Here is a 142,568-nt window from a genome sequence, read left to right as displayed (position 1 = left end):
GCAGAAAACAGAGCGGCTTCCCTATGGTCTCACAGTCCACTGGAGCTGGAGAACATTCCAGGGCGAGTGAGGCTTGGTTTCCGGCCCTTTGCCATCCTTCAGCACGTAGTGTCTTGTTGCGGCACAGATCACTCGCTCCACCCAGAGCCCTGACTCTGCAGGCCTCGTGGGGTCTGAGAATTCTCATCTCTAGTGAGCAGAGTGCTGGCGCCGAGCGCCACTGTCTCACACCACTCACTTTACACTCCTCCTGCTGTGCCCCCGCCTCATTCAAGGTTCCGTCATCGCTCTCAGAGCTCCTTGGAGCAGGAGGGTGAAGCAGCCTCCTGCTATATCCAGGCCAGGGAGAAATACGCGCAGCCCCCCCTCCCCCCGGGGCTCACATTTTGTATGCTTGGTGAGAACCCCATTCAAGGACATCTAAGAATTGAGTGTGTATAATGATTTCTTCAGGATCCTTGGGCTCTGCAGGGTAGCAGAGAGTGGAATATACCGACTCATAAATCTAAATGATTCATAACAGCAGCATACATAGCATAATAAACGCTTCAAGAAATCAATGAGCAAAACTTGTGTATTGTAGCAGCACCTAAACACACTCAGAAATTAATAGCTGGAGTTGGAAGGCTACAGCAGAGTTGTAAATCGTGCAGCAGCGTGCTGCCTGGCTAAGTCTGTGTCAAACCGTAGTCTAGCACAGGGCCCACGCTGAGGGCTGCCGGAGGAAGACCCTGCAGTGCCAAGCCCTGGTTTTGGGGGATCAGGTCCAGGACTGTCTATTGGAGTCCTCTCCCCAGTGAAAGTTCAACCGAAAGAGTGCCCGGTCCGGGGGAACCTGCTCAGCCACACCCAGTGTCCTTCGTCAAAGCAGGCGCCCAGTTCAAGGGAGTGGTGGCTTTTCCCTGTGCTCTCACCAGCACAGGTGACCTTTAAAGCCACAGTGTGGGAGAGGGAAGGGTGGGGGAAGGGAACTTCCGAGGAAGCAGAGAAAAGGGAAATATTTAAAACCAGAATGTCTCCAAGCTGGCAGATAGCTTTCCGAATTCTCCAGGAAGTGAAAGCGACTCCGGCGGGGCCCACCCTGGAAGTGCCTCAGGCAGGGACACAGGGAGAGCATTCCTTGTTTGTTTTTCAGGACAGGGTTTCTCTGTGTGGCCCTGGCTGTCCTGTATAGGTCTCCAGCTCGGAGATCTGCCTATTTCTATCTCCTGAGTGTTGGGATTAAAGGTGTGTGCCACCATTTCCTGGTGTTTGAGGCAAACTTTTAGTGTGTGTGCGTGCATGCATGAGTGAAAGTGTGTGTTTGTGTGTGTGCGCGAAGCCTCTGCTCTGGCCTCAGCCTGCCCTTCCTCTGGGGTCTGAAGCTCATATTTAGGTTCAAGTGTTTGGCAGCAGGCAACTAACTGTTCCAGAGTGCTGCAACTATTTTTCTGTATATTTTTCTGTTTTGACATTTTAATCTTTCTGGCCTCAGAGAGATAACCCTTCCCCGCCCCTCCTCGCCTCCCCCAAAAGGTAGCAGCTGGTTCTTAGAGGTTGGAAGGACCCTTGGAGGGAAAGCGTACAGTTTTCAAAGGCAAATCAACCAATCAGAGGTGGACACCTTGCTAGGAGACCCTGTGCCTGCACTTTGGCCAGTTCAGCCCTTCAGCAGGCTCAGGAAACAGACAGAGCAAAGCTGTTGCCATAGCTCGAAGCACACCCAAACCACCCTGACCAGAGCATCCTGAGTGGCTCATCCGCCAGCCTTCCCAAGGATGCCACGGCGCAAACTCCGGACACAGCTATCTTCCCCTGGTGGCTTGTGTGGCACTCCACGCCTCCCGTCTCTGGCACCACGACTTTCTCGTGACCCTGCTTTGTCTCCCACCTTCCTCAGAGGGTCTGCATTGACCCGCGGTGTAGAAATGAGGGCAGAGCCGGACCCCAGGAGTAATCAGCCGGCAGAGGTCTCTGCTCAGCGCCTCATATGCCAGCTCTTGGCACAGGCTTGGTGACTTCTAAACACAGCTGAAGTTCAGGGACCCACCCCACCTGGCTGTCCCACATATCACCTCCACAGAGGAGGGGAACGCAGGAAGACAGGGGTTCTCTACACGACTCTAAACGCTGATGATGGGGGGGGCGCCATTTCGGAGCCCCAGCCCCGCTCCTGTCTTGCTTCCTCATTTGGGGGTCCCGCAATGCTCCCCACTTCTCCTGAAAGGCTCTGGCAGTCTCCATCTCTACTGGCCCAGGAGTGCCAGCAGGGCCCCCTCTCGCTGTGTCCTAACAGCGCAGATTCCCTGGAGAACAACCCCCTGCCTCCCCACACCGCAGCGAAGACCCCGTGCTTGCCAGCTAGCTCTCTTCCCTCACACTAAGCTCCTAGTGGACAGTTTCTTTTCTCTCTCTCTGTCTTTGGTTTCTTCTGTAACATTTCCATACATATATAACATTGTACCTTGTTCATGTTCCCCCACCCTGCTCTTCCTCTCCACTCTTGCTGACTGCTGACCCGCTCTTTCCCAACTCCCATAGGCCCCTTCTGCTTTTGTGTCACACACATCCAAGCACACACACACCACACACACAGAGGAGAGTCTAGATTCTGCAGGAGAGAAGACACACATATTCTGTCTTTGTTTGCCCCATTTCTTCTCCTGCATGCCCCCCTCCCCATGTAGTCTCCCCTGCTTTAAAAGCAAAGCAGAACAAGCAGAAACAACCTAGACACGTTGTTCGCGGTACCCGCTTTTAGAAAGGCCCCGCCTACAGCGTCGCACGCAGCAACGGTCCGCTCCTCGCTCTGTGTGCTCGGTGTCACAGGGCCACAGCACAGTACTCATTGGTTCATTGCTGGTGGAACTCTAAAGCGTGTCAAGATGGCAGACCAGCCTGCTCTTCAGACACTCAGGAGGGCGCCCCGGGAAGATGCCAGAGCTGCCAGGGTCTGATGGCTCCTGAGCTGCCACGGATGGCGGGAGTGAGGACAGAGCCTCTCCACTCACTCATCCTTCTTCTTCACCTCCTCCTCTGAGCCTTGAGTCCAGCTGCCTCCAGGAAGAGAGGGGACCAGATGGAAGGCTTCTGAAGAGGCTGCTTGTGCCTTGAGACAAGGCAGGCACTTGTGGAGTGAGAGAAGCTGACAGGTTTTCTGTGTGTTTGTTGACTGGCTCTTTGGAATCTGTTTTAAGAGGCCTTAACCTTACTTACCCTTCAATGTACATACACATCAGGAGAGGATCTTGTAGAAGGCATATTTCCACTCTCCAGGCTTGGGTAGGGATGCAAACCTATTCATCCCCAGCAAGGTCCAGGAAGATTCGACATTCCTGAACTTCAGACCGTGATCTGCTGGAGGGCCAGTCACAGCTGCTGAATTAATGCTTTAGAACAAGTGTTTAATCGCTGCTTATAAGACCCCACTAAGCACAGGCTAACACAGGCCTCCCTCTCCCCCAGGGACGCCCTGTAGCTACTGCTACCAACCTGGGCCCCAGAACACCCCAAATACTCCTGAAGCCAGAAGATTCAAGCATACACAATCGCTGCTGCTTCTCTTGTATTTTGGTTCCTGGCAAGGACAGCCCTGCAGCTAAATCGCTGTAGGAACAGGTTGTAGAGAGACCTGGAGATTAGTGAGCAGAAATAGAGCTGGGGAACTGGTAATTAGGAGTAATTCTTTATTATTTCCCCAATTCTGATCCTGTAGGAGCCTAAGGAATGCATAGAGGGCATGAGACATGCTGTAGGTTTAAACTCTGAGCCCAAGGAGAACTTTCCAAAGACCTGGCTGGGCCTGCTGGTGTGGTTAAGGGTTAAACACTTGACCTGACTCTAGGAATCTTTCTTTTGCAGGGACTGACTACTGTCGACCTTTCTAAGCAGGAAATGAGCTGATAATGGGACCTTCGGAAATCACAGGTGCTTGGGTATAAGGCTTTGATAAAGGGGTTCATTTAATCATGCAAATGAATGTTTATCTCCTGTAATTTGCAAGGCACCATGGAGACAGTCCCTTCTCTCAAGGGAGGGCCATCAGAGAGCTGCTTCCTAGTTCCTATCCTGGAGGAGGAATCTGGGTGTCCAAGGGATGAAGCCAGCCTGCAGCTGGAGGTGCTCCGAGCTTCTGAGTAACAGACTGCTGGGGGCTCAGGGAGGGGAGCCCATTGGAGAGTGGGGAGCAAACAGGGACAGAATAGCCATCATGTCCTTGGGGAAAGGCACTTGTTTGCCCCTGTCAGGAGGAAAGGAACAGGTGGGAAGGAGTGCTGAGGCCAGCCTCAATCCTGATCCTTCTTGAACTACGTTTATAGCTGGTTGGGGTGGCAAAGGTGACAGAACGGAGATGTTGCCTGAGGCGGACTCAAGCGCAGTGTGCCGGAATGGAGCAGACTCAGGCTTGTCCATTGCAAACAGCTCATCTTCTACAAAGTTCGTGTACAGTAACCATGAAACAAGTTACAAAAAATATTACAGGAAATGAAAGCTCATTATGTTTTAAGTCTGTTTATTCCTTTGGCCACATTCATAGCTATCTCCAGCCACCAGAGGCTATCTGTGGCTCTTGGTTACAGGTGTGAGCCTGAGGGCGGGCGTGTGGAAGGATGGAGGCGCCTGTGTTGGGCAGCTCCTGCCTGTGAATTTAGGCTGCTTTGTAAACTGAGCCTCTTGGTGAAGCTGGCCGGCAGGGCCTATAAGCTTCAGTCTGCAGTGCTGGAAACGAGTGCTTCCTGCACACAGCCACGGAGCGTACCTACTGCACTCTGCTGTATGTGTTACACAGACAAGCAAGCAGAAACCTGGGGCCTTCAGACTCCATCCTGCCCTTCCTACCTGCTGGGCTATACAGGGCAGGGGGTGGGGGTGGGGATGGGCGGGGACAGGGCAGGACAGGGCCGGGCTCTTTCTGCTGTGTTTTTTTGTTGTTGAAGGTCACCCTTCCTGTGTCAGCACACTGCACTGGAGCAGTTTGCAGACTATAGGCCTGCAGTTAGAAAGAAAGACCTTAGGCGAAGCTGAAACAATGGCTCAGTGGGTAAGAGTGCTTGCAGGTCTTGCAAAGTTTCCAGGTTCCATTCCCAGCACCCATATCCGGCAGCTCACAGCTTGAGCTCCAGGAGGTCTGACATGCCTTTTTTGTCCTCCAAGGGCAGGCACGCATGTGGCATACACACACACACACAAATAAAAATAAATTTCCATTAAATAATGGAAAACCTTTTAGGCCTATTCTACCAAAAATTTTTATTTGGATTTGTCAATCAGGCAATTCTCAAACCAGAACAGTTCTGAGAACTCCAGCCAACATTGTGATCATGGAAATGAAGTCCAGAAAACAGCCCTGATGACAATAGCCCTGTCACTCAAGCCAAGAACGGCTGAACTTCGTTAAGTTCAGGTGCCAGGGCTTCCTGCAGCCAACCCAAACTCAGTTAACTGTGGTTAAACCATTTCCCTCAGGCTCTGGGCCCACATAGGAGCCCAAGGCACGCCCACAGCCTCCCACAGACTATTTCCTGGTGAGGAAACCTTGGGAAAGACAGGCGAACTCACGAAGGATGGGGCCTGGAGGAAGGAGGCTCTTTTCTTGGGGCCACCGTGTCTTTTCAATGCTTGTGGTGTGCCAGGCTCTGCAGCAAACAGTGCAGAATGAGACTTGTAACCCTTTGTCTGAGAAATAGCTGCCTTCTGTAAGCAGAAAAGACAGGCGCACACACACACACACACAAACACAGAGGCACAAAGAGATAGAGAGAGAAAGGCAGAGAATAGAGAAGGAGATGAAGGGAGAAAGCAGAAAGTATCCAGGGACAGGGATTATGAGAGTGAGCTGCCCTGAGGTCACGGAAGCAGCTGGATAGCTCTGTCACCTGTGCCATGTGTTGTCACAAGTCAAGAAGGGTGAAAACAGGTGGAGCTGACCAATTTGGTAACTCAGAGGTTATCCTGAATTTTAGAGAAATGTGTTTGAAGTGTCAGAGAAAGGGGAAGGAGCATGACTATGGGGCTGTGGTGGTTCTGCATAAAGACAGGTGGTGTCTGTACAGGACAGGGTTATATGTGAGAACGGGGTCAGGGCCTCAAATGTAGCACTTTGTCTTGCGTAAAATACTGACAGTAAAGGGGAAAGTAAGTGCTGATGTTCAAAGTGAGAACCATTTGGGATTTTTAATTTATTTGTTTCGGGGCTCATGCCTAAGGTGGGGCTGATTAAGTAAAGTTCACAGTGTGAGAGAATCCGGTACAGGCATTCAGGACGTGCTGGCTAGGTGTGTGGCTCACGCCTATAATCCTAGAACTTGGGAGGCTGAGCTAGGAGGATTGCCATGAGTTTGAGGCTGGCCTGGGCAATGCACTGAGTCCCAGGTTACCCTGCTTCAAAACAAACCTTCAAAGAAAGAGACGTAGGAGGGAGGGGAAAGAGATGCACCCACATGTCCTGGCAGTAGCCAAACCTGCGACTTTGAGTCAGAAAACATAATTGGCATGAATTGGAATGAAAAATTAAATGATGACATTTGTAAGAAAATGGAAGGAAACAGAAATCAAGTAAAATAAGTCAGAAAGACAATTACCACCTTTAGAAGGCAGATTTAAACCTGTGTTTGTGTGTGCGTCTCTGTCTCTCTGTGTGTATGTATGTGTGTCTGTGTGTGTTTATGTGTGTGTGAGATGATTGGGGAGGAAGAGATATTAGGGAAGGGAAGAAGAGAAAACAAAGGAGAGACTGAAGAAATACCTGTAGTGTGAGGGCAGAAGAGAGAACTATTAAGAAAAAGGAAGACACAAGCTGGGGAAGAGGGGAAAAAGATGACAGTGAAGAGGAAAACGAACAAGATAAAGTACGCTGGCACACACGTGTGGAAATATTTTTAAAAAACCCTATTCTGTTGCTTGCTAAATTTAAAAATTAATACAAAATTAACTGCAAATAGTTTTTTTTTAAAGGAGCTGGTTTTCTTAATTATCTTGGTCTAAGGAATTTCCTTTTGTAAATGATGTAGTTGGGTTGTGAGGTGGAGTGTTCAGATTGACAGATGAAAAGAAAGTGCTGGTAAGGTTAAAATCAAAGGCCACAGGCTTTAAGACCTGTGCTCTGGCCTTTGGCATGGCTCACAGGCTGTTCTGATCCCTGTGTCACTCAGAAACAACAGTCCCCTCCCAAGGTTTCTGCTGCAGCTATGGAGTTGTGTGGGAATTCTTGACTCTGAGACTCACAGGGTGTGAGGGACCTTTCCCTTCCTCCCTGCTGTTTACTGGCTCCTCTGCCCCGTCTCAGTCTCCAGTGACTAAGAGTCTACGAATTCACCATCTTTTCTGCACAGGGTCTGAATCCAGGACTGTGGCGTGTTCAGTGTGGGCTCCCGGAGTCCTTTTCAGAGCTTTATTTTGAAACGGGGTCTTGCTGAATTCTCCAGGCTTGAGGTCTTCCCACCTCTGCCTCTGGGTTTGCAGCTATCCTTCTTTGAAAAAGCAATTATTTCGAGGACGTGTGTGTGTGTGTGTGTGTGTGTGTGTGTGTGTGTGTGTGTGTGTGCCCAGATATAGCATGTCTGTGCCACTGTGTGCACATGTCTGTGGAGGCCGGAGGAGGGCCCTGGACCCCGTGGAACTGGCGTTACAGGCAGCTGTGAGTTGCCTGACAAGAGCAGCTGTGCTTTCAACATTCAGCCGTTTGTAGAAATCGTTATTATATTTTCCCTCCCAATTCTGAGGAGAGGTACATAATTACTTTTCTTTGCATAATGTTTCACCCTCTAGCCTTACTATCTTTTCTGCCTCTTAAAAATTATTAACAAAAAAGGTAAACCATTTTAAAGATTTAGTGTGTGTGTGTGTGTGTGTGTGTGAGAGAGAGAGAGAGAGAGAGAGAGAGAGAGAGAGAGAGAGTACCACGTGTATGGGAACACAGCAAAGGCCAGAAGGTGGCACGTGATCCCCTGAGGGTGGGAATCACACCCAGCTGGGAGCCCTGCTGCTGGGAGCCAATATCAGACGCTCAAGCACAGCAGCGAGCCTGACCGTCCTCCATCTGACCACCTCTGCCGCCTTAGCCACTGACCATCTCTCCAGCCCTCAACAGTCAGAACGAAGACTAAAAACTAAAATTATTACCGAGGTCTTTCTAAAGACCACTTTAAGAGAATATCTCCTGATCGTGAAGGAGATGTGTGGAATTCGCAGAAACCAGCATTGTGTCAGGAACGGGTTTCTTCCTCTGAACCCTGGAAGCCCACAGGCAGGCAGAGGCTGGCAGCTGACCCATCTGTTCCTGGTGAATTTCAGGTTTGCAGCGCTCTGCCTCTTCCTTCTTGGAGACGGGCTTCACTGTAGAAGACCAGGAATGCCTGCACAGGAGCAACTTAACAGTCAGCAGCTAAAGAATTGGTTGTGTGTATGAGAAGGGATCCCTGAAGGGAAAGGTGTATTAGAATCATACTGATCTCATGTTGGTGGTTTTCATTTCTAAAACTGATTTTCCACTTAAGACATTTAGCTTTACAGACTTAGTGGAAGTGATACAAAGTGTTCTCATTCACCTGGCTCTTGCTTGTTTATTGTGCTGTGGGCGGAAGCTGGGCCCCACGTGTGCCAGCCAAGTGTTTGCCATTGAGCTCCGCTGCCAGTGCTGTCTCATATTACTAATATCTTCCATTAATGTGTCATTTTTATAAATAAAGAATACTCACTGGGGATGAATATGGTCAAAATACACTATATGTACACATGAGATTCTTTTAAAAATCAATAAAAACTAATACTTATCATAATACGTAAGTATATATTATCATACTTATGTACCTATCATAATATGTAAGTATATATATATGGGTGTGTGTGTGTGTGTGTGTGTGTGTGTGTGTGTGTGCATATATACACACATATATCACATTTAGGGCCAGCCAGATGGCTGTTGTGTAGCAGTTTGCTCTGAGATCTAAACCTCTTTTGGAGGGGAGCTTACCAAGACAGAGAATGTTAAAGGGGAGGAGGAAGTCTGGCTGCTCTCAGCAGAGGTCAGTAAGGGGAGCTTACCAAGACAGAGAATGTTAAAGGGGAGGAGAAAGTCTGGCTGATCTCAGCAGAGGTCAGTAAGAAAGTAAAGAGTCACTAACCTCAGGAAGTAAGCAACTCACTAACCTCAGAAAATCTCTGAGGCTGATCAGATCCACTGAGCCCCTCCCTCCTCAAGCATGTGTAAGCTGTAAAGACTCCTGAGACATACCAGGCTTCAAGAATGAAGCAGAGACCAGTCAAGCAGCCTGGAGGAGACTCAGACCAGCGAGGTCTCTGGACAGGACTCTCAAACCTGTCAAGCCATCTGCAGAAAGCATGGGTCCCTCCAGGACTCCAGCTTTGGTGAGGTCACCTATGCTGGGGTAAGCTTTGGTGATATAGTTGTCTTTGAATCATTTCTGCTCCTGTAAGTAATCCCGCACCCATATTTCTGTAAGTAGTCCCAATAAACCCGGGGCTCTTGAAGGTGGACCAGGGGGTGTCTGTACTTGACCTGGTCCCTTCCTTATCTGAATCGAGTAGACACTTCCCCCAGAGCAGAGCCCCGCAGCAGTGGCTCAGCTTTCCTGCCTGGCTGGTGACCTGAGTTTGATCCTCAAAACCCATCTAAAGGTGGAGAGAGGACAGATTTTGACGTTATTCTCTCACCTCCCCTTATGTGCTGCAAATAATAATAATTAATAATGATTTTAAAAATTTAGGTTATGATATAGTTACACCATTTTCCCCTTACGCTTCCTCTCTCCAAACCTTAAAAGAAGATTCATACAGTGTGATTAGCTGACACTGGTACATGATCCACCTTTTTAAACATTTTATGTACCATGCATTTTCTGTTTCAGGGTCTCATCCAGGATATATTGCATTTATTTGCTTTGTTTCCTGAGACTGTGGTTTGCTATGACAGTTTCTCAGACAGTTCATATTTCTTGATGATCTTGACAGCTTTGAAGAGGTTTGGGCAGGCATTTTATAGAATGTGTTTCAATTTCAGTCTGTGTGCTATTTTCCCCAAGGTCAGCCAGAGCTGGTGTGTTTCCGGGATGTATCAAGGGCACAGCTGTCAATATCACTGTTGAGTCGTGGATATTTGTTTTATCCCTTAGATTATAATCCAATACTACTTTAACTGATGGCTTTATAAACTTTTTATTATGATGGATTTGAACATATGCAAAAGTAGATAAAGCCATTTCCTAAGCCCTCCTGTGCCAGCCCCATGCTGACGCTGCTTCCCACTCTGTCATTTCATCTGCAGATGCTTCTGTATGTGTCTTGAGATGAAAAAGACAGTAAGAACATAACCATAATGAAATGACCCAAATAAACCAATGAGAATGAACATGTGCCACCCCCTCTCAGAAGCTCTGCATCTGGGTGCCTCTGCCGGGGGGCTGGGGTTCAGCACACAAATAAAGGTACACAGGAGCATGCGGACCACAGCAGCGCATCAGCTGTGTTGAGAAATGAGGCAGGAGCTGGGGGCAGGGCTCTTGGAGTGGCTGGAGAAGAGCCTCTGTTAAGATGAGTTACTCAGGAACCCAAAGGAAGGTTTCACCACCAGAACTGTAAGAACAAGATTTTGACCACTGCACACCATTGGGACAGCTGCTGCGGCAGGTCTCCCGGTCCTGGGGTTCAGCACCAGACAAGCATGCCTCGAGAGGTGACTTTATCTCCTCAGTACATGAACTCGCCCTGCACGGTGCCCTCCACAGCACCTCAAGTTAGGAGTCTCTCTTTCCTTTCCTTTCTTGGTATCCCTCCACCCTCACCCCCTCCCTCCGGCCCTGCCGTACTAGGGACAGGGCCTTCAGCCCCAGGCAAGCACTCCAGCACCTTACTGACTCTTAATGTGGCTCCAGCCCTTCTTCTTCTTGCTGTTGGGGGGTTTGTTTGCTTTAGAAAGAAGTCGCATCTGTTCAGTATACCGCAAGAAGCAGAGCTGCTTGCTCCCTCTTTCTGGTTATTCCAAGACAGCCTCTTGGTAAAGTAGCCTGAACCGCCCCCTTGAGCTTGCTTTACCGCATTTAACTTCCACCATCTCCTGAGCAGTGGGGAGTTCCCATCCCTTCCCTGCAGACCCCACAGCAGCCCAGCGCCTATCAGAGCTCCCAGCGTGAGGCGGCAGAGCTGCAATGTGTGAGTAAATGATTTAGCCCCCAAAGCCCTCTGGGAGCTGTTTCTCTTCCTCTGTTGCACCCTGCTGGCCCAAAGGGAGAGGAGGAAGCAGAGATGCCAACCTTACAGGTTGGTGATCACTGTAGAAGATAGATGCTTCAAGTTAGGCAAAGGACACCGTGTGCCACTATGTGGGAGGTACCTGGGGAGACACAGCTAGCATGGGGAGAGGAGGAGGGAGTGCAGGGCACCCTTTTCTCCTTGACAGGACCCCGTCTTTGTTTCTCCTGGGGTCCTTCTTACAGGTGCACATGAAGGAGGTGGTGCCTGGTACACTATTTGGTTCTCAGTCGGTAGTCGGTTCTATTCAGAGGCAGGGACTCTGCAGTGCCAGGGTTGATGCCACTCCAGTCCCTCCCCAGTCACCCCAATGGGTGCCACAACTGTCAGAGCTGGTCCCCTAATGCTCAGGTCTAAGATGCCGACTGATGTTAGTTTTCTATCTGGAAACGTCAGCAGGCCTACTTTAAAGGAAGAGTTACACTGACCTGCTTAGAATGCTGATTTGTTAGATCACAGTGGAATCCAGAGCTGTTTTTTCTTGTTTTGTTTTGTTTTTGGTTTTTTTCATCATTTTTAGCAGACAGCCAATTCTGCTGCCAAGAAAAAAGAGAGTGAGAGAAAGAAGCAATTGAAAGAGGACAACTGGGTGAAAGGTCAAATGGAATAATGCTTGCAGACCTTAGCACTGAGGGCTGAGAGCAGCCAGCGGGCCAGACACGCTTGTCAGCAGCAGCCTTCCAAAGTGCCTTGCCACGGGCGGTGCTGGCAGATCCTGGAGGTAGGTGCCCACTCCTGTGGAAGTGTGCGCAGTTACTCATCCAAGAGCACCGTGGGATTGTCAGGAAAATGGCTTGTTGTGTCACATAAGCAGGATTTGTGGGCAGGACGCTGGCTGCTGAGCCAGGAGCAAGCATGGCAAGCACCTGAGGAGCCAAAGCCCAAAAAGGTTGTTTTTGTATTATTCTACAAAGCCAGGAAATCACAGTAAAACATGTCACATCATTCAAGGGTTCTCTTTGCCAGTAAGCTAAAATTAATTAATCAAAGAAAAAAGTTCACCAGTTTAGGCAAAAGCACGAAAGCACTTTGACCTTGGCACAAGCAAGGGGCGCTGTCTCTAGTCTAGGCTGTACTCAAACTCAGGTCAGTGCTGACCTTGAACTCTTGATCCCCTCAGGGGCTGGGATTGCAGTCTGAGCCACCAGAGGCAGAATTTCTTAAGCATGTGGCTCTTGGCCTCAGAGTGATGCTAGACTCACCCAAGCTCCAGAACTGTAAAAGGCAGGAGACGCGCCTCCCAGGCCAGGCATCAGTCTGGCCATGTGGCAGATGCCCAGGAATAAAGTGGGCAGTGATAAGTTAGAAACTTGAAATCTTCCCCTGATTCCCACTGACTCATGCGCTCATGCACAGACGCTCACACAGACACTCAGTTGCAGGCTCACACAGAAAGGTCTGTGATTACCATAGAATAAAATGACAGCTGGAGCTTGTTTATTTTACTTAGAGGCTGGCCTGCTGCTCACCTGCCCTCCTTCTCTCCCTCCCTTCTGGTACTGGGGGTGAACCCAGGGTGTCTCACATGCTAGGCAAGCATCCCACCACTAAGACTCCTTTCCTGTGGGTCTCCACTTCTCCTCTGGAACAAGCCTTGACCTTGAGATCTTTTCGCCTCAGCCTCTCAAGAAGCTGGATTTCAAGCTCATACTAGACCTGGCTGCATCGTCAGATTTTGTTAAAATGAAATGATTATGCAGACATGAAGGTAAGCACCTCAGGAGACTGAGGCAGGAGCACTGCCATGAATTACAAATGCCTAATACCAAGCTAGCCAAAGCTACGTAACAAAATTCTGTTGAGAGAGAGAGAGAGATTATCAGATGTCTCAAGTCCATCCTTGAGATTATTTCTTATTCTTTCTAAAGCTTACTGCAACCACATTTTAGGTAATTTCTCCATCTGCACAGGTGAAAAAATGGTCCGTGGGCTTATTCACTTAGCCCAATTATAAGAAACAGAACTAAGTTGACTCTGGCCTGGGCTGGTCCTAAGGCCAATTTGCCTGTCCATTACATTATCTTTGAAATAAGCACTACAAAATCAGCATGGAGCGCTAGAGCACCCCTCCCCCATGAGCCCCTGGGCTGCATTCATCTGCCACAGCAGTCTTTGGAACACCCATCCATCCCCCATCTTTGGAGCAAAGAGGCATTCAAGAGCACTGATCAGACTGCTAGGGAGGAGTAGAGATGAACTGGGAAAAGCTGAGTGCGCACGGAGCTGCTGGACAGCCAGCGAGCCAGCCTTGCTGGCCGTCTTGGTGGGCACTGGGAAGCCTGGCATGCCGGTGAGGAGGAGGAGCTGAAAAGGGGTGGAAGCACCTGCAGGCCTCCTGGAGATGCACGGGTGGAAAGGCATAATGTGAAGAGCCGGGACCCTGGGGTCAGGCTCCCTCCGTGTAAATCCATGTGAGGAAGCCAGGGAGGAAGAGGAGGAGCACTCCGGGTAGATGTATGTGAGCACTCTGGAGGGCAGGAGTGGAGGGCTGCCGGCCGCCTCTGGCGGAGCCCACATGGGTAAGACAATAAACAGTTTCCGGGAGAAGGGACGGAATGAGCGGCCCACCGGACTGCAACCTCTTTGAAGTGTGCTGTTCAGTCTTTAAAGTGCTTGTGAACTTGGAGGTTTTGCTCACAGTATAAGGCAGGTTACATACTCATCACTGCACATCAATGTAGTGTAAATGCGAAGACTGTGTTAGACATTCTTCGCTATTCGCCCTCAGATCTTCAATAAAATGGATGAGTGGGAAATGTGGCTTGAGGAGAGAGTACTTCCTTCATCCACTTATGCAAAGCCCTGGGTGCAGTCCCAAGGATCACGAAAGGGAAGATGGAAGGAAGGAAGGAAGGAAGGGAAGAAGGGAAGGAGGGCGGGAAGGAAGGAAGGAAGGAAGGAAGGAAGGAAGGAAGAAGGGAAGAAGGGAAGGAGGGCGGGAAGGAAGGAAGGAAGGAAGAAGGGAAGAAGGAAGGAAGGAAGGAAGGAAGGAAGGAAGGAAGGGAAGAAGGGAAGGAGGGCGGGAGGGAAGGAAGGAAGGAAGGAAGGAAGGAAGGAAGGAAGGAAGGAAGGAAGGAAGGGAAGAAGGGAAGGAGGGCGGGAGGGAAGGAAGGAAGGAAGGAAGGAAGGAAGGAAGGAAGGAAGGAAGGAAAGGTAACTTCACCTCTCTTTGGTCAAATTGGTCTGTGCTGTCTGGGGCAGGCAAACTTTTAAGCATTCATTCAACAAGTGTCAGCAAAGTGCCTGGTAGCTACTCCCGAGGACTATGGCGTGAGGTAATACACCTCCTTGGCTCTTCTCTCTCCAGGCCGGTGTGTGTGTGTGTGTGTCTGTGTGTCTGTGTGGCTAGGGTGGGGGAGGGAGGGTTGGCTAGGGTCTACACCGTGCCCCGGTGTGAGGAGCCAACACTACAGAGTTGTGAACAAACACAGTTGGAGAAATAGGGTTGGGAAAGATCGTTCAGTCAGCGAGGGCTCAAGCAATACCAGAGGAAACCCAGACAAACTGAGAAAAGAGTTCGTATCAATTAAGAGAAGCAGAGTGGAGCCGTGGCAGAGGCTGGAGCAGTGGCTCAGGTTCAGCTCCCAGCCCTCCGGGACACCTACGCCCCTAGCCTCGAAGGGCACGTGCATGCAGAGGGCACATATAAACTCAAGGGGGCACACACATCCAAATTATAAATACAATAATTAAACATTATCTAGGCAGAAATGGACCAAGGCCCACAATGGTGCTGGGGCTTACAGACATGCGCAGTAAGAGGCAGCAGGAAGAAGCGCGCCAGAACGGGAGGACAGCATCCCTGAAGAGGGGGTGGGCAGGGAACTGAGCAGGTGCAGAGCGGGCAGGGTGTTCTTGGCAGAGAAGGACGCAGCCCTGTGACAGGGCGGGAACCTCGGGGTTTGAGTGCAGGGCTGAAAGTCCCTCCGTCACGTGACTGCCTGAGGCTTCCTCAGAAAGCAGGGCAGACTCAATAAAGGATTTTAGACAGGGGGGCGGGCAAGAGAGGATCAAATTTGCTTTTAGAAGCAGGGTAGTGGGTGTCTAAAGCACACAGACTTAGTGCAGGAAGAGAAGATTTTAGATTCCTGAGATAGTGCACCCAGTGAAAGAGGATGAGAACACACAGCGAGGGGCTGTTGGGATTGACTGTGTGTGTATTGGTAGTGGTGGGGGGATTCAGTAATGACGAGATAATAATGAAAATTAGAACGATAAAAAAATACCAGTAAAATGAATCAAACTATTATCATGTGGTAGTTGCTATTAGAAGGTCACTAAAGAAAGTTTTTTAGTTTACTCGACAAACTTGCCAGATCCTGATTCAAGCAACAAGACACAGCGGTAAATAAAACCCACAGAAATTCTTACCCTCATGGTGCTTACCTTCTGCTGGGGCGGACAGACAATAAACAAGAGAAAAGCAAGTTAGTGGGATGCTAGACCATGCTAAGTGCTGAGAAGAGAGGGAGGCACAGCGTTTTAACACTATAAGGACGAGGAGGCCACACTGAAAGGTCGCGTTTGAGCAGAGAAGTAGCAGGAATTAAGGGAACAAGACGAGTGATATTTGGTCTAAGACTATCCCTAGCAAGGAGAGCAGAATCTGAGAAGTCATCCCTAATTCCAGTGATGGTGGGAGGTGTTGGTTGGGATGCTTAGGCTGAGGGGAAGGGCAGAATGCCTGTTGGGGCCAAGGTACAGGCAATGGAACCCCTAACTTCTTGTGTCTTGAAGGTCACACTAAGAACTTTAGCTCTTATTCCAGCTGAGACAGGAGCCAACCTGGTATCCTGAGCAGAAGGGTGGCATGCTGTGACTTAGGCTGGAGCAGGGACACTCCAGATGTTTTTTCTTTTCTGTTTTTGTTTTTTAAGATGTATTTATTATGTATCCAGTGTTCTGCCTGCATGTATGCCTACAGGCAGAAGAGGGCGCCGGATTGCATTAGAGGTGGTTGTGAGCCACCATGCAGTTTCGAGGAATGGAACTCATGACCTTTGGAAGAGCAGCTAGTGCTCTCAACCTCTGAGCCATCTCTCCAGCCCTCCAGCTGGGTTTTGAGAATAGACTGAAAAGCAAGAAAGGATTGGAGAAACGGACAAGTCTCTGGCAATAATTTGAAGACAGGGTCAACCTCATTTGTTAACAGATCTAATAGAATGCATTGGGAGAAAGAAGAGCCAGCAAGAAAGAGGAAGGAGGAGGGAGGGAGGGCAGAAGGACAGATTGGAGCCTCAGGTGGGAGTTGAGCAGACAGAAGAGGGAGTCCCTTTAACTAAGGTGGGGAGACAGAGGAGGAGCAGGCTGCAAATGTGAGATAGTACATCAGCTTAGGGGGATCCAGCTGAGGACCCGTCAGGCTGAATGTGGCCAGTTGCCATTTGGTATTTGGACTTTGCAGCAGAGTTCGGCGCTGGACATAAAAATGCAGAAGCAATCGAGGTCTGGAGAGGTTTAAAGCCCTAAGCTCAAGTCAGCTCAAGCAGAGCTCACGTAAGTGCAGGAAATGTGTTCCAGGGCTGAGCTTCTGGTGTGCCCGCCTGCAGACCGGGCAGAGCTGACAAAGGGAACATTACAGGAGGCCAAGCAGGAGGGTGCCCTGGGGCCACAGGGACTCCTGGGGGTCAAAGCAGAGGATGACAGGGATGGCCTGACCTCAGCACTAGAGAGGCTGCCGGAGCAGGAACAGGCTCTGAGTGGACACTGAAGAGACAACAGGAGGGGGGCTTGTTTCCCGTGAGCATACATTTCCTTTTAAGAAGTTGGGATGCCTCAGGAGCCAGATATAGACTCGGAGAGGTTGTGTTAAGACAGGAGGTAGGGCTACGCTCAGTGGGTAAAAGCAGTGCTGTGCAAGCCTGGTGAGTTCACATACCCAGAACCCTGAGCCACGAGCTGGACACAGTAACACACACTGCAGTCGATCTCAGTGTCCCTGTGGGAAACAGGAGAATGGCAGGAAGCTTGCTCATCAGCTAGTGTGGCTTGTGTAGCCGCGAGGAGGCTCTGCCACAAGCAAACAAGGTGTAGAGGTAGGGAGCAACACACAAAGGCTGTCCACTGACCTCCCCGCTCACACACACACACACAGAGAGAGAGAAAGAGAGAGAGAAAGAGAAAGGTGGGGTGGTGAACAAGATTGGCTAGGTCTACATCTAAAGAAACAAGACAGAACAAGGAGACTACAATACAAATTGGTGCTTTATGTCGTGTAAGCTAAATATTAAGCAGAATTTACAGCTCAGCTACTCAGCAATGCAGGACTTGTTTCCGGTAGTCCTCGCTCCCTGAGCCCCCGACTGGCTGTAAAGCACCCGCCTCACTCTCACTCAGGGAGTTCCTTGGGACTGCCCAGGTGATGAGTACTTGGGGAATGAGTGACTGAGCGAGAGGTGATGACAGTGTGGCTGGGGGGAGGCTGAGGCGTTGGTGAGGCCATTTGTGCATTAATCGAAATTGACAACTTAAAGGAAGGGTTAATATTGCAGGGAGTAGGAGTGAGGCGGGCATTATAATGATCAAAAAGTGATGTTTAAAAAACAGATTGTGAGGCTATGAGATACAGGACAGGATGAGGCAGGAATTTGTGGTCTGGTCTCCACAGCTCTAGGAAACAAGCAGTGTTAGTCCACTGTATGGAGGAAGACAGATTCAGAAGGTAATAGGAGTTGAAGCTTATTGTTTTATTGTTTACCACCAGGACATGGTGATCAAAGGCCTCAAAGTTTCAGGTCATCCTGAAACAGACCCTCAGAGAGGGTCTGAGATGTGAGTGATGAGGGCAGAGGGACCTGACTTAGCACACTGACAATAGAGTCCGCCCTGGGGAAAGGCTGATGAGGATCAAGAACGCAGCAGGGTTTGGCATGGGCTCAGGGTTGGAGAGGCAGGTTTGCAGCCAGCAGTTCAGCCCAGAGCCAGCTTTGAACCCCAGTCTTCCCAGGGAGAGGTCTCAGCCCTCAGGGGAAATGGGAAATGTTCTAGAGGTGAGAAACAAGAAGAAATTAACAGTGAATTCCAATTTAGGAGCTTGACAAAACTTCAGCTGTTGCCCTCAAACTCTATGAATAATACCTGTGCTCTGAAAGACTTTCTCAAATTTATACTGCGGGAAAGCTGCCCGCTTTTGAAATGCTGCTTTAACAGTGACCTCTAGTGTTAGGCAGAGGTCACTGCAGAGCTGATATTGGACGCATTCTTCGTCACCTTGCCTGCTGACACTCACACTTGAACGATTGCAGGTCGCTTCCTTCCAGGAAGACAGAATGAAGATGAACTCCAAGAAGCTGGCATAAACAAGGAGAAGGACATATTTTCCTGAGGGAATAGTTTGAAGAGGACAAGAAACTACAGCTAGAAAGCTGATGAATAAAATACCAGAACAGAAGAATCTGAGTGATAGGGCGCTGTGCGCTCCTTCCCTTCCTGTTGCTGTGACAAAGCACTAACTTGGGGGGAAGAAGCCTTTTCAGCGTACAGGGTTACAGCCTGTCACTTAGGGAAGTCATTTAGGGCAAAACTGTGCAGGAACTTGATGCAGGAGCCACAGCAGGGCTGTTACCGGCTGGCTAACAGGCTCACGCTTAGCCAGCCTTCCTGTCCAGCCGAGGCACACTGGCCCAGGGAACGGTGCTGCCACAGTGGGCTGGGCCCTTCCACACCGACTAACAGCCAGGACAACTCCCCACTTAGACACATCCACAGGCCTCGCCGATCTCCTCGAGATTCCTTCTCAGATGGCTCCAGACTGTGTTGTCAGTTAGGACTAACTAGAGTGTACCAGTGTGGAAGCCTGAGAGGTTTCTTCAGCAGAACAAACAATAACCATTTGGCATGTGTTGTGTACCAGGCCAGCTCGCTACGGGCCTGTTACCCCACAGGTAAGAACAATCATTATCTCTACTGTATAGATAGGGAGGCCAAGGCTGGCAATCCCTTAATTATCCAAGCTGACAACAGCTGGGGAGGAGGCAAGCACAGCTGGGACCAGGCTTCTTGACTGCCAAGAGCTCCTAACCTCAGTGCCGCAGCCTTTTAAAACAGTTGCTGCTGCTGCAGAGAGGCCTTGCTCCTCTTGCAGAGGGCAGGGACTCAGTTCCCAGTACCCACATGGACGCTCACAACTATCTGTACGGATCCAACTCCCTCTTCTGGTCTTGGGCACTGCACACACACAGTGCTTATGTATTCAGGCAAACACCCAAACACAGGAATTTAAAAACAAATGCTCGAATATGGTAAGTCACATCTAGAATAGGCATAACTCACTAAATTAGCTAGAAAAGAAACTTGGTTTCAGGAAATCGGCAGCCCTGGGCACCTGGGATCCCAGTCCCATGGCCTCATGCACAGGTGGTGATTACTTATCAAATTAGTGGACCATTCAGAGAAGGAGCCCTGTGCATGCGCTGCAATCTTTAAAAGTCCTTTCTAGAGGACGGGAGTGTGTGACGCAACGGTAGATGCTGGGGCCGGCTGGGCGCTGGTTCTTATGCCAAAAGTGCAAAATAAACAAACAAATGGCATCTCCAGTATCTTCCTTCACATCTGGCTAAAACAAACAATGTTGAAAAAGAAAGACAAATGAAAGCATGGGGTGTTTGATGACCCTGAAAACCAGAAGTTTTTAGAAGGCATATATTGTAAAAATTCTAATGATGGTTTTTGCTGTTTTTGATTGTTGATGGTAGCTGTCTGTATCTGAAGATGTCAGCCCGGAGGCTTTCATTTTCTTTAGCACTCCAAGCTTCACATTCGGCTCCTCAGACTTGGCCGCTGCTCACCCAGCAGCATCAGATGCCAGAAGCTGCTCCAGCCACCTCTTAGGCATTAACTCACACCTCACAGCACCTGAGGAGACGGCCCGATTGTGCTTCTTCAGGAGGAAACAGTTACAGATTGATTTGTGTGTCCTACCTACGTCCTACAGATAGCCATGGTAAAAAGAGCTTGAGCAAAGCCCTTTAAATGACTATGCCAGGACAGTCATTATAATGCTGCAAGGTAGACAGAACAAATGGAATTCTTTCAGTGCCCCAGGGTGTAGGGGGCTGTGGGCGGAGGTGGCTGGTGTTCTGGAGGCCGGGTCACACAGGGCTGGTCACACAGTGAGGCAGGGCAGGCACCAGCTGGCACCCACCTGTACTGTGAACCACTTGTTCAAATGCTAAGTGTTTCTGTATGAGGGACACGTCTAGCTGCTGTGCACCTCCTCAGAGGCCTTGCTCTAGACTCCAGACTCCAGCAGGTCTGGAGCAGGGGAGGAATGGGGAGGAGTGCAGGGATTAGGGGAGACAGCAGGCTTCACCCTTCCCTTCTGCGTGCTCCCTGGGAAGGCAATAGAGTTTGGGAAGGACAGAGGACAGGCTTTTTCCTCTGTTTTTACATTGGTTGGAGGGTCATGAGGTATCTGAGCAAACAAACAACCTGGGATGGGTTACAGTGCAGTTGAATTGGGGTGGGGGGGACACTCTGCAATGGGCCAGTGGTTATAATTCACCAGCAAGTGTCTGGGGATGTGAAGTACTTTTCTCAGGGCTATGACAAAAGACCAGACAAAAGTGACTTCAGGATGAAAGGGTTTATTTGCGTTCTGATTTGAGGGAATACTTTCTACCATGGTGGGGTAGCCATGGCAGAGACCATGGCAGTTGGTGGATAGCATGGGAATGGCTCCAGAGGCCCACATAATTGAATGCTTGGGCTCCAGTTGGTGGAACTGCTTGGGAAGGATTAGGAGGTATGTCACAGGGGTTGCCCTTTGAGGTGGCACACGCCTGTAATCCCAGAACTCAGGGAGGTAGGCATATCTCTGTGAGTTAGACCCCAGATTGGTCTACCAAGTGCATCCAGGGCAGCCAGGGTAAACAGAGAAACCCCGTCTTGGAAAAAAAAAAAAAGCCCATACTATTCCCAGTGTCTCTCTCTGCCTTGTGGTTCAGGTGTAGGCTCTCAGCTACTGCTCTACCACCATGCCTGCCCGCTACCATGCTCCCCGCCATGATGGTCATGGACTCAACCTCTGAACAGTAAGCCCCAATAAACTCTTCTATGAACTGCCTTGGTCATGGCATCTTGCAATAGAGAAATAGCTGAGCCTCCTGTCATGATGTATCCACAGTTGGGAAGCAGAGAGACAGACAGCAACACTGGTGCTCAGCTTGCGGTCTTCCTTTTGTCATTCTTGTTTGGTTCTGGACCCCAGTTTATGGGATGGTGCTATCCGCATTCCGTCTTCAGTTAATTCTCCCTGGGAAGCTCCTCATATGTGTGCTCAGAGGTGTCTCTCCTAGATGCTTCTAAGCCCAGACAAGCTGGCAGTGCCTGTTAACCCTCAGAGCGCTGATCGCTGAAGGATCAAACGTGAGTGGTTTAGAGCAGACCAAGAAAAAGTGCTGCTCATGAATGTAAACCCACTGAATTCGTCCTGAGTCCAATTAGGCATGACATGGAGAAGCAGACAACAGAAAAGGTGCCTAGCCACCTGCATGAACACCCTCGGGACTCCTGAGGGCACTGGGAAGGGGCACACAGAAGTCCAAACCAGGACAGGTGCTGCAGGATGAGAAGTCAAGGTGAAAGATGCAGCCGTGGACAAGCCAGACATCTGAGAGGAAGGAGCACAAGTCGCAGACTCCACAGAGAATCTTCGCTTAGTTTGACAATTCCTTCTCTGCAAAGGGTAGACCGGGAAGGAAATGGAATCATGAAAAGTGTGTGTGTGTGTGTAACTTTCTAGGAAAGCTGGAACTCTGTGACTTAAGACAACAGATGTTTGTTACTGGATTCTGGAAATGACTAGACTAAAATCAAGGTGTCTGCACAGCTACCCCTCCCCCACCACAGGGGTTCCTGGAGGGTTCTTCCTGGCCTACCTCCCCTGACTCCTGACTCTCTTTGGCTATGGTAGCACCACAGAAGTCTCTCCTCTAGTCTTGGTGATGGACTTGGTATATTTTGAGACCGGGTTCTCACTACATAGTACAGTCTGACTTAAACTCATGATCCCCCTGCCTCAGCTTCCCAAGTGCTGGGACTACAGGCATAAGCTGCTCCTGGCATGCCATCTTTTAGAAGGAGAGATTAGGCACCGATTTAGGAGCTATTCCAAGCCTAGGATTATTTTATCTTGGCACCCTTAATGATTTTTAATTAATTGCATCCACAAAAACCTATTCTCAAATAATGTCCTTTTTGGAGGTTACAGAAATGAAACTTGGGAGAAGTCAACATATGACCATTTCCTAACAGTGACCTATTAGCTACTGTTCTGTTGCCGTGAAGAGACGCCATGGCACAGCACTCTCATAAAAGAAACCATGTAATTGAGGGCTTGCTGCAGTCTCAGAGGTAGTCCATTAGCATCATTTCAGGAGCAGCGTGCCGGAATTGTAGCTGAGCGCTGCATCCTGATATGCTACCAGACAGAGAGAAGCTGGGTCTGGCTTGGGTGTTTGGAACCTTAAAGTCCACCCCTAGTGACACACCTCCTCCAGCAAGGTCATGCTTTCTAATCCTTGTCAAAAGTTCCAGTTCCTGGTGACTGAGCATTCAAATATACGAGCGTTTGGGGGCCATTTTCATCCCGTCACCACAGCAGGAGACTCTGCAATTAGGATAGGTTATTGATTTACTTTGTGTGGGATAGCCAACAACTGGAAATCAAGGCTGGGAGTGTTAGCTCCATGGTACAACCGGTGCCTGGCATGGATAATGTGCCCTGTATCACACTCACAGAAGCAAACGTGACCTTTCTATCCTGAAGGTCACTGGCTCCCAGATGCTGAAACAGACCAAGTAATCTTTCCCCATAAACCCCCATGTGTTCCGTATGGAAGCCTCGGTGCTCCTGGCTTCCTCTCACCAGCTTCTAGGCATCACTGAGCAGATGCTCCGCCCCACATTCTCCACATCCTGGTGAGGAGTAGGGCTGCATCAGAGCCACAGAGGCTGCGCCAACGTTCCCACACAGAAGGTAATAAATAAGGGAAGGGCTACCTGCGTCTGTGTGTGTTTACCTTTATAATAAGACCCAAAGCCAGGTTCTCCCACAACCACTGTGCCCCCCTACCTCTCCTCTCCTTTCTGCTAACCAACCTATAAGAAGCTGCATTTAATAATGGATGATAAAAACAAACTAATAGTAAATTAAGCTGGTGGCTCACGCCTTTATTCCCAGCACTCCGGAGGCAGAGGCAGGCAGATCTCTGTGGATTTGAGACCAGCCTAGTCTACAGAGCTGAGCTCCAGGACAGAGAAACCCTGTTTCAAAACAAACAAAGAATAAAATATGTTAAACATTTATGTGTTCTAATATCCCATTGAACATATAGCTCCAAAATAATAAATGTCCATCAAACTATCAATTATATACAATGCAATATTCTTTAAATAAAAGTTTATATATAGTCACTTCTACATATGAACAATGTATATATTTGTAAAAAATACACCGCTGCATTTGCTACCTAATTAACAATTATTCTCCCCCTCTTCTTTGCTCCTCTCCCGCTCTTCCCTTCCTTCCATCTATTCTCCCTTCCAAGCTGTCTTTACATCTGTATCTATAAGGGCTCACTGCGTTCCCCAGGCTGCCCGCAAATTAGCGACCTCCAATCTCAACCTTGAAAGGAGTCGAGATTAGAGGCACGCACCACTGCCCCCGTTCACTGTCCTTTATTCTGTGCCCTTTTTATTTCTTGCACATCAAGCACATTCAAAATAATAGTAGATATAGTAAAATATGGTAAAAAGATTCTCAGCTTACAAATTATGAAGGCAAACTTTAGTTGCTTTCTAAAAACGTTGAGTGTGTGTGTGTGTGTGTGTGTGTGTGTGTGTAATAGAGAGGGTGTCTCACTATGCAGCCCTGGCTAGCTTAGAACTCACTGTGCAGACCAGGCTGGCCTCTTACTACAAGATCATTGTGCTCCCTCCTCTGAATACTGGTTTTAAAGGTGTGGGCCACACCTGGCCTGCATGTATTTTGTATTCCAGTGACTTATTGTGTATTGCTGTGGAGTGCAGAATGACTGCAGAAACACATTCGGAACACGAAGGTATTTCTCCGTAAGAGGCCCTCCCACTTAGAAGTTGACCTTAAAGAACATATTGCTTAAAATGTGATCATCCCATTTTACTTTACAATAACAAGGTTTGTACTTCAGAGAAAGCGCACAGCAGATTTTCTTTACCCAGGAAATTCTTGTAGGGCATCGACATGATTCCATTTCACATATAAATCCAACATTCCCAGAATGCACGGGCACTTTTCAAATCAAGTTACACGGCTTTCTATTTTTGTCTGAGGCAGCTGTCAGTAAGCAGAATATTCTCGGGAGTTTCTCCTATCTCCCACTCCCTCCCCCACCGCTCCCCAGGCTCCAGAGACCAGGCAGGTAGCAGGGCTGCAACGCAGCAACAAATGACTACAGGGGGACACAGCGCTCAGACTGGACAAGGTCTTTCGCACGGGCGTTGGCTTGTTTTTCTCTCTCTTTGGACCCTTACCAGGTCACCATTTGACAAAACCTGCTCAGGAAAGCAGTCGCTGGATATTACTACAGTCCCTTCCAGATGGCAGAAGGCTCCCCTTTCTTCTGGTAGCTTCCCCCTCTTCTCAAGGTGACTCTGCCAAGTTTCCATTGGATTGCTGTCTAGCGCAGGCTAGCCCAGGATCTCCCCGCCTTGGCATCCTGCAGGCACTGCTCCTCCCTCAGGCTTCTTTGTGCAATTGCTTCTGTGCATTGCTCCCTGGACCCTTAGAGGGAAAAGACAAGGTTCAGGCACCTTAACAGGAATTCTGTTCCCAGCTATTTGTAACTGGGAAAGTACTTAAATCTGTTAGACTTTCTGCATTTTTCTAGATTTTAGAAACAAACATTGTTCGCATTTTATCTTTTGCATTTTATTTTTTACAGATTTATTATTTATTATGTTCTGTCTGCATGTGTGCCTGCAGGTCAGAGGAGGGCACCAGATCTCACTATAGATGGCTGTGGGCCGCCACGTGGTTGCTGGGAATTGAACTCGGGACCTCTGGAAGAACAACCAGTGTGCTCTTAACCACTGAGCCATCCCTCTGGCCCTTATCTTTGCATTTTAAATGTTGGAGTTTCAAGCAGACGCCAGCACAGAATCATGTTCTTAGAGATGCACGTATCATGACTGATGTGCTCTCGAAACCACCCTCAGGAGAAGCTTAGCTGTATGACTCGTGTGTGTGCGTGTGGATATGCCCTCCTCTATCTGACTCCAAAGGAAACCTCTGTTCGCACTGTGCAGACACATAGCTGACACTGTCCAGCTGTGCTGCCCTTTGCTCCAGGGAAAGAGCTGCTGTGGGCACCAGTGTTGGCGGAGGGCCAACTGTGTTTTCAGATGCTGGCTTCAGTTCCTTAAGATCTGGTTACTGCCCTGCCACAGGCATCATTATTAATGTTTCACCATCTCCTGTACCCCCGTGCTGAGAAGGAATGGTCTCCAATTATCCCTGATTGGCTGATTAAAAGGCCCACACCTGGGCAGGGCAGAGGTGGTAGGCTTGGTTAATGTTCAAGGGCTTTGAGGGACGAAGGAGCTTGGGAAGGAGACAGATACTGGAGGAGGAAGGAGAAGAGAGCGGCCACGGGTTATCATGGAAAAAAGCACATGCTGGCGTGGATGGCGGAACTGGCCCAGATGAAGAATAAACAAGTAACTATGGGATTATGGACAGGCTCCTGGGCTGGGGCTGGGAGCTAAAGGCAGTTTAGAGAGTTAATATCTGCCCTACCCCAGGTAAGATAAGGCTATTCTAAAACCTATCAGGTGTCTGTATTTTTTATTGTGAAAGTGGGTTAGATAATACCAAAGTGGTAATTATGGGGATAATCATAAACATTATTAGACTGTACCATTAAATTAATCACAACACACAAGGGTAGCAAGACTCTGGGAAAGACGAAGATGCTATTCTTCTTGGTCTTTCTTATGCTTGTGCAGCTCAGAAGGTATATCATGTGCTTGGAAACAGCCCTTTGTACCCTCGGCCCTTCACCATCCTGTCAGAGCCTGGTGTAAGCAGATATACGAGTCCTTCCGGACTGGGAGAGCTGCTAAATTAACTTATGCTAAGTGGCTGTCTGCGTGCGACTGTCAGCTCCATCACCCTTGTCTGTCTCCTCTTCCCTTTCCCAGACATCCCAGTTCATCATGGGTGACAGTTCATTTCATTCAAAGTGCCATCTCGTCTCCTTGCAATGTCTGAAAGTTTTCAGTGAACAGGCTGCTCCCTGGCCCCTCTGAGACTGACAAGGATATTTGTGTGCCCAGAGCAAGTTCAATAACACAACCCTGCTGGGCTTCCCTTCCAGACTCCTCCAAGCTAGTCTGTACTTCACAGAGTGAGTTAGTAAAAGAGAGCATCAATCTGTCACACCTGTGCTCAAATCCCCAAACTGAACTCCAGCCTATTACAGACACAGTCAGGGGCAGTCAGATACAGGAAAGCCCCTGAGGGAGATGGGCTGGGACGCTGGCCCTGACATATGGTTTTCTGAACGTTGGTACAGTGACTTCAGATTGGCTGCTCTCAAGGTCAGCTCAGGAACGTGTGTTCAGAGAACAGAAGCAGAGTTTTCTACTAGCAATGAGAGGCACAGTCTTAGCCGAGTGAGTTCCGAAGCCCTCTACATGGGCACCAGAGTTGTGCATTCTCCCTGCTGCTTGAGTTCAGATGCAGAGACAATCTTCCCAACACTTTTTGATTGAAGTCTGACTGGGAGCCAGTATGTTAACTGCAGAAGAATAGAGGCTGAAAACCTTAGGTGTGGCCTTGTTTCTTCTAGTTTATGGGCTACCAAATGGCTGAGGATCTAGAAAAAAAAAAAAACTAAAAATGGATGAGGATTGTTGAGAACCAGCATAGCTCAGTGGTAGAGCTCTTGCCTAGTATGTGTGGGGCTGTGGGTTTGATTCCCGGCACTGCAAAGAAAGAGGCACAAGCAGGAATCTGTACATGACGCTTCAGGTCACCAGGAAAGCAGCTGCCCAGCTGAGACAGACCAGAAGGGTTCCCAGGGCTCAGCACGGGAAGAGGACCCGAACCCACCTGTGGGCTACATCTTTGCCAGGCTGCAGCATCAACCCCCTCTCCCACCCTAAACTCTCTGCAGGGATGTGCTATTGCACACTCTTTCAAACCTGAGACACAGTTTCCCGCTCTCTGCCTGTGTTCCTACAGCTCAGGTTTCTTTCTTTCCTTTCTCTCTTGTCACCTCCAGTCATGGCAGAGCATCAATCCTGAAAAGAAGAAACACCCAGCTCTTTGACAGAATAACAACCCGCTTGTGTTACCATCACACAGTGATAATAATGAACCTTTTTTTTTTTGCCATTTCTAAAGCACTGGCATGTGATTCATTGGATTCCTGCAGCCTGTGAGACATTCTTATTCTCTTAACAGATAATAGATACAAAATGGAGGCTCAGAGAATATTTGCCCATAACACCCAAGTCACAGAGGGAGGGGGAGGGAAAGAGGGAGGGACTGACTCTTTCTAAAGAGCTTACACTCTGGCCTGAACATGCACAGTTTGTCCACCCGCAGAATCAAGACAGGACCTGCCCTAGTCATTACACAATGTATTCTTCACCAGTCCCCCAGCTAAATATGGGCAGCATCGTGTATGAATCTAAGAAGCAGGCACACTTTGTAAAAAGGTAGTATTGCTATTAGGATGCCTTAATTTACATAAAATGCTTAGCTCAATGCCAAGCAGATTTCAAGCACCAAACACAAGGATCTATTAAAGCAGTGTTTTCTATTAACATGTGTTCATCCTGCTGGTTCTGCTCCCCTAGAGAACCCTGACCTCCGCTCATTTGTATGCTTATGCTTAACTTAATTAATACAAAATTCTGCTGAGACTGAATTACTGGAAATTAAAGTTGAGTGAGGGGTCTGCCTTCAAGCTCTGTCCTGTAAAGGCTCCGTCCTTCTAAGGCAGCTTGCTGCTGCTCAGACACGAAACAAGAAGTAACATGAACCTTCTTGACTTTCAGCTACTCCTCAAAATGCTTAATATAAATTTCCAGCTCCCCAAAATAATTTTCTTGACCTCAGCACTCTTGGACTCTTGTTATTTCCAACTTAATCCTTTTATCCTACCCCACCCTAGATATATTTGAAAGGCCTGAGTTCAGGCCTAACTTTCCTTTCTTGTCTGTGTATCTTTGTGAAGGTCACATGCACATTTGGAATGGAAGGATGTTCCCCCTTTATCAGGCCTTCATGAAATCAAGGGTGGGGCTTTAGAGATTTATCTACAGGGAAGACAAGGTGAGACCGTGAACTTCCTTCTTAGAGCTACGCCTGGAAACTTGAAAGAGAACATACGCTCTGCCTGTTGTCTGACGCAGAAACTGTAAAAGGAAACCTGTAGCCATCCTTCTGAAGAGCCTGGATCATCCCTGCCTGCCTTGGGTCCTCTGCCTGCCTTTAGTGCCCGTCTGTTCCAGCCTGATGCTTTTCAGGAGCTTTTCCACTGCGGAGCTCTCAATAAACTGCTCGACTCTCATGGACTCTGTCTGCTGCACTGGCTGTAAACCATGTACAAAGTGTGATTTTTATCATCTGGAGTGTCTGAGACACCTTCTCAGTTAGATGGTAAAACCAAGACAGACACAAGTCTCGCTCCTCTGTAAGTTCTGTGCTGCCTCATACGGCACACCAGACTCTCCAAAAAGGTTTGTGTGTCTGTGGCAGTCATCTCTCTCCTGGAACTAACGCTGGTCCTATGGCTGAGCTGTTCTCTTTTCTCTGAATGCAGCTGTTCCTCAGGGGGTGTGGCCAGGTACCTGGGATCTGCCTGTGTTAACGCCTTGTCTCTGATGCTTCCCTAAGTGACAGCTCAGAGAGTGTCACCCTGAGTGTCTCCTTGTTATGGAGACTCAGCCTGTGCTAAATCCCAGACTCTGTTCAGCTTCCAAGGAGCACGAGGCCTTTTTAGTTTTTTTTTTTTTAATTGGATTTGGCAAGAGGCGTCCTCGTAAAAATATACTAGCAAACTATTAAAATAACATAATCAGAAATAGCAGTCAAAGGAGAAAGGAAAAAGGAGTGTGCCAAAGCAGGCTTAGCTAAGACACTGGTTTAGGAGATGAAGCCTGCTCCATTTTCTCCAAGGCTCTGTTCGGAACACCGAGGCACTTAAGACACAGGGAGGTGAGACGGAGCGGCAGGCGTAGCGGCTAGGTCTCTGTCTTCACCTGCTTGAATAGTCCATGTACCTTTCACTAGCAAAGAGTTTATGATCAGCAAGAAGATGTTTTCTCTTCCTTTATTATTTTCTTTCTATTTATGCATGCATCCATTGTGCTGGGCATGGAACTCAGGGACCTGTGGATGCCAGGCAAGTGTTCTAGCCCTAATCGACACCCTCAACCAGACCAGTGGGTTCTTAACGGTAACCCCATGGGCCTGGGCTGCTGCTCTGCTGTAGAATGCTTGCCTAACAGACAGGGGGTCTGTATTCAATCGCCAGTACTAGGAGAGGAAAGAAATGACTCTCATCTGATTTTAACTTTCTATACACCTCTCTTTTGGAGAAAATCTGAAGCGAAATGTCCTTGTGGTGTCTGTAGTATAAGACATCTCTTCCCACCTGCTAGTCTCCAGTTTAACAAGTGAGATGGGAACACTTGCTCCAAGTGTGTTCGACATTAACCCCCTCAAAAACTAAAGGCACCCCCAAATAGACACAGGAGGTGTCTAAAAGCTAACTGTATCTAATGACTCCACGGCCTTCAGAACTTGACAAGGTTTTCAGAATTGCTCGAGGGCTTGGAACATCTGCAGTCCTCATGGGAGTGGGGCTAAGTCATTGAGCTTTGAGGACACACGCTCTCCCTCAGGTCCTACAAAACCCGCCAGAAACATCCATCTGCTTCCCACACACTGAGGCACTCTCCGGGCAGTAAATTAGGAGGTGCAGGGAGGTCTGTAAACTGCTCAGCAGAGTCTGTGTCTGCTACGCTCACCTTGGAGAGAAGAACGGCTGCCCAGGCTGGTGGTGAGGATTCCCACAGAAAGCAAAAGCAGGGACGGTCCACGGAGTAAAGCTGGCATCTTGTTAACTGAATAGGATGGGTGGAGCAAGGTAAGGCGGTACACACTACCAATAAAAGTTTTGTTTTTTTTTCCCAGACAGGGTTTCTCTGAGTAGCCAAGGCTGTCCTGGAACTCACTCTGTAGACCAGGCTAGCCTCAAACTCACGGAGATCTCCTTGCCTCTACCTCCCAAGTGTTGGGATTACAGGATCACCACCCAGCCTAATAAAAGTAATATTTACAAAGCTATGTAGATGTACCACCAAACCATCAAAATGACATGATCAGTAAAGAATGACTATTACCGAAATGTTATCTATGATTTTTTTTATTTATTGCTCTCAAGGGACGTCTTCCTGGGGATGCAGTGATGAAATAGCATCCCAGCCCAAGACCAGGCAGGCATTGGCAGCTGCTCACTGCAGGAGCGCCGGGCCACAACAGCACTCAGTCCCGCCATCCTGGCCTTCACATAACTCTCTCCAGTGACCTTGATGGTGATCTTCAAGGTGTATGGAATGTTGGTGGAAACTCCTTCAGCTGTTTCCTGGGGGTGAAAGGCGGGCAAGAACCAAGGCTCTGTCAGCTGAGGCGCGCAGGGCCTGCCTGTCTCCCTTGCAGTGCCTTTCTCCTGCTGTGCATTTCCTCCTACAATGGGAAGGGATGTTTTTGAATGTTAGGAGATGTTGCTAAAATTCCTTTCCTGGGGGAAACAATGTCTACTCTTCTTTCTAAGGCCCTAGTGACAAAAACAAGGGATGCTTCTGCTAAGTTCATCCTGGAGAACCTGTGACTATTGGGCTTCCTCACAAGCAGAGAGGTAAGGGCGTACCTACAGGAGTGTGGGCGTCCCCGCCCCCATAAAAGGCCACGCCTGGAAAGCTTTTACCCCGCAGAGATGAAGGCTCCTTTGCCTAGATGGAGCTTCCCCTAGTCTTCCTTGGCCTCTGCACTCTAGCTCTCTCTGGCCACGTGCGGTTAAGGACTCAGGCGAGGGTCTCCTGACTCTGCACGCCTCTCTGCTCCGTGATGGGGCTCCCGAGCCCAGCTAGGAGGCCCCTTTGGCAAGCGTGTGTTAAGCTTTGCAAGGCGGCAGCGGCTTAGCTGGGTCCTTTCTCACACTTTGCCTCCGTTCTGAGGCCCACGCCGCTGCTTAGGATTGGGGTTTTCAAAAACAAAGATGGAAAACTTTTCTTCCTGGCCGCCTGCCCTTTCTATCCCACCCGCCCACTCCCACATACACAGTAGCTCTTCAGTGAACCCTAATCCAGGGAGTCGCTCCAAGGCCAGGTCCCTCCTCCCTCAAGCTGCTGCTTCCTCCGATGCTCAGCTCCCAACTGAGGCAGGCATCTTCCCTGCCTCACAATGATCTCTCTCTTATCTATTGCCTAGCTAAACTCCAATTTATCCTTCCAGTCCAAATCTCAGGATTCGGCACTTTGTCGCCTCGCTCCTTCCTGCGCCTGCCTCAGGACCAGGTTAAAGACTCACATTGTCTGATTTTGTAGACGTGGATGCCGTGTTCCAAGGGGTCCGGTCGTCATTACTGAATACCGCTTGCTTCCTGCACCAACCTCCCAGTGCCATAATGAAGGGATTTTTTTTTTTTTTTTTTTGTCTGCTCTCATCATTAAACCTTCAGTGCCCAGAGCCATGAGCTGGATAAACCCTTTCTAATTATCATCTTTAGTCACCAGGTTAGAACTAATTCTGCTTGTAAGGTGCCCCACCCCAGCAACTGAAAATTAGGGGAAATCAATTTGTTCATCTCAAGGGTTAGCATTTTCTCTAACAGAATAATTAGATCTGGAAAACAACGATCAAATCTAGAATTTAAAAACAAAATACCCAGTCACCAAGGTTTGCAGCTGAAATTGCACAGCTCGAGTTCAAACAGATGTTACGGCAGGCTCCTCACCTGTGCGGTAGGTCTGACTCCCACAGTGAGCACACGGCTGAGGAATGAAGAACTACGCTCTTAAACCAGCTTTACCTGCTCACACGCCTCTATTTTCCATCAGTGGAAATCAAGCTTGACCCTTTCACTGGTATAATTGTCTCTTGGTTCAAGCTATACTTTCTTCTGGCAATTATTCAGACGCCGTAGAATCCACACTTCTCCCAGAATCACCTCTGGGGGTAAGCACAGGGTTGGTATAGCTAGGCAGGACTTAACACGGTAGATGAGTGGATGCCCGGTGGAGGGCTAAGGGCATCTGGGGGCTGACAAGTGGACTTTCAGCTCCTCTTCAGGGAAAGGGTCCTCATTTGCTCCCGTGGAAGCTGGAAAATGGTTCTCACACGGTGCTGAGTCATCTCTTTTGCAATGTGGCGTGTAGGTGTGGTACCAGCTACCAGCACACCGCAGTGACTGTGCATTCACAACGGGCTTGCAAAGAGGAAGTGAGGGTGGACAGCCGTCCTGTCCTCCCTCTTCCTTTGCTCCTAGTTCAGGAAACAAGACTATCTGGGACTCTTCGCTTAGTTGTTACGTCTGACAAAACATAGGATCAACCCAGGGGCCTGCCATGTACTTAGTTTTCTCTAGCTATCTAAAAAGATTGCACAACTGTCCCAGCTGTCAAAAACCGGCTGAAAGCTGCCAACTCAGAACAACACAAGCAAACACAGAATCAAGTGGGCGCCTAATCCTTTTGATTTTGTTCTAACTAGGCAGAAGAGCTGTCTAATCTGGAAGCTGACGCTGTCGGTTAGGGAGGCATGAAGAAGACCACACCATCTGTAGCGCAGTTGCCACCAACTCTTCCCTATGCCTCTAGGTCCCTGTTTATCATAGCTGTGTCCCTGCTTTATTTGGTAAGGACACTAGCATCTTCCTTTACCCATTGGCCATGGCCTCCTGCCTCCTGCTCTGTGCTATGCTTATTTCATGGAGCTCTATGAGGCCCAGTTCAGCTCTCCATGGTACTGTGAACCTGAAAGCAGATGTCTGTGTCCCAGCTGCCTGTCCTCAGGGAGCTGGGCCCTGCTGGCCCAGTAGAAGGGTTTCTCTTAATCTGGGAAGTGTGTGCCTGGACAGCTTCCTTCAGTTTCCCTTCTTCCCTTGTTCCCTACTTCCAGCTAATCTGCCTCCCATAAAGTGAAAGGTTTCAGTGACGGCTCAGTTTACATAGGAGGCAGGCTGGCTCCTGCTTTAACTAGAATTAAAACTTCCAATAAGTAGCTCAGGAACAATGCCCTAAATGCAATTCAAGATTTACTCTTGGTTAATAAGAGTTAAAAAGCACCATTTAAACAGCAAGAGCTTACAAAGCAAGAACAATGAAAATTTAAGAGAAATTTTAAAGACAGACTAACTAACTAATTTTGTTTTGAGAGACAAAGGGGCTCTCAAGAACTCCTTTAGGTCCATGATTGAGCCAAGTTAAAATGACACATCAAACCACAAAATGCTTTTAATTTAAACCGTTTAATAATGTTTAATAATAAGAGAAACTTCTAAAGTATTAATACACTTTAAAATTCAATTATCACTCAATCCTCAGAGCAGAGCAAATCAACAAAATTAAAATGCTGTCATTTTCTGCTAATCTTTTAGCAGATTAACAGTTCACAACAAATCATTATGCTCTGTGTTTCCGTGAAATACTTTTCAAAGAGACCTAACTTGGGTATAGTAAATTAAACATGCTACTTCAATCGGTGGGAAAGACTGACACATTGTTAAAATTTTGTTCAATGACTTTTTTGGAGTGTGATTAGGTAATTTCTTACAGTATTTCAATGCAATATCTAGGTAAAACTCTCTAAAAAATTTAAAGAAGAAGACAACTAAATATCACAGTGTGCTGAAAACAAAACTCAGTAAAATGAAGAACAAAATTAGATTAAAGCTGAGCTGTTGCGATTAAAAAACAAGTGCTACAACTTTTCTTTTTGCTAATTCTATGAGAATCTTCAATGGCTCAAGATTTAGCCTTATCAAACGTAAATATGAGTTCAATAACTTTCCTTCAAGTGTCTTCGCACTAGGGAGGCACACACGTTTGTTCGGCAGAGGGACCCGAGTCCTGTGATAGATGGCAGGGCCACTCCTGTCCCTGCCACTTAATTTGACAGGTGATTTGAAAACAGCCAGTTTGTTGTTTATCAGATGCATTTTTTCACAGTTTTCTTCAGCCAGGAAGAGTAATTATGACAATTTCACACCACTACGGTACTCAAAACTTTAATTAGAACTGTGCATACTGTGCATACAATCCCAGCACCTGAGAGGCTGAGGCAGGAACATTGCCATGAGTTTAAGGCCGCTTGGACTTACACAGTAAGACTGTGTCTTGGAAAACTATGCAAAAGATGAAAGAGAACAAAGACCTCATTAGGACAGAGGTGGCCTGCATATGGCTTTAAAAAATAAATAAGCTATTTTTTTTCTTAGACTACAGTAACATGAAAATATCCTAGAACACGCTCTGAATTTAAAAAGAAAGAACTGGAAACCAGGAACTTCACGTGTGAGCCAGCCAGCTGGAGTTCTTTCACACACACTGTTTCCTGCAAGTACAAAGCCTCTGAGACACATTCTCAGTCTCCGCAAACCTGCTAAACGAACTTTGCAGTTTCTCTTAGTCTTTACTCACTAGGCGCCCTGCTATGCAGATCAAGGGCTTTGCCCTTCGGCAGGGCTGCTCTGCTCTCTCGGAAGCGCTGCTTCCCCTCTCCGCGTTCCTCAGATTCCCGGGGAAGCCGCTGCCGAGCCGCGGAGCCTGGCTACTTAGGCGGCGCAGCGTTAATGAAGTTCTCAAGGTCTGCCAGGGAGTCGTGAAGCTCGGCCTTCGCGTCGCGGCTTCTGAGGAAGCTTTTCAGGGCGCGCACGGCGGCCACGGCCTCGGGCTTGGACGGGGAGGGCGGGTCCGCTTCTGGAGCCCCGCCGTCGTCGTCCTCCTCGTCGGAAGCGCAGACTCCGCTTCCGCCCTGTCCGCCCTCCCCGCTGCTCTCCGCGCCGGCCCCCGCGGCCTCACAGGTCTCCAGGTCCTCGTCCAGGGCAGCGTATTCCTCCATGGCCAAGCCTTCGGGAAACTCCACGGCCGCCCCCGCGGCGCCGGCCGCCAGGTCGGGAGCAGCGTCGCTCTCTGCCGTGGCCGGCTCCTTTTCCCCGCCGGGAGACGCGAACCCCGCTTCCTCGTAGCTTCTGGCAATGGTCTCCGCCGTTATAGCTCTCCAGCAGAGATGCAACGTATCGACCGCATCTAATAGAGAACATGTGAACTCCTTGCTGCTCTCCACAGAACTTAAAAATTTCTTGATAAGGCAATGGCGGTATTTGATTTTAAGGCTTTTAATAACACCTTGTTTCATGGCCGCAAACTCGGAAGCCAGGCACGACGGGAAGAACGCTAACTCAATGGACTTTAGGTTTTTCACCTCCGGATGTGCCGGAGAAGACTCAACGAAGATCACCACTCTTCGTTTCTGGGCTTGGAATTTCTCGTCCAGCTTCAGCATCCACTGCTCAAAGATGGCCGCCGTCATCCAGGCCGCCCTGTTGGCTTCGTAGTACACGGGCAAGGACTTCATACCTTTGAAACAGCGTGGGGCGCGGCTCTTCCCGATGACAAGCAGAGGGAGCTTCTCGGAGCCGTCCATATTCGCACCAACCGCCAGGGTTATCCTGTCTTTGCTCAGCTTTCCAACTGAGCATGTTTCCCCGCGGAAGGCAAAGGTGTTTGTCGGTAGCAGCCGGTAGAGCAGCCCCGTCTCTCTCACGTTGAAGACGTTTTCCGGGGGATAATCGTTTAGGTAATAGGGAAGGACGTTCTGGTACCAGACAGTAGAGGGGTCTACGGGCATCCCCGTGGCTTCTGCAGGCTGCGCTCTAAACACCAAGCCATACCTGGACTTAAAACGGTCCAGCCAGCCATTGCTGCACTTAAAATCGTTGTGTCCCAGCTTCTGGGCAAAATCGTTAGCTTTTAGACGCAACATCGGACCGTTGACTGGGACATTTAGACACTGAGCGATCCGATACCACCTCATCAGCGCCTCTTCCAGATCCGTATAAAATGCTGTTCTCAGTCTTTTTCTCTTGGGGTCAAATCTCAAAGACTCAAAGGCTTCTAGAACTTTGTCTTTGTTTTTCATAATGGATGACAAGGAATTTTTCTTTATTCCATACTCAGCTGCGATCTCTGCTTTTTTCTTGCCGCTCTCCACTGCGTTTATGATGTCAATCTTTTCCTCAATGGACAGGCTCTTCTTCTTCCTCACGGCTGCCGGCTGAGCCGCAGCACCCACAGCTGCCTCTGCCATCTCGGCTGCTGCTTGTGCACACGCCCGCTTGGAGCTCCTGGTTTCTGAAGTCAAACTTGGCTTTCAGTATGATATGGACCAAGGCTTTCTATCATTTCCTCTATTAAAGCTGATAAGTACCAACAGTCTCATTCTGTAGAAAACCGACAACAAACAAATCTTTTCAGAGTCTGAAGAACATCCTCTATGCGATCAGAAGAGGCTCCTTCTTCGGAGCTCCTGTGGCTCAATTCATAGTTCTTCAGAGTTCCAGAAGTCAGACTAAAATAGGACGTCATTATGTCAAACCTGCCCAGTCCTGCTGGTGTATTTTTGGAGCTGCAATCCTTTAAGACGATCTATTTTATCCATGCATGCTTCAACCTTGTACTAATTCTCCACAGCAGGCTCAGAGACAAGAAACAAACTTTGAGAAATGTTCATGGTAAATATCACCCATTAAGTTCTAGTGTCCTCAAGGGTACAGAAGAACAAAAATGGCATACTCCTACTTTTTTCTTGAAAATACCAAGGAAAAAGGCACTTTAGCACCATGTCAACTGGATATCAAGAAAACACTATTATGCTCTGAATGACAATGAAAAAGATTGGAAGAAGTCTCTGGAAATGCAGTAACCAAAGTCTTCAGGTGCATGCTTCCCTTCTGAAATGCTCACCGCCATTAAAGCTTGCCAGCTCTGCTCTGTGGGCCCTCCCTTGTCCTTTGCGATACATACTTCTAAAATACATCAGGCAAATTTAATCTGCCCTGAAAAATGTGTGCTTGCCAAAATTAAAGAACTAAAAGTGATCCTGGGTAGATGCTTGGTGGCTATTTTCTACATGAAGTCACAGACTGACCTCTGACTCTAAAGAGAAAAAAAAAATCACAGACAGTAGTCATGAGCTCAATTTTTAATAGCACAGGAGACAGTCTCCTTCATAGGAGTCTGCTAGAAATACATAGGAGTCTGACTTGAAATACTCAAGTCAGATGATTGATAATTCCATTTAAAAATCTAAACCCCATTCTCTCTCAAAGCTAAAAAAAAATCCAGTAACTTTTACATCAGTTTAGTACAGTCCCTGAATACCCAGTGTTTCCTGAGAGCATGCATCATAATAAATATGTTATTAAGAGGATGTAAGGGAGAAAACTATCGACTCAAACAGGAAGTAGAGTGACCATGGTCCTACCCTCTCAGGCTCTCTACATGTGTGTGTCTGCAGGGCGAAAAGTGACTTGCCATAGTATAAAGACATGGATGGATGTTGAGAAGTGACTGCCATTTAGTACTTATGTGGTCCCAGGTCACTTCACTATTAAGGGTTCGGCTCCTTTAGGTGTACGGGGAGAAACCGCGCGGCTGACTTCGCAGAGCTGCCACACACTCAGTAAGACTCAGAGTGTTAGAGGCACACACACACATACTCGCACGCACACACACCAGGCTGGCCTTGATTCAGCCTCAAATGCTGGCCAGGTCTAACAGTATGCAACCTCATGCCCAGCAGAACTTAACAGTTAAAGAAAGTGCCCGGCTAATGTGGGCTGATGATTTCATTGTCACGCTCTTTCCTATCTTTTCAGCTGTAAACTGCAGATTTGGGGACTTGAATTGCACTTAAAAATAGGCTGGAAACAGTGTTCTCTCTCTCTCTCTCTCTCTCTCTCTCTCTCTCTGTGTGTGTGTGTGTGTGCGTGCGCGCATGTACAGGTGGAGGTCAGAGGAGGATGTTGGGCTCCTCTTTACTCTCTTCCTTCTTGAACAAAGTTTCCCATTGAACCTGGAGCACAGCATCTTCACCTGGGCTGGGCAGATGTCTCCATGCCCAGCCTCAGCATGGCAGCTGCAGGTGCTTGAAGCTGTGCATGCTTTTTTTGGTGCTAGGGCTCTAAAACAGACCTTCATGCTTGAGCAGCGAGCACTCTTAGCTGACAAGTCCTCTTCTTAAGCAGCAGCCATGGGATGGGAACAGCTACTGGGCTCCAAATAGACTCACACTGACCTCCCAGACGTCAGTTCCCCTGCCAGAATCTATCCTGGGCATGCTGTGGTCAAGACAAGAAGAAGCTAGTTTGATAAGTGGATATTGTTATGTGGGCAGCCCAGTGTTCCTGCTTCCCAAATGACACGATGCATCCTTTTGCTTCCTTCCCTCTTTCCTTCCCTTTCCTTCCTTCTTTCCTTCCTTCCTTCCTTTCTTTTGACAGGATCTCTTTGCATAGTCTAAGGCTGGCCTTGAACTCATAATTTCATACTTCAGCTTCTTGAATGCTGTTGTCCAACTCAAAAGAGTAATTTGTAATCATAGGAATTACAGCTCATAGGGTTTTCTCCTAAATTGGTGTTGTAAAAAAAAGTCTTAATAATAATATCATTATGGCTTTTGTTTTCAAATTGATTTGCTGCCTATAATCCAAATAAATAAGGAGGTAGGTAAAATTGGGTTTTAGTGGTCATGCAGTTATGTTTGGAATGCAGTTCATAATCTAGTCCAGCCTAGATTCTATTCTTTGTATTAGAGTATACTTGAATCATATTGAGAGGGCCTTCTCTGATCACACTTTATATCCTGTGTTTCCTGTGTTCCGAGCCAAGTCAGCACCTACTACACCAACACAGTCAACTGCTTTTGTTTTTCCCAAGACAGGGTTTCTCTGGGTAGCCCTGGCTGTCCTGGAACTCCCTTTGTAAACCAGGCTGGCCTCGAACTCAGAAATCTGCCTTCCTCTGCTTCCCAACAACAGTGTATATTTTTATTTTATGCCCATGTATGTCCCTGAGTGTAGGCATGCATACTGCATGGGCCCAGGAGTGTGGAAGTCAGAAGAGGCACTGGGTTCCTGGAGGTTGTAGCTGGCTTCCATGTGGGTGCTTGCCAGCCTGTTGTTAGCTTCTTCCTTTGGGTACCAGGCTTACACACCAGCGCTGGAGGGAGTGAAGCTAAGCCAGGCAGGTGGGTACAATGCAGGACCATGGGCAGTGGCGAGCGCAAAACACAGCTTCTCGAGTGGCAGCTTCAGTAGGACGGCTTGTTTAATTGGGGGACAAAGGCCATTTAAACCTTTGGAGAGTGGGTAGAGGCTTTGGCGTGAGTACGCATGGCTGGGACCAAGGTCCCGGGAAGGCCTATGACCTTATAAGGTAAGAGGAAGTTTAACCTGTAACCTGGCCACCCAGTGAGCGACCACCTCAAGGGTGGCAGAGGTGGGAGCCATAAGTCTCTGTGAGCTGAGACATGCAGGCCCAGGACAGGGAGCCAACAGTCCCACTCCTGCCAGTGTCAAGATTTTCAGCATCTGGACACCCCTCCATCTCAGTCTTGCTCCAGGCTGTCTCCCCAGTTGCTTGGCTCCCCGGGCCCACAGGTGCTGAAAACCAAACTTGGTAACTTTGACCACTGTTCCTCAGCTCCAACTCTTAACAACAACACATTTTAAAGGCAATATCAGGTTTCTATGGAAGATTGGACCATTATGGATGCTATGAACATCCACAGCATCTTTAGCTGACAGGGCAAGCTAGGCTTTCTAAGCAAACAGAATTTGGCCATTTGAGTCACCTCATTCCCTAGAACACGTGTTCATTTGTGAGGGGACTCCTTGCATATTTTCTTACAAACCTGTGAGTGTCTCTTATATAAATATTTTGCTCTTATTAGTTTGATATCAGCATTCAGAAAATTCTCCCTTCCTCCTACCTTATTTGTCAGATACAAATAAGGGCTGCAGAAACGCTGACTTGAATTTCCTCTTTGTTCATTCTAACTAAAGGGGAAAAAAAAAAGGAAAAAAAAAAAAGACTGAAAGTCTCTAACCTCCATATTTTAAATCCAGGTGATGTATGGGTTAGGGATGTTCAACCTGTAGAGTCTATGTGAAATTCCAAATAAAAGATGCAGCCAGTCCTGAGGAGACCTGACAGGATAGGGTCATAGGGAAGGGGAGGACCACCTCCCCTACCGGGGGACTAGGGGAGGGGCATAGGGGAATAGAGGGAGGAAGGGTGAGATTGGGAGGGGACAAGGGAAGGGGCTACAGTCAGGATACAAATTGAATAAACTGTAATAAATGATAATAAAAAAAGAAAAAGAAAAAGAGAGATTCAAACTCTGAGCCCAGAGGTGGTGGTGCACGCCTTTAATTCTGGCACTTAGGAGACAGAGGTAGATGGATCTCTGTGAGTCTAAGGCCAGGCTGATCTTCAAAAAGAGACCCAGGGCAGCTAAGAGTACATAGAGAAACCCTGTCTCAAAAGAAAAAGAAAGAAAGAAAGAAAGAAAGAAAGAAAGAAAGAAAGAAAGAAAGAAAGAAGAAAAAAGATTCAAACCCTGAAGCACTTTAGATACTCAACACTAAGCCTGTATACACAACTGCAGAGAGATGGTCTTGATCAAATTGAAATGAGCAGAGCAGTACCTTATTTAGGAAGCTGTTCCACTTCCTTCTTGAGTCAACAGTGTCATTTTCTTCAACAACAAAAGCCAAAAATTTCACTGCAAAATACATTCCTAAAACAATCAAATATGTGATGTAAACCAGACAAACTAGACTAGATGTTTATAGAAAAATATAAACATCAATACTGCCTAAATAATAGATGTTATTCAACCTCCCACAGAATAACAGCCAGCGTTGGCTTTTGCAAGGAGTAAAGGCAGTAACCAATATTTGCTACAGATGCTCGCCATTTTAGTAAGCTCAGTGGTCTTCTCCTGAACACTCTGCAGAAGAGAAATGCTGTCCCACAAGCTAGAGATGATTTTCTGGATGTCAACCAATTACTCTAAGTAATGGGCCTCTCCCTAAAGACTCCTACAGGTGATAAGAAAATATCAATCCTCCTTTATATGTCTGGCTTTGCCTACGAGTGGCAACATCAAGTGTTTTCCAGAGCACAGTTACAGTTTGTTAGGAGGCACATACATTGGTACAAAGCAAATTACTAACATTAGAGAAAAAACGTTAAAATGTTTATAACTTTTTAACTCGGAAAGTCTGTGTCTAAAATTATATCTAGAATTGGAGTTACAGGCAGTGTGTCATTTCAAAAGAATGAGAATCCCAACCATTCTATTTTACCAAAAAAGACTCAGGAGCCAGATGCTAGGGTAAAAACCTACTAGCTCAGAGAGGTAGAGAAAGCACCCAGCTGACCTTCCTACTTAGCTCATGTTCCAGAAGGAAAAGGCCAAAAGCTCAAAGTTCAAAGCTTGCTAGCTCAGCTGACAGCTGAGGAGGAAAAGGCCTACCAGCTCACCCAACAGCCGAGGAGAAAAAAGCCAACAGCTAAAAGCCCAAGAGCTAGAGACCTGACGCCAAAGGTCAAGGAGCTCAAGAGCTCCAGTGCTGCTTCTGCTTCTCCATGCTGTCTAAAGTTCCCCTCAACTCTAAGTCCCTCCTTACTGGAAGCCTAATCCCTGTCAGATGGTTTCTTGCTCCGCCTCTTCACCTAGGGTTAACCTTATTAAATCCTGTGAACAGAAAGCTCTTGGATTAAAGGTGTGTGCTAGGGCTGAGCCACACCAAACAAGAAACAGGTTTTACAGTTCAGAATCTCGGGGTTCACAATGGGATCAAATATCCTGCAGCTTGTGAGGCACCACATGGGTGCTGGAAGCTGAGCCTCCACAGGAGGCCTGCAAGGGCCTCTGTAAGGGCAGCAAGTACCCCTACCCACTGATCCCCTCCCAGCTCAGCAACCATCTATTATCTCATGTGTCCATAGGTCAGAATCCAGGAAAACTCAGCTGGGTCTCCAGGGTCTCAAGAGGCAGAAATCAGGACGACAGCCTCTTATCTAGAGGCTCCAAGAAAGCACTAGTTCTCACTGGGGTCATTCAGCACTTATCTCCTTGCTGCTGTAGTGATGTCTGTTGCCAGGAATCACTCTCTGGACCCAGAGCCTCCGCCCTGCCCTTGTCTCTAGACTCCTTCATTGCACAACAGAGAACAAGCCTCCTCTGCAGCCTTGCACACCTTGACTTCCTCTCCTAACTGCTTTCAGAGGGCTCTTGTGAACTCAGTCTCACCCAGATCATCTCCCGTCTTAGTCATCAAAACCAACTACTGAGCTACTTAATTACACCTGCAAGAGTCCCTTGCCGGTGACATAACAAGATATGGGAGTGGTGTCTGTCATGTTCACAGGAAGGGAGCAAGATAAGGTGGGAGTCATTGGAGGTCAGCTACATTCTTCGTGGCAGGTAGTAGTCTTTGGCTTATGTGTTACATACAGAACTGGAAAAAAATCGATGTGTACCACACAAAGGGTTAATTAAGTAAGTTAGGAAATATCTGGACATTGAAATACTACTATACTGCTGAATGTTTTTCTTGTTTGTTTGTTTTTTGAAATGTACTCTATAGCCTGGGCTATCCTCAAACTTACAGTTTTAGCCTCCTCTACAGTTGAAATTACAGGCATAAACCACCATTCCTGGCTGGAAGGATAATATTTAATAGTATGAGGAAAATTCAATGACATATGTTAAAAAAGCAAACTATGAATCTGCATGCCAGAAAAGACTGAAAATTACATAAGTCTGGCAAACCATGCATTCTTCATAACAATTTGTCAAATAAATCAAGAAAAAATATGAGTAAAAAGACACCAGCCACAAATGTCGACTGTTCCTGTGAGAAAATGAATTGTAAGTTCAGCCTTCCCACCCACAGTTCCTCTTTTTTTCTTTTTTAAATTCTAATGTTCTATTTGTACCAGATTTTAAACGAAAACTAAGCCCTGGGAAACACAATGCTGGCAGTCTTCCCATTCAGAATACCTGGGGTAGAAAGTTTTTGAGTTCTTATCAGTACTTCACAGCTCTCTGCAGAGATCCAACCACTTCTCAGGCTGAAAAAGCACTCACTTTTTGTCTTTCCCAACTAAACAGCAAGTCTGTCCACATGAGTGTGCCCATATCACTACTCTACACAGCAGCAACTGCTGGTCTTCTGGAAGTTTCGTGGTGTGCAGCAGATAACTTGTTTCTATAAGGCAAGTTCTATGAACTTCCTGGTTATGAAATAATAAAAAGAGTCCAAAGGTCAGTCTGCTCAAGGGATCATGATGGAGCCAATGAGATGGCTCAGCAGCTAAAGTGCTTGCCATATAAGCCTGGTAACAGAAGTTAGATCATTTTTTTAAGGAACAGGGAAACGGACACAAGTCTCCAGTATGAGGTGCACCAACAGGGGTTCAAATGAAGGGCCTCAGAAAAGAGGTGGCAAGAATGAATTCTCGCAGGGAGGACAAAATGGGTTTCTGATGGAAGCCGTAACCGAGATTAGTGCCAAGGGTGAGTGAGCAGGAGTGCAAGGGTAGGGAGAGGTGTAAAAACATTTCTGCAGAGAAGACTAGACAGTGAAAACATAGAAGACAGAAAAATTACAGGGCTAGGAACACACTAGGCAGCTCTGTGTAATCATACCTCATCTCTGTGCCCAGACGGGTGCTGGCTAAAGGAGCCTCTCACTCCAGGCATACAGAGTACTGACTTGGTTGAAGGGGTTACATAACAGAAAGCAAGACTGGGACCAGATGCTAGACAGCCTTGCATGCCAGCGAAGGGAGGTCAAATTTATTCAGGATGCCACCAAGGCCAATCAGAGGTCCACAGCAGAGAAGTACCAGTCACATGAGAAGGCTCCTCTGTTATGGATAATAAATGGCATAAAATAAAGCAATAAGTGACCCCGTGCAAAAAGCTGGAACACCACTAAGCTCTCTTAGTGCGCTTCACACAGAACTGAGTGAGGTCACACACACCTACTGGAAAGCTTTACTTTTCATCCTGTCTCTCTCAGAGGTCTTTTTAAAGAACTTTTTATTGACTATTTGTGAATTTCACATCATGAACCCCAATCTTATTCATCTTCTTGTCCCTCCATATCTGCCCTCCAAAGAAAGCAAAAGAAGCAAACAAAAATCTCCACCTGGAAGCTGCAGTCTGTCACACAGCACAGCCTTCTGCACAAACAGCTTTACTTCGAATGCTCACTGCAGGGAGTCTTGGGTGGGGTTCAGTCCTGTTTCCTGCTGCACTATCAACACTGCATCCTTACTGGGACTCCTCTCAGATATCCGGTTGTTGCCCTGTGTCATTCTGCAGCTTTGGTTCTGCAGGTCCAGCCCCTTCATGAACTCCAGCAGTTCACAGATGGGATCGCTGTTGGGCTCAAAGCTCTGAATCTGGGCCTGGTGGCAGCGGAGTTGGTCTGCCCGCCAGCTCTCTTGGGCCCACACCAACAGGGCCAACTCTCCTGATTTGCCCAGGCAAGGGATGGGATAGGCTCAAAAAGCACAGGCTGCTTTTTTTTTTTTTTGGGGGGGGGTGTTGTGGTGAGACAGGGGTTCTCTGTATAGCCCTGGCACTCTGTAGCTGGTCTGGAACTAAGATCTGGCCGCTCTCCAGTGCTTGGGATTAAAGGTGTGTGCCACCACTTGGCTTATCTGGGAGCTTTTTAATGTTCTATTCCACAGTACCCTCTGTTAATGCCTTTGTTTCCTGAAGATCACATTGTGTGATCAGTAACTTAAGTATTGCTCCACGAAGAAAAACCTGCTGATGAAGAGTGTTGGAATTTTTTCACACATTATCAGAATTTTCAGACAAGATCTGGATGTAGCAATTTCTTGCTCTTGAGAAAATAGCATTGATAACCAACCAGGACGTAACATCAGAAACCTACTCATGCAGAATGGAGTACAAACATTAGCCACTAATCGATTGTCTCCTTTCCTTCCTGATTATAAAATGAAAGAGAGGCAGGCTATTAAAGTTCTCCACAAGCCCAGGGAATAAAGAGCATCTACCTTTCCGAAGGTCATGACTGTATGGGACAGCAAGTCCTCCTTCTTACCTCTGTGGTTATATGTGCCAAACGAGAGCAGTAGGAGTCTTCTAGTCTTTCTAAGCAGAATGGGCAGGCAGAAGTCTTTGGGGCATGAAGGGAGAAAATGAAGAAAAAAGGAGAGGAAGACAAGAAGTACAAAAGGAGGGAAGTGAAAATAAATCTCCATTTAAGCAGGGATAGGTTTAAAAGTTTGGTATCAAAAAACTTATCTCAAGTAATACAAAAAGAAAGAAAAAAATAGTGAAAATTTCCCTAAATCCAAAGGACACATGTTTCTGCTTCCTTTAGTCCAAATGATGTTCAGAAGGATTTGTTTGTTGTGGTTTCCCATCACTAACTGAAGCAGATTCTAGCTTTTTTAAAAATATGGGCCCACATTTGTATTTCTCTTGGGGCAATAGAAATCATGGGAAGATCAATTAATCCCATCATATTCTTGCTCATCACGAAACTGTGGATAAGGGCTAATCATGTGGAATACCAGAACCTCACTGGACTCAGCTAACAGCATCTTTATCAAGGAAAATTAGCATCAGTTCCAAGCCCACCAGAATCAACATAAAAACCATCAGCAGTTCCCCAAAAGACTACACCGGTAAAAGAGAAACAGCCAAGTCAAGAAGCCAAGTACCACCAAGCTCAAAGAGACAGCATCAAGAGTCCTTAAGGAGACAGCCAGTTCTGTCAAGCAGTCACTGTCCACACCATTCAAACGCAAGAGGGCATTAAGGCCCGTTTTCCAAGTCCCCCTTCAGAAGCCTTGTAGATGACACGTGCACTTGGCTACAAGTCCTACTCTGTTCCTATGCAATGGCACCAGGAGGTACGCTTGACTGGGGCCCCTTGCTAATATTACAGAAGAGTAATGCGTTCCGACTCAGGATGGCTTGGAGGAGGAAAATCCACAATACACACAGAATAGTTACGGGTTGAGTGAATTGGTGTATATACATTTTTAATACATAGGTCAATTTTAGAATGTAATGGCTCTTTATAAGATATTTATGTTTAGGCTTGTCACCACTGTTTTTGTAAGAGCTGATGTGCCAGCGGTCTAAAACAATACCGTTACTTAGGTTTGAGATGTATGTAGTGTATTACGTAAATGTACGTAGTGTCACTAAAACCAGTGTGGGGAAGGACACTGCAGGGACGTTGAAACCCCTTGGAAATGTACCCTGGCACATTTCTATCCAGCACCCCTGGGGACAGGCAGGATTCCTGCAGGACCCCAAAGGCTGGTAGGAAACGACCAAGAGGCGCTGTGGGAGAAGGAACAGTTGGGCCGTTTCTGTGGACAGGACCGCGACGGTCTACTTAAGCGGCGATGGGGATGGGCAGGGAAGCAGAACTCGGTTGCTGGCGAAACACAGAAAAGTACTACGAGCCCACCGTCGGAGAGCGAGCAGGGCGGGAGAGCAGAGACGGAGCGACCTCCGCGCGCTCGCGGGTCCTTCTGCAGGGATCGGCCGAGTGCGCTGGCCGCGGGGCTGGCGGGACCCCCGGGAGAGCGGGTCGGGCCCCGCGCGGCTCTCCGCCCATCTCCGCTCCGTCCCTGCCCCATCCCGCCCGCGCGGCTGGAATAACCTTCTCCGTCCTCTCGGCGGTCCTCAAAGCTTCGGCTCCGCGGTGGCGACGCGGTGCTGGGCAACGCCATCCGCACCGTCCAGGCGCCGGGCGGAGGGTGTGGGAAAAGGGCGGGGGACGCCCGGCCCGAAGGCCGCGCCTCACGGTCCTCCGCACGCAGCCCGGTCACCCCGGCAACGGCCCGCGCGGGTTCCCGGATGTAGTCCGCCGGGCCGCGGCCCGGGGCGGAGTCGAGTGGACCCGGCCCACCCCCGGGAGACGCGCGCGCATCGGAGAGACGTGGCGCGAGCCCCCGCCAGGCCTCGGGAGAGAGAGGCTGCCCGGGGCCCGGGACCCCGCACTTCCGGTCTCCTCACTTCCGGCTCCGCGGCCAGCAGCCAGCGCCGGGGGCCGGGTCGGGAGGCCGCGGGTGCGGTGTCGTCGGCGGTTGGCCCGTGGCAGCCAGCTGCTCCCGCCCCCGGGCGGCCGCGCTGCGTGGGGAGGACACGGAGGAAACGCTGCGGGCCGCGCTTCCGCCCGCCCGGCCCGGGCCGACCGGTTCGCGAGCGCGGAGAGCGGAGCGCGGAGAGCGAGCGCCGCGGGTTTCCCCGCTGACACGCAGGTGAGGGCGGGGCCGCGCGGACGGGACGCGGCGGAGGTGGCGGCTCCCGGGCGCTCCCCCGCGTCCCGCGGAGAGGGTGCCGCACGCCCGCGCGGGGAGCCCCGCCTGGAACGGCCCCGGCCCGGGCGCTGGCGGGGGCGTCCGAGGAATGCTGGGTTTGGACAGGGAAATCGCGGCCCGGCCTTCTGCCGCGGTCCTGATGGCCGCGCTGACCGTGGGGAAGGGCGTGTGACAGTTAAAGGACAGACTTTCTCCCTGTTCCTGCTTCCTTGGCGCTGTTCTTATCTTCCTCCTGAGCCCTCCTCATCTCCAAAGTTTGAACTTTACACTTCCTGCAGATCATTTGAGTCGCCCTTTCAGGATTTCTGTTCGTCCCTCCCGCAGTGTACTTACGCTGTTCTTACCTGATCAGAGGGGGCAGAAAAAAAAAGAATGAACGAGTGTCAGGGCTTTCCATCAACGTGTTGCTTTCCCAACTGTGACGCTGTGTTCATACTTGACAGTTAATTAACTTCGTTGAAGGTGCACCAGATTGATGACAGTTTCTGGAGGCTGCATTTCCTTGCTGCTCTTTCCGAGCGGTGCTGTGACTGTTACACTTTTCTTCTGTTTTTATTTGCTTATATTTTGTTTATCTCGTCCATCGTGATTAACACTGTCTTCTGTCTACAAGTCTAACACTTAGGAAAGCAGCATATGTCCATTTTGAGTTTCAGAATTAAAGGCTGTGCCTGAACTTTTTTTTTTGTAAGATGTTTCTTTTCTTGGATTATCGTTGCCTCACTCCTGGGTTGGGGCCTCAGGAGTGGCATCGGTGGCATCAGGAGACATCAGTGATTTTTTTTTTTCATTTTTTTTTAAATCTTTTTTTTTATCCCCACCCCTGAAATTATGTGAAAAGTGTGTATGTGTGTTTTCTGGGTAAATGCATTCTTTTATCAAATTCTTAAAAGACATGTATAATGTTCTGCAAGATTAAAAAGCGCTGGTCTGAGCTGGGTGTGGTGGCCCACGTCTGTGCTCCCAGCACTCGGAGAAAGAGGCTGGCGCATCTGTGTGAGTTTGATTCCAGCCTGGTCTACATATCAAGTCTAAGAAAGCCAAGGCTACATAGAGAAACCCTGTCTGGAAAATCAAGGGGTGGGGGTGGTGTCTTGTTGAAGCTAATGGGAATGGTTTATTCATGGAGCTGTTGTTTCCCCAAATTGCAAATGGTTTATTTAGGAGCTAAGAAGAGTAGAGTGCAGGGATTACAGCCAGGTACTGAAATCTCACTGCTTCAAAATTGCAGTGTTTCTAAATTCCTTCCTGGGCCTACAGAAGGAACCAAGTGAGTTCCTGATTTGTGGTCTGGGGTTTCTTTTTAGGGATAGCTGACTGTGCCCTTTGCTTTGCTAATACAGGGAATTTATAAACTGATGTGTTTATCATTATTTAAGGCATACTAAATAGCCCCAACCCACTAGGTACAACTCAGGATAAAGCACTGAAGTCACAGTTGTCTTTGCTTTTATTGTCTTGTTTTTAACTGGAGATGGCAACCTTGGGCTTCTCTAAGGAAGGGGAAAAAGTGTTTTATGTAGCCCATATGGCTTTGGCATTTTTTTACACCTTTTCTCTTTCCTCTTATATAATTGTTTGTGTTAATTATGTTTCTTGAAAGTGAGACTCTTTCCAAGCGTAATGTAAATCTTGGAATTCCTGCTTACTTCCTGATTTGCTGTGAAGTGTTTGGAATTTGTAAGGTTTTGAAGCTCATTTCATACAGTGCGACCTCAACAGCTTCTCATAATTTGTCTAAAGTAACCGATTCCTTCTCTTCAAACAACATGATTTTCCCTCAGTGTAGAATCCTCACTTGGTGGAGCAGTCAGTGCTGAGATAGTTGCTTGTATAAGGGCAGAGTCAGAAGGTGGATTCTGTATGGCACCGCAGCGACAGGTGCATTTATTTGCTTGCTGTGTCCATGAGGCCAACTGCTCTTCATGATTATCTCCCCCTCTAGCCACCTTATGAAGTGGCTCTCTCTGGTTCTCAATCTGTAGGGTCATGACCTCTTTGGGGGTTGAAGACCCTTTCACAGGGCTGTCTGAGACGTCTGGAACACAGCTATTTATTTGCATTATAATTCATAACAGTAGCAATATTCCAGTTACGAAGTGGCAGCGAACATAACTTTACCGTGGGGGTCACCACAACATGAGCAGCTGTATGAAAGGGTCGCAGCGTTAGGAAGGCTGAGGACCGCTTTTACAGGTGAAGAGGCTGAAACTAAATGCCCAATAAGAGTTAAGGCAGTTTGCTTATAATGATTCTGGTGAAGCCAGGATTTGACTGTAGGTGTGTAACTGTAGAAAGCTTCTAGGATACTTCCATCAACTTTTTTTAGAATGAGTTGGAGATATCTTATTTGATTGGATATTAGACATTAAGAAAAGGATCTTTTGCTCTGTTGGTTTGCTTGAATGTCATATTGAAACATACGACAAAAAGAATCTGAAGAAGGCCTGTAGATTGGTAGCTGGTAGGGCTTCCCTGGAGATGATATAAGTTTGCTGGAGTGTATGTATTACAAGATTGGAAACTAACCTTGGCAGAGTGAGTTTGGAACCGTAAGTCCGCCTGCTGAGCCATCTCTCCAGCCTTATACTATAGAGTCTTGGAATGAAATTTCCAACCATGTGATAAGCAGATGGAATGAAAAATTCTACTAGTATCCCATCCTCACCCCTAGGTCTCAGGTCCCCTCCCAGTTAATTCAAAATATAGTTGAGGATCACATGAACTAGCACTAGGAAGCTCCAAGCCTCTTCGTTCTGACATGGTAGTGTCTAGCCTTGTGGCTGCTTAAGTTATCTGAGATTAAACTTCTCTCAGTTGTACCAGCCACATGTCACTGCCCAGTGGTCACCTGTGCTGCTGCCTGCCTTTCAGGACAGCACAGATTTAGAACACTTCTAATGGCATTTTCCAGCCTGCCTAAAAGGTTGAAGTGCTATGATCTGTTACATAATTAGTATATTACTGGACCAAGATGTAAAAAGTTTCTGTTTCCCTGTGGTGCTTAGCAGTTTTGTTTTAGATGACAGAATATAGCTGTGTTTTCTCTTAGCCTTTTAACTAAATCCAGATGGTCAAAGTCTAAGTCTAATGATTTTCTTGCATATTTGGGGATTGCTATGCTGTTAGCTCTTTCTAGGATAAAACTGTCAGCTTTCCTTAGGGCGTATACATTTTTCTGTTTCCTTTGAGTGTAGATCTGTTCTCCTTGCTATCTGGTTGATATCCTTCCTTGAGAGTTAAAGATGTCTCAGAGCTATATTCAAAACTAGACTCATTTTTCTTCCTTCCTTTCCTACCTCTCAAACATTCATTGCTTTTTTTTTTCTGTTTTCAGTGAGTGATGGCATTGTCTGTACATATAAAGTCTTGAAAATGTGGAACAATCCTTACATCCTCTTCTTTATAATATCAAATGTGTCGACAGGTAGTTAATTTTTCTTTATAATGGTTCTTGAATATGTTTTCCCTGCTTCCTTGCACTGCGTTAGTTTGTACACTGTCACCTAGCCTGAAACTTGTAAATACCCCTCATTTTGCCTGCCTTTGGCCGGAGAGCATTGACTTTCTGAATGTGCTGGTTGTCACTCTCTCCCTAGCCCTTCTGTGACTTTGCATTGCTTTTAGAGTAAAAAGAAAACTGAACAGTGATAATTCTTCAGCCTTATCTTGAGTCATGTTCTGTGAAACTGTGCTCAAACAGGCTGTCGTCCATTGGTCCTTGAAAATGTTGTTAAATCACTTACATTTTTGTGTATGTGCATGTGCCTATTTGTCTTTATGACGTGTACATTATTTGCTGAGTCTTCAAGAGCAGCAAGTGTTCTAAACCAGTGAGCGTCTTTGTAGCCCCTGATTCATTTATTGACGATTTATTTATTTATTGTGTTCATGTGTATGCAGGTGTGCGTGCCGTGGCTCCGGACTGAATACCTAGATATTTACTCATGATTCTAAGTTGCTGGTATTAAAAATTTCAGCTTAGAGTTTTGTGCTTTTCTTTAAAAAGATTTTGAATTTGAATTGTTATACATAAGGTAGTTAAAATAGTAATACTTAAATTGTAAACTAAATTGCTGTTTCTCAAATACACATAAATAAAATACTAATAGATTTAAAAATAGTGTAATGTTTTTAGATTATTTATGATGATTTCGTGGCTAGACTTACAGAATTACCAAACAGATAATATAAAGGTACCAGCTGTGTATTCCATTTTCCTAGTAACGGATTTCATTAGTGTGACACAGTTATATTGCATCAGTTTTTCCTTTGTCCTTTTGCTGTTCCAGGATTTCATCTTGGTATTTCTCAGATTTTATTGCCATTTTTCTTTCCTTTTTGGTTTTTCGAGACAGGGTTTCTCTGTGTAGCTTTGACTGTCCTGGAACTCGCTCTCGATCCAGCTGGTGAGATCTGCCTGCATCTGTGTCCCACGTGCTGGGATTAAAGGCGTGTGCACCGCAGCCTGGCTTTTGAGGAGCTGATAGTTTTGCAGATCGCTGTTCAGGTATCCTGTACATGCATTTGTAGGATTTATCCAGCGTTTTCCTCATGATTAGCACGGGAGGAGAGCCTGTCACTCTGACTACACCAGTGATACTGACCTGTGACAGTCAGTTGTGCTTTGTCAGATTTGTTCACTGCGCAGTTCCTTGTGTGAAGCCCTTCCCTTTGAATATTACCTTTTGTGGAAGACAATTTCTTTGTGTGGTGCAAGGAAAGCGGGGAGTTGTGCTCTACTTCCTAGAGGGGAGGGGTGTTCACGTAAGCTTTCTGGAAATACTTTGTTTACTGATTCATTCAGTCATTTCTACCACGTTTATTATTGTTTATTATTTTAAGCTATATGTGTGCGTCTGTGCATTGGTATGTGCACATGTGTGTAGCTCAGGTGTCCGTAGCCTTCAGTCTGTAGAGCTGGAACTCCAGGTGGTTGTGCAGTTCCTGGCATGAGTGTTGGGCCCCATCTCCAGTCCTGTGTGAGAGCAGTTCATACTCTGTCAACAGCTCAACAGTCTCCACACTCTGCATTGCTTTGACAAATGAGTACACGTGCATTTTGGGCTCTACTTCACTGCTTTTTTATTACTCTAGTTGTTCCAGCCTTTTTAATTGATTTCTGGAAATATCCTTATCATTACGAGGATTGATCTTTTTTTTTTTAAGCTTTTTTTTTTTTGTGGTTGTGCATTTGGTTTTAATTTCTGTTCTACAAGATGCTCCTGGCTCATCTACCATATTACTTTCCTTGGTCCCAGAACTGTCCATTCTCCTAGGAGCAACCACTCTCTTTTTGAAAAATGCTATTAGAAACCAGTATCCGGGCTGTGTGTGTTCTCATAGCTGAGGACATGGGTGTCATTGCTTCTAGGGCCTCTCAGGAGATAGAGTAAGAAAACATGTTTCTGTATGCTGCCATATAACTTATGTGTATAAGCATTCTAATGTGATGATCTGTATCTGTCTATATTAAGCTGCTTACTTTACCATAAGTGTATTTTCTAATGAATTTCTGCCTGTGAATTTTGAGAGGGTTTATTTGATATGGTTTTGGGGAACTTAGTAGCTTTCCAATTATTGATTACTAAGGGAGAAAAGCAATTCATATCTATGTCAAGTAACAGGTAAGTTGCTGGGTCTTGGAATGAAACCAAATACAGCAAATAGCAAACACGGTAGTGTTGTTGATTCTTGGTTGGCTTCACTGCTAATATGCTGGAACCCAGGTAGCTGTCTGTGAAGGGCCACACTCAACTGAATAATTTAGCATTTACTTACAGATAGTTTTCTTTTTAGAGAGTAATGTAGTTTTGAGAATCCTATCACTTTAAGTTGCATTACTTTCTCTGTAACACAATGGGGAAGAGAAAAAGGCTTTTCCAAATAGTTGGTTTTATTACCTATTTTAAAGATTGGTTACGGTGGTAGGGATGGCTATTGTTGACTGTTAGGTTAACTTATCAATTGTTTCTATTTATGACATAATTAAGAACTAACTCTAATTGGCCAAAGCCTTCTACTTCTGAAGCTCTAGGGTGATGCAGTCATCTTATTAAGCAACCTGAGCTCAATTTATTACTATCTAAAAGGACATGTAGGTGTCTTTAAAGATTAACAGCTATCAAAACAGTTACAGGATAGTTGTTGATATAAAGATAGAAGTTTTGTTTTTGTTTGGTTATGAAAAGGAATATACTTTGTTGTATGGAAAGCCACTTTCAATTCAGTATAATTTTCATTGTTCTGTAAGGAAAGGATTTTTTTTCCTTCATTTAGGAAAACTGTCAGAGACAATTATTTTAAGTTGTTTTGATAGGGAAGCTTCTATGTCTTGGAACTTTCAACTATAAATAACTCTAAACATACAGAGTTAGTTAATGGAGCTGCTCTATTTCTTCAATTGTAGATCAGTCAGTTCATTATGAAGATTAATACTGAATTGTGACACTGAAGCAAAGCTTTACTGATCTCTTCACACTTATCTGAGTGAAAAAAAAATCTCAGAGAAATAGAGCGACTCATCATCATCATGGTTACCAGTCTCAAAACATTGCAGAGAAATCAAGCAAAGTTGTATCAAAGCAAGCCCCAGTCCTCCTGCCTTCTACCCCTACCTCCTTGATGCCTCTTGTAGTGCTCCCCAGACTGTTTTTATTAAGTATCCCTACAAAGAATAACTCGTAAGACATTTCCTTAAAGACTAGTGTTTTTAATTTTTTTAAAAAGTTTTTTTTTTTTTTTGAGTTAAGATCTCATATGGCCTAGACTGTCCTTGAACTCACTGTGAGGCTGAGGGTGACTTTGAACCCCTGATCCTTTTGCCTCCACTCTCCAGTGCTAGAATTAGCAGTGGGAACCAGCATGGTTGTAGTGTCATTACTGTTTTAAAACTCTAATTTTCTTTGAAGATGTGTGCATTATTCAAGCGGGTTTTGCGTTAGACTCCATAACGTACTTCCTTCACTGAAAGAAGAGTCTAAGTTGATGTTCGGGGTGACATACCATGTATGTCCCATTCATGGCCGCAGTGCTGTCTGCCGTCAGCTCAGGAGTGCTGCTTCAGAGCGCTGTGGCACAGGGCTCGTGAGTGTGAAAAGCTCTAACTAAAATATCTGCTCAACAGCTCTCACCTCATAGGGCTTTAATGCTAAACTTTGGAGTCTTTAGACTCTGGCGTCATAGAGACTGTGACTCCTGGGTTTTTGCTGCTTTCATTGTTATCCAGAGTCTTTTGTTTCTTATTTTTGGGGAATCTGGCAAATCTAGTACCTATTGCTCTATCTCCCTGATTGCAGGGTCTTTTGTAGTATATATATATATGTATGTATATGCATTTTCATAAATGCTAATTAGTAATTTATTTTGTAGGGTTTTGTTTCTTATACTAATTAGCTAATGAATACCTCTGGCTGATTATGCAGGATGAGCCTGAGAAATAACTGAAGACATTTTGGTCTACAATATAACTGGCTTGTGAGGACCTGAACATTAGTGGTGATTTAATAGTAGTGATTTGTCATTCTGCTTTAAAAAACAAAGTTAAAAATAGTTGAATATAGCCAAGTGGTGGTGGCACACACCTTTAATCCAATCACTCTGAAGGCAGGTAGTTCGAGGCCAGCCTGGTCTACAGATTGAGTTCCAGGACAGCCAGCACCACACAGAGAAACCCTTTCTCAAAGCAAAGCAAAACAAAACAACCAAAAAAACAGGGTTGGAGAGATGGCTCAGAGGTTAAGAGCACAAGAGCACTGGTTGTTCTTCCAAAGGTCCTGAGTCCAATTCCCAGAAATCACATGGTGGCTCATAACTATCTACAGTGATATTAGGTGCCCTCTTCTGGTACGCAGGCACACATGCAGGCAGAATACTGTATAAATCAATCAATCAATCAATCTCCAAAACAACTCAAAAAGCTAAAACAACAACAACAACAACAAAACACCCCAAGAAACAAAACAACCCCTCTCCCCACAAAAAACAGAGTAACTGAATCTGTATGAAGGTCAGAAAAGGTATCTCTTACTTTTGAGAGCAGGTAGGCATTAACTTCCTATTAATTCAAAGTACAGGCTCTACCCTTCGAGCCAAGCCACTAGCAGAAAATGTGTGTCTTACTACTGGCCTAGGCTGGTGAGGCTTGAGTCTTGAATGGATGGTCATCCTGCATTCTTGCGTTGCAGGTGTGTACCAGCATGCCACATACACACAATACACAGCACAAATTATAAGTAATTAACTTTTTCCCCCCCAAGGTAAGGTTTCTCTGTGTAGCCCTTGCTGTTCTGGAACTAACTGTGAAGTGCAGGCTCACCTTCAACTCAGAGATCTGGCTAATTCTGCCTCCTGAATCCTGGGATTAAAGGCGTTTGCCATTCTGCCCTGCTCTTTAATGTGTGTGTGTGTCTGTCTGGGTCTGGGTCTTCAGAGGTCAGAGGCGCTGGATTTCTACAGGTGGCTGTGAACTACCTGATGTGGGTGCTGGGAACCCAGCTCGGGTCCTCCAAGAGCAGTATGTGCTCTTAAGAGCCGAGCCATTTCTCCATCTCCACAAATCAATGAATCTTTAAAATCTTACTCCAGTGTGTACTAGTCATCTAAGTTATAGATGAACATAACCAAAAAATAAGTGTGGAATAGGACACTTAAAATACTGTGGATTTAGTATCCCTGCAGTTCTCAGAAGTGTTGTGTTTCCTTGACTGCCTTGATTATATATTTTGTCAAGGCACATTTTCTTAATTGGTGCTACTCTTTGATACTGGAAACAGTCCATTTTCACAGGAGAGAGGACAAGGAAAGTGAGTACCCTGCGCTGTCTTTCATTTTCCACCTGTAGGCTTCTTCCTTTTTTCATTCCCATCTCAGTGGAAGAAATGTCTTCTTCCTATCTAAAGGTAAATTCTCTACTTCTGCTTAGAATGCTTACTATTATTTAAAACATTTGTTCTAATTTTAGGCTGTAGAATAGTTGCAGAGTAAATAGTTTCTTATATTGCTCACCCTGCTCCCCTTGTTGCTAATACCTTATATAACTGTAATTATATATGTAATTTTCAAGAGTAAATAAGCAAAAGAATTACAAGAGTAAATAATCAACATTAGTATAATATTACAAATAAGCCACAGACCTTGTTGAAATTAGCCTAAGTTTTCAACTGTCATTTTTCAGTCTCGGGGTCCTGTCTAGGAACCTGCACTGAATTTATTTTAGCTACTGTTTGGTAGCCTCTTTCTCCTCTTCCTCCGCCTCCTCATCATCTTCCTCTTTCTCCTCCTCCTTCTCTTCTCCTCCTTCTCCTCCTCGTCTTCTCTTCCTCCTCCCCCTCCTTTTTCTCCTCCTCCTTTTTTTTCCTCTTCCCTCTCTTCTTCCTTCTCCTTTCCTCTTCTTTTATTTTTTTGAAGCAGGGTCTCACTATGTAGCTCAGAGTGTCTTGGAACTCACTATGTAGATCAGACTGTCCTGGAACTCACAGAGATCCCTCTGCCTCTTCCTCCCAAGTGCTGGGATTAAAGTTGTGTGCCCTACGCCCAGCTTCCATCGTCTTTTGTACTCTGTAAATTTCCTTGTCTTTCATGAAATTTATACTTTTTGACAAATATAATCAGTTTTTAGACTGTTCCTTGGTCACTGTTCTGCTGCTGTGAAGAGACCACATGTCAAGGCGCACATACATATTTTCTCATACATGAACAGTTTCAGAGGTTAGGTCGTTATCAGCGTGCTGAGCGTGGCAGCATGCAGGCAGACATGGTGCTGGAGCCTTAGCTGAGAGTTCTACACCCTGCACTCTAGGCAAAGAGAGAGAGGGATGGAATGAGGGAGAGACTGAGAACGAGAGAGAACATTGGGCCTGCGCGGGCTTTCGAAACCTCAAGCCTAGCGACACACTACTTCCTATCCTTCTCAGATAGTGCCGCTCCCGGATGACTAGGCATTCAAATACATGGCCCTATGGGGTACATTTATGCTCAAACAACCTCAGACTGTCTTAATTTCTGTCTGTTTTGTTTTCATGATTAGTTCGGGCTGACACATTTTTTGGCAAGAACACCATGGAAACAGTGTGTCACCTTTGTCATAGTTCCTTGGTCTAAGTGTGTTTTTCCACTGTGAAGTTACTGTTTTTCCTTTTTTAGTACATTGTTTAAAAATCTTGAAAACCATAAAGATCCTTTTTTTTTTTTGGTCAAAAATTTGCTCGATATTTGAGCATCTATCAAGTGTGTTTGGTCTGTAATGTTTATCTGATGGTCTGTGGTGTTTATCTGATGATCCTGTTTCCCACTCACCACTCTAATCTCTGTTCCCTTTTGGAGACAAAAGTCTTACTCTTACTGTGTATCGGCTCTAATTCAACTTGTAACCCAAACTGGCTTCAAACTTGAGATCCTTATGCCTCAGCCTTCCAGTTATGTGACTATGTGAATGGTAGTTGAGCACAGTGTGTGCCGGCTTGCTGTGCAAATGTATGCACACAGATGTGTGCCAGCTTGTTGTGAGCTCTGGGAAGAAAACAGAGGAGGATGTCAGCTGTTCTGCTCCCTCACCCCCTACTTCAGTCCTTTGAGGTGGGGTGTGCTTAATGACTTGAAGCTGGCCCAGAGGCCAGGAAGCTTCAGCAATCCTGTTTGTTGGCACTCCCCTCACCCCCAAGTGCTTTTTTTTTTTTTTTAAAGATTTATTTTATGTATATGAACACTGTTTTCAAGCACAGCAGAAGAGGGAATTAGATTTCATTACAGATGGTTGAAAGCCACCATGTGGTTGGCTGGGAATTGAACTCAGATCCTCTGGAAGAGTGGCTAGTGCTCTTAACTGCTGAGCCATCCTTCCAGCCCCCCCCCAAGTGCTTTTAACCCATGGTGCCATCTCCATTTTTCTTTCTGTATTTTCAGTTGTGAACAGCTTTAAATAAGGCTCTTTTTCCCATTTGCTTATGTTGTTTGCTTATGCCTATCTTGCTAGTCTGTTTCTTTAAACCCGGCACTGTCATTTTGTTGCTGTTACTCAGTTTGTGCCAGCTTTGGCAAACAGTAGCTCCTGCAGGTTGGCACTGTTTTCTTTGGATATGCCCCCCCTTTTTTTTAACTTTTAAAGAATTTTCTGACACCAGGTGATATTGCATCTCTTCTGTTTTTCTTGACTCATGCTTAGAGTCAACTGTTTGTCCCAGAACCCTAACACACATATCTGCAGACATATTAAAAGTTTGGTTACAGACCAACACCACAGGGTTCATTTAACATTTTCTTATTTCTTCCCTTTGGCCATTTGAAATGTAGTTCCTAATATCTATATTTTCTTTCTTTCCTTTTGTTTTTTATTGTTTGTTTGTTTGTTTGTTTTGTTTTAGACAGATTTTCATATAGCCCTTAGGTGTCCTCAAGCTCTGTACGTGCCTTGACTGCTCTTTCTGCCTGCCCTTCCCCTGCTTGGGTTACAGATATGTGCTCGCTGCCCATTTGTGCATTCTCTTTGATTTCCTTTTTCTCCCTGCTTTCTTAGTTACCTGTTTACAACGTGGATTGGCTTGTTAGTATTTCTCCCTGTCAGTTTCCACTCTACTCTGGTGAGGTAGTTTTGCAGGGTATGTGAACAGTATTCCGGCTCTAAGGACCAGAGTTACCTTAAACTGTGTCTAGTGAGGTGGCAGTCCCTCTTCATCCTGCAGCTCGCAGTTCCCACTCCTTCCTTTTCCACTCCACTCTACCATCTTGCCACCCCGTAGGTCAAGTATCCCCTTGGTTCAGAGCTAGGCTTCCTGTGTGTTTTACTATTTTCCCCTTCGTTCATAGATAAAGGGGAAAAAATGGAGCTTGTTAGACTTTGTTTTTTTTCTGTGAGCAGTTACACAGTTTCAAACATGTCCTGTCTATGGCTATGGGCCACATGTAGCCAAGGATAAATGTGGCCTGACACAAAAGTGTAAACTCAAGACATCATGAAACTTAAAAAAAAAAAAAAAAACAAAACTAAAGCTTAACTACAAGGTTCTTGAACATGAACTTATGCATGGTAACATTTTACAAAGTAAAGGTTGGACTTGTCTGGCTTAGATGGAGTGTAGTCACTTTTGTATGTATGGACATAGGTGGTTTTCAGTGTTTGACGGCTGCAGAGGATGCTGCAGTGTGCATTGTACATTGCTTTTTTAATTACTATTTAGTCTTGTTATTACAGATGAGGTTTTTTTTCTGTCATTTCATCCACTGATTGCTGTTGTATATGTAGGCTATTTATTGATATTTGAATATTTTGTATCTTGCTACTTCAAAGAATTCTTTTCATTTTGAATTAGTTTTATCATTGATTGCCGGCCCCCCCCCCCCCGCACATTCTGCCTATTTGCAAATAGAGATACAGTTCTTTATTATTATTCTGATTTCTTTTAACTGGTTGGATTGGTCAGTACTTCGAGTACAATACTGAATAATAGTGGAGATGGTGGAAAATTTTGTTTTACCCACTCTTAGAGGAAATGATTGTTATTTCTTGCATTCTCAATTTTATTTACTCATTAGTTATACATTAATTTGCCTGCATGTGCACTTGCATGTCAGAAGAGGGCACCAGATCTCATTAGATGATGGTTGTGAGCCACCATGTGGTTGCTGGGAATTGAACTCAAGACCTTTGGAAGAACAGTGTTCCTAACCTCTGAGCCATCTCTCCAGTGATTGTTATTTCTTTATCAAATAAGACATAGAACACACATCGTATACTAAGAGATTGTCAGTTACATTTCTATTTTTTGACTATTTAATTTTGAATGGGTGTATCATTTTATCATCTGTACTCCATCTCAGTGTGTATGGAAAAAACTATGTTATATATTAATGATTTTTTTTCTAATATTGAACCAATCCTGTGCTCTTGGGCTAAATCCTACTCAGTCATTTTGAATTATTTTCTTGTTACAGGCTGTTTAGTAACTGAATTTTTTTATTTTTTTTGTGTATTTTGAGATGAGAAACCCGTTTCCTGCACTGTAGTGCCTAGCATGATGTCTTTCAGTTCTCTGTGATTGTCTCCGTGATTAGGGAGAGTACTTTTGGAACCTTTGCTTTTGTGCTTGACTGAGCGCTTTTATGTGGTGACTTTCTCCATGCAGGACTGGACAGATTAGAAGCAGGAATAGCTCATTAAGCTTTTATCAGGTGAGATCTGAGAATTCTGTCTTACTTAGGAAGCCGTCACATCCGTTACCAGAATTAAAGTCTCTGGGCAAGAGGTGTGCGCTCTGGTTTGTCTTTGCTTGGGGAGGCCACAGGTCAGAGACATTTTGGCTTTAGACATCTTTGATCAGCTTTCTTCTGACAGTTCAAGTTGATGGTCTTTTAAAATGTTTCCTACATATATATGGTTTTATAAAACAGTTTTCTTCATTCTATATAAGGGCCTTTTCTGATTTTCTTAGAAGCATTTACCTGTATAATCAATAGATAATTCATGTAGCTGCATATAGTTTTATAACACAAATTCTAATTACAAGTAAGTTAATTATGCTGTGAGATATAAGAATGTCAGTGGATGTCACTCTTTTAACTGAATGTTTAATATGTGCCTAACACATTTCACTTTTAGGTATGTCTGACTGCAATGATGCTACAGCTCTCGGTACAGCTTAGCCAGCCACAGAAGAAGTCAAGTCTAAAGTTGAGGTGATTGGGGTGCTGTTTGCATTGCTTTGTAAAGTCAGCCTCTGTTAATCAAGGCCTCAGTTGAGATTGACTGAGGTGTCTGAAGGTATACCATTTAATAGTACACTTGTACGTAGTGACAGGATAAAATGACAGAGGCTGCTTTGTGACAAGGAGTGACTTAGATCTGCTTTTGATGACCTAAAGCTTTTTTAAAAAATAAAACTGCTTTGTTGAAATGAGCTCATAAATAATAAAAACATCACATTGCTAGGTGAAGGTATCTATTCTGGCAAACACTCGCCCAGTCTGAAACTCTAGAAGGTAGAGCTTATTTGTCACATCAGAATGAAAATGAAAGCTGTCCAGCAACTTATTTAATATATATAATGAAATATGGCAGTGGTTCAACATGTCTATCAAAATGCTAGTAGTGTTGGTTGCCATAGGTTGCTCACATTTTGGCTTAGCTACTGCCATGTGCGCTTGCTCACTGAGTGTGCACCTGAGTCCGGGACAGAGCTTTTAACTGCTGCTGAGTGCCATACTTGAGACCCAGCACACCTGCAGTGAGAAATACTTGTTCTGACTCATGGGTTTGTTTGTTTTTTTTTTTTCTATTGAAGGTTCTAGAATTGATTCTGGTGAACCACCATACGGTCCACCGTTGTAGCTCATTAAACTAGGGAGAAAGATATAAATAATTAGGGAGAGAAAAAAAGGATGAAAGAAAAAGATGATCAGCTCTTGTAGTTCATTAAGTGGGGAGAAAGATTAAACAGTTAAATTTTATTCTTGAGTTCAGGTCAGTGCAGTTGTTTTTGGCACATCGTAATTAAGCTCCAGGCAGTGCTTTCTCTTGTCCCACACAGATCTTTAGAGTAATTCAGTCACATAATTAAAGTAGTTGCTATTTTTCCTATTGTTTTGGTTGAATAAACCTAACTTTCAGACAGATGAAAGACTGACTTAAAGGATCTGGTAAGGCAAGAATACAACATGAGCTGCATATGGTGGCACACCCCTGTGATCCCAGCACTCAGGAGGCAGGGGCAGGCAGAGCTCTGTGAGGTTGAGGCCAGCCTGGTCTACAGAGTGAGTTCAGGAGAGCCGAGGCTACACAGAGAAACCCTGGCTCGAGAAAACCTAAATAAATAAATTAACAAACAAACAAATAAGTATATAAATGATTAGTGAGAAGAAAATAATTGGGAGGATTTTGAGTGTCAAGTTGAGGAGTTGGCTTTTATTTTACTGATATGGACAGAGACAGACATGTTGACTGTTTATCATTATGTACTACAGTGTGGACATGTGGTAAATGAAGTGTGGCAGAAGGCTGAATGTGGCAGAGAGTGCCCATTTACAAGGCTGGTCAGAGGCAGCTTTCTGAGGATATCAAATTTGAGCAGAAACTTGAAAAAGATAAGAGTCATGCAAAAATCTTAGAGTAAGAACCTTTCAGGCAGGGAAGCGGCAAAAGCAAAAAAATGGGATTGTGTGCTTGAGGAACAGTGTGGCATTCTAGGCTGTATGTGGTGTGGCTGAGGAAGGAAGGGAAGGGATGTTTCAGGAGGGAGCTAAGACTGGCAGAGTAGACGTGGCAGCGACGGGCAGCAGATGAGTGGTTAGGTGAGGGTCTGAAACAGTCTCGAGCAGTGAGAGCCTGAAGACACATGATGCTTAGGGGGACAGCCTTGGGGTCAGGCACACGCCTTTGCGACAGTAAACAAAATGGACGAAATTCCCATATGTGTATGCAGATCCAGTAATTACCTGGATTTAACCTGCCTGTTTTCTTCCTTCGTTTATAATAATAGGGTTAGAGTCCTGTGTATTGACACCATAGAATTATGAAAATGACTTAAATGCGGGGAGAAAGAAAGCTATAGACATTGATACTTACATCTATAATTTAGCTATCTTGATTATGGTCTGTTGTAGAAAAGTAAGGCGTGCCCACAGGTACAGTAGTGAGGAATTTACTGTGGTAAACTCAGGTGTCTCTTGTGAACGGTTGGAGAATTGTCTTGCATTCAGGTGTGTGTGGGGATCTGAACTGTTTCTGGATTTCAGTTTCCCTTTGGTGTATTTATAGATACATGGTGGTACGCTTTAGGGTTTGCTCCCACAGCTGATCACAGAATTCATTTGAGTTTCGTGTGGACCTGTCCAGCTAGCCTGGGCTTTAACCAGCATCTGTCGCAGGTGTGGGAAGCAGTGTCATGTGGGTGCTCAGGAGGCTCTTCAGTTTTTGGAAACACGAATGTTGGTAGAACTTCTCCAGTGTTTGCCTATTAGTCTTGAGCGGAGGGTGATTGTAATGTCTTCGTGTCACAGTGTATAGTGGGTCATACTTGGTTTTCTAGCATCGTTAGCTTTTGCTTATCTCCCAGTGCTGGGGATTTCACTCAGGGCCTCGAGGGTCCGTGCAAGGCAGGTGTTCCACCCTGAGCCCCATGCCCAGCCTTACACTGGATGCACCTTTTAGTGATACCACTTTATTCTAGCTTAGATTCCTTTGCATGTATGGTGAGTGTTTGGATGCATGTGTGTGTGTGTGTGTGTGCCCCTGCCACAGCATATGTGTGAAGTCAGAGGGAGATAGTGGGAGTTGGTTCTCTCTGTACAGTGTGGGCTCCACGGGTATCTGCTGAGCCGTCTCACCAGCCCTGGTAATCTCCTTACAGCGAGGGACACAAGGTTACGGGAGTGAAGTGGAAAGGGGCGGACGCCGACCTGAGCTCCGTGTCCTTTAGTGCTGGAGCCATACTGAGCTGACACTTTGCGATACATATAGTCATCATTTTAATGAATTGTATTTGTATTAATGGTGGAGGAAAGTTCACAGAATATTTGAATTATGAGCTTATTAGAATTGCTTTGTCTTTGTTTGGGCAAACAGAAAAAATGTGAATAGTTTTATCTGACACAAAAGGCATTTTTCTTCTGGTTTGGAGCAGTCTGTGTTTAGTCCACCGGAAACTGAGGCCCTCCTGTCAGAAGCAGAGCCAGAGCAGTTGGGCTGGTGCACTCGCAGCTTCTTTTCCTCTCTGTCTCCTGTGTTCACTTCTGTTTACTCAGACCTGACTGAAATTAATCCTACAAAACTGGTGGAAATTAACTACTAGAAAGCAGGAAAAAGAAACCCAAGCCCTACTGAATATCAGCAGTGACCTAGATGTTAAAATATTTTGGGTCTTTCTATTACATTTTCTAAGAACTTTATAAAAATGTGGTAGATTTAGGAAACAGCTGGGGAAGCTTTTAAGCTCACTTTTATATCTTTAATTTGCTGGCTTAGTGGTAAAATAGGTTGAGTAATTAAATTGGGTTGAAATTAACCTGTTAATTTGGTTGTTAAATAAATTAAACTGCTGTTAAATGATGATAAGTGCCTTATATAGTTGGCAAGGCTGTAGATAATTTCTTTATAGAATCTATAAAGATTCTAGGTTTTTTTAAAAGTATGTTTTAGAAATTAAGTTTTCCTGTGCATAAACTTGTTTCTTATACGTATTTCTTTTGCGTTATTAAGTTTCTGGCCTTTGGGTGAATGAACTTCGTTAATGACACTGGTTGTCCCTATGACAGTCTGCTCATTAGTGCCTGGTTGTCAAATGGAAAGCCTTTTGTAACATCAAGGTCTATTTTCAGGATTTGGGAAATGTGAATAAGCCAGAAAAATGTTACCTGAACATTTTAAGCCTTGGTCTTGGCAGCTATAGAAAGGGTATAGACTGAGTGTTGAGAATGAGCAGAGGTGCTGTGTAAAGTTGGACTTAGTGGACATTTGGTTGCCGGGTTGGCCAGTGTGAGGAGTAAGGGGAGGTTAGCGTCTGAGAAGCAGTTGTAGAAGTGAGCAGGGGACAAGCTAAGTAATCTTGAGGAGCCGTGCTATTTTTGTTCTGCAAGGAAAGCTTGCAGGAGAGCTGAAGGCATGGGGGTGTGCCCTCTTACGGGGCAGCTGCAGTGGGTCCTTTGTAAGAAAGGATTAGATGCTCACTGAGGCCTGCTAGTCTGAGGAGTTTACACAGCAGGCTGCAGACTGAGTTTCTCAACCTTGACATTGTTAATACAGTTGATCAGATAATTTTAACTCATAATTTCAGTCATTTTTGAAGAAACGATGTATTATGAGGTTAATATTTCAAATCAGTATGCCAGATTTGAAGCCTAGTTTATCATGGCTAGCTGACCTCAGAGGACTTCCTAAAAAGAGAAAGCCAGAGGGTAGTTCCGCGTGTTGGTGTACAAGAAGCAGGGAGACTTGAAGCACTTGCTGTGAGAGACGCAGGTCGAATGTGGGCAGCGCTCGCTGTCAGCCCTTCCTCTTATGGGGCTTCATCTGCGGGGGGTGCATTGTGCAGTTTAATTCCTTAACCTTCGTAGGCCCTAGGGGCCTCACTGAAGTTGAGAACATTATATTTATCTTTTAGGCAGCTGTGAGTCTTCAGAGAAATAATTCATGTAATGTCAGAGTCAGGAACCTTTAAACTCGGAAGCTGGCTTCAAAGCATTCTGATATCTGGGAGTTGGTAAAGCATATCAGAGTTACCACAAAAACATTCCTAAGAACTCTGGAGGACCTTCTTCTGTTCATCTGCTGTTGAGTCTGAAGCCAGCTCACCAATCAGCTACTCAGAAAAAGAGGCTTCCTAAAGCTATCTTTCCCTGAAGGTTTAAAATATGCAGGCTTTCCCAATATTGAGTGAGGACCGCAGCTGACCAGCCAAACAAGTCAATGAACAAATGAGAAATCCATAACTCTTGGCTGAAGTCTGATTTGACAAACCACTCACGTCCCCATTGCTACTGTAGACTCCTGAGATGGGTGGTAGGGGTTCTTCTTCTGTGACTGCGTGCATCCCAGGCACAGCCGTTATTTAGCTGTTTCCATGTTTGGATCCTCACTTGGAGGCTTTGCTTGGTATTCCCCGACTCTGGATAAAATGGGGTGTTTGATCGGGGTGACAAGACACCACATACCCTGCCAGACTGTTGCTTGGGCAGAGCTTTGCCTTCCAGGAAAAAGAATCCCTTCACTGTTTAAAAACGGTGAAATGGGAGCGGCGCATGGTGACCCACATCTTAGAGCTTGGGAGGCAGAGGCCGGCGGATGTCTGTGAGGTCAGCCTGGTCTACAGAGGGGATTCCAGGAGAGCCAGAGCTACACAGAAAAACCCTGTTAGAAGGTTAATTCTCTTCTTAAAGTATATTCAACTACATATGAATCGAGTCAGCTACTACAAAAATAAATGCATTTTTCCTGTCAGCATAAAAAATTTAGTTGTGTAGAGTATTTGACTACTTTGATCTCTTCCTTACGCGTGACAGTGAATTTAGAATGTGCTTAGAATTAACGGGGCATGAAAGAAAGGAGGCACAATTTGGGGTTGCCCTATGAAGTAAGTGGCAAGTGTGATCAGGTTTTTGTCTGCAGACAGGTTGGCTTTTAAGAGACTGTTTCCAAAGACCCGGCTAGATAAGTGTGTTCCTTGTACTCAGTCCTGGGACTGGCTCATTGGTGGCAGGCACTGTGTTGTGCTCACTTGCAAAAGCTAGTTGTGAAGTTTTAAAGAGTTTGTAAACCAGCTACTCTTTAAAAATTTTAACTGTATGAACTTATAGTCTGGTTCTAGAGAGATGTCTCGGTGACTAATATTTGCTGCTCTTCCAGAGGAACTGGGTTCAGTTCTCAGCACCCACATTAGATGGCCCCAAACTACCTGTAATTCCAGATCCGGGGGATCCGATCCCTTCCTCAGGCCTCCATGGGCGCCCACAGACGTATGGCATACATGCGTGCAGAACTCTAATTCTTTACACTTACAGCTGAGGCTAGGGAATGAAGCTCTTTTAAGAGCCCGTGTCCGACAGAACAGGGCCGTGCAGGGAGAGTCCAGGAGTGTTTGTTTTACTTCTGTTTGTGATGGTGGTGGTTTTTCAAGACAGGCTTTCTCTGTGTAGCCTTGGCTGTCCTGGCACTCATGCTGTAGACCAGGCTGGCCTTGAATTTAGAGATCCACTACCTCTCCCTTCTAAATATTTGGATTAAAGGTGTGTGCTACCACTGCCTGGCTAAGTCTAGCAGATTTTTGTCGTTGTTGTGTTTGATTTGGTTTGGTTTCTTGAAACAGGGTTTCTCTGTGTAGCCTTGGCTGTACTGGGCTTGCTTTGTAGACCTGGCTGGCCTCAAACTCACAGAGATCTGCCTGCCTCTGTCTCCCTGAGTGCTGAGATTACAAGGATGCACCACCACACCCAACTAGCCCAGCGGTTTTTAGACACTTAAAAAAAAAATTCTTCCAGAGGATACTCTAATTTTTTTTTCCAGTGTTATGATCAAATCCAGGGTCTCGCTAATAAATCTCTTAATTGCATTCTTTTGGATTCAGGTCTGTAGGTTAAATGTCATGTGCACACATTTGTAGTTGTTCGTCATGGTTTTGGTAACTGCATTGCGAATGGGACAGTAGCTAGACTCGGTTGACAACATTAGGAGTTACTGACTCTGCCGTGACAAATACTTATCTGCTGCCATTATTTTAGTGGTTATCCTTGTTAAAATTTAAGACGTATGTAACGCAAAAAGAGGCATGATGGTGGCGCCTAGGACTTGTCATATGCCTTTTCTCTAAATCAAGGAGTTTAGATTGAGTGCAGTGAGACAGCAGGTGTTTTGTTGTTGTTTGTACTGTCATCACGGTGAGTATATGTGTACACAGGAGGATAACACACGTGTGATGTATCAGATCATGAAGCGTTAGGCTGGCAGGTAGTAGGTATGCATACATCAGTCTAAGCTTTTATAGTTTGGTGTTAATATGGCCTTTTCTCTTTCATTAATTAATTTGTTATTTTTTTAATTTAGGAGTCTGCCATGGCTCAAGAGTCTCCCAAAAATTCTGCAGCGGAAATTCCAGTAACTAGTAATGGAGAAGTTGATGACTCCCATGAACATGGCTATCCTAGGGTAAGAACACTTTACTTTCTGTTAATGCAAAGAATTGCTGCAGGTTTTTGCCAGTAATCTGAGGTTGTTATGAGGAATACTGGGTAGGCTGTCATACTGAGTCTCCAAGGTTGAGCTCCAGAGCCATAGCTTTGCTGTTTAGCTCAGCAATAGGAACATAGAAACATAAACTAAAATTTTATGTCATTAGCCAGAATGACAATGTATCTTAGAATTCTATGTCATTAGCCAGAGTGACAGTGTGTCTTAGAATTTTGGCATATAAGTTATATAGTTTTTTTTTTTTTTAGTTTCATAAGAAAAAAATAATAAATCTAGTATTTTACCCCTTTAAATATTACTTATAGACATTAACATATCCTTTTTAAATTTAGCATCATATAACTGCTGTTTGAAAGTAAGGGGTTTCTAAGTAGCTGCTCTTGATTTTGCTGTTGTTTTAGTTATCCTTCTGTTGCTGTGATAAGTACAGTGACCAAAAAGGCTCCTGGAAGGAGGGTATTTGGGCTCTGGTTCTGGAAAGAGAGTCCACGCTGGGTGGGAAGCATGGTGGAGAGTAGGAGCAGAAGCTGCCGGTCAGATCCCTCTCCACACACACAAGGGTAAATTGAGAAGAGGAGGTGCAGCCTCTCCAGTGGCATACTGCCTCCAGCGAGGCTCTGCCATAAAGCCTCCGCAGCCTCCTCAAGCAACCCTGCAACCCGAGTGTTCAGATACACGAGCCCGTGGGGCACATTTTCATTCAAACCGTGAAAGCAGTTAATATCCTGAAAGCGGCATAATTGGCTGAGAAAGAAACTAACATTTGAGGTGCATTTGTGTGTGTGTGTGTGTATGTGTGCATGTGCTGGGATTGAACCTGAGACCTTGTGAATAATAAGCATATACTCTACCACTGAACTACCACCCTAGCCTAGTGCATTTAATTTTGTTCTGCCTCTAAATTTGGAATTCAATTAAATGTGTTCTAATGGAACAATATGAGATTGGCAATCATTTGGGTTCAAACTTCAGCTGTGTCATTTCTTACACTGTAACCTTGAGCGTGTTTCTGTTTGCATAATAAAAATAGTTACTTTGATGAGGGTATTAATAGTGAGATGAGTAGTGTGCCTTCTGAGGCCAGAAATGATAGTGATACTTGTTATTTCTGAGTTAAACATTCTTCTAATGACATTTGATACGAGTGTACAACTTCAACTAAAAATATGGTTTCTATGGCCTTAAAAAGTTAATTTTGTTTTATTTTGCTTGTTTCTTTGTTTTTTAGACAGGGTCTCACTATATAGCTCTGTCTGGCCAGGAACTCACTATGTAGACCAGGCTGGCACTGAACTCACAGAGATTTAGGCTTGCTTCTGCCTCTGGAGTTCTGGGATTAAATATACACAGCAGCTGTGTGTGTGTGTGATTGTATGATTGAAAAACTAGTAGTTGAAAAGTTGTTAAATTATTTTAGAGTTTAGATACGCTTCTGCTTCCTACTTGAGAATGAAGTATGTGATGTTTTAGCTCAGCACTCTCTGTCTGTGTCACTCTAACTTGCGTGGGCATTGGCCTGTGCTTTGTAAGTTGGTTAGCATAGCCTTGACTTCTTTCATACCCGCCAGCGGCCCCTCTCTTTTCTGACAAGCAGATAATTCTTTGTGCAATGCTCAGTGTCTGTCAGGGTGGGGAGAAACTTACTTCTGGGTGGGAACTACTATTTTAGATTGTTCTCTGTGATAGTCTCCACGCCTGATATTTATCTTAGTGTTTTCTATGGACAGAGTGCTTGAGAATGAATAATTTATAAGGAAAAGGTTTACTTAAGTCACAGTTCTATAGGCAGGACGTTCAAGATTAGGTGGCTGCATCATACTCTCCTGTACCCTGGCAGGTAACACCACTTGGAGAGTGTGTTGTGAGTGGTAACTAAGTGTGTGTGCAAGGGAGGAGGAGACAAACAGTTTTAACAACCTGTTTTTGAGAGAATCGATCCACTCACGAGAAAGCCGCCTGTGCCTCTCAGAAGCCTCCCTTTAGCACTGCAGCATAAATGACAGCATAATGTGTCCAGGGACAGACTGTGTTCACAGTAGTAATTTCTTTCACTTGTCTGTGAGTGGCAGCAAGGAAGCGCTTCGCCTATGCAGTCAAGGTCACTTTCTGATCTCAAAGTTTACTCTTCGTTCATATCAAGTTCTTTTTTTGGGTGTTGTTCTACAATTTATTTCACTTCATCTTAGAAGGCGGAAAAAGGAAAAACATGTTTGTCTCAGAGCCCCTCCATATTGGTGTGAACTTTTATCAGTGGCAGCATTTCGGAGAAGCAATACATAAACCAGCACATCCTGCCTCGTCCCACAGAGAAACAGCACCCCAGTGTGTACGTCCACTGCCCCCTGCTCTTTACTGAGCGCGTGTGTGCCCGAGTCTCACATCTTTGAGAGCCTTCAGTTAAAGTAGCCTTTCCCCAAGAGTGGAAGCAATGTTTCAGAAGCACCTTTTGACTGTCTCCAAGATCTGTTCTGCATACGTTACCCTAGATAGTAATTGCTTTATCATTTCAGTTTCTTAGTTAATGAACAAGAGACTGTGTTTAACCTGGAGTCTTTTATTTTAATAAAAACAAAATTTTACAGAGAAAATAAGTGTATTATGGTGTTAATGGTAAAGCAGTCTCACAGACCTAGATTCCTGAACAGAGATACATACATCTTTGCTGCTTGCTTATCTAGAGTCTTGTAGTAGTGCTTTTGCATTACAGCCATAGTGCTTTCAAAGGATAGAATCTCACATGATCGCAGAATGGACTGAGCTGCAATGATTTGGTTGGCCAGCTGGTGTCACTGTGGCACAAGCAGTGCATTTACAAAACTTACTAAAGTTGACATTTTCATTTCTCACCGCAGATTGTGTATTTTTATCTGACTTTGTGGCTTGTTCTGAGAGGCCATCCTCCGCATTCACATCTCTGTAGAGACTGATGGGAATGCTCCTGCTAGCAGTCCCTTAGTAGCGCTGTAGTCCTTGGCTCATGTGTGAGTAACTCTTGGGATGGGCAGCAGTGGTCCTGGTCTCTCAGGGGCCACTTCTGCTCTCACAGAACATACTATTCTTTTTTCCTAAATAAAACTTTTGAACTGTATACCAACAATGGATGCTATTAAAAAGTACTAAATAGCAGCTGGTGAAATGGTATAAACCTTCTAATCCCAGCTTTGGGGACGGAGGCCAGAGGGTCAAGGTCATTCTCTGCTACATAGTAAGTTCAAGGCCAGATTGGACAACACGAGACTGTGTCTCAGAAACACAGTAAACAGCAAAATAGAAAGCAAAAATGAAATACAGTGGATGTTGTTACCGTGTTTGTTAAACAGTACCAGACATTTGCCAGTTGTAGCTTGAGGTAGAGAGGTAAACAGGTGTCACACACGGCTAAGCTTCTTGTCAATTCAGCTGTGATTGTCAGGTTAGGGAAGTTACTTCATTAGATAGGGCAGAGATGGAGCTTTTCCTGTGGAATATCCAAAACAAATACAATAGTTTAGGTGTTTGCCATCTCTGAACTCTTTAGTATCAAAATTTCCACTTAAATGTGGGGAGTTACAACCGAGGGTCATCAGATTGTAAACGCGGACGGCTAACTAGTTCAGGAGGAGCTGCTTAGAGACCTGTGGCTCTCGATGCGCTATTCTCCAGCAGGCAGAGGCCCCGGCGTGGTTAGGTGGCATTGCTAGCACTCCACAGCTGTGCCCGTGTGCTTTGACTGTATGTGCAGTGACGGGCAAGAATTTTCTCATTTCCTATTTCCAAGCCTGGCAAAATGTCTGGTGTGTAATAGAGTTTTCATTTCATGAGTGGTTTGTGAATGAACACGTTTGTTAGAGCTGGCCTAGAAATAAGGACTCTAGATGCCTGAGGTGGAGGAGGAGGAGAAGCACTCCACTTTTAGGCCGATTGCATCTTGCTTCCTTACTTGTGCTGCTCCGGCTGTTGTTGCTTTTGTGGCTGTGCAGTCTTTGCTAATTTCTTAAATAACGTGGACAAATGATAGAGGTTGGTCAGATAAAGTATGCTGACAATGTTAGGAGGAACTACTGCCAAGCTGCAAGATAACCTAGACAGGTGAAGAAGGGTGAGGACTGTAAAGATTCTAAAGCAAGTGTAAAAACTGTAGGATTGACAGTTCACATGCCAAAGTGACTGTGTGTCTGTGTGTGTGTGTGTGTGTGGTGGGACGTAAAGTGTATGAGAAATGACCCTAGAGACACTACAAAACATCAAGCTGTGTTAAGGGACTAACTTATGGAGAAGGCAGCGCAGAGCCACAAAACAGTAGGAAAATGGGTTATCTCAACCAGATTGACATTTTGAAAGTTGAACCTAAGCTGAGCACGGCGATACTCACCTTAAATCCCAGGCTTGGGGAGGCAGAGGCAGAGGACCAGGAGTTAGAAGTGAGCCTGGCTACTTGGCGACTTTGAGGTCACTCTAAAGATGCTAGCCAGACCCTATGAAGATGAGGTGGGATTGGAGGTGAGGAGGGCAAAGGGAGTTGTTTCTCACTACAGTGTAAAGATTCCATTGCAGGGCTGACAGGTCAAGAGACAAGGAAAACAAGAATAGTCACCAAGACAAGAGAGGTAAGACCTAGATTCCAGTAGAGAAAGAACCGCGCTTGAACAGCAGACTGTTCAGAGCTAGACAGAATATGATGTGGGAACGAGGGTAGGAACTGCTGTAGAAGGTGAAGTACTTGAAGGATCTCTAGAGCCTGTCGGTAGAGAATTGTTCCCTCGTTCGTAGTTCCCCTGTGGCCAGAGTAAGAAGGAACAATTATTTCCTCTGCAGTTCTGCTCATGTGTTGAGGTGTCACACACACCATTAGGGTGTGCATCTTAAAACATTTATTGAATACTTTGTGTTCTTTATTTAGCTTGTTTCACACTGCTGTTCAAAAGTAGATTGCTATGCCAAGTTTCACATTGTGGATTTAGGCTTTAAATTTCCTTCTGGGACTGAAGAGATGGCTCAGCATTAAGAGCTTTTGCTGCTGTCTAGGGAATACTGGAGTTTGGATCCCAGCACCCATGTCAGCAGCTCACAGATACCTATAAGCTCCAAGGGGTTCCAGGTCTCCCAGCCTCCATGGGAATCCTGGCACACACTCACACCCACAGATAGACACACTCACACAGGCACACTTACACAAAAACTTAAAAAATTGCATTCTTTTTTAACCAGTATTAAAATATGCAAATTAGAGACAACTTGCAAAGGTTTGAAATGAACACTCCTTCATAGCTTTAGGAAATCTATTAGTCTGATTTTGTATCATTTACAATGTATTAAAAATGCTTATGAAACTTATTTGAAGTTTTTTTAAAGCATCAGCTTTGCTTATAGGCAAATTGAAAATTATTCTTAAATGTATTAAATACTTCAGCATTGACATAGCTTCAGTAGAGTTGAGACTTAAGCCATTCTGTGGTTTGAATTGAATACCAGCAAAATGTGAAATAAATAAAAATGTGAAGAGGGGATTTAACGTTGGTTATGAACTAATTATTTCTGAAGTTTATCTATCAAATAGAGGAATAAATAAAAACCGACAGATTATGTGAAGAGGGCACACTTGAAGACTGTGTACGCTCTGAGGCTGTGTGGACACTTAGGGAACATAACACTCCCCAGTGGACAAGCGGACACACTCGGACCCTAAGCGTTACCTCACAGGTTATCCACTCCTCCCAGACACCCTGAGTTGCTGTGTACCATCAAGCTGCTAGTCCCTTTTCAGAATTTTGCAGCACTTATTCAAATGTTACGCTCTTTTCACTTATTCAAATGTTACGCTCTTTTACACGGACAAGCTCTGCTTCTTGAAGGATTGCTACTTTTTGAGTCAAGGAACACCATGAGCGCTGTCAGGCTGGAGGCTGTCGGTAATAAAGCGTCTGCGTCACTTAAAAGTGGACGTCATCAGAGATGTCTGTCGCATCTATTCAGTCGTTATTGCTGCAGCGTCTACCCAGCCCTCCACTCTTAAGAGTTCTGTGTGAGAACTGGCTTATAGCTCTTACGAGAGACCAGTTCACGTGCCCAATGTTCTCACGTAAGTGCAGCTGGCTGGCGCGTATACCTGAGTACCGTTGGTGTACTGCCTGTGTCAGCGCTGTATTGGTTCTGTGAACGAGCACCTGAGAAGCAGCTGATGGATATTTTGGCTTATAGCTTGAGAGTCCAGACCATCAACACAGAGATGTCATCTTTCCCATTTTTATTTGGTGTGAGACCCTAGCCCCAGAATGATGTCTCCAGTTCAGCTAACAGATTTAGAACCTCGCTAGAAGATGTGTCCAGAGGGTTACTTCTGTGCTGACTCTAAACCTGTCAAGGTGATGGTCAAGATTAAGGCTCAGCAGCATTTGATTTGTTTAGATTTTTAAAGTCCTCATATTTTTCCTAAGGAGAGCTCATCTTCAGTGAAAGATACATGACTAAAAAGTTAGCATCACTTATATGAAATTACATCCTTGAAAAAAAAATAGGGAGACTAGAAATGAAGTGGGTAAAGCAGGATGACTTGTATCAAATTAAATAAGGGTGTTAAAATCGCAGGAAATTATAATAAATAAAAAAGTGAGTTCTGAGTTTTAAAATTTTAATCCTGTCTTGTATGGGTAAAGTGAAACATAAAGAGGGTATAGCTCAGTGGCAGATCTGTGTCTTGCATATGCAAGGCCCCAGTTTCTGTCCCCTACACTGAGAGAAGGGTGTAGGGGAGGCAGAGAAAAGGCACTGAGACCCTTTTGTTTGTCACGGAGTCATCACTGTGGAAAACATTCATGGTCTCTCACATGCACCCCAGAGGTGACTTTACTGGATATCGGGTGCTGTAAGAAACCAGTTGAGACCAAAGACCCATGTTTTTCTTTTGCTACACGAGAGGCTTGTTGATTTCTGTCTTGGGAAGGTGTTTGGTTTGGACTTAGTGTCCAGCAGATATGCCAAGGCCTGGGCTTGAGTCCCTTAGACTCCTGAGATCAGTGTTCTTAGAAGTGTGGAGGCGTCAGGCTTTGGAGGACCTGCAGAAGCCTCCAGTGATGATCGCTCCGGTGATGATCGTCTCTCCATCTCTTTTTGGAAACGTGCTTGTTCCGGTGTCTCTGTCACTACCGAATTAAGTTACTTTTATTGAAAGTCACAGTCTGCTTGCTGGCCTCTTCCTCTTTTTTTGTTTGTTCTCTATACTTTTTTTATTTTTAGCACAAAACTTACTCCTACCCTTTAAAGACTGCCTTTCCTATCTTTTTTTATTCATAGGCAGTTTCTGTTATGTAAACTATCATTTTATAGCCTACATATGTACTTTTATTTATTATTTCTTTGAGGTGAGTTCTTGCTATCAAACACCTGGGCTCAACGAACTCTATTTCTGAGTCTCAGGTAGCTGGGCTTAGCGGTGTGTGTGCCATTTTACAACTTCAAGATCTCAGACTTGAAAGCTCTTTGTAGGTGTCTTATGGAGAGTCGGTGAATATTAGAAGTTAATTATATGGTTGTTTTTAAAATACAGGCATGCCCTAAATGTAATTAAGATGGCATTGTCGGGTGTATTACTTAATGATGGGTCAAGAATGAGTGCTTATAATTCCATGTTTGAGGGATGATAAAGTGATACACTAATGACTTTGGTGTCTTCTGTTGTCTTTGTCATTCATAAAGTAAAAATCACTCATCCTACATTATATGCAACATATATAATCTTCAGTTGATCCAACTTCAAACATTCAGCAGGATTCTGTTTATAAGTTAATACGGGAGGGTATTATCCTGCGTGCCCTTTGTGTGCTGTCTGTGAAGTAAGAGTTATCAACCCGCAATTATCCCCATTTTAGCAATTATTCCCATTTTATAATAAAGAAACTCAAGTTAGAGAAGCTGCCTGGACCACGTGGTCATTAAGTGACTAAGCCAGGTTCTCAGGTGAGGCTCATCTGACCCAGCCTAGGCACAGATGTCACAGCCATTGCATCAACCTGATTATTGCTGTTGATTTTTAAAGTATCAGAACGTGGTGTCAGAACTAATTCTTTACTGATAACCAAAGTGCTCAACAGACTTGTTTTCTTTCAGAAGTTCCGCTTGCATCTTTGTCTAGAAAGCATGTTGTGATGCAGAGATAACCTTGACTATCACAATGTAAATGTTTTTGTTTCAGTCACTTTAGTAACAAATCACTCGAGACCCACCTTTTGCTTAATGCCAGTGAAGACACTAGTGAGGTGCCACGCAAGGTTGAGGACTTTGAGATGAAGCTGCTCCCAGACACGCTTCCTCCATTTTAGGTGTTCTTGTGATAGATCACCCAGTAACTGGTCTAGCAGAAAGTTAGGAGATTTGAGGTTGAAGAGATGGAACAAGGTCTTTCAAACCTAAGCAAAGATGCCTTAAAAGTAATGCATAGAGTACATCATTGCAGTAAAATAAAAGCTTAGGTTTATGTATGGCCTAGAAATGCTGTAAAAAACCAACAGAAAGTCAATTGATGCATATTTAGTTTTCTATTCTTAGGAATAGTTAGGATCTGGGGAAAATCTTAAAAATGAATGAATATTTCAGTTATTAAAATGGTTCAGGAGAGTATAAAAGAAAGGATAATCAGAAGCAGTACTAAAGCTCAGAGATACCCCTATGTGGAAATGGCATGAATTCCTGTGTGTTTATCAAATCATGTTTGCTCAGCCAGTTGTAGTGACACAGGTCACTCCAGCATGCAAGAGGCCGAAGTAGAAGGGTTGCAGGGTTAAGGTCAGTGTGAAGCCCCATCTTTAAAATAAAAATACGTTTTACATATTGAATTTCTTTAAATGCTTAGGGTAACACTCAGGACATTAGTTGGTATAACCATTCAGCAGGTTTTTGACCTGAGTGCTCAGTCTTAATGGAGTTCCAAGGATTCCTCCAGAGGTGCCAGCTAGAGAAAGGCACAAGTTCATGCCAAGTCGCCAGAAAAGATCCTCTGTAGAAGTCTGTCCTCAGGAGCTGTTTTTAATTTTCAAAGTAGATTTGTAGCAAATACTTTCCCCTGGAATGTAAGGATGATAAACATAGTTGTCTTTATTGTATTTCAGCCACTTTGTGTATATTGCCCAGTTCACATTGATAGTAGTGGAGAGTTTTAGGTGAGTAGAGCATTGCTAAAATCTTGAGCAAGGGTACCTAAATAATGGATACATTTAGGAGTTGGAGGAATTCAGGAATCAGACAGAAAGTTCTTCAAATCATGTTGTTGCTCCAGATGTCGCTGAACCTGTGCTGAAGTGTTTCCACCCCAGCAGCAGAGTAGATACAGGTGCTGAAACTCAGTCACCCTCTAGACTGTCTGAGTGCTCTGTGATGCCAGTTGTAAATGTCAGCAATTCCATCTATTATGACACTGAGCATGTAGCAGATTTTCGTCACAAGTTTTAATTTTAATTATCCGTGAATTTCACTTGGGGGGGGCTGTACTTCTCTAATTTCAGGCTGTCCTTAGATGAGACATAATAGTATCCAGTTTATGATTGGTCTTGCCTTCGGCTTCTCTTTTAAGCTGTTCTCATATGTGTCCCAAAATTAGTATCCTTAAAGTAGTTCTTTCACCAAATCAAGCACATCTGCTATTCAGAACTCAGTTTTTAAATTCAGTTGGGACTAAACTTCCTGTATTATCTGGCCCTCTAATCCCTGCTCCCCATTCCTCAGTGGAGACCATAGCTGCATTGGCCCAGGAAGCTTCCTTGCTGGCCTCCCTGCTTTGACAGCAATGTGGTTATGACTCTAGAGTCTCCTGCCTCCTCTATGAGGGTCTTTGTTAGTTGAGATGCATCCTTTTTTACCCTCATTCTCATCTCTCCAACCTTCATGTCCTGATGTCTTAAGCTGTGATCAGTGTAAAGATAATGTTGTATTTGGCCTACATTGAACCTCCTAATAGCAAACCTTGCTGTATTTGAGCATCAGAATGTCATGTCAAGTTAAGGAGATAATCTGTAGAAAGAGAAAAATAGCATAAGTGTAGTTAAAGGCACAATTCTGAAATGTTATGTGATATGAGATCTTTCACCAAGTTTTTTCTTTTATTCAAATGTTACCAAGGACTTAAAGCTTTCGTTACCATCTGGACTTGGACTCTCAGAAACTCAGATTACATCTCATGGCTTTGACAGTACCAAAGAGGGGGTTATTGAAGCAGGAGCATCTCAAGGTAAGGACCCACATACTGCAAAGATGGCTCAAGTGAAGGAGGGGAGGCCCACGAAGTGCCTCTTCTGTTAAGAAGACAAGAATTGAGCCCTTTATTTCTGTGATGAAAAGTGACCGTGAACTTAATCATCCTTCTCTTCAGTTTAAACAGTTTCAGATCACTCCTCTGATCTTTGTAGGAATATACCAGTCTGCATAATTTGACTACCTACCTTCTTTCCAGGATGCAGCCTGTGCCTCACACTCATGCCCTAGTGCTCAAGCACACCCCTTCAGCTTTCACATAAGGAACACTTTTTGATAACAGTTTTTAAATATTGTGAACGAAAGCCACAATCAAATTATTTCAAGAGGTAAACTTAGATACTTTCGGGTTAACCACAGATTTTAACTGTTGATTACAGATTTCAAAAGAAAGAGGATGAGCTTTTGTTTTCCTGTGCCTGCCCTAGAGGAGGTCTCCAAGGTCACCTAACCAAGGCCAGTACCCACTGTGGCTCATTACAGGTGGTCCTCGAGGCCACACCACCCAGGATCTCCTAGTGCCCATGCATGTAGACTGGCTAACTCTTTCATCGTGAGCCGTTCTGAAATGTGGCTAGTGGGGATTATCATTGAACACTCGGTGGCCAGGGCTTTTGTGCAAGTAACTCTGAGGGAAGGTGCCGGAAGAATTAGGTCAGCACAAAAGGCTGCAGCATTCTGACTTTTTGTTTTGTTTTCTGTTTTCTCAAGACCGGGCTTCTCTGTCTAGCCTTGGCTGCCATGGACGTACTTTGTAGACCAGGCTGGCCTCAAACTCACAGGGATCTGCCTGCCTCTGCCTCCAGAGCCCTGGGATCAAGGGTGTGCGCCACCACACTTGGCCTGTTTTGACTTTTCATTACTTGAACAGTTAGAATAAGATAATTAATAATAATGTACTTTTCTATTTATTCCTAAAGTTAAAGGTCAAAAATTACACCTAAATTTAGCCTAAAAACCACAACAGATACTGAAATCTGGTTGACCACATGAATGTGGCAGAATTAGTGATAGCGTGAGTCCAAAGCAAATCTAAGCTCCTAGTAAGGAGGAGTGCTTAGTCCCCAGGGTGGGGTTTGTTTGTTTGTTTTTTTGTTTTGTTTTGTTTGTTTGTTTGGTTTGGTTTGGTTTGTTGGGGTGGGGGTTGTTTATTTGTCTGCTGTTTTTTTTTTAAATGAGAATTCTAATTCTTGCACTTTGCTAAGTTTCTGTTGAGAGGAAATTGGCTTATTTCCCCAAATTTAGCCAGCTAGTAAGATCCTGAGGTTTTGTGTTTGGTTTTTGTTTTTCTTTCGGGAGAGCATCTTGCCGTGTAATCCAGGTGCTACCTCACCGCCTCTCCTGGGTCCTAAGAATAAGAGGTGTGTACCATCATTCCCAGCTTTAAGATTTTGGATTCTTAAGAGGTTTTTGTGGGTATTAGTGAGCACTTTTGATCGCTAAGTTTAGATGGGAAGGAAACTACATCAGTCTAAAGGCTTACAGTTCTGAAGATACCGAAAAATGGAAGGTGACTTTGCAGGTAAGACAGACAGCTAAAACTCCACCCACCTCAGCACCACATCATTTGCCATTTTAGTAGGATGCAGTATCGTTTGCTGCATGTATTATACACATGTCACATTGTGCGTGGCATCATTCCTTACAGAGATTAATGAACTGTAATAACTAGAACAACAGAGCTCTGTTCTTGAGGTCATCAGACATGGAACTATAGCCATTTCCTTATGTTTACTACTTCCTTATGATGGGAACCCTGGGCCTTGGCCAATAGAAAAACGGTCTTTGTATAACATGGTTTTAGCCTAGATAGCCTATTGAAGTGTCTTTAAGCTAGTAACTTGTAGATAGTGCTTTTGTATTTAATTTGATGCTGGCGACCCTGTGCTGGCAACTCTGAACTTTCCCACGTGAGACTGTTTAACCTCTTGAGCCTCATTTCTCATAGACTTTATTCTGAGTGTTCAGACTACTTTATACTTATCAGCCAGTTTAGTTTTAAGTTTTGTAGTTCAATGGATTTAAAGGGACAGATATCTCTACTTTTGAAAGATAGTTTCAGTCCATGTAGGTCTGTCATATGCTTGACTTCAGTGTAAGCAAGTTTCTATACTTTTACGGCTAAAGGCTGTCTTTATCAGAATTTAGTGGAATTTGTACATTTCTTACTAATTATATATAAAGTGGATACTGTCTTTTTCCTGTTATGAATGAATTTCATCTATTTTTCTCAGAAAACTAGGGAAGATTATTATTAAAATAATAGTGTAGTATAGGCATTAAAATACTCTCAGCTAGAGCCGGAGAGGGGGCTCAGTGAGTAAGAGCACTTGCTTTGCAAACGGGAGAATTTGAACTTGAATCTCTAGTACCCATGAAAATGCCAGGCATGGCTTCTTGTGCTTGTACCTGTGCCCCAATGCTTGGGAGATGGGGACAAGATCACTGGAGCCTGGGTGGTGGCCGGCCTGGCTCTGGGTTCAGTGAGAGAATAAAGCTGTGTCAGGACAGTGATGCTAAGAGTGATCGTGCAGGACGCCTGAGATCTTCCTCTGGTCGTCACACATTCATTTGTGCAAAAATACCACATAGGCACTCACAGCTGCACAAATACCAGTTAAGTAGAGAAAATGAAATATTCTCAGCTAAGTGTTGAAAGAATTTCTAATGTTTTGGTGACTACTGTCTAACTTGATTTAATACTGTGTGTGTGTGTGTGTGTGTGTGTGTGTGTGTGTGTGTGTGTGTGTAGTCAGGACAGTGAGATCCTCTCTACATGGTTTCCCAGGAGCCACTGCCTCTCCTGCAGAGTCGCCTCGTTGGCCTGACAGATGGTAGATTTCACTTTTCTACAGAGGCTCAGGGGATAGGTAAACTGTCATTGTGCTCCAGACACTATGTGATAGACAGAACCAGAATTTCATCCCCAGAATCAGAATTAAAACTCGGTTGATTTACTTAAAAATTGTTCTTTCCTCTTGTTCTCAAACTTGACTGTTTAAAAATTTCTCAAGTCGCCTTCAAAAGCAGCAGGTGACTTTTGCACTGCTAGGGAGTGGATCTTGAGAGAGTCCAAGGTGTGCTCTTAAAGGTCCATGGATGAGTCTCATAATCGCCTGGGAGACATGACAGCACCAGTTCTGAAATGTCCCACGAGTGCCTGAGTCTCAGGTACTGAGTTCTGTGCTTGCCCTGCATTCCTGGCACAGCCAGCTGTGTCTGCACTACACACTTGGTTTATGATTGGGAGAATTTGCCAGCAGGGCCTGTGACGGCTCTAATTCTGACAAAGGACAGACGTCTTTGTACATTTTTGTGAGAAGTATTAAAAAATGCTTCATTACTCCTTTCTACACTTCAGCCTTTTCCTCATAGTAAAGTCTGGCAAGCTATGAGATAGATACTTAAACTATAAATCATTTAACTCTAGGACTTTCATATGACCTGGTTTTGAAAATAACAGACTCCAGGGAAGCTTGTTTAGCTGTGATCTTGCCAGTTCTTTTATATAGTGGGGTGCTTTGTTTGGTTTTGATAAGCTAATGAAAAGTTTATATAGAACTCAGGCCCACAGCATCATTTCCTGAAAGCAAGCAAGCATATTCCTAATTGCAGTGTTTGACCATGTCAGTGGATCTGTGTTCAAAATGTCGAGCGTGTGGAGGAGGAAGCGGATTTTCACAGTTTAATGTCTGCCCTTTCCAGGTCCCTCAGCACCGCCTTTGCCGTCTGTCCTGTCCCCCAGCAGGGTAGCAGCTAGTCAGCTGGCTCACCAAGGAGGTGACCTAACTGGCCCTGCAGGTATCCGCTGTACTGCTGCCGCAGAAGCCACCCTCGCTCCGTGTCTGTAGGCATGTGCTCTTCTGGCAGGGCCACTGCTCTCTCTAACGCTGAGAAATCACTCTTCTCGCCATCACCTGTCTTTTCAGCACAATTGAGTTGCGTCTCAAACCTGAAATTTAGTTATTTTAAAGGTTAAAAACATAGTAAAATACAATTGAACCCAGTCTTTCTTTCTCTGGTTGGTGTAGGCCTGCTTATTTGATTCTAGCTTCTCAGCTTTGCTGCTCTGCCCTCTCTGCAAACGGAACGGGGGTTTCGGCAGTCATGTTACTGTTGAGAATGGGTCAAGTGAAAAGGTTGTGTGTACCTGTCAGTTTCAGCATACACATAGTTTGTAGATCTCAACAAAACATTGAAAAATACGGTGGACTTAGTATTGCACGCCTATAACTTCAGCGTCGACGAGGTGAGGCTGCAGGGTTCAAGGCTGACGGGCCACATAAAGAGATGCTCGCAAAGTCAAAACAGAGAGATGGAAACAACAAATTACACCTTTCCTTTTGTATGGCATTAACATTTGATTATGAGAATTTTATAAATTCTTAGTTCTTGTTTTCTTTGTTTGTTGGGCGTGGGGAAGCCACTGAAAGCTAACCTGGCTGCTGGAATAGGTGGGAGAAGAAAATGTATACTTACCCGATTTTTGCTGCGTGTGCACGCACGTGTGCATGCGCAGTCCACAGGCCAGGCTTGGTTGTGTTTTACTGCCAGTCTCCGCCCTGTGTTTTGAGGCTGGTGTCCTTCACTAAGCCTGAGCTTACCCGCTCAGCTAGGCTGGCTGACCCCTGAGCTGCAGGAACCCCTGGCCACGGTCTGTCCTGGGGCTGCCGGCCTGCAGCGCTCCACCAGTTTCCTCCATGGCTGCTGGGATCCGAGCAGGACCCCTGGGTTCATGCAGCACTGAGCGCTGTCTGAGTGCGGTCTCCCAGGCCAGCCAGGCGTTGCTTGTTTTGGTTTTTTAAGGTAAATTTGCAGCAGAATTTGTTTCTTAAAGTGACACAAACTACATGTTTCCCTAGTGGACAGAAATGTTTGTAAATGATTAGGAAATTATCCTACATGGTTCCAGGAGGCTCTAGTCCTTCATGCAGTGGAACCTTTGCATTTTTTATTTAAGTAGTTTAGTTTGAATAGCATCAGGTTTCATTTTTCTCTCATGCCCTGTGTTTATCTGGATTGTGCTTTTGTCTTTTGTTACGATCCTGCAGGTGGCCAAAGAACACGTACAAAAAGTGGACCAGTTATCCTAGCAGATGAAATTAAAAATCCTGCAATGGAAAAGTTAGAACTTGTTAGAAAATGGAGTCTCAACACATACAAGGTTTGTAATTTTTTAATTTTCTACCGTATCTCTAAGACTTTTTTCATTTACGTGTTATTCATTTACATGTTATTTCATTTACATGTGCTTAAAGAAACATGAAAAATAATACCATCTAAACATGAATATGCAATTAGGAAACAAAATAATTGTTCCATTATTTATATGTACATATAATTTAAAATTTAGTGCAAAAGAATTTTAAAAAGACTCACTGAAACACTTAACTCTAGCTAATAATCCATATAATTAAAAAAAAAGATATGACAACTTGCGCGCAGTGACACATGCCTATAACCCCGGCACTTAGAGCAGAGGAGGAGGGTGTTGTCCCAGGCTGGTCAGGGCTATGTGTGGAGACTGTCTCATACATACAGAGGCAAACACACACACACGCACACGCACACACACACACACCACACACACCACACACACACACACAGGATTAGAATATCTTTAACCACAGAATTAGTATAGATGCACTCACTTGCTCTCCTTTTTTAATAGTTTGTTTACTTCTTAAAAGACACAGACTCAATCTAGAGAGATGGCTCAGCTGAGTTCTTCCAAAGAGTTCTTCCAAAGGTCCTGCGTTCAATTCCCAGCAACCACATGGTGGCTCACAACCATCTGTAATGAGATCTGGTGCCCTCTTCTGGCCTGCAGGCAGGCCTACATGCAGGTAGTACATAGTAAATAAATAAATAAATAAATCTTAAAAAAAAAAAAAAAAAAAAAAAAGACCTAATAGACTCATTCTATTGGCCAGTTTGGCTGCCCTTCCTGGGGCAGGGGATCCTCCTGAGTTACCTGGACTACAGGCTTATGCCACTGAACCTGGCATTTTTTTGATATTTTATGGTAGCTGAAGGCTAAGAGGCACACTAGTTATCCAAAGCTAGAAACTCTGGGATCCTGTAATCATTCCTAACTGTACAGGCAGCACCAGATTGTAAGTTCAGCGTGGCTGTTTGCGTTGCTCTGAGTCACTGGCGGTTATTTCCCTAAGGCGCTCAGTAAAGCAAGAAAGCCATGTTTAATCCTGCAGCACATGAGATATATTACGAATTGTTCCAGCCCCAGACCTCCTCGTACACTAGAGTCTTCCTAGGGGTCAGACACTAGAAGCCACAGGACACGTAAGATGGGACCCCAGCAGCTCAGGCTGCAGCATAAGCTACAATGCTTATGTTTTGAGTTGGCAATGGGTCTAGTGGTTGGCATTGTCTACGTTTTCACACATAACAGTTTTCTGTAAATGTGTGTTCTCAAGAGTAAGTAACAGAGTGGAATTACTCTTTCAGGGCATTGTTTTAAAATACGATCTGAAAGCCTGTATAAAAATACAAGCTTTCCTGCAGTGTGAGAGATTGAACTATAACAGGGTTTCTTCATGTTGTTCAGATGTATCTGTTTTGGTCTTGTGTGAGTGTTCTGCCAGCATGTGCCTGTGTGCACACTTGTGCCAGGTGCCTGTTATGGGAGGATGCCACATCTCCTGGAGCAGGAGTTAGAGATGATACGAGCCTCCATGTGGTCCTGTTGCTAACTACTGAGCCATCTATCCAGCCCCCAGAGTTTTCTTAGTGAGATAAAAGTGCTATATGAGTCTTCCCAGAAGTCATTTAGCTCATGTGATCACGTGACCTGAGACGTGCTGGTGGAGCTGTTTTCATGAAGGACATCCTTGTACGCCCTTACCCCCTCTGTTCTCAAGGCAGGGCTGTATGACTCTTGCCTTTATGTTCTCTCTGAATACAAGTGTTGAATATTTGAAATCCCCTCCCTCCCTCGTGCTGATCCAACATATCTAATCAGTCATTCAATCCTGTGGATTCTCCCTTGCCCCAGTCCTGATCCATAGCTTTATTACTCTCTTACTATTGTTACAGCTTAGCAGCTAGTTGTCTTGGCCTCGTGTGGTCATTTTACTTTAAACTTCCTCAGCAGATCCCATTATCTTTAGAGCGACATGGCCCTTACCCAGCTTTACGTTAGGTTTGTCTGCAGATCCTACCATACCATGTTACCCAGGAATCTCCTTAAGAATCTGTCTTCTCAAGATTCTGTAATTGCATGAGGGCGTTTTGCCAGCTGTTTGGAATTCTCCTTCCTTTCACTTGTGTAATTTTCATGACACTGAGCTTCATTCTTGAAAAACAAACAAAAAAATTTATTATAGACTAAGAAACAAAAACAGACTAGTAAAAACATAAACAAAACAGGGAACCCTATTCAACTATTTCTTCCGATAAGATTAAGTAAGAAAATTAATTTGAGAAGGTGCATTCAAGCCCTAAGCTGGAAGTCCCTTCTGCTGTGTGTTGGTTTAGTGTCTGTTCTTCCTGCCTCCTTGAGGCAGGCTCTTGCTGTATTGCCCTTTTTGAAGTATTTTTCTTTTTTCATTTCTCTCTCTCCTTCCCCCTTCTTTTCCTTCCCTCTCCCCTCCTTCCCTCTCTCCTCGCTCAATAAAAATAAAAGAATAAAAAAATAAAGCCTCAAGCATTCAGTTGATGTCTTTGCTGACTGTGAGGTGCTATTTTAAAGTCGCTCTTAAATTTTGAAGCAGTTTCCATTAGCATCCCCCCAAAAAATGGATGCACGTGTCTCTAAGCCAGTGTCTTTCACCTTTCTGGCCCATTTTCCTTGTCAGTGTGTCCCATTTGTTCATTGGCTGAGTTTTTTCCCCCTGTTTATTTCCCCTTTAGGCTCCCTTCTGTATTTTGTCTCAATAAACTCTCTTTAATTTGTGAATTGCTGCTGTGAATTTGTTCTTTTCCTTGTACTTAAATGCATGTTTGTTTTGTCATCACAGCCAACTCTTTGAGAAACTTAAATAATCAGAGTACTCTGGCTGTCTTGTCTCATGAGCCATTTGAATGGTGTCTGGCTGTATCCGTGTCCCACCCGTTTCATCCGTGTTATGTTAGGAGAGCTGTGCAGCTCAGTGATGGCTTTAACCTTCTGGCTCTGTAACATACTCAGTTAGCTTCAGCTGGAAGCTGAATCTTCTAAGTGACTCTTCGGGAGGTGAAGGGGAGACCAACCAAACGTTGGTGCGTAGCTTGGGACTTGCTGTGTGGTAGTTCAGTGGGTTTCAGATGCAGAGATCTGCCTGCTTCTGCTGCCTAGTGCGAGGATGAAAAGTGTGCGCCACCATGCCCAGCGAAGTGAGCTCTTTATGTCGAAGCGTCCACCGTTTGTTGTGGGCAGTCTGCATTTTCACGGACTTGGAGGAGAGGGAGAGAAACTGGACGCTGTCTGTAACCCTGCTGCGCACTGTGCTCCAGTCTTCAGTTCTGCGTTTTCATTTCTGAATGTCTCAGGGATTATGCCAGAGACTTCCTGAGACCCCAGATACTGAAGAGATGAGTAACAACTGTATACTATTTTCTTTTGTTTAACCAAACTGGAGGCACCTGGTACTATCCTCATTTTTGATTATTTAGATTTTCCTTAAGAATGTATAGTTATCTCATGTAGGTTTTGTAAATTCACTTTCAGAATTTAAGTAATGTGCCCAAACTTACCTCCGATTGCCTCATAACCAGTATCTTACTCTTCCTACTGCCCTAGTTGCAGGAAATAGAAAGCATTTCTTCATTAGATCTCGACCCAGGGGCCTGCTGGTGAGCATCAGCTCTTCTGGAAAAGTGGTCACTCGTACAGCAGTAGAATTTTCATTCTGTGCTATCTGCAACCCTCAGCCAATGAATTCTAGCTTTTGACTCTCAACAGACTTCATATCTGGGTTGCTGTGGAAAGCATTATGCTTTGGCTTGCAAATAAAGTAAAAGACTCTGATAGGAACTCTGGGAACCAGCGCCTCTCTTTTGTCTTGTTACAGGCTCACATACCATTTTTGTCAGTGTTTTTCTCCTTAAAATCAGTGTCTCAAGTTAAACTTTTCTGTTTTGATTTTCATCTCCTAGAACAGTATACTTTATTTTGAGTGACTCTGTGTGTGTATGAGCGTGTGTGTATGTACTCTTTCCATAGCACACCAGGTCAGTGGATAACTTGCTGGAGTTGGTTCTTTCACCCCATCATGACGTCCTAGGGGTCAGGCTTGGCAGCACACACCTTTCTTGGCTGTTAATCCTGTTGCCCTCATCCTTTGCCATGGTGCGGGGATTTGGCCTGACAAGGGTCTTAAGAGAACCAAGGAAAGATACACATAAGAACAGACACACAGAAAGAGCTGGAATGGTGGACTAGGTTCTCTGATGAAGAAACTCCAGCATGTTTATTATACAGACTTGAACCGGGAGGCCAGGTTGGTACCCACAGATAAGCAGGAGGCAGGGCCTGTGGCATCCAGCCAGACCAAGGACACTGGTGTAGCTTGCACAGTAGGAACTTACTTGTCTGAGGGTGCAGTCTAGTGTAGCACTTTCCATTTCTGTATTGTCTTACTGTTCTCTTTTTGTCTTACTAAACAAGGTACATCTTTCTACTTTCAGTGTACTCGGCAAATTATATCTGAGAAGCTAGGCCGTGGCTCAAGAACTGTGGACCTTGAACTTGAAGCTCAGATTGATATATTAAGAGATAATAAGAAAAAATATGAAAACATTCTGAAATTGGCTCAGACATTGTCGACGCAGCTTTTCCAGATGGTGCATACCCAAAAGCAACTTGGAGATGCATTTGCCGACCTGAGTTTGAAATCTCTAGAACTCCACGTAAGATTGTTTAAAATAACTCTCAGGGGTTGTGAGTATAACGATGCTAGTCAAAGTATTCTGAGAGGTAATTTTTTCATTTATGACTTGGTAAACTCTTAATAAAATTGGCATTGTTGTGTTTGAGTGCTGGACATGGAACCCAATGACTGGCATGTGCTTTACCCCGCTGGGCTGTATCCCCAAGCCCCAATATACGTGGGACTTTGAGGCATTCTTTATAAGATACTACATCATACAGTCTTTTTGTTTTGTTTTATTTTGTTTTGTTTTGAGACAGGTTTCTCTGTGTAGGCCTGGCTGTCCTGGAACTCACTTTGTAGCTCAGGCTAGCTTATGGGAATGCCTCTGCCTGCCTTTCATCACTTGCCTTTGCCTCCCAAGTGCTAGGACTAAAGGTGTTGTGACACCACCACCCAGCTTACATCATACGATCTTTAAGAAGATCTAGATGACTCTGTCAGTGTAGTGACCCATTCATGCCTGGAGTAGATGTCAGCTGGGAAGTCCAGGAGAAAGGTCTTGGAGAGAGAAGAGAAAAGATTACTAAGCCCACCCAGGCCTATGAAGAACCGTAACTACTTATGAACCTTTGGTGGGATAGAAAGTAAGTTAGGCACTTGCTGTGAAAACCTCTTACCAGCTTCCAAATATGTTAAACAAATAGTCACCCCTTAAGTGGACTTGTGGTATATGTTCACTAAAATTATTAAAATCAATTAGATTGGACTCTGGGGTACAGCTCAAATAGAGTATGTATTTAGCATTTCTAAGGCAGACATTTAGAATGAAAGTCTTATTATATATATGTATATAAATAAATATATTTTTATGTATATAAAATTTATCTCTATAAATATCGAGCAGAACATTCTTGTTTTAAGACAAAAGTCTCTAGGCCCAGTTAGGTCTTAACTTCCTACACAACCAAGCATGACGTTGAACTTCTCATCTTCCTGCCTCTGTTTTTTGAATGCTAGAATCTACATGTGTGTACTCCCGTGCTCAGTTCACATGCTGCTAGAGATTAAACATGATAGGCAGTCACTCTACCAACTGAGCTGTAGCCAAAGCCCAGCACAGATCTCTTGAGAACTGCTGTCTTATAACTCATTTGATATCTGGCTATTCATCTTGCCTGGAGCAAAAGATAAAAATCCTTCACCCGACAGATGTCTAACCTGAAGAAGTAGATCATTTAAAAGCAGAAAATCATTTGGTCCTAGAAATTTGGATAAGAAATTTGGTATAGACATTGATATAGTACGGTAATAAAAAATACAGAAAATCAAATTTTAGAAGCTCTAGCAGACAGAATTTGTTTTAGATTGGATACATGGATTTGTTTCCAGGGTCTTTCTTCTGTTGCATTGGTCTCTCTGCTCTTCTTTCCCCCTCATTTGTTGAGATTGTAATTAATTGTATCATTCTGTCTTTCCCTTTCTTGACCTCTTTTATTCATGGCCTCTTTTGTCATTAATGTGTGTGTATTCTTAAAAATATAAATACAACCTACTATGTCTGTATAATGTTACTCCAGTATATGTTTTTGGGGAGACTGCTTGGTTTTGGGTAGCCAATGGGGTGCTTTTCCCTGGGGAAGACTATTTCTTCCTCTCTTGCTCTTCCTTAGTTGCCTGTAGTTCTTTTGTAGGATTAAGGCCTTGTGTGCAGCCCCCCGTCACTCCCATCCCTGTCCCTCACATTCTCATCCATGTCCATGTTCCCCACCCTGCATCCACATCAATGTCCACGCCTGTGTCCTGTCCACATCGATGTCCACTTTCATGCCTGTGTCCCCTGTCCATATCTGTGTTAACATGCCTATTGGTACTCTTCCGTGCGCTGTTACACAGTAAGTAAGAAGAGCTCCTTAGTTTTGTAGTTTTGTTCACTATTATGTTTATAGAAATGTAGGTTTTTGTTTTGTGTTTTGAGACAAGTTTTCACTGTGTAGCCTTGGCTGTCCTGGACCTCATGAGCTCTTTCAAACTCACAGAGATCTGCCTGCCTCTGCCTCTCAAATGGTGGGGATTAAAGGTGTGCACCATCATACCCAGCTATAACTCTAGTTTTTATAGTTTGGTTTTTTTTTTTGTTTGTTTGTTTATTTTTTTTTGTCGATGTTTTTTAAATTTTGGCTTTTACCTCTTAATGTCAAAGAAAATGAGCATAATTACAATATTTTAACATTTTCTAGAAGTTGAAGAAAGTGTTCGATCCCATACTTTGTGATATGCAATAACATTTAATTATACATCATCTGTAATTTAGCTCGTAGAAAATGTCAGAAAGATCCTGCTGTCCTACCTTTAATTATAGAGATGCTGATGATGGTAGAATGATTAATTGCTTCCCCGTTGATTGACAGTGTCTGCTTGTTTATTTATTTATTTAGTTTGAAACAGGGGCTTGTCCTGTAACTCCAGTTGGCATAAACTTGAAACACTTCTATCGTTTTAGCCACCTGAATGTTAGGATTAAAGCGTGCAGTATTCTTGTTGCATACATATTCCTACATTTGCACTCTGCACAAGTGAGAAAACTGAGTCTAGAATAAAGCACATGACTCTCTCTTAAATGGAACATGTTTTTAGCAGAATGTCATTTTGTTCCCCTAATACTTAACTGAATTATTGAATAATTTATCATATGGAAATGTAGTTATAACTGTAGCACTACATTAAAATGTCATCTTCTTGTTAACTTTGTTGCTTTTTTATAGCTAAAATTGAAGTGTTTTATATCAGACTAGAGAATTCAAGTTAAATGTTACCTATTACGGTAACATAGGATTGCTTTATTTGGTCAGATGTGTTCCCTCTCCCTTGAGTGGGCAGCTCGCACTGCTGAGCATGCAGGGTGTGTGGTGCCACACGGGACGGCGTTGTCTGAAGCGTTGGCTGAGCTGAGGCACAGCTTGTTGGAGTGAGCTGAAGCTGGTGTTGAGTGACTCTCGTGTGTGCCCACATAGACCTGATTGTGAAAGGCACCTGGTCCCTGAGTTTACCAAGAAATGTGTCTTGTCAATATTTATACTTTGAGGAAATTCAATCAAAACACACAAAAAAATGCCATCCATTTTATGTTTGAAAGTTTTAACCAATTGTTACCTAATTTGGTCTTGAAAGTTCTAACTTCTTTTGATTAATAAACTGCTGTATTTCCCCACACAGCTGTGTTTATAGTATAATAGAAACAAAATGTAGGAAAAAATATTCTTTATGGTACAGAGTAATTTAGCTTTTAAAATTATTTAGATTTAGCTGTGTGTCTGGGCTAATGATAATTTTGGTTTACTAAACTTTTAGTAATTATGTCGCTAGCTATGATTTAGTTTCTTATATATTTAAAGATTAGCAGAAAAAGTAAAACTTCTGTTGCTAGATTTCTAAGTCAGACATTTTCTCATTGGTAATATGTTTATGATTTCAAAGTGGTGTCCACTGATTTATTAGTAGACCAGTTAAGATGTCGTCTTTGTTTTAGGAAGAATTTGGCTATAATGCAGATACCCAGAAGCTGCTGGCCAAAAACGGAGAGACTCTTCTTGGGGCCATTAATTTTTTCATTGCTAGTGTGAACACCTTGGTGAATAAAACAATTGAAGATACACTAATGACTGTAAAACAGTATGAAAATGCCAGGTGGGTATTTACTTTCTCTATGTTGTTTATTTTACAGATGACTTGTATTTAGTAACTGTTTTGAGTTGCAAACAAGAGAAACATAACTGTCCCATATGGAAGATAAAGAATGTACTAGAAAAAGCAAAGATGGTTATATGGCTCTATGGTCAAAGGTGCTTGCTACATCAGTCTCATGATTGGCTTAGTACTGAGACCCATGTAGAGGTAGAAGGAGAGAGCCACATCCACAGAGTAATGTTCTCTGACTTCCAGAAAAGGATAGAAGGTCGGAAGTTAGTTCTCAGAAAGAACAAAACGGGACAGAGGGTTTTGAAGACAGGCAGTGAGTTTTTAATTAGCATATGAATCTGGTTCTCTAGATATGTGATGCTGCCACCTCAGAAGTGATTTTCAAAAGGCCCTGAATACTTTTGCTGTGTGAAGGTCCACTCAAGCCTTATTCATATATCCCAACTTAGCTTGCTAAAGGGGAAACGGAGGAGCTCCCAGTGCTAGCTTTCTTTGTCCTACCAAGTAGACTTCAGAATCTGAGCTAATGTCAGCCCATAACCATGTTATGGGCACACTCGCTGTGAGCAGTCACACTGCCTCCACAGTGCCAGCCTGATCTCCATTTACCCAGGGCAAACCGCCATCAGATGCTTTCCCCATTTGACCTTACACGTAAATATTTCCCTGTGTGGTGGTTGTTTATGGTACACAATCTTCCGAATGTGCTGCTTTACTTGTGTTTGCCTCGCTCGCGATCTTGCTAGGTGAACAAACGTGTAGCAATGAACACCTTTAAATCCCTAAAAATACTCTCTGAACGTACCACAGCCACAATCACATTTCCAACTTTCGAGTCCACAGCCAGTTTTTTCCCTGTATCCTGATACTGTTGTTATTATCAGCCTTATTTCCTCTTAGTGCTCTCTGCGCACTTGGACGCGAGCCTTCTGATAGTTTCCCTAGCGTGGCTGAAGGTGGTGCGCACTGTGCCTTGTGGGAGGGGAACTCGACTTTTGGCCTGCTGTCCTAGCCAATGGCAGCGCTTGTGAGGACTCCCAAAGCATCTGTCTCACTATTTTGTAGTTGGGTGCTTATTCTCAGGTATATATTGTCTATTTTTATACAGGTCAAAGCCCAGATATGTGGAAAACTTAAGTTTTGATTTTTGTCACAAGAAGTGCTTCTGTTCTGTGCTGTTCGTAATTTTGCAGTTTACCATTCACGTGGCCTTGTTACCTGTTTAGAAGTAGAGGTTTAGAAGTAAGGCTGAGACTAGCTGGTAGGAAGCTGAGGTTACTGGTTCGCAGGTCATTTAGGCTAAAGACTCACCTTTTTATTTTAATTATTCATTAAGAAGATAAAGTCAGATGGTAAAAGAATTGGAAGCAATCTACCTGTAGATCTCCTTCCTGAATGTTGAAACTGTTTGTCAGCAAGATCCCTTCTAAGGGAACTGCCTCAGCAGCACCTGCAGCGATTGACTCTCAGTCTGTTCAGACCCCTCTTAGGCTTTGTGTTTCTCGTGTGATCATATGCGGAGCAATGAAAGCTGCTTTGGTCTGGCTTCTGTGTGGGTCTTTCCTGAATTTTTCTGTCACAATCATACAGAGTGCATGCTTTAACCTGCCTTTAATTACCTTAAGCTGGTTTTCAGCTTATTCAGTTTTTCTAGTACTTAGGAGACTAGAAGATTCAAAGATAAGAATTCTTTTGTTTTACTAGTCTGTCTCCTGAGTGCTGGGGCTATAGGCAGATGCCTCCATGTATAGCTCAGTACAGAGAACACTTAGGTTTGATTTAAAGAGTTGTAAAGTAAGTCTGCAGAGGGTGAATGGCTTGCTTACCTGTAGTTTCAAATGCCCATTTGGCTTCCTATCTTTTAATCTAAAATTTGGCCGAGAGTGTAGTTTAGTGATTGTGTCTTGCCTAGCTTAACAAAACAATAATACAGTAATTTTTAAGCACAAAATTTTCAAGTCTCATAATGAAAAAGGTTTTGCATATTACAATGAGAACCTGAAAGGATAATGTGGTATCAGATCTTAGTATAGACAGTATATTGGCTAATTTGGAACCTTTGAATAGTTACTTAAAGGAAAACTTCAGACCATCTCATTTGTGTGCTTGAGAAACCAACAATTATTTCATCCCATAATCGTCCTTTTTTATTCAAATTACACTAGCGAATTCTTTAGATTTAGCTTGGGGCTTGATTCCTGTTTATCATTTCTCTGAGGGCTTGGTCAGTAGTAACACCGGGACATTGGCATCTAGGGGACAAATCTGAAGAAGAGCCCAAACTTCAAAGTTTTAAGGAGCAGTTTATTTCTTTGTTAAAACCAGAATTTACTGACTTTTAGGGCAAGGGTTACTCATTTGGTCAGCATTAGAAGTGGTAATTACGGCAAATGTTGGGTGGTCTGTTAACCCCTGAAGTGCCTTGTGTACACTTCCTTTCTGGCCTTATAACAGCCCGTTCAGCATTCCTCCACAGCAGCAAGGTAGCAAGTCGTGACTTTTCAAATGCCGACACTTCTCCGTTAAAGTTGGGTCTAGAAGGCTGAGTGCCCTTGGGTGGTAGTGATTGCTCTCAGAGAAGTGTTGCTGGGATGGTTTCCTTTGACGCCACCTACAAGATGAATGTGAGAGCTAAGGAATACAGGTCAACATTGTAATTGCATGTTTCAGCCAGGCACTACTGTTTAAAGTGCCTCGGAGGTTTGCAGGGTGACGGCCACATCCTTCCACTTTAAGTTGGCTTCTCCTTGTTTGTAGCTGGCTTTTAGTTCTTCCTCTTCTAGTACTAAGCATTCTGAAGGTTTCATTTATTACCCAGTGTCAGATAAAACATATGGGTATGAGGTTTGTAGTGATGTGGTTCCCATTCATTCTAAAAAATGGAAACACACACACACACACACACACACACACACACACACACACACAGTGCTAACCGAAGACCCAAGGGCAAGGGAAAGGTAGCTTGGCTTCTAAACCTATGAGTATAACTAACTTGTTACCTAGTCTGTCTTGCCCACTGACTTTTTGTGTCCGCGTTGGTGTTCCTTGCCTTTATTCCACTCTCGAGGCTCATTTCCTATTCCCCATGGTCTTGAGGCGAGCCCATTTCCTTAGTCCACTCCAGTCTCTCTCCCTTCCTTGCCACTGGAGAGTCCGCTTTTTATCCTGAGCAGGGGAAGTCAGGTCAGATCATAGGCTCCTCTGCTGTTTGTTCTTGCTCGCTTACATGTGAACTGTTCATCAGGGACCAGGGGCTGCCTGCTGTCCTGACAGGAATTTCTTCCATTATTGTGCACTAACTTTGGATTATTACACAGAATTAGTTCACACTAATTAGTATCCATGCTGTGCCCGTACTGTTCTCTTTGGGGACGGTCTACCAACTTTATCAGCCTAATAAGCTTTACCACCCTTCAGATTTTAACTATGTCCTGTTTTCTGCTCTCCTCAGAAATAATTCCTTAAATAGTCAATCCCACTGTCTGTAATGATAATCTGTATTATGCCATTTGTTGAGATTGGGTACAAACAAGTTTCTTGAGGATACACTCACCAGCTCACCTGAAACACAGATGGTCCTGGCTGGATAACTGTTGGATGGATCAACATATTAGTGAATGAATGACTGATCCTCATTGGCCCGGAACAATCTAGTTTGTTAAATTTAATACAAGTTAAAAAATAAACTGGGCTTGGGTGCCAAGCATGGTGCCACATACCTTTAATCCTATCACCCAGGAAGCAGAGACAGAGCTCTCTAAAGTTTATGGCCAGCCTGATTTTCAGAATAAGTTCCAGGACAGCTAGAGCTACCCAGAGAAACCCTGCCTTGAGAAAACAAACAAACAAACTGGACTTGGGCTGGACATAGAGTGATGCACACCTTTAATCCCAGCACTTGGGAGGCAGAGGCAGGCGGATCTCTGTGAGTTCAAGGCCAGCCTGTTGTACATAGTAAATCCCAAGACAGCCAGAGCTACATAGTGAGATAGTCTCAAAAAGCCCCCCAAATAAACAAATTGAGCTTGATGTGACAGACTGGCATATTCTTTTTCAAGTGTGGTGTAAACTTTATTCTTCATTCTTGGATTGGGAGATGTGAATCACCATGTTGATATCTGCTGTCTTTTGCTGTAGCGCCTACGCTGTGTGATTCTGGTTTCTTACTAAATTAGAGGTCACTTGCTTCCTTTCAGTTGAGTACTGAATACTTCAGGCAGCTGGGAGGGTTATTGCTCATCATAGCAGTATTGTACTTCCTGGGGCTGTGACGGGGGGGGGGCTGTGCAGTTGCTGTAAGATCACGGAGTGAGGCTGCTGGGTAACTATTTCAGGAGCCGTAAGGCAACGCGCCTCACAGAACCAGGTTAAGTACTTGTAGGAGATGTCGTCACATCTTAAATGCCACTGTCACAATGGCATTGTTCTGTCACATGTACTATTAAACACTGAAACGTGGCCAGTCTGCGTCGGAATATGAAGGCACTGAAAACTACACAGCCGCTTTGCGAGACGCGGTACCCAGCCCCCAGATAGAAGCAGCTCAGTAGCAATCGTCTACTCTCTTACATGTTGCAGCAATGGTATTTTCGGTGTGCTGAGTAAAAGAAAAGTGACACTAAACTTTATTATTTAAATACAGCTGTCAGAACATTTTAAAGTGCCTGCATGATGCATTGGCAGCCCTCGCTGTGACGTATCTTACTAGTTTTGCAAGGCATTCTGAGGTTGGCTCGTCTCGCCAACCTTGTCTGCTCCTCACTAACCAGTTCACACTAAGGATTCATAACTACTTTGAACATGGTTTAGAATCTATTGAGGTTTACATCTATTTTTTTTTTAATTTAAGTGGTTGCTAAAGGTTGAAAATTTTGATAGTTAATATTGTAAATTTGGGGGAGAAATAGTACATGAAATTAAGCAGGTCCTCCCCATCTGAATGTGTGTGCATGCACACATGTGTGTTGGCGTGTGCTCATCCATATGTGCATACATGTACTCTGTAGTGCTGGAGGACAAAGCCAGTCTCTCACGCTCATGTTACTAACAGGTCTTTATTACTGGGGAAGTAATGATTTCAGAAGCATCCAGTGTAGACCGGGGGTGAGTGTTATTAGTAATATGAGATTGAGTGTTCTTTTCCAGCCTGTCTCCGGGCTATCTCACTGGTATGAATCATTTACTCTCTTTTTCAGGATTGAATATGATGCATATCGCACTGATTTGGAAGAGCTGAACCTTGGACCACGTGATGCAAACACTCTGCCAAAAATTGAGCAGTCCCAGCATCTGTTCCAAATACATAAGGAGAAATATGATAAAATGCGCAGTGATGTTTCTGTCAAATTAAAATTTCTTGAAGAAAATAAGGTAAATTTATTCTTTGCTTTCTGACAGCTTTCCATGGAGTTTTAAACAGTCCCTTAAAACAGAAATTCGTAGAAATTGTTTGTTTCTGATAACTTTTTCGTGACAGTTGCATGAAGGAATTTTGTTTATAATCAGCTTGAGTTGTGTAGGTGTCTGAGGCATACTTACTTTCTGTTGTGTCAGCCATGCTGTCTTATACTCTTATATCTGACAGCCTGCGAGGTAAAAGATACCTATGTTCAACTTTGACATTCAGATTTATGTTGGAAGCGAGTATGTTAAATAGTTAAATAATGGAGTTTTTGCCAGGCTTGGTGGCCCATACCTGTAATTCCAGCATTAGGAGACAGAGGCTGGTCCTGGTTTGCTTTGTGCTCGTTCTCCTTGGGTGCTAGGGATTGCCTCCAAGCCCTGAATGTGGTAGGTAAGTGGTCTGCTCCTGAGCCGTGTCCTGAGCCTGTGAGCTTTCCTTTGCGTGAAGTACCTGTCCCTGTTTGGCATGTCTTCTCAGCTTCATGTGATAGATTGTAGTTGTAAGTAACAAGCGTGGTCCAGCCGAGTGTTGCTCCGCCCTGTGGATATGGATCTCTCACAGACATAGTTCCTCTCTCTCTGCTGTTTACACCCTCTCAAGTATGGCAGACCTTCCACCATGCTTGCTTCCAGGTATGCTGTGCAGTCAGTCAGTTACTGTGGCACACACCTCAGAGAACCTGTCTAAAGTGAAAAGATTGCTTGGCTCATGGCTGCACAAGTCTCAGTAATAAGGTAGTGTATCCCAACAGGAGTGTGTGGCAGACAAAACTACCCCATGGCAGCCAGGGTGACCCTGCTTCCTCATGAGGCTTCACAGCTTCACTTTGTCTTCCTTTGCTTGTGTAGGCTTAGTTTTTCTTCCTAACTCTGCTTCGTTGTTGCTGTTGTTTTGAGACAAAGGCTCACAGTAGCCCAAGCTGTCCTAGAACTTGCTAAATAGACCAGGCTAGCCTGAGATTGGCCTGCCTCTGTGAGACAGGTTTTGGTATATAGAAAAGGTCTGGCCTTGTATTTATAATCTGCTCTGCTCCTGAGTTTTTAGCAGGTTTATGCCCCATGCCTGGCCTTAGACCCCACTTAAAGATTCCAATACCTCTCAGTAGAGCCATATGCTGGCATCCAGTCTTTTAACACTTGGTCCTTTGTAGACATTAAAGATTTAAACTGTAACAATTACTTTCCTTTATTTCTCCCAGAAAACTAATATTTATATTCTCACACATGACATCAAAGGGTTATATTAATTATTATCTTCTTGTTTCCTTAGAAACTCAAAGCTACCATAACATCTGCAGTATAGTATATTTCTTTGGGATCTACCAAGTCTAGAAATGTTATCCCATTTAAAAAAGAAACTGTGGATGAAAATCCTTACCTGGAAATAATACAGTAGCAGAAAAAGAAGCCTAAGTAGATTATGAGACAGAATGCCCAGCATGATCTGGCAGCACAGCCTTTAAAGCATTCATTAGCTGAGGTCCACAGCTTATGTCCATTTCAGTGTCAGAGGAAGTAGTCAGTTCCACTGTGACTATTTTGATGGATAGTGTCAAGTTTTACGTATTTGTTGGCATTGTCACTGTCTGCCAGAACACATAAAAGAGGCGTGCTCTGTGGCAATATGCATGTTGATGTCTTCACAGCCACGTCATCTCTAAATTTTAAATGTCAGGCGGCTCTTATTAAACAGCTTTATTTTGTAAGCCCTGAAATCATTTTCACATTGGGAGTGACAGAAAGTAAGTGTCATTTAGGTGCCCAGTCAGGTGTCCACTTGCAAAGCACAGACAGGCTAGATGTGCTAAGTACACGCCTTAACCCCAGCACTGGAGAAGCAGGAGCGGGAAGACCTGCGAGTCCAGGCCATGATCTGCGGAGCAGGATCCTGCCAACACTGTGGAGAGACCATGTCTCAGAGATTAGTTAATAAAATAAAGTAGATGTTTGCCAAGTGGAATGCTGAAGACCTTGAGCCCAGCTGTCGCAAAGGGACATTTCTGTGGCGGCTTGGTAGGGATAAGGGTGCAGACGGCTCTTCTGGCTCTTCTGTTTAAACCAGTGTTCAGCCTGAAGTAAGGATGGAATATTGAAGGAAGCTGACCACGGAATGTTCAGAGTTTGGCTTCCGTGGTAAACCTGTGGGCATTAAATGGAGAATAATGACATTGTGCCTATTTTTTTTTTTTTCAAGAAACTATGCTTTCTCTCCATAGTCTTGGTGTCTTTTCTTTTTTACTGTAATATATTTAGACTATCCCTGTTCTCATGGATTTTGTGACATTATTGTCTTAGTCTTTGGGGGCTGCTAGAACAAAGTACCATAGATATATATCATAAACAAAAATATGTTTCTTATGTCTCTAGAGACTTGGAGGTCTGAAGTGAAGACACAAGCAGACTTGTTGACTGGGGAGAACCTGCGTCATGACTCTTGCTGGGCCTTTACCCAGTGGGCAGAGGAACAGATCTCTTTTAGAATCCATTCTAATCCATCCAACCTCAGACTCAGAATAACTGATTAAAAAAAAAACAAAAAAACAAACACATATTTAAAAACAAAGTTACTTTTATATATTACTTCAAGATAGATTCAAAATCCAGTCTATCTTTCTCTGACCCCCACCATGTTTTTAGTCATATAAACTAATGAAACAAACCTGTACTTCTTGGTTATAACTAATTAACATTGTCTTAAGGTAAAAGTCATTTTATCTTTATTTTATTTTATTTTTTCCAGAGCTGAGGACCGAATCTGGGGCAAGCGCTTGCTAGGCAAGCGCTCTACCACTGAGCTAAATCAACCCCATTTTATCTTTCTTCAAAACAAACTCCGACCTCTGGAGTGCTGAGATATTGGGCATGTGCCACACGCCCAGGTTTGTGTGGTACTGAGGACCGAACCTGGAATTTTGTGCATTCTGGACAAGCACTCTAAAAGTATACATTCTTGAACTATTTTTCTTATTGCCAAAAGAAAGAACTTGAGCTTGTCAGTGTCTTAGCACATGCCTGCCAGAGATGCGCTGTAGAAGTGTCTCTGTAGCTGCGCTGTGAGCGCTTGGTGTGGTCACTCACGTGGCTGGGGTGAAGTAGTAGAGCTGAGCGGATGTGGCTTGGTTCTGATGAAAGTGACCAAGATTCCTGAGTGCTGTAGACAGCGAGGACGTGATGCTGAGCACACAGCAGCGATCAACAGTGTCCACGTGTAATCTATCTACATTTGGACCCTGTGAACACCCCTCATTCATGTACCTTTACTTTCTGGGCACATTTCAGCATGGAATTTGTAATTTTGTGCTGCTATTATTCTTTGCTTTTCACTGATGCTGCCCAAATACAGTATTCCAGATACTGAAAACATCCAGTAAAGGCAAAGCAATTTCTTAACTCAGAACTTATGGTCTAGTATATAGTTAGAGACAGCCTAGTCCCAGCACACATATACACAGTGTCTGCATGAATATGTGTGCAGATACATGTATATGTATATGTGTGCACACACATTTAAATCTGAGGTGCCTATGTAACATATGAAGGCGGACCTGGCTGCCAGGTTCTTCCTGCAACTCTCAGGCCCTGCCTGTTACAGGTTTCTTCTGGCTGGCATAACTCCCCCCACCCCCACCCTGAACTCTTCAGTGGAGGGGACTGGGCTACTCTTCCCTCTATAACACAACCGTTTGGGTTTGTACCTTTGGCCCTCCCAGCTGCTGCTCCTGGTTCCTCCCCCCCCTCACATGACTAGGGTCAGATGCATTCTCAACTCTGCCAGAGGTCCCTGCCTCTGGCTATGCTTTTCTACATGTCTGTAATAAACTTCTCCACCATACCTAGAAACAGCCATATTTTCAGTTTTTTTTCCTTTTTATTCTTTTTCTTTTCGTTCACCAGTAAGACAGAATATGCAGTACTGTCTTTCTTAATTTACCTTGTTTTACTTAAGCTAATAATTCTGGTTTTTCATCCATTTTCCTAAAATATCATCACTTTTTTAACAGCTGAATAAAATTCCACTGTCTATAGATACCACACTTTCTTTACTGTCTGTTGACGCGCACTAGGTGCTTCTGTTTCTTAGCTGCCATCAGTGGTAAAGCAATGTGTTTGCATATGCCTCTAGTAAGCTTTACTGTCTTACAGTCCTTGTAACGCTTGCTTGGAAGCCTCCTGAGCCCCTTCCAGGAGGGAGTTTTCCGTTCTGGAGGATAGAGCTAGACTTGAGCCCTTTCTCAGCCTCTTCTTTTCACTGTGTCTCTTCTTCTGCAGTGTTTTCTCAGCTGGGGTGTGTGTGTGTGTGTGTGTGTGTGTGTGAGCTGTATATGTACACTTATTTTCTTCTTCTGTGACTCCGTAAGAACTACAGCCCACTGCAAAGGGAAACCTGCTGACAAAAGCTGACAGCAGCGGTCATTTACAGGCGTAGGCGCACGTGTTTAGAGGAGGCGATGGGTGATGGATCCATGTGACACGAAACCAGGAGTGGATGGGAGGACAGCGGGGACCAGCCTGTTGCAGCATTGCTTGTGACATGAAAAGATCAAAAACATCTTCCATAAAGGATTAGCTGAATACACTTAGAGTATTTTACAGCTATAAGAAACAAAGAAGGGTTGTATTGCTGGAAAGACCCCAGAAGACCCCTCTTACACGAAAAGACCTAAGTGTAAATAGCATTGTTTTCGGTATCTTCGGCTATCCTGTGTAGTTAGACTGACCTCAAATTCATGGACTATAGGTGCGCACCATCACATGGCCTGGTGCTCTGACTTATATAAGAAGGGAAGGGGGCGAAGAACGGGCAGTCATGTTTTATTTGTTTGCATAAAGGGAAGCTAGAAATAGTGATGAGATCAGCTATAAGGGAGAAAATATGGATGGAAACAGGAGTGAAAGGATACATTTTTTTGGTGTTTTGTCTGTTTGGTTTTAGTGGCAGTAGTGAGGGTTGAGATAGGATTTCTCTTCATCGCCATGGCTGTTCTGGAACTCAACTCTATAGCAGACTAGGCTTGAATTCAGAGATCCACCGGCCTCTGCCTCCCAAGTGCTGGGATTAAAGGTGTGCATCACCACACCCCGACACGTTAAAATTTTAACCCCTATAAATGTTCTGCCTAAGCCGGCTGTAGCAGAGACCTTAGCTGCTCAAGAGGCTGAAGCAGAAGGATCTAAGGAAGTTTTAGACCAGCATGGACAGTGTGGTGACCCGTAGAGACTCCACCTGAAAAGCCACAGAAGCGAAGAGCACCTCCTGTTAAAAGCAGGCACTGGAGGTGCTTCAGCAGGGAGACACTTGACACCAGGCCCCATGGCCTAAGTTTAGCCCTGGAGGCCCACGTGGTGGGAGGAGAGAACCTCCGCAAGCTCCTCCTTAGGCCGTTGCGTGTGTGTTATGGTGTGTGTTTGCATGCACAAATAGGTGTCCAAATGAAATAAATTACTTCTAAGGAGAAGGAAAAATATGTACAACTAGAAAGTCTTTAAAATAACATGCCTCACCGTTTCTCCAAAATATGTCTGAAAATAGGATTCTTTTTCCAAATACAGCCAGAGCCTGTCATTTCCTGCTTTGCTTAAAGATCTGGTGATCAGTTGTATGCTGGGAATGGAGAGTGAGCTGACGGAAGCACGCGAACTACCTCCCATCGTGCGTAAAGACAGAGTGTTTGCACTGATCTCTCATCTGTTAGTGGGCAAATGTTCCCAGCTAGCGGGTAGATGCTTTCCACATTACTGTTTTTCCTTCTAAACCCAAGCAGAGGGGAAGCATTTGTGGTTGTGGTATTGCCTCCTTGTCTCTGCAGAAATCAGACAAAAATTGTCTGTAAGCCATTAGCAAAAACAACTGAATTGTGGGTTGATTTTGAAATTAGACTTATCCAAGTCTTACTACCAACCACCACTTAGAGCAGTTTGCAGAAAATGAGTAAGGAAGAGAGCAAGTTGTGGCTGGGACAGGCATACCAGGCTGAGCAGGTTTTCTAAGGGCATATTTTTGTTTGGTTGGTTTGGCGATTTGGGGTTTGAGTTTTTGAGACAGTGTCTCATGTAGCCTGCACTGAAGTCTCAGTATAGCTGAGGGTGACTTTGAGTTTCTCATCCTCCTGCCTTCGCCCCTCAAATGCTAGGCCTTCACGGGCATATGTGTCTCCTGGTCTTTCTTGGTTAGAAGGAGCCAACATCTGTGCAAGGTAGGACTGGAGTTTCAGGCTTCTGTTGGAAATGCTGGAGGAGCAGCTTACAAAAGCACGTCGCAGCGTGGTGCTGTGCTGCACCTGTTCTGTAGGTGGCTGCTGTCTGCTCCTCACTGAGATGCTCGCCTGAGCACCTCCTGAGTGGGTCTGCCAGGTTTGGTGACTATTGAAGTGGTCAGTGTGCAAGTTGAATGGGACACTACCATCCTTGACTAAGTCTTCGAGGTTATTGTCTCTTGGGATGGTTACCACTGGTGAAGGTTTCAGAGAATCTCATGACGTAGCAGCATTTGATTTAACTTTGCTTCTTGTGAGCCTTCTGTGTTCTTCTCATGACTTGGCACTTTTGTTTTGACAATGCGTGCCTGTCGGGACTTGTCTTTCCTTTATTGTGGGTGCTCAAAAAAATTACTTGATTTTTAAAAAAGTCTTAATCTTAAAAAAAAAAAATCTGGTTTTCTGTCCTCTTAAATCCTGATTTTCTCTCTCTCTCTCTCTCTTTTTTTTTTTTTTTTTTTTTTTGTGGAACTGAACAGTGAGCCCTAGGCCTTACACATCCTAAGCAAGCACTCTGTGGCTGAGCGTTACACAGCCCTTCCTTCTTAAAGCTGAGACTATTACTGTTTGCAGTTTTTCTTTTAAGTAAATGAGATCAGAATTTCATAATTTATGAGACTTTAGGTTAATAGTTAGTTTTCTTAAAAGTTAGTTTTTCATGATGTTATAATATATTGCTATTCAAGAAAACAGTTTTATGAGTAGAATGGTGAATGCTTTCAGTCAACTCTGTATTGCCTAGAGTCCAGCTGCCAGGAGGCACAAGGCTTCCTGCTCTCCCATGACTGTCCATCACTCTTGACTCTGTTTGTCACTCTCCCAATAAGCTGTGCTTCCTGATAGAGAACTCCAGTGAGTTAACATCTCTTGACACCTGCTGGACCCCCAACACACACTTTCTCCCAGTGGATTCAGGAGCGCCTGAAGGGACAGAACTAAATCTGAACATGAGGTCAGAACTGGAGTAGTGATGGGAGAGGGTTTCTGTTCTCTGCTTCCTGATCGTTTCTGCGAAATGGCTGCTGCAGCCTGTCTCTGGACCTTTGTGGACCCAGTCTCAAGCTCATGCTTGTCAAACTCTTGTAGCAGGCTACTGCGGCTGCATCTCCCAACTCCTTTTGAAAATTACCTTCCAGAGCTCGGGTGCTCATGTAAACGACTTACACAGCTCATGTTGAGCTCCGCACCCGCCCCTCCCCCCATCACCAGGCCCAGTTAAAGCACTCTGTGTTGCATTCTTACCGCTGCTGGTTTTAATTACCCTTAGAGAAATAAGCATTGATGAGGCTATGAAATGCCAAGTGTCTAGTCAATCAGCGGACACTGCTCTGGGGTTAGCCTGTAAATGGAGGACACTTGTTACAAGGATTTTGTGTATTCTATTTCTGTCTGTGTGTAGCTGTAACACACAGTTTTGATGTTTCAGAGTGTTTATCTCTAGCGGCCATGGGATCTGGGAGAATGGTGCTGATAAATGAGGCGGACTAAAGTCTCATGCAGTAGCCAATTTATTCATAGCTTCTGACAGTTTTTACTCTGGGGGTTAAGAGGAGTCACTGAGTAAAGTGTCTAATCACAAGGGAAGGCCACATCTGACAGAGAAGCCGCACTTGAAGGATGAGCCACATGCAGCAAAAACGTATGTCTGTATGCCACAGAGGCATATGGACAAATAACAGTAGCCAGTTGTAATGAATAACTTGACGTAAGCTCACTCCTGTCTGCTGTACCTGGGAGGGGCATGAAAGCAGCATCCAACAACAGTTCCATGTTCCTGAAAGAACTGAGCTCACAAGACTTTTGTCTTGGTTTCTTGGAGTTTTCTCACAATCACACAGAATTCTCACACAACTCCATTCTTGGACCTTGTTCCAACAAGAGAGGGTTAGTGACTGGCCTCCAGTCCCACAGCTAGACTGGAATCAAAGCTCTTTGCCAGCCCCAGAGCCCTGCCTTCAGTTAAGCAGGGTTACAGTGCTGGTCAGGGTACAGGTCTTAAAGGAGCGGTGGGAGAGTATCCCGTAGTAATGTGTATGACAGTGGGAGACAGCCTCGGGAGACAGAGCCTGTGTGAGCACATCTAAGCAGAGCAGTGAGGAGGGAGGGGAGGACTCCCAGGGAGGTTGCAGTGTAGAAGGCAGCGGGCAGTTGTTCCTAAGGAGAGAAAACCTCTGCACTGAGGGTTTTGTTTGTCGTTTGAGGTGTATTCTAACCCGGTGGTCCAGGCTGGCCTCAAAACCGTGAGCTCTTGAGAGCGTGTGGCACAGCTGGAGAGGCTGCACCTGCAGATGGCCAGGCAGCGCAGAGAGCCGTGAGCTGTGTGAACTGGAGATCGGCGAGGCAGTGCCTCGCCCTCCACCACCGTTCCTAAGACGTTTAGCTTTAGCCTTGTGCTCATCTGTGATTTGCTGACGCTAATCCCAGTGAGCATGAAATTGAGGTTTTTCTCCTGGGTCCTCACTGGACCATCTTGTCTTCTTGTGTTCCCTCCCTTCCCAGTGCCACCCGTGTCTCTGATAGGCTGTGAACGAATGGTGTGATGTTTCAGGAGCCTAGTGGAGAGCCAAGGGGGTCCAACTCATCTTCCTTTTCTTCTGCTATCTTCCTGGAAAGATCAGTTGACAGAAGAGGGAAACACAAAATGTTGATTTTGAAGTAGCAGGGTGTGGGGGAAAAGTTACTACTTGATGTCCGCATACAGGATGACCTGTTATCCCCTTTCTGCATATGCTTAAGCTAGCCTCTTGCTCCAGGATTTGGTGTGTTTAATGTAACTTCTATTTCCCACACTTAGGCGGAGAGCAAGTGACAACTTTGAAGTGTCTCACAGTGTGACCGTATTTTTTAACTGGGTGATACCGACTGTTAAAGAAATTCTCTGAGATAAGGTGTGTGTAAGGCTGAAGGCACGGCTCACAGTTGAACAGCTACCTGGTGTGCCTGAGGCCTGTGCTTTCACAGCCTGGCTGGCTGCTGGGCAGGGCTCACCTATGGACTGCCAGTGGTGACTGCATGGTGCTGCTATTCCCAGGATGCTGTGTGGGCAGCACCCTCTCTGGGCTGCTCCTGAGGGAAGCCTGGCTCGTCTCTGCCTTGGGAGTTGCTGTTGGGGGTTGTTCTGCCTTTAACAGTCAGTGTTATGTGGGATGTTTAGGGCGCCTCGCAGATGTGTGGGATGGCGTTGTGTAGATCTGGTCTAGCTTGTTCCTGGGAAGGTCTTCATGAACGTTCTGTCATTGAGCACACAGTGCTTTAGTGTATTTCATCTCAAAAGCTTTAAAAGTTTCAAAATCTTGTCAAATTTGTTCCTTTTATTTTTCCTTGTAATAGTTACCCATTTTGCTCTTGTTTTTAAGTTTCTGCTTTTGTTGGTTTATATCCCTTTAACCAAGTTTTTTTCTAAATATACCAGTAGTTCAGGAAGGTTTTTGTTTTTGTTTTTTCTGCTTTGTACGTACAGAAAGACCTAAGAAAGCTTAATGTTAAGGCCAGAGATGTAGTTTAGGGACAGACAAAGTGCTTGCTTAGTGTGCACAGCTCCAGGTTCCATGCCTAGTGTGCTTGTGCATGTGCGGGGGCACCCCCCCACCCCCGCCACAGGTTTAATATCGTCTTCCCCTTAAACTTGAGAAAGTTACTCTTGTGTTTTCCTCAACCATGTGTGGATCCTCGCCCCAGCTCTGCTGCTCTGCATGAGTGCACCTGCCACAAGTGTTGCAAGTTTGGGCTTAGAAGTTTTCTGAAATGTTCATTGTCTTGTGAATGCTGGCAGGACACACTAGGTGAAAGAGCACGCAGCCACCTAGGAGTGTGACATTTCTCACAGGCCAGTCTGTCTTCAGGAGGTCTGGCCTTAGGCATTTCTTGACTTTTTGAGCTGAGAAGGTTTTCTTTTTCTTTTATTTAAAAGATTCTTCAAGGGGCTGGGAGCATGAACACTTGCCTCAAAACCCTTAAGACTTTGGGTTCAATCCTCTGTGCCCTGCCCCAAAGAAACAGGTTAAGTAAAATAATACAAAATTTATTTAATAAAGTTACTTAATGCAATGTTAAGTAAAATAATACTTCTGTGTAGTGTTGAAATTTGTTGTATGATTATGGTGCAGACACTATAATATCCCATGTCGACACCATCTCCTAGTATCTGCTTGGACCAGAATATTTTGGATTTCAGATTTTCTTGTTTTTGGAATATTTGCATATATGTACTGATTGTTATGGTGAAGGAACCCAGTTCTAAATGCAGAATTTCCCTAAATATATACCTTTATACGTGTAGTCTGAAAGTTAGTCCATGTGCCTTTTTCAGTGGCCCTGCATTTGGATCACACATGAGGTCCAGCATGGACTTTCCACTGTGTCATAATCAACATCTAAAATGTGGGTTCTGTAGTGTTCAGGATTTTTTTTTTCTTCAAATTCTGTTGTTTACCCTTTAGTAAGATTTTACAAACGTTAATTATTTAACATTGTTTTGCACCTTCTAGTCTAATAGTACTTAATTATTATTTTTCCTTGATAATGACTTCTGTGTGCATGGGGTGGGGTGCTGTCCATACATGCATGCAAAGGCCTGTGTCCTGTTGTCTGCTCTCACCTCCCTCCTTGAAGACAAGATCGATCTCACAGAACGTGGAGCTAGGCTGGACCCAGCACACCAGTGATCCTGCTGCCCTGCTCCCCACAGGACGGTGCTTAGGTGTGCATGCGGCCATGCGCAGCCTTCTCTCCTCTTTCTCTAATACGGTGCTAAGGGTTGGGGTGCAGGTCTTCTGGCTTGTGTGGCTAGTGTTCTTGCCACTGAGCTGTCTTCACGGCTCAACTTCTCTTTATTTAATAACTAGAACAGTGTGGAATGTGTCAGACACAGCAGGACAGGATCCATCCTATGATCGCGTAATAATGCAGATAAGCTAGCAATAAACAGACAAACAACCTATCCTGTTTTTAAATCAGTAAGTGTAGAGGATTTACTTTGATATTGATGTTGTGGGTAGTTGAACGAGGTAATGTTTTTATTTAAATTTGTGTCTGGTTTTTAAGACATTGCTACCCAAACTAAACTTGTGTCTAAGTTTTAATCCTTAGTCTTGACAGAAAAATGAATCACCTGTTTTGGCATAAAATAAAGTTAAAACTGTGCTGGAGGGAAAAGTGCCTTGTGCTGTGAAGGGAGGACGGAAGCTTGCACTTTATTCACGTTTGGAAGGCTCTGGCTTTGTGATGTTTTTCCATTGCCGCTTCAAAGCTTTGCACCACGAGTTGTCTTCAGCAAGGTTAGCCCAAAGCGCTTCTTTAGATCGCTTTTACACATCAACCTCCTCTTGCTGGACACTGTTTTTGTGACTGTGCTATCATGTTGTTCTGTTGTGAAAACACAACCAGAATTCAGTCCTAAACAGCATGCCTTTCTGTGGTGTTGCATGGGTTAACGTTCACTGTTGGGTGGGGGATCCTTTTAAGCACAATAGATGCCCCAGTCAGAGCTTTGTGAGCTGCAGCTCTTCAGCTGTCTCTCTCTGTTCAGTTTGTTGCCATCTTCAAGACTGGGGAAAGAAGCTTACTGTGTGACAGTTGTGGTTCAGCTAGAAAGCTGCTGATACGGTTCCCTTTTCCTAGTGCCGTTGTTACAGCTCTTTACAGGTTCAGTCCATGAGTTAAATTCCATGCTCTTCTGTTCTCTTTCATTGAAGAGTTTTAGGAGTTAACTTTCAGGTCAGGAAATACTTGTGGCCCAAACAACAATAAAGTGACCAATTAGACCTTCCTTGTAGAAACTGGACTTGCATAGTCAAATTACAGTAGCCCTTATTATGCAGTTCAGGGATCATCCAGAATAGAAATGCAGAAACATAGGCCTGTTGTAGAACTTTTGATAGCAGAGCAAGTAGACAGTTACTGTGAGCCCTTAGTAGGTCACTAGTGTGAAAGCCTTAGGCAGAGAGAGACTGCTTTGTAGATCTTATATAAATGCAGTAAAGCGACCTGTACTCTTTTCTTCTGATTTCTCTCACAGAACACTGGGTTCTTGCAACTCAGCCATGTTGCATGTAATCACTTAATCGTTTCTTTCTGTTGTTGAACATTACTCCATTTTATGGGAGTGCCCAGTTCACCTAATCACTGTTGGTTGAGATTTGAGTTCTTTCTACTTTGAAGCTATCACAAGCAAATCAACGCCTGACTCTAACTAAGCCAGTCTGACTCTGAGCATTCCTGTGTAAGTCTCTGTATGCACGTAGGTTTTCATTCCTCGAGGAGTGGAGTAATTGGATTACAGGTTAATTGTATAAAATGTAAAGAAACTGACAAACTTTTCCTTTTTCCATTTCCACAAACTGTGCAAGAGAAGTTTAGAATCACTGTGCATCTTCACCAGTGGTGGGCTCACAATGTGAGATTAATGTAGGTTTTCCTGATAACTAGACATGTAGGTTTTTTTTTTCCCCATGTGCTTATTTAGCCTCTCTGTATATTCTTTGGTAAAATATTTGTTGTGTCTTTTGCTCATTTCCTGTAGGGTCATTAACATCTTACTAAATTATTTATATATTCTGTAATCAAGCTCTTTACATGTTTGCCTTTCATTTGCATAAGGTAGGTGAGAGAGAGGTGGGGAGAGGGAGAGACAGAGAAAGTTAGTTGGTTGCTGGGAATCAAGTCCAGACATCACACCTACTAGGAATTGAGTTCAGAGCAGGTGAGATGAAATGGAGGCAGGAAATAGATGTAGTTGTCATATCACATTTGTTTCTGCACTAGGTGTCGTATTTTAGATAATTTTACATCACTAAAATTCTGGAGTTTCAGTTTGGTTGAGTATTGCTCTGGATTGCTCTGGATGTGTAAATGAGAATGAATTCCACAAATAAAGCCTCAAGCCTCAGGAAAGGAAACAACTTAATTTATAAATCCTTGTAACAGCTTGGGCACTTCTTCAAGAAAGAGTCACAGGTGTAGTGTTATTTGTTGAAATATGCTCCTGGGAGTCCACGGGGAGGCTTGCTGCACTTACCGAAGATGGGGGTTCAGTTCCCAGCACCCACATCAGGCAGCTTACGGTGCCTATGACTCCTGCTGCAGGGGATCCAGAGTCATCTTCTGCCCCCGCGACCCCAGGGAGTTGGTGTATATATACGAGCATGCGCGCACACACAAGCCAGAAGAAAGTGTAAACAGAGTTTTGGTGTGTTATTGTGTCACCAGAAGTCATAAGTAGTTGGAAGTACCTGGCCGTTTATGATTTAATCAGCTGACACTCTGGGCAGTGTTTGCGGCTTTTTTATTTCTTACAAAAGAGTTAGAGCATTTCTGATTACTCACTTGGATTTCTGCAAAGCTTAGTTTTAACCCTGTGCATTAGCTGGTGTGCAGCTGCTATACTGCAGTGAACTATAGATAACATCCCCTTTCTAGGTCTCACATGGACTTAGCGCCAGAAGGGACTAGTATGGTACTTTTAGTTAACATTCTGGGTAGTGTTGGTTGGGGGTGATTAACGGGACTGTGTATTATTTGCTCATTGGTAGAGCATTTCCCTAGCCAAATTCAAGTCCCTGAATTCTGTCCCTAGCAATGCAAAAACAAACCATCCTAAGTCCACCTGTCCCCTTTAGGTAGTGAAAAGGCCAGTAGGCGTCATACACTTGGTGTTTGTGAATGTTGTCATTATTAGGATGGCTTTTTTTGGTGACACTTGAATTTGGGTGCAGTGACTCTCACTGTCTGGTCTGCTGTCTGTGAGGTAATGCTTGGACTGTCCCTCTGCCCTGTCCACAGGTTAAAGTTCTGCGCAACCAGCTGGTCCTTTTCCACAGTGCCGTTGCTGCCTACTTTGCTGGGAACCAGAAGCAACTTGAACTGACGCTCAAGCAGTTCCACATCAAGTTGAAAACCCCTGGAGTGGACGCCCCGTCTTGGCTGGAGGAGCAGTGAACTCACCTGGGAAGAAGGAGCAGCGTGTTGTTAAACAGCTGATAGACTAGGAAGAGTTAAGTAGTGCTGGGAAGAGTGAGGTGGCCGCTGGTGCAGTGGCTCTTGCACAGATAGCTTTTATTTCTCTCTTTTCATACCGTAACAGTGAGCTATTAAATTTGATGGGAAGGTAGGTGATTTTTATGTAACGTGATTTCTATAATTCTAAACACAATAATTTTCCTTTTTAAGAAATCCTTTTTGTATTGTGAGGGCTGATGGCTATTTCTGTAGTTTGAAATATTTAATATAGATTTGCACTGACAAGATTAAAAAATTCAAGGTTTTTGGTCCCAGAAATGAGGGCCAGCTATAATTTTCCAAGGGAGATTTACATGATTTGTATCAATGTCAGATATTTTATATATGAATATATTCAACATCTTTAAAAAGTTCATGTTTGTGTATTATCTTGAAGAAAAAAGAAGCTATTTTGCAGAGTAAGTTTTATGGCGTTCTGTAGCGTCCACAGAAGGACAGCGCAAATGAATGATTGATTGGCCCGTAGGTTGTTGCAGATACCTTTTAAATTAATCTGTACCACTGTAATTTTGTTTAGATATTTTTAAAGACCCAGGAATCACACTGTCAATTTCTATGAAGTGTTTAAACTCATGAATTTGACAGTTGTTATAGCAATTTTGATTTATAGTGAAGCCTTCTTAAGAGAGGTAGGTGTGGGTTTTTTTTGTTTTGTTTTGTTTTGTTTTGTTTTGTTTTTTTAACATGTGAACATAGAAATGGAAATTCTTAGTTGTTTCTAGAGTAAAAATTTGTAGATTAAACAGGTAGTCTGGGAGCAGATTACATTTTGATAGAGGAGAATTTCCAAACCATGTTCACTGCCTTCCATGTGTGACTATACCAGTCAAGCCTTAAATCACAGATCGTGCCTTCTCAGACGCAGAAATTCTTGCCCAACCATTGTACATACGTGAAGAACCCCATGGAGAAAGTTTGCTGTGTCTGTAATGCTGGCATTCTTTTTCCTCGTAAAGCCATGCTTGAGGTGGATGGCAAAACCAACTTTTGAGTTTTTTGTTTGGTTTCTCTTGATTCTTTTTGAAGAATGGGATAACGGGAGAATTTTTTCCACTTGGATAATGAAAAGATTATAAAATATGTAGAGGTCACAGGAAGAGAGAGGCCAGTACTGTCTTACTTGTGCAGCACCGTTGGTCTATGTACGTACGCAGTTGGCCTGTCCACTGTGCGGTTCTTCAGTGATGTAATCTTGTTTAAACGTAAAGTTCCTTTGAATTTTGTCAATATAAATGAGTATTTTGAGAGATATCACTTTCCATGTTCATTTCTACTGTGTTGAAATGAAGTACTTAAAATTACTGTTGTACATGAACTGAGACTGTACAATGTGTTACATATGTCCAAATGCCTTTTAGCTGCTTTTTATTAATATACCTGTCTTGAATGCTTAATACAGTGTAATGTGATTGTAAGTCATGAGCCTGTTTAAAATCATTCCGTCCTGTGTATTTGTACTCCGAGAGAGCCTTATTTTATTCTTGCACAGAGTAACTTGTGGTGGTTATTTACATTCCCCAGAGTATGGCTCTGGTGTGGATTCTGTGTTCTTATTAAAGTGTCTCCTGCAGTATTTTGCTTCCCTGGCCTCATAAATTTTAAATAACAAGTAACTATTTGGAACTTTAGGGATTATGCTTTTCTGATCTTAAAAAAAAAAAGGTACTTTGTTGTTGTTGTTGTTATTTAATTTGCCATGCTCTGTAAGTCCTTGTTTTTTCTCCATCTGAGTCTCTCAGGAGCTGAACACATCTAGTCTCACCAAATTTCAACAATTGCAGCAAAGGAGCTAAATATTAATAGGCTCATGGATTAATGATTGTTTTCAGAAAAGCTAATATAACAGTGATTCCTGAAGAGCGGGCACACACGCAGGAGAAGTAAGAGAAGTGCGTCCTCATGCCGGACTCTGCTGTGCTCGCTGCAGCCTCTTCCTAGCACCTGTAGACAGACAAGACCAGCCAGTGGACGCTAGAACCCCCTTGCTATCTGCAGGAAATCACTTGGCAGGCCTGACGTTAGCTGTGTTACTTGCCAGGCTGTTAGTGATATCCTTTAACCAGCTCTGTTACCTGTAGGGTCTGTTTCCAGAAGAGAAGATGGGCCCTCAGCATGCATGCGCACTTCAAAGATGGCTCTGTGTTGCTGGTTGGCTTTCTAGAGTAAATGTGCCTATTTCTGCCTCCAGAAGCAAATGTAGGAAGTGAGCATAACTTTTATGCCAGAGTGTAGAGAGTGAAAGGACCCTTGAACCAGAATAAGTCCCTTTGCGAGAGTTCCTGTCGGGAGGGATCAGCTGTCCAGAAGATACAGGATAAGCGAGGTCTGAGGGGTCTGGGGCTGTGCCTCAGGACAGTGAAGGGGACGCTTTCTCACATCAAAATAGAATTGTATACTGAAGAAACTGGCTTGCTAAACTGCTGCAGGCTAGGTAGCCAGTGAGCCTCCAGTGAGAGAGGGAAGGAGGAAAACAGTCCAGCTGAGCTTCCTAGAACTGATGGGAAATAGTCAAGTTTTGGGAACAAGTTTTGGGTGAGGAACATTTGAACACTGACCCATTATTTTTGTGTGTGGATGAGTGAGCAAGTGGACAACTTGCAGGAGTCCTTTCTTTCCTTCCACCATGAGCATTCTGGGAATCAAACTCAGGTCATCAGGTTGGCAGCAAATGCTTTTACCTGCTGAAAGGACCTAGAGCCTGGGACAGGTAATTATAACTTTCCTTGAGAAATATGTACTTACCATGGCTAGACACTGAACTCCCGGGAAAGGCACACATGCAATTTTGTTTACCTTGTAGTCCATAGCTTAAAAACACAAACAGCAGTATGAAGCATTGGGAGAATGGCTGAGTCCTTGGAATATGCTTGATGCTGTGAGAGGTTTTGCATTCAATTTTTAGCTCTACCACTGTAAGGAATACCATTATTAGACGTTATTGTAGTTATTAACATATAATATTATTAGAACACTTCAAGTGGAAGGTTCATGAAATTTGCTTTTAAAAGGGTTAGCTGCAGCATGTTGGTGCATAGCCATACGTGGGAGAAAGAAATGGGAAATGGGTCCCTCCTTTTCTCTTTTTTGGTAAAGTTTTGACCCCAGGCCTCACTGTGTATCCCTGGCTGGCCTGCACTCAAGATCTCCATCTGCCTCCTGAGTGCAGAATGCAATTATACGGTGTTCTGCCTGCTTGTGTGCCTTCAGGCCAGGAGAGGGCACCAGATCTCACTATAGATGGTTATGAGCCACCATGTGTTTGCCGGGAATTGAACTCAGGACTCTTGGAAGTACGGCCAGCACTCTTAACCTCTGAGCCATCTCTCCAGAGCTAGAAGAAGTTTCTTAAATAATGGTAAAATGCTACTGCTGAGACAGGTGGGTATATATTTGGTGTTTTATAATACTAATTGACTTTAAAATTTTTCATAATAAAATTAATTTTTAAGTGGTAATTTGGTCCAGAGAGGCAATAGCATTTTATCAAGTCTTTCTCTCTCTAGGGTGGCAACGGACTTTTTTTTTTTTTTTTAATATAGTCAATGACACTTCTTGCTCCATGCATAAGATTCTAGAATGGGCACCGCCCACCCCAGGATGTGAAAGTACAGAAAACAGCAGCAGTGAAGGACAGCATGTGTCCAGGAAATGAGACTGAGGAACAGCCTTTCACTGAGCGAGGCGTTCCCCCTCCTCGTTTTTCTCGTTGGCTCATCTCTAGCTATTTGAAAGTTCAAGGGACTTGGGCCCAGAACAGAGCTGACTATATTAGCTCAGTGAGGATGATTTCTTGTGTCTGCGTTTTGTAGTTGGTGCTTATTAACTGTGCAGTACTTTTCTACACTAGCACTCTAGTTGCTTAAAGTTTAGCTGTAACAATTTGACTGCTTAAAACTGATTTTTTTTCATCTAAAAAGTTATTTTTGAGGTAGCCAGATTTTCCCTAATTCACACTGATAAAGTAATAGCCTGACTCTATAAAGATAAATCCTAGATGTGTACATTCTCAGGGCTCTCTTTTTCCATCAGTCTTCTCCTGGCTAAGACTGGGAACGGTACTCCAGATCCAAACACGCTGGCTGGCTCAGAGTCATAAGAGAAGCTACAGAAACCCAGGCAGTGTTTGTGCACGGAGGTCTAACCATGGCAATGGTTACTATAGAACCACTGCCTGTCACGGGAGCTGTAAGTGTGAGTTCAAACACTCAGGAGTGTTTGCTGAGTGCTGGTGACCGTCAGCATCTGATCCCATTGTCTGAAGAGGACTGCTTGATTCCTGCGTCAGATGCAGTGGGTTCCCTTAGAGTGCAGACCCCCTGGTGTGGGTTTGCGGTGTCTGGGAGTGTAAAGACAGGCCCAGAGTCTGCGGTATGTTTGGTGACGCTGCTCGTCTGGGTTTGAGTACCACCATCATCTAATTGTCTTACTTTTCAAAAAGGCCGTTTTCTTCATGACTTTTAGTTAGGAGCATTTTTCTCTTGAGGCTGTAAAATAAAAGAAATTAGTTAGAGATCGAAAATTAACAGCTACTAATATGACAGAAGAAAAAAAAATCTTGGTGCATTGAGATGGTGCCTAAACTCTCAGAAGAGGAAAAACGCAGCATGGGCGCTTCCCAGCAGGCTCTGGTCCTAACTTGCCTCTTTGTCCTCCTAAAACAAAACCCCAGTGACATAATGGGCTGTTGTGCTGTGTTGGGGTTTTCAGGATCTCAGATCCTCTCTCTGCTCATGAGCCGGGCAATGAAAACAAGTCTTTTCTTCCCCTCAACACAAGACCCTTAGTCCAGGCCACTTCAGGCTCCCTTGCCTGTGACCCCGCAAGGACCTCGGTTTATTCTAGGAAGAGCTCTGCCTATTCTTTGAGCTGACTTTTTTTTTTTTTTAAACTGTGAGTTCCTGCCTGCTGTTAGTGAATTGGGTTCAGCCAGCTAAGGAAGCATTCATGATTCTTAATCTGCTGACATTTCATTATTACAACATTTTCCTGCTATGCTGTCCTCTTGTGGAAGCAGTTTGGCACCAAGCTGTAAAGAGCCGTAGTCTCCTCAGTTGAAGGCAGGAGTCCTCTCCTCTCTCAGGTATAACTAAGACAGTAGAGATTCCACATGAAATGCTTTGAGCCTCACTCTTTGCTATGGTTTTTCTTGAATTCCACCTGGGGAAAAAAAAAGCCATCTCCACTCCTTCCCAAGCCCCGTGAGACAGCTCGTGCTGTCTTCCAGTCCACCTGTGGGCTGTCCTGCGCCAGCATGTCTTCTGAAATGTTAACCAGCCTGTGCAAGCCCACACTTCTTCAGTTCGCCATAAAACGTTATGGTGCCTGGCTGTTGCCTTCATGTTTTTTATATCCTGCTTCAAAGAGCTGCATCTATCTGATGACTCCCTCCGTAGAGGCCTGTGGAAGACAGGAGCTGACGTGAGCATTTTGTAGCTTTCCCTGTGGCTTGCATGTCAAAACATGGTGTTCTCGGTCAAGGGGGTTCCCACTGGTGTCGTGGTGGTTGTCGGGAAGAGAAGGACCAGTACGGAGAACAAGCCACTTACAGCTGAATGTGGAACCAGCTAACTAACCAGCTAGGAAGTCTCAGTTCCGTACTTGTGGCTGTGGAGGGGAGGCACAGATTGTGCTATCTTGCTGTTGGCATCGTGGTCTGTGAATACCCACCCATGCTGCTCGGCCGAAGCTCACATCGGTCAGTCTGGGAGCACACTATTCCCTTTGCAGGCTTTCAAGCTTAACCCCCTTCAGCTACCAGTCAGGATGGGACGCTTGCGGGCTTGGCTCCTTCTCATCCAGTGCCATTGTCACCTGCAGATTGTGGCTGGGGACCTTTCAGGGACAGCAGCCTGGTAGTTCTTCCCAGCGTTTTCAGGTTCTTATCATCACAGAAGGAATGCAGAGATGAGAGAAGGCAGAAATATTGGCAAGTTTTATTACAGAGTGTGAGGGCACTTGAGGGAATGTGGAGTTCTTAAGGGAGTCACCTGGAATTTGGATAGCTCACCTTAGGGCCAAACTAAAGAGCATCCAGGAGTCTTCCTGGATGTTTTGTGGTAGAGTATTCCAGGAATATTCCACGGTGATTTTCCTGGAAGGGTTTACTCCCCTTCCCAACCTTCAACAGGAGTTTCATGTGTAGCATAATGACCGCAGGCAACTTTGCAAAGTTACATTAGAATGATGCACAGATCAGCCAGCTGTTTTCTTGGGCCATGTTGGGTCCACTGGTTGGGGTGGTCTGTCCACTGTGAGTGATCCCGTACCGTCCTGCTGTAACAGCTCAAGCCACCATGCATCCTGCTCTCTCCTCCTCTTTCCTGTCCGGCTCCCCTCAGCACTAGGGTACACCTGGGCAGTTTGAGTGCAGAGTCATCTGAGCCTTGTAGGTCAGGGGGAGATGGGGTGGTAGAAGATGGAGCTGTTCACGGCCAGGGTGGGTGCTGCCATGTTTTAGAAGGAAAAGGAATTAACAAGTAGCCACACGGCTGTCAAAGTGTATGGATTATAAATACAGGCAGCTGGGGCTCCTGAGTGTTTCAAGGTCATCCTTGAATCTATTCAAGAGGCTTTCTGGAACTTGGAAACAGTTCTGAAAGATCAGCCCTTTAGTCCAGCACAATGCAGAAGATTCAGGCTTTTCATGACAGGAGACACATCCAAAAATACCTCGCATTTTAAAATAAAAGCCCTTGTTGGTCATCTCGACAGCTTTGGCTAACAGCGGGTGACTTTTATTAAAAGTCTAGATAAACGGTGATGAATCAGACTCTGCTTGCTCCATTCCCCCTGGATGCCCACTCCCTGCTCCAGCTTTCCCGGCTAACTGATTCCTGTCGCTGCATCTATACCTCACTTCTAGGGACAGCAGGGCCTCTGACCCACCAGGCAGTCCTGAACACCAGGACCAGGAGCATGGAGATCCCAGGCTTCTCGTTCCCCATGAGCCTCTCGCCACTCTCAGAAACCTTTGTCCTTCAGGCAGGAGCTGTGTGCTTATGATAGCAGGAAGGGTTACGTCGGAAACTGCAGATCCTTGTGGGGAATGTAAATGTGTGGGCCCTACCATTGCTCTCTGCTGTCCTCACCCTCCCTTTAAAACTAAATGTGTATGACCTCAAATTTTGGCTGAATACGAATTCCCAGTCAGTAGCTTGCAACTATCTTGGGAAGAGAATTTGCAGTGTGCTTGTGTAAGTGTGTGTTTGGGAGGGGCATTTCCAGCATAGAAATAAAACAGATTCCAGGTCACAGCGTCTTGTGCCCCTATAGGAATGCTTGTCCTGAATCCACTGCCCTCTCTTGTAAAGAGGATGCCTGGAGGCCTGTGTCTCAGTCACCCTACAGGAAGCGTTTCTATTCACAACCCAAACTTCATTCACCTTTGCCTTCCATAAAGGGCTGGAGTAGGTTGCAGAACTCGGGTTGCTTAGAAACTCTGCAACACTTCAAGAAATAAAAATTAAATGTGAAGTTGTGCACTCTTTTCTGTAGCCTAGGCCTGAGAACCATCACCAGCAGAGTCTATTGTGCAAATGTTTTACTCTATCATCCAACAGTTTAATGGCTGCCACACAGAAGCTAATTGTGTGCAGAAGACACGATCTAGAAGAGAGTTGGTATGTGAGGAAATGTTTTCCTTCCATTGTAAGATGCTGTTGTGAAGCACGCAACACCCCCTTTCTTCAGAAGGAAGGCAGTGACTTAGAAAGGATGAACTCCTAGCTTTAACCCCTGCAGACCCAGCTCCCTTTCTGCCTCAGCCTGACCTGGCCCGCAAAACTAAACATGAGCTGATTACAGTGCCGAGCGCTTCCTAGCATTTCTCTTTGCATCAATGTCAAGCTAAATGTGACCAATAGTATCAGCAATGAAACACCCTCTTTACTTGCTCAGGAAAATGGTCACAGGGCTGTGTCCACTTGAGACACATCAGGATTCTGGTTAGGGTCTACGCTGCAGGGAGCCTTGGGGCTCCAAACACCACCACAAACAAGTCAAGCCAAAACAAAACGTGTGTAATTTGGGCTGGTCTTATTATTTCCTATCGGAGCCTAAGTATGATTATTAAACCTTAAACCTGCTTACTAAAAACAGAGACTTACTGCAAAGCTTTGTCTTCCAAGCTGCTTCTCCAGGGCATGCTTGATTCCCTGAGGCACAAAGGGCCTTTTTTTTTTTTTTTTTTTTTTACAACTTCTAAGTCAACAACTGGTCCTTTCTCCTACCTTTATAACTCCTACAAAGTCTTCACATAGCATTCCCATAGGGACACACACACGCTCTACTGCCGATTTCTTGGTTTGTTTGAGAACTGCTCAGACTATGAGAATTATGGCTTCAAATTACTCTATTTGTTCTTCTAGCATCTTGGAAGGGTAAACAGTTTGAAAAGTTAAAGCCGGTAGCAAAATAAACCAGCAGGCATCCGAGCACTCTAACTTCACTCTCAGGCCCACACACTGTTGGGGTGGATAAGGAAAGGAGTAATGGGCCGGGCTGGCTGTTAGGGTGTATTCTGACTCCACGAGTTGTGTTCCAGGCTGGAATGTTGTCTCGGCCAGCGTGTTCTAAACACTGAGTTGGGGTAAACTAAAACAGTGGGTGTGGGTGAAAGTTCCCCGGGGAAATTCAGTGTGTACTGCTGTCACTCTCCCCTCGCCGCTCCCTCTGTCCTTCCAGAACTCACACACACCTGAAGGGAAACAGTGGACCATTTGCTTTACAGGCAGGTAGGGACAAGGGTCCTCAGCTGCCTTATTACCCCATACCTGTGTTGGGTAAGAGTTGTTTTTAATCTCTTGACCCTTATCTCAAACCACCAGGGCTACTGACAAGTGCCTGCTCAACCTCAAGGCGCTGCCGTGATGTTAACACAGGAGAAAGCACTTTCTATATAACGTGTTTGGAAATTGTTACTTAGCACCTGACCCTTCTCCAAAAAAAACAGTTCTTAATGGCCAGAGCCCAGCCAATGTTTGCTAAATTTAAAGGCAACTTACTATTTAAATTTGTAGCCTGGGAAACTAAAATGGCATTCTTCCAGTTTAGAAGCGGCAGCAGCAGCATGGCGCAGCGGCACAAGCCTTGTGCCTCGAGTTCAGTGCCTAGAGCCATGTGACGGAAGGAGAAAGCTAACTCCTGAAATGGCCTTCTAGCCATTAGCCGTCCCATGTCCACTATGGCACATACGGACACGCACACACACACTAAATAAGTAACAAAAACGAGGGACACCTCACAAAAGTTGTTTGGATGGTTACAGGAATACGACATTTGCATTTTTTCCAATAAGGTGAAGTCAAGTGTGCATTCAGACTGAGGGTCACAATGTGCAGGCTTTATTGTGAGATTTCCACCCTTCAGAGGGCACATGTGCCAGTCTCGTAGCAGGGCAACTGCTGGGTAGGTCTATAAGCCTTTCATTTCTCTGCCAGTATTCGTGTTTAACTGTACAACCAGCCATTTACTCTTTTCTACTGTTTTAGATCTTAAGAGGCAAAGCTACAACCTATAACCTGAACACTGAGCAAGTGGCCCCGTTTGGTGTATTTTCAACATAGAATGAAGATGAAAAGAGCAAGTTGAGCAAACCTCAGTATGTATCATAATGGGAAAGGCAACGGAGGAAAGGGGAAGAGGGCTTTAAGATCAGCTTGTTGCTTCAGGTGTGTGCCTGAGGAGCTGACCAGTGTGATCTAGGCCCCGTGGAGTCAGCTCATAGGCTACATCTACTCCTTTAGCAAATAAGTCTGCTTTATAATGATGAGGTGTGCTTTAGGATGGTTGCTGAAATTGGGCAATCTGAAGGTTTTGTTCAGTCAGGGCTTCCTGATGACAGATTAAACAGAGCAAGCTGCAGAGAGAGCCGAGCAAGCAGGTATGTCCCAGAGGGCATTGGGGCATGCCCCAGCCATGATGAGTAACTGATATACTCAGACTCAGAGTGTCTTTCTTGGGAAGAGGCTGACCCATCCTGCATTCACAGCAGCAGCAGCAACACCACCACCACCACCACCACCACCACCATCACCACCACCATCACCACCACCACCACCACCACCACCACCATCACCACCACCATCACCACCACCACCACCATCACCACCACCATCACCACCATCACCACCATCACCACCATCACCATCACCACCACCATCACCACCACCATCACCACCATCACCACCACCATCACCATCACCACCACCATCACCACCACCATCACCACCATCACCATCACATCACCATCACCACCACCATCACCACCATCACCATCACCACCACCACTACCACCACCACCACCATCACCACCACTACCACCACCACCACCACCACCTTCCAGCCATGAATCTGGTAGCTGGGCTGATGCCAGGCACACTGATTTAGGAGCTCTCCGAGCCTTTCTGGCAGACTGGATGGCACATTTTCCTACTGTAGGTGGAGCAAAGCCCTTGCTGGTCATGGCAAGCCTAGGGAGACATGAGGACAGCGTACAAATATATTACTTCCTAGGCTGGAGAGCTCGGCCTTGCTTCCTTCCAGCGCTTTCTGCCGTGCAGGAAGAACACAGGTAGAAATAAGCAAGATCTGCCTGCGCAGGGGCCTCACACCAAGCTGCTGGAAAGGGGAGCCCAGTGGCAGGAGACGAGGAAGGGTGCCACTGCCTTGTCGGGCTGAAGGCCACATCTACACACAGGACCCTACAGAAGGTTTGAGACTGATGTGGAAGCCTGTTTGACCTGTGAACAGTAATCCTGCGGCAGTTTCTGGTCGGGTGAATTGGGGGAGAAGGGGAAGAAGTTTAAGCTTCAGGACATAGTTGTCCATTTCACTTCCTTAGGGTGGAAACCAATGGGAGGTTGGTGGGTCCCACGCACGGTAGACAGCAGACGGATCTCCTTACTCTAGTTAGAGCTAGAATGGTGGCAGTGGGGGCCTCAGCTTCCCAAGACAGCCAGCAGGGAAAGGAAAGAGGGAAGAGGCGTTGGCCTGAGGGGAAGGTAAGTGGCTTCCAGACATTGGATCCGGACTTGTGAAACCACCACAAGGATGTGGATTTGAGCCGTTGGCATGACTGAAGACAACTGGCCCTCATTTTCCTGGGCCCCTTCCAAGGATGGAAGCCTAAAGCCATGTTTATTCGTTTTTATTGCCTTTCTTTCAGAAAAGACACCCAGATTAAAGTCAGAAGCCATTCCCATGGGATTATAATGGACAATGGAGATCAAGGGTTGTGAGAGCCTGTGACTCAGAGGAAAGAAGGGCCACCAGAGAGCGCTAGAGAAGCAGAGGGAGGGAAGAGGGCTGGGCTTCACTCCTCCGAAGGGCCTTTTTCTTCTTGGAAATCTCACCATGGTGCCCAGGCTGGCTTCAAATTCCCAGCTCAAGCTATCCACTTGCCTCAGCTTCTGGAGTAGCTGGACCCACAGACTGGAGCAGAAAACTCCCTACAGTGTGGGGCCGTGCAGGGCTTGGAGGGGAGGGCAGGGGAAGGGAGGACAGGGGAGGGGAGGACGACAGCAGCCTCTGACTAGGTAAAGAAGGGATACAGGGGCTGGCCTGATGACCATGCAGCTCTCCCTGAGCTGGAGGACAGCCAGGGCTATATAGAGAGAGCCTGTCTGGATAGATGGATAGATGATAGATAGATAGATAGATAGATAGATAGATAGATAGATAGATAAAAATAAGGGCAAAGGACACAGCTCACGCATCCCACAGCGCACACTTAACTCGTTATTACTTTTTAAAAAAAACCTGGGTAGCAGTCAGTATTCGTTTGAACTAACCTGAATTCCCAGCCCGAGACTGGCCTTGATACTTTCAGTGTTTGTGGGTTATGTTAAGCCTTGAACTACATTAATGGCCAAAGTATCGTTGAGAAGGCATATTTCTTAAATAGGCGGCAGTTTGGGGGTCCTGGACAGTGGGCTGATCTCTTTTCCTATGCAAGGCTCGCTGAAGGAGGCGAGGCACCACGGTGGAGGCGCGGCCCCGGACCTGTGGAGCACGGAGCCCTGGTTCCTAGGGCTTGGGAAAGTCTGGTTGGTTGTCTGGACGCACCCAGAAGAGGGTAGGATGACTTCATTCCCGCAGAGGGCGCTTCCCACCCGGGCGGCCGGGCTGCCAGCAGCCGGTTTGTCCGGGCTGTTTTCTTTGACTACTCACTTCTCTCTGCCTGGCGTCGCCGCAAGTCACTTTGGAAAAAAAAAAAAAAGCTGCGATTAGACTGACTTCCCTGTTTCCTTCAGCGAGTGGGCGGCCTCTTCCCCGTTCGCAGACAGCGCCGTCCTTCAGCTAGGTCTGCGGGCTTTTTCTCTCTTCTCTAATAAAGCTGAGAAGTTTGTTACCATCATTGCGACAAAAGAAAATAGAGGGGCAAGGGGCGAGGGTCTGCCCCCGGGCCGCTGGACGCCTGGGCGCGGGGCGGAGGCGCGGGCTCGCGGAGGTGTGTGAAGGGGCGTCCGCGTGTGCGCGGGGAGGGCGGCCGGCGCGGGGGCGAGCGTGGCGCCTCGTCCCGGACGCGTGAGGACACCGGGCCCGTCCGCGCCCGGCGCCGGCTCCCGCCCGCCCGCGCCGCGCGGCCGTCGGGGCCGGGAGCGGCGTGCGGGGAGCGGCGTGCGGGAGGCCGCGGGCGCGGGGTGGGCGGGCGCAGGGAGGGCGTGCTGCGCGGGCGGCCGGGCGGGCGGCGCATTGTTACCTGCGGCGGCCCCGCCCCGCCCTCCGCGGCGCCCTGCCCCCGCGGCCCGCGCAGAGCTGCGGAGACGGCGGCGCCGGGCAGCGCGCGGAGGCTGCGCGGGCGCGGTGAGTGCGGGCCGGGCGCCGGGCGCGGGGGGAGGCAGGGGGCGCCGGCCCGGGAGCGGGTCCCGGAGCGCAGGCCCCGGGCCCCGAGGCGCGCGCCGGGCCGGTGCGGGCTGCGAGCTCGGGGAGGCGCCGTCCGCGGCCGAGACCTCGGAGGGTCGCCGGGGCCTCGCCGCCGCGGCGGCCGGGACAGGCGCGCCCGCTCACGTCCCCGGAGGCTCGCGTTGGGAGGGCGCCCGGCCACGGCCCCGCGCGCGGCTGCCCGCTGCGCCCGCAGAGCCTCGCCGCGCTCCCGGCCACCCTCCCCCGCGCAGAGCCGCACTGCGGCCGCCAGCCCTGCTCCCCGGAGTGCCGGGCAGCGCGCGGGGTCGCCGCGGCGGGGCCTGAGGGGCCGCCGGGGGCGAGAGGCAGGTTCCGCCGAGAGCTGGGGGCCCGGAGATGGCGGGGCAGCCGAACCCGGCGAGCCCCCCCGGGAGGGCCGCTGTCCCCGCTGTCCCCGCCGGGGTCCTGCCGGCGCGTGGGGGCGGCTCTCCGCCGGGACGCGCGCCTTCCCGGCCCAGATAAGGCGGCCGCGGAGCCGCGCCGGGGACCGCCCAGCGGAGCCCGCTGCGGTCCAGCGTCCCGGGCCGGCCGCGCGGTTCTGGGGGACTCGGGGGACTCGGGCTGAGCGCAGCGGGAGCCGGCGGAGCCTTTGGGCGAGTGGATAGGTGAGAGCGCGGGGCCGGGGGCCGAAGGAGCGGGTGGGCAGACTTGGGAAAGGCCGGGTCCATCCGACTGGAGAGGATCGCGTTCCGGTGGTCCCTCCCCGCCCGGTCCCGGAGACCTGGAGACCTCGTAAGGACCTGTGAGGGAATTCCGCCCCGGGCTGGGCCCGCCTCGGCCGCGCTCGCCGGTCCCTCCGCGAGCATCCTTGGGCGCTCCCGGCCTGTTCTTCCTGGCTTGGGGACTGGCAGGGAAGAAACTGAAAACGTGCGTTGAGGAAGCGGCGGCGGCGTTCTCCCGCAGCTGTGAATGTTTGTTTGTTTATGTGACAGGACAGATTAAACCCGCCGAAGTGCCAAGGCAGGCTGTGCTCTCAAACTGACAGCTTTGGTTTGGTTTGGTTTGGTTTGGTTTATCAAGAAAGGGTTTGCAACGTGAGGTCGGGGTGGAGGAGTGTTCTTTAAGGAGTGAGTAGGGAGAAGGGGACGGTGTTTTAGAAAGGCAGGAGCTTTCTCCAGCCCCGCCTTTTTCCAAGTGAGAACACCGCGTTTGTAGCTCAGCCTCCTGTGCTCAGCTCATCAGGTCTATGGCTGCCCTTCCAGCTCGGGCCTCATCCGTGACGCGTGCCAGGAGGCCAGAGGAAGCCGTCTGGCTCTGTGTCACTTTTTATTGCTGCTGAGCAGCGGTGCAGACCCTCCTTTGAGAGAGCCCTGGTTAGCCGGGTTGTGCAGCAACCAGACAGCTCCTCCAGGAACCCTTTGGAACTTTCTTATTCTGCCACTATGTGCTGGCTGATCAGACCCTGAAGGTTCCTGAGCATAGCGTCCCTTACTGAAATCTGAGTTAGAAGATGCTCAGCTGAGCAGCAGCCTCCCCGGAGGCAGGGACAGCAACCCCACTTCTGATGGGCATGGTTACCGGAGGACTTGAAGGTGGGTTGTGTATTCAGGGAGCCTGTTGGTGACAGCTCTGCTCCCTGCTGCTGAGGTCCCCCTGTAGGGGGGAGGTGTAAACACAAGCCTGCCTCTGTTTGTCTTGGGGAGATTGATGGGATGCTTGGTTCCCAGACTGAACCAGGACCGATCCCATTGTCCCTGCTGCCAGGTGCCCACTGCGCGAAGCGGGGTCACCGGTGCTTCTCCCAGGGTCCCCCCCCCCCCGTGCTTCTCCCAGCGTCCCTGGGGGTGTGCTGGGCCATCCCTGCTGTGGCAGAATGACAGGATATTTCTGTGCATCCTCTTTCAGTACCACATGTGCCTGGGAAGGGTCGGGATGCTATGCTTTCCCGTCACCTCTTCAGCAGTGGAAATCCCGCGCAGGGCTGGCGGCAGGGCTGTGCTGCTAAAGAAATGAGAATAAACGCACTCGCCTGCGGCTAATCATTGCCAGCGAACTGATTCATCGATGCTGCTGAGGAGCATCTTTGACAGTCAAAGACTGTCGTGGGGGGTTGTCAGATAAAGGGACTAGGGACAGCCTGGTACGCCTCCCTTTGTTCCTTTAACTTCTTAAAGTGACATTCTTCTCTCAGGCCAGGCAGCATAGTTATCATATCAATGCAAGCTCTTGTGTGTCACCTTTTTACTCTGGCAAGTTTTTATCTGGTACTTCCGCTAGGCACAGCACAGGACTCACAAGAGTCTTAGTCCTTTGGGGGGCAGGTGTCAGAAGACAGTGACTGATGATGTCACCTTTGAGTATTCAGCTTCTTCCTTTACCGGTTTAATGCTACAGCTAGAAGTATACTTACAGGATACAGAATGGATTACTGCTTTCAGATCACTGGGGTTTGTGTTTGTGTTTTTGTTTTTTGCTTATCCCCTCTCTTAGCTCCCAGTGCTGGGGATCCAGTTCAGGGCCTCGAGGCAGAGGACTTTCCTGGCCATCGTGAGGCCTCTGTGTGGGAAATCCATCAGAACTGGAAGTGAACTGGAGAATCAGCAACTTTGTAAGGGTGTTTTATGCACAGAAGAATATAAAATATGTAAGAATAAACTGCCAAAATTACCTGTACAGTCTTGAAAAAAAGAGGAGTTCAAATGTAACCATAAACTGTAATTGACAATGAGTCATGACCGCTTTAGGGGTGCCAACTATGAAGACAGCCTGGCTGTGCCCCTAATGATAATCATGAAAACTCCTGAAAGCCAGTCTCTCTCTATGAAGCAGAAGTCAGCGTCAGCCTCCATACACACTTACAACTTTACTTACTTAGAAATTATGCACTGGTGATGCCTAAATGTCTCAATCCTATGGAATTGCACACATGAAATCATGAAAAAGATTTTTTTAAGTATCAAGTTACTAGTTGGAAATGTATCTTCTATTCAGTACCTAAACTGTCAGGGGCTGAACACTGCTTGGGCATTGAAGGCCCAGCTCCAAAGTAAATAAAGACAGAGCCATAGCCAGCAGCTGAGGAGGACTGCATGGATGGCATGCAAAAGGGCCTGGGAGTCAATCCCCAGCACCACAAATAAAATAAGCAAACCTCAGACAGTTAAATGTTTCATAAGAATAAACATTTGTCTTGTAACACAGGCAGTTTAACATGTGGCCCCTGAACATTGAAAGAGGAAAACTTTCACAATTCACAAACGTTGGTAGCCAAGTGAAGCTATTACATTTGCCTCTAGCAGCCAGGACTTTGGCATTTCTATCAAGTGAAGACACTGTTTCAAAAAAATTATTTTAACTGTGTGTATGTATGTTTGTATGCTGTATGAGTGCATATATGCGTTCTTGAGTGTAGATGCCTTTGGAGGCCTAAGTGTGAGAGGTCCTGGGGCTGGAGTTACAGGTGACGTGGGTGCTGAGTCCTCGAAAGAGCAGTATTCACTTTTAACCACCACGCCACCTCTGCGGAGCCCTCCCCATGAGACACGTTTTTAAAGCGAATGCATAGTGAAGACAAGGGGAAGCTGCAGGCGCGTGAGTGGTTATTACTGGAAATAGTTGACTGCATTCCTGCATGGTGCGGTTTTCTTACACAAGCCAATGGAAAAGGTGTTCTCCTATTTCATAGATGAAAAATGCTGAAATGAGGTGAGGTCATCTACCCCTGCTCAGAATGCAGCTCAAGGATGTTGGGGAGAATGTTTCCACTCTTCCTCCCTGGAAGTTCTGCCTATTATTTGTGGTTGTGTTACAGTGTTTCACAATGTCTGAATTAGTGATAGCAGACAGCTTCACTTGTGTTTGCAAGTCAGGGCTCTAACAGTGCTGACGTCAGCGGATAATTATAGCCAGGAAAGCCAGGTAAAAAGCTCCCTCTTCGCCCTCTGGGATGCTGTATTAATACCTGCTGTCTGCTCCCTTCACCCCCTCTCTCAGCTGGCTTCCTAAGAAGGAAGTATCTTGATCCTGTTTTGAATTGTTAGTAATAACTAGAATGAAGCCCAAACCAGATCTCTGTAGGTCCATAAAGATGAAGGTCTCCGAGTGAAGTGATTGTACGGATAGGGCCAGACGTGGTGACCTCGACGTTATGTGCAGCTCCTCTCTCTCTCATGGTGTTCCAAGCAGAGAAGGCAGGTGGCAGGCTTAGGGCCTCTAAGAGTGGCTTTCTACACTCCAGGGTGACAGTATCTGAAGGGTGACGGAGTCACTTGATGTGCTGAAGTTTGGCAGAGGAGAGAAGGGCAGTCTCTTGAGGTGATGCAACACGCCTGGATACTTTTTCTAGTTGGGGGACCACATCACCCCATGGAGTGGGAGCCTGGTGACAGGCTCCAGGGGAACAGCCGGGCCACTACTGTCTTCTTCAAGTGCCCCCTGCTGCCTTCAACCTGAAGATGCCTTTCGACCCAGCGATTGGAGAGAACCTGTCCAGACTGGATAGAGGCAGGGTCACTGAGCACCTAACACTTCAGCGATTTGGGCAATTTCCCCAAGGCTGGTGGACATCGGCCAAGGAAGCCAGGAGCCTCGTGGTGAACAAGTAGTTTATTCACAGGAGCACTCCCGGTCCTACAGCGCTGGCTGTGTGCGCGCTTCATTGATAAATGGGAGATTTCCAAATGGTTCTATTGCTGATTCTGTGGCAGTTTTCCCCGGTAGCAAAATGTGGTTTGGGTTTGGGAAGGTATGTGTCTGTTCACCTGCTTTGAGATGCCCTCTGGACCCGGAGATCTGTCTGCTGTGGTCCAGCAGACCCTGGCCTCCAAATGGGGAAAGAGTGTGTGAAAACGTTTGCCAGCGCTGACTTTGAACTTGCTCTTTGCAGGTCTGGAAGCTGACATGCAGCACAGTCGCCTTCTCTCCTGGCAGCAGACTCGCGAGCCAAGAAGTCCGCCCGCCCCGAGTTTGGTGTTTGTGTCTGCGTCTCCAAGGTCAAGGAATTAGCTCCTTAGAAGGCAACAGTACTATGCATGTTATGAATTGTGTCTCCCTGGCCAGCGATAAGGAAAATGGGACTCTCGCCACGCTTGCGGCTGCATTCATGACTGGGCACGCGGCCCCCTCTGCGGCCCCCCCACCGCCGCCTCCGCCGCCTCCACCTCCACCTTGTCTGCATTCAGGGGAGGGCTTCCCTCTCTCCCCTCCTCCTCCTCTGCCACCTCCACTTCCTGGGGGACCTCCTGCCCCCCCTCCTCCTCCGGGACTACCCCCAGTCTCTCACGTGAATGGCCACAGCTCCCTGGGAAAGAAGACACGGATGCGAAGCTTTTTCTGGAAAACCATTCCAGAGGAGCAAGTTCGAGGCAAGACTAACATCTGGACCTTGGCGGCCAAGCAGCAGCAGCACTACCAGATCGACAAGAAGACAGTCGAGGAACTCTTCGGGCAGCAGGAAGACACGTGCAAGGCTTCTCTCCCCAAGAGGGGAGGCGCTTTGACTTCGTCCTTCAGAGATGCCCGGGAAGAAGTAAGAGCGGAGCATGGTGGGTGGGGGAGGCTGTGGCCCCGAGGCTTTGTGCTGGAGTTGACTTTTTCAGATAATTTGGTTCATTTCACTGGGGGATGAGAACGCAGGCTAGCTGCGCCTGGAAGCCACAGGAAGGGCTCACGGGGTGAGCTGGAGCCGAGCAGCTGAGTGTGCAAGAGCGAGCGGGTCCTCCCAGACATCCCTGTGGATCATGACCTCATACAGTGGGGGCTGCTGGCCCTGGTCCCCAAACACCACCCTGTCGCCAGCAACTAACTCTGCTACAGTCTCCTCAAGGGACAAGTTCAGCTGGAGCCTGGACTCTGTAGCCCCCCCTCCCCAGAAGGCCGAGCTCTGGAGCTCAGCCCCCCCCCCTCCGGGATCAGATGCCTTCTAGGCCGGCTTGGGGTTTCTTTCCCTCTCAGGCACAAGTGGCCTCCATGCCTCAGATCTCTGAATTAGATCATGGCCTTTGCAGGGATGGGTTTCTAAAGAGCCAAGCATTAAGCTCCTTTCAGACAGTTTCAGACAGTTTCTATGAAGCATGTTTCTAGTTAACACTAAATGTGTTCCTTTTAAAGGGGGAACTGGCTGTTAAGTCACCAAACACATAACTCAATGTAAATCCTTTGTTTTTTAATCTGTTGTAAAGGAGCTGAGAAAATAGGTCATCAAGGAGCTGCCTAGATAAGGAAGTGGGCAGGGCCCCGGGTGAAGTATTTGCTCCATGCATTATTGAGTTCTTGAGCCAACAGTCTTGACCTCCTCTCTCTTCCTGGCTTGGGAACATGCGAAGGCCTTCCACCAGGCCCCAGAGGGCCCTTTAAGCTAGTTGTATGATCTCCCCTGAAATTGCTAAGAGCATTTTTTAAAAATACAGGGAACACAGGCACTGCAGTTGCTATGACAAATAAACTGTGAGGAATTTGGAAGAGGGAGTCATTAGGAGAAGCTATGGTGTCTTCAGTAGTGGCCACAGGTTTCTCTGTCTGTCCTTTCAGTTGGTCACATGCCCTTTCAGTGTTGGAAGCGACTCAGGAGTCACTTCCTTAGTGCCCTGGCCTTGGCCCAGCTTGCAGCAGAGGTGGCTGATTGTGCCGTCCGTCACGTCTCACCCTTGTCTCCTAGTTCTCCGTGTGAGGGTGACTGGACAGGTGCGTGTGGACAGGTTCAAATGTCCCGAGAGTCACCCGGAACAGATGGGTTGAGCGTAGTGTGCCCCGGGAGGCAGCCCTCAGCTGAGCGGAGCATCCTCCTCCAGGAGCGGAGGAATTCAGGGAGTTAAGGGCAACTTGGTAAAGAGCAGACGACAGCCCCTGAGGAGGAAGCTGGCAACCAGCCCTGCGGATGGCTCCCAGTCATGACAGAAGGGAATAGTCCAGATCCAGGCCAGATCTGAGGCGCAGGAGCGAATGTTTTTCCGTCCACTTTCTGCCATCTCTGCAGCCTACGTCACAGGTTTTTATATTTTTCCTTCAGCTTCCCTTTTAAAAGAGTTATTTTAAAATAGTATGTGTGTGTTCCTTTGAACTGAGGAGTGCTCAGATGCCACCATGGTGGGTGGAGGTTGTAGATCTCTGTTGGTCCTTTTGCCTTTCATCTTCTTTGAGACAGGGGCTCTCTTGTTCACTACGACTTAATGTCTAGCCATCTGGCCCAAGATTTCCACAGATTTTCCTGTCTCTGCGTCCCAATTCCACGAAGGGGAACTTGAGCTACTGGGCGCACTATGGTTTTGCATATGTGTTCTGAGGGTCCGATCAGGACACTGGACTGCCAGGCGGCCAGGCTTGTCTGGCCAACACTAACATTTTACCAACCAAGCTATCTCCCTAGCTCTAAAAACATATATTTTAATTTTTTAAAAGATCTGTTCATTTGCTTTTTATGTGTGTGAGGGTTTTGTTTGCTTGTGTGTCTGTGTACCATGTGGATCTGGTGCTCTTGGAAGAAGACATTGGAATAAACTGGACTTAACAGATGGTTGTGAGCAGCTTTGTGTGTGCTCACCAAACCTGGTCTTCTGTGTGAGCCTCGAGTGACTTTCACCACTGAGCTGTCTCTCCAGCCCTTGATTCTGTTGTTGTTGTTTAGATCCTGAGAATGAATCCAGGGCACTGAACATGAGAGGCAAATGTTCTAACGCTGAGCTGTACCCCCTGCCCTAAAACAAATACTTCTTTGTAAATTACGCATAGAATTTACTGCCCTAACTATTGGCTGACCAGTACCTAGAGCATCCATGCTGAGCTGCAGATACCACCATTCACCCTCAGAGTGCGTTCACCTGCAGACCTGAGCTGCATACCCATCCAACGAGGACTTCCCAGTCCCCCTCCTCTGGCCCTTGGCAACCCCATTTTTCTTTCTGTCTCTGTGACTTTTACTACTCCAGGTACCACATAGAAGTAGACCCTGTGGCATTTGTCTTTTCCTGGCCGACTTCTTTCTCTTAACCTCATGTCCCCAAGGTTCATCCAAGGTGTAGCGTGTGTCAGAATCGGGTCCACACAGTGTCCCTTGTGTGCTTGGACCACGTTTTGCTCTAAATTCCTCCATCCCTGGATAGCTGTGCTGCTTCCGCTGGTTATGCTGCTGCTGCTGTGAGCACTGGATGCAGAGATGGTACTTTTGACACTTACAGGTGTCTGGCTCTAAGAGATAGCATGTGAAAAGGTGAACATGGCCAAGTGCCAAGAGATTGTCCAAGCCTTAAGCCCCTCATCATACAGGAGTGGGGTTAGTTTCAACTTTCTACATTACCTTCAGCATGACTGAAGCATTGGGTGTGCTTTTCTTGTGGAAATAGCCTGGCGTTTGCCATTTTCTTTCCTACAGAAGCTATAGCTCAGCAGGACTACACTCTGACAAAGATCAGCCATAAATCTTCCAGCTCACCCTGCCAGTGAGCAGAGTCCAGGGTCAAAAGCTGAAGGCCCTCACCCTGTGTCCCGGATGCCCAGAGAACATGTTGGCCTGCGTGTTCCTCGGAGGCCTGCTTCTAACCCAGACACGGGACACTAGCTCGTCACAACAGGCCATAACTCTAGAGGTTCAGACGTGCAGAGGAGCAGGTTGGGTCTCTGTCATATCCTAACCTCATGGTTATGGCCTGATACTATATGATTGGCTTTCACTTTAAAGGGCTTATAGAGATTACTAGAAAGTTCCATTGTGCTCCAGAGGAAGAATTTGCTGGAGGGTAGGGAAGATGTCGTTTGGGAATGCCAGGCATAGAAAGAGCAGCACTTAAAATAGCAAATTGGGGGAAGGAGGTTGTGAAATGCTACTATCCCTGTATCCTTGTTACTAAAAATTAACCTGGGAGATCACAGATGTGATGGTGTCGCAGTAATTAAGCTGTAAAAAAGCAATTGGAGATACACTGATACAGACTGAGGTCCTAATAAAAGGTTCAGCGCAGCCCTCGTTTCACAGTTCACCGATGCCATCCTGGGGAAGCTGCCAAGTTCCTGTCCATCCATTCCAGGTGTCCCACGTCCTCAGCTCCGGTGTTAGTTGGGTTTCTGTCTGTCTTTATAATTTTAATGTTTACGGATTGATCGCATGTGTTAGCCTATCTGTGTGCACGCGACATACATGCAAGAGCACCCAGAGGCCAGAAGAGGGATTCAGACCCCTGGAACTGAGTTCCAGGTGATTGTGAGCTGCCTAGTGGCTGCTGGGAACTGAACCTGGATCCTCTGTTAGAGCAGTGAGTGCTTTTAACCGCTTCATCTCTACAGCCCCACTGAGTGGCTCTTAAGGATGACAATATGGCTTATCAAGTTGGTCAACTGTAAAGAAAATGAAAGAAGACTAAACTGACCCAGGGTGAAGGACCATCATCCTAGGTGAGGACAGAGCAGAAAAGGGGGCAGGACTCACCAGCTGTCATTCAGCGTGGTGACTGTGTGATGGTGGGTGAATGTTGAAGAGCAGGCGGTAGACTGGAAGAAGAGGACAGGAGTGAGAGGAGAGGGAGGAGGAGGTAGGAGCAGGGAGGGGAGGCTGCAAGAATGAGGGCTCTTTCTGGATCAGTGAGCAATGCTGCCTCATCCTCCCACGCCCTCATTTGGGAACCAGTTACTCTCCTGTAGCCATGATTGCATTCCCAGGGTGTCTTGAGAGGCTGGGATGTGCTCACATTCCAGAACCGTAGAACTAAATAGAGTGTGGTTTAAAACAATACGTATGCTTCAGGTCTCTTTCCCTCATAAAATGAAGGAGCTCCCATCGATAGCCAACCAACACTAAGACATGAAAAGCCATCAGAGACCAAGGTGACGTGAAAGCCTTTACCTAAACGAAGAAGATTTAAAATTGTTTTGCTTTTCAGTTTTGAATGGGGCGGAGTTAGCCACTGTTTCTGACCAGCCTATGTCAGGACGCCCCTTTGATGCAGTGAGATGAAAGTGGTTTAAAGGGTTGAGACTTAGCTCAACATTCGAGAGCTTTCTTAGCAATGCTAGGCCAGCGTTCAGCACCAGGAAATCAGAAACCCGGACCACATCACCAAGGAAACACACCAAGGGACTTAAAGGTCGTTTTCCTTCCACCTTGAAAACACACTAAAGAAAATAAGCCCTCCACACAGGGGGATTCTAACTCTGCCTATAAGAGGTGTCTCGAGGGTTGGAGAGATAGCTCAATCAGTAAACTGCTTGCTGCAAAAGCAGGAGGACCTGAGTTTGATCCCCAGGACCCACGTGAAAATGCTGGGTGTGGTGGTGCATGTTTTTGCTCCTGACACTGGGGGTGGAGACAGCTGGATCCCTGGGCCTCACTAGCCCAACTGGTGACGTCTAGGCCAGTGTCAGACCGTGTTCCTAAGGCTGACTCAGGCAGCTGTTTTCTGGTCTACACACATGTATACCCCTGCATATAACTTCACACACACATACACAAACTTAAAAAATAGAAAAAGAGAGTGGCAAACTCCTGGAGATAGACATGCCAGCCAGCCAGCCAGGCTAAGGGGTGCGGGAGCTGCTAGCTGGTGGAGTCAGAGTCTTGGTCTTGCAAGGTGTGGATGCTTTGAGCTGGGCACACTGGGCGCCATGTGGGCACACATAGTGCCACTGAGTTGTGCACCCACAAACGGTCAAATTACTAACTATTGCTTCCTACTGTCTAAAGGTAAAGGGTACGGGAGGCGGGCTTTGTATCGGCCCTTGAAGGACACACAGACCTTGGGTTCTTCCACTATCAAAGATATATGATCCGGTGTGTCACATCCAGGTGGAGTGGAGGTGACAATGCCTTCTTGGCCGGGAGGGCACTTCCCTAGATTGGGCAGTTTGTCTGCTCTGACTTAGCTTTCACACCCCCTGGGATCTCTGTCAAATGCCGCTGTGCTGTGTCTCCAGCACACAACCAGCCAGTCCCAAAGAGCTTTACAGCCGAAACACTAGCTCTGCAGCAGCCAGAGTTTGGGAAGTGAGATAAGCTCCTTACATGGGCAGTGATAACCCTCTTTGAAGGGCTTTAACAAACACCTTTATAGCTGTTGTAAGGATCCTGTTTGATAAGGCAGCAGAATCAGCCACTAGGTAAATCTGAGGGTGCCAGAGAGCAGGTGCTGCCCTGAAATGCTATCATTTGTCTCTTGTTCCTTGTTTGGGTGAAGCCTTTGTTTTCCTGGTAAGCTGATCAGTCGTGACCAGACCAGGCTTTTCCTCAGGGACTGGCCAACTGTGACCAACTTCTGAAACCCCTTGGTCGGTGGGGAACATCTCTTACAGGCTTAGAACTGCCCTTGACCTGAGCACCCCCTTTGGGGTGCTGCCTCTTTAGGGTAGCTTAGGTTCCTGGAGTCTACGTGGTGAGAACATGATGTCACTTGAGATTCCACAGTAGACTTGGCCAGACACTGTGGTTGGCTGCTTTTCTCAGACCTGTCGCTATTTCTGAAGAGACCTTTGCACCTTGTTGTGGGAGGGGCTACGTTTACTGATCACATAGGAGACCCGTGAGGACTAAAGTCACAGGAACAGAGGAAGAAGAATCGCAGGGAACCAGGCTAACACTGTTCCAGCACTGCTTTGGGGAAGCCACAAAATGAAATCTCTGAGGCGCAGTTTCCTTATCTGTCAAATTGGGATAATAAGAGTAATTTCTCCCTTTGCTTTAGCAGTGGTGGCTATGGCCCTATGCCAAGTATTCAGAGCCCCAGAGGGTGGAAGGGTGAACAGGATGAGGGTGGAGCTGGAAGGGAAGGGGGCGGGGAGGATGCTGCAGTCCAGGATTAAACACAGCAAGAGGTGGCAATTTAGCGAGAGAATTGTACAGCAGGTTTCCATTCTGGGTAGACACGTACACAACCGTATCAGTGTTCATGTCTGTACTTGTGGCTTTTCATTTACAAGTTGTAATGACCAGTTTTCTGTCTTAATTAATTGAGAGTCCTCGGTCCTGGAGGAACGATCCTCCTTAGAGGGTTAAGTTTCACAGGCTTAGTCCCTTTCTTTCTCTTCTCTCACACTGAACTTGAACTGCAGCCCCTGGGAAGGAGTCTGTTAAGGAGGGTGCCCCCTCAGTTTGGAAGCTTATTTTATGGCTGGCAGGTGATTGTGTTAACATCAAATAAACCCGCAGGTTAGTAAATAATGAGATTGTTTAAGACTGGTCTTCAAAAGGAGACAGCCATACCTCATAAAAATTTAACCTCACAGCCAGGAAGCGGCACTAACGGCCTTGCTGTCGCTGGCAAACATGAAGCCACCCAGAGATGCAGAATTTGGTCTGAAGCGTGATTCTCGTTTGTTCTAAATGAGTCTCTCTGTTGGTCTCTGTTTGGTCTGCCCCGCCCCCCTTTACCAAAAGGCAAATGGAAAATGGAAAAGATATAAGTAGCTTTAGGTTGTCTTCTGCTTCCAGAGGCAGAAATCACTTGTCAGCAAACCCCTAGGAGTTCTCATCTATAGTTTAATAAAAATCTTCTCAAATTACTTTTGAACATTTAAAACTTGTTACAATTCAATTTGGGGTTTGATAGTACAATAGGATAGTTATAGCACATTTATTAAGTCAAAAGATGCCGTATAACACCAGGCATGGTGGTGCCCACCTTTAATCCGACCAAGTAGATCCCTGGGATTTCGTGGGGTAGCCTGGTCTCCACAGTAAGATTATATGGTATCTCCTAACTTGGAGACAGAAAAAAATGTATGAATTGAGACTTCCTGTAAAAGACAATTTTTTAAAAAGTTCTCAGCAAACAAGCTGTAGGACACTTTTTCTTTTCTTCCTTTCTTTCCTTTCTTTCTTTCCTTCTTTCCCTTCCTTCCTTCCTTCCTTCCTTCCTTCCTTCCTTCCTTCCTTCCTTTCTTCCTTTCTTTTTTAAGACAGGCTCTGACTGGCCTTGAATTTCTGATAATCTTCCTCTTGAGTACGAGGATCACAAGCGAGCACCACTTGTGGCTACAATACTTCCTTACTTTCTCCTAAATGAATGATTTACATCTGTAAATCAGAGCTGGGGCCAACCTCAGCAGAACCATTGCTTTATTTTGCCATTTCAACCCTCATGTGATTCTTGCTATGCTCATATATCTACTTAGGCTTTTAAGTATGGGCTGTATCCAAAAGAACATTTTAAATAAATTTTAAAATAAAACATTTATCTATTAGTATGTATATACTAGTATAGTAAACACATCCTGTGTATTGTTTTGGGACTAGAAGCCAGGGCCTACACATGCTAGAAACATGTTGTACCACTGAACTACCCAGTCCAAGAATGATTTTTTTCTTTTTCTAGAGGAGGTGGTGGTATGGCTACTATCACGTAGACCAGGCTGGACTCCAACTCACCATGTAGCTTAGGTTAACCTTGAACTCTTCCTCTTATTTCCAAAGTGTTAGGATGACAGGTGTGTGCCACCACACACAGTCATATTTTTACTGCTAAGGAAAGACAATAAAAGCTTTTCATAAGACTATATTAGGAACATGTGATAATTATCATATTTACATATTAGAAATTGTTCCCTTGTACATCAGTATTATACTCTGACTGGTTTTTAACTCTCTTGTTTCCTCCATCTGTTTTTTATTTCATTTTATTTTTAGTTAGTATTATTTTGATTTACTTAATTTAGCATTTTGAGACAAGGTCTCTCTTTGTAGCCCTGGCTATGCTAGAACTCCCTATGTAGATCAGGCTGACCTAGAACTCACCGAGATCAGCCTGCCTCTGCCTCCCAAGTGCTGAGACCAAATGCATGTGCCACCACACCTAGGCTGAGCTGTATTTATTCAGACTTAAAATGTCTTATGCATCTGTTTCTTTCCAGATTACCGTCTTGGATGCAAAGCGAAGTATGAACATTGGGATATTTCTTAAGCAGTTTAAAAAGTAAGATTTGTGTCCTTGTCTGGAATTTTAGCTGTATCCATGCTATGAGGGTGTGGCCGAGCTGCAATGCAGATTGTAATCTGAGCTAGGGACGTTTCGCACCCCTCTGTGTCGGTCCTCGATGTGTGGCTCCATGGTCTACATGTCTGTCTTTGATGTGAGCTCACAATCTTGAAGTGAGGGATAAGCGTCCTGCCATGTCCATTGGTGGCCTGTACATCAAGAAGTGTGTGTGTGTGTGTGTGTGTGTGTGTGTATTTTAAATTCTTTGACAATTTCATATATGTAGACACAGAGTTTAGGCATTATTACCCTCTCTCATTCCCCGTTGCCCCTGAGACTATTCACTCTGACAAATCATCTTCTCCTTGGCTGTCTTTTTTGTTAAATCTACTGGGTTTAATTATGGTTGCGTTCATGAGTAAGGAGTCATTTATGGCACCTGAGTGGTTTCTCAATGTCTAAACCACTGAGAAAGATGCCCCTTTCGCTACCCCCAGTCATTGTTCCTAGTGCCTGGGTGGGGGGGAGCTCTTGAGCCCCTCGCCAGGGACAGTTCCTATGGTTGGTGGGTGCTGCTGCCCGCCGTCCTGGGATTCCTGGGGACTCCTTCTGGAGGAGTGGTTTCCAGGGGTGGGACTGGGGGGCCTCTGGACCAGGGAGAAGCGGATGGAGGGGGCAGGGGGATGTGCTTTAATTTCTGTAGGTTTGTGTCACTGTTGACAAGGCAGCAAGTACAATTTCCTTATCTCTTCAAGGTCTCCTCAGTCCATCGTAGAAGATATCCATCATGGGAAGAGTGAGCATTACGGATCAGAGACGCTGTGGGAAATCCTTAAGCTTTTGCCGGAGTCAGAAGAGGTGAGGAACTTGTTGAGTCTTGGGGTGGGGCCAGGAGCTACATGTTCTCCTGAGCATCTGAGGCCCTGTCCGAAGGGTACTGTCCTTCCCAGGGCCAGCGGGGTCACATGTAAAAGTAAAAGGGAGCGGTCCGATAGAAAGAGCCAGGAGGCCTGTGGACTCAGAGTCCCTGTTTGCACGGTGCAGTACCGTAACTGAGGAACTGGGCAAAGGCCTGCGCACCTGCGAACTTTAGATTCCTCACCTCTAAAGTGAGGACAATGACACTTACCTCATCCGTTCCCAAGATGACTAAGCCAGCATGGTGCTTGGCTCAATAAATCTCAGGTTTCTCTTCCATCATCTTAACATTTGATCTTTGCTTAGAATGAACCCAGGTTATAATACCTATACCTTGTTCTTTTTAAAAGAGGAAAAGGAAAGCAGTTTTGGATACTGTAAGTGCAGGTGAGAATTAACGTAGGTGTTTGTGTAATTGACTTAGCAGGGGAGGTTGCTGTGGTCACAGAAAATGCGGCGCTGGAAAGCTAGTAATTTTGTTTGGACCTGATTAGTTATTGGGTAGTTAGCAGCTCCACAGGAGAAAAGAGAAGAGCAATTTAAAATTTTAAGAAGCGTATTTATTAGTACTGTGTGTGTTGGAGGGTGAGTGAGCGACATGGTGCCCATTGGAGGTCAGAGGGCAGCTTTATGGCATTGGTTCTGACCTTTCACCTTTCCTTGGGTCCCAAGCCGCAGACTCTGCTCATGCACCAGACTTACAGGCAGCGCCCTTACTCACTGGCCCTAGGCACTAGAACAGCAACTCCATAAAGCTCCCCATAATTGTGGTGATACCAATATTCACTTCTGAAGAAAGGTTCAGTAAGAATTTATACAAATCCATCTGCTTACCAACACTGAGACAGAGCAGCACATATCATTCATGTATGTCTGGGGACGGGACACACTCTCTCTGGCTCAGATTTTGTTTACAAATGAAGTGTAATTTGCTCAAGTCCAGATTAACACTTGGCGTTTATTAATGCAATTGAAGGGTCTCAAGGTCTCTTAAAGACCACCATTCCTGTGTGAAGAATGGGGGCTTAAGAATCTGCTAGGATGAGTTAGGGTCTAGTCAATTTGAGTCTTTCAAAGAGTCTTTGCTTTCAGCTGGGGCTCTAGCTTGGAGTGCCGCCCCGGCATGAGTGCAGCCCTGGTTTGAGATTGTATTCCTGCATGGCCCCTGTCCTCACCCTCATAGGACTTCTCTGAACGCTCACTCTGAACCGACCTCATTGGGACTTCTGTTTGTTTGTTTTGTTTTAAGGGAATATCAACTTTGACAGGGCATGTGGAGTCGCTCAGAAGGCTCCTCATGGTAAATGAGAGTCAGGTGCGAGGCCTGAGGGAGGCTGCCAGGTTCATGCTTTGACAAGCTGGGACGCTGAGAACCACTGTCTTAATATTTGCATTTTTCATGTCCAGCTTAAAAATGATTAGAAAGCACAGAGAAGGTTTTTGAAAGAGCAAGTACTGTCAGAGAGCCTGTAGTTTAAGGATGCTCTTCTGTTTGAGTTTTGTGGGGTATCACTGGAGGTGTGTGTGTGGGTGTATGGGTGGGCGTGTGGGGGTGTATGCGTGGGGGTGTATGCGTGGGAGTGTGGGGTGTATGGGTTGGGGGTGGTATGTGGGTGGGGAGGTGTGGGGCAAGTGAGGACGGAATCCCTGAGAGGGCTGCCCACATCTCCCAGGTCCTCCGGACCAGTAAATGAATTAATTGCAAAGAAGCCTGGGCTGCTAGGACCCCTGAGGTCCCTGACACATCCCTGTACAAGGTCATCCTCAGTCTAATGTGTGACAGGCTGGTCACACTTCTTGTTTTCATTCCTGACTCTTGGCTGCAGTTCACCGCGCCCTCCACACTCAGTTTCAGCAAACACACCCTGCAGGCACCCCACCCTGGACTGCGGCGTGTCGGCGCTGTGCAAGGGGCTTCATGGAGGACCCTATATGGTCTATGTGAATGATGAGGGTGAGGCCAGGGAGGAGGCTGAGCCACATGAGAGAGGGTTAGAGCTTAAGTGTGTGGATGGTCTGGGACGAGACACAGTTCTCATTGTTAGTGCGGGAAAGGACTCCACAGCTACTGATGCCCTCCTGTGCCAGCCACCAGATGGGACAAAAATGAAACTCACTGGCGCTGTATTTACAGCGCTTGGTCCAGTGACTGACAGAGAAAAGTCCGTGTGTCACCTTCTGCTCGTCTAGCCTGCACAGGGACCTTGTATGATACTCCTTATTTGCAAATGGCATGGGCTCTCACCATGATGTCTCAGGAGCGCTGAGGGATACAGGACAGGTGGACTTAAACCCTAATTTCTTTCTTTTTTTTTTTTGAGATTTGTTTATTTAATACTTACACAGCAGTCTGCCTGCATTGGTGCCTGCATGCCACCATGTGGGTGCTGGGAATTGAACTCAGGACCTTTGGGAGAACAGCCAGTGTTGTTAACCTCTGAGCCATCTCTCCAGCCCAAACCCTTATTTCCTTGACCCTGAGCAGTTCTTTCTGTCGCCCTCTGCTACCTTTCTTGGAGGAAAGAAGGGCAAAGGTTGTCAAAGCTGTGTGTGCCTGACACCACGTGGTCCAGCAGCCTTTTCATCACCTCTGCTATCACAGGCGCTGGGGTGAGCAAGCGTCATTCAAATCCTCCTGTAACCTTATCAGCATGCTGAAAAATATGAGCGGAAACAGTTTTCTGTCCTGCCCCGGCCCCACGCCTCCTCAGCTGACAGGCCAACCGAAGCCAAGGTTAATTTGCCATCAGGAATTTCTCCGCCCTTCACCACTTATCTTTTATCTGGCACGTTTGTTCATCTTTCCTCCAGTGTGTGGTTAACCCTTGCAGAGGAAGAGGCGGAGCCCCACCTAAAAGTCCTGGGTGTGCTTTCGTGTGCTATGGCTCCCATGCAGGGAGAAGGGCAAGGAGGGGGCTGCCGCCCAGCCTGGTCAGCCCTGCATTGGGCCACTGCTGCACTGACCATATCAGTGTCCTGGGGACACAGATGGGAGGAGCTGGTTGAGCTGCTAGCTCTGGTGGACACCCCAGTTACCCCATGCTGAGGGCGAAACCAGGGCTCCCTGAACGCTGGAGCAGCCCTCTATCACACCCTTCCCTAGCGTCTTCATTACTCTGAGATGGTTCTTCTGTCGGAAGTCCTGCCTGCCTCT

At 45.7% G+C, this 142,568-nt stretch overlaps 3 protein-coding genes across 9 annotated transcripts in view; 2 read left to right on the top strand and 1 right to left on the bottom strand.

Annotated features, from left to right (window-relative positions):
* Positions 1 to 30,681: 30,681 nt before the first annotated feature.
* On the bottom strand, positions 30,682 to 47,137 carry Tigd4 (tigger transposable element derived 4). The gene is made up of 2 exons (XM_060378508.1): positions 34,939 to 47,137; positions 30,682 to 30,985 (listed from the first exon to the last, which is right to left on the bottom strand). The coding sequence occupies exon 1, from the start codon at positions 36,605 to 36,607 to the stop codon at positions 35,069 to 35,071; it is 1,539 nt and encodes a 512-aa protein (XP_060234491.1). The 5' UTR covers positions 36,608 to 47,137; the 3' UTR covers positions 30,682 to 30,985; positions 34,939 to 35,068.
* Positions 47,138 to 47,499: 362 nt separating this feature from the next.
* Positions 47,500 to 113,337, top strand: Arfip1 (ADP ribosylation factor interacting protein 1). 5 transcript variants are annotated; one of them, XM_060378509.1, is made up of 10 exons: positions 47,502 to 47,637; positions 61,289 to 61,365; positions 68,219 to 68,320; positions 78,449 to 78,557; positions 82,286 to 82,381; positions 83,632 to 83,744; positions 88,208 to 88,429; positions 91,919 to 92,076; positions 97,287 to 97,461; positions 111,528 to 113,337. In XM_060378509.1, the coding sequence occupies exons 3-10, from the start codon at positions 68,228 to 68,230 to the stop codon at positions 111,681 to 111,683; spliced, it is 1,122 nt and encodes a 373-aa protein (XP_060234492.1). In that variant the 5' UTR covers positions 47,502 to 47,637; positions 61,289 to 61,365; positions 68,219 to 68,227; the 3' UTR covers positions 111,684 to 113,337. The 5 variants fall into 5 exon arrangements, with proteins under 5 accessions (XP_060234495.1, XP_060234492.1, XP_060234493.1 ...); XM_060378510.1 differs by having other exon boundaries at positions 61,289 to 61,450; XM_021643873.2 differs by lacking the exon at positions 61,289 to 61,365 and having other exon boundaries at positions 47,506 to 47,637.
* Positions 113,338 to 123,955: 10,618 nt separating this feature from the next.
* Positions 123,956 to 142,568, top strand: part of Fhdc1 (FH2 domain containing 1) — a 35,628-nt gene continuing 17,015 nt past the window's right edge. Inside the window, exons 1-4 of one of the 3 annotated variants that reach the window (XM_021643878.2) lie at positions 123,956 to 124,065; positions 129,493 to 130,134; positions 138,432 to 138,493; positions 139,252 to 139,354. In XM_021643878.2, the coding sequence (XP_021499553.1) occupies positions 129,634 to 130,134; positions 138,432 to 138,493; positions 139,252 to 139,354 (666 nt within the window). In that variant the 5' untranslated portion in view covers positions 123,956 to 124,065; positions 129,493 to 129,633. The other 2 variants (XM_021643879.2, XM_021643876.2) reach the window with 2 other exon arrangements.

Source organism: Meriones unguiculatus, chromosome 2 (assembly GCF_030254825.1).
Source record: "Meriones unguiculatus strain TT.TT164.6M chromosome 2, Bangor_MerUng_6.1, whole genome shotgun sequence".
Taxonomy (NCBI): domain Eukaryota; kingdom Metazoa; phylum Chordata; class Mammalia; order Rodentia; family Muridae; genus Meriones; species Meriones unguiculatus.
The sequence above is the reverse complement of the archived record's forward strand: the minus strand, read 5'-3'. Positions and strand labels throughout refer to the sequence as shown.

Bases quoted from the DNA above. Each gene is read 5' to 3' on its own strand.
- Arfip1 (XM_060378509.1), top strand. From the start codon at position 68,228: ATGGCTCAAGAGTCTCCCAAAAATTCTGCAGCGGAAATTCCAGTAACT. The intron at 78,558-82,285 runs GTAAGGACCCAC...TGCCCTTTCCAG, and splicing joins TGAAGCAGGAGCATCTCAAG to GTCCCTCAGCACCGCCTTTG. The intron at 88,430-91,918 runs GTAAGATTGTTT...TCTTTGTTTTAG, and splicing joins TGAAATCTCTAGAACTCCAC to GAAGAATTTGGCTATAATGC.
- Tigd4 (XM_060378508.1), bottom strand. From the start codon at position 36,607: ATGGCAGAGGCAGCTGTGGGTGCTGCGGCTCAGCCGGCAGCCGTGAGG.